The sequence below is a fragment of the Spea bombifrons genome, chromosome 3 (genome assembly GCF_027358695.1).
Source record: "Spea bombifrons isolate aSpeBom1 chromosome 3, aSpeBom1.2.pri, whole genome shotgun sequence".
NCBI classification, from domain to species: Eukaryota; Metazoa; Chordata; class Amphibia; order Anura; family Pelobatidae; genus Spea; species Spea bombifrons.
The window spans coordinates 43,020,597-43,133,095 of NC_071089.1; the positions used below are offsets into that span (position 1 = coordinate 43,020,597).

A 112,499-nucleotide genomic window follows, 5' to 3' on the forward strand; every position below is an offset into this window, starting at 1 on the left:
GGGGAACATTTCAAATCTCTCTTTGGAAACATGACTTGTCCACAATGCCATTTTCTTTTTGAAAGCCTCGATTTTTCCTGTGCAAAAATATTGTGCCTCTTCCCTTACATAGACAAATTTAATGTGTTCAGCTGCTCAAACACATCTGCAAGATAAGCAACTTGTGCAAGCCACATGTCACTGTTAAGCTGTTAATCGGCAAGAGTCGAGTTGGGCTCTGAGAGGAAGGCCGCAATTTCGGTTCTCAGTTTGTATAACCGTGAGAGAACTTTGCCCCTGCAAAGCCAGCGCACCTCCGCATGATACAGCACCTGTACATGTTCACTGCCCAGGTCTATGCACAGCTTCTGAAAACACCTGGCATGCTTGGCACTCCCTTTCATGTAGTTCACCACTTTGACAGCATCTTTCAAAGTTTTGTGAAGTACTGGCACCGTATCCTTGGCTGCTAATGCTCCCTGTGCAAAAAAACAATGGTTCCAAACCGCATTTGGTGCCTTTTCAAGAATTATCTTCACCACCTGTTTTCCAGTCATGCAGGCTGCACCATCGGTTGTGATTCTGACACACATATCCCATATCAGACACACCAAACCCAAGTATGAATCCAAAGTACTGAAAATGTCCTGAAAGTCTCCTTCCCACACATGCCTCACATGTCCCAAAACCCATTGAAAACAATGCATTTTGAGCCCGTACATGTACTTGCTTTGTCATTAAGGGGTTAATATAATTTGTATCATATTTACATTTTGAGGCCATGTTGACTGAGGGGCGCTGCTTTTGGTGTACTTCAGCAAACATAGATAACATCCTGGAAGGTTCCAGTGAAGGATATCCAATTTACTCCTCCAGATCTGATGGTGTATTCTCTGTAGCGTTCGAATTCCAGAATGTAATGGCAAGTCTCCAGTGACAGTGAGGGGATAGGGGAAGTAGTGAGGGCAGTGGTGGGGTATATGGGCTGTAATGGGGGATACGATTTATGGTAAGGGGATATGGGCAGTATTGGAGGATATGGGCAGTGGTGGGGAACAGTGGCTGTGGTGATGGAAACAAAGGCTCTAGGAAGGGAAACAGTGGCTGCGATGCTGGACAGGAGTGGGGGTGAAGAGCTGTTGGGGGGGCAGAGGTTGTGGTGGCTGGAAAGGCTGTCCGTGGGCTGCAGCAGGAAGAGGAGAGGAGCAATCAGAGAAAAACTTTATTCAGCTCCCACTAGGAGCAGACAGCGACCGTAAAACGTGCTTTGTGGTCGGGGAGCTATACTAAAGTACATGCTGGACCGGAGGCTGTCTGATGACCCTGATTGTTGTGGCCGCGGTCCTGATAACCTGCTGCTCGCGGATTGCCACTAGAATGTGTAAGGCAGCCCCAGGAAAGTGAAATTTTCCCGGTATGCCTCCAGTCTGGTCCTGACCCTCCGTGACCCACTGAAGACAGACCCATGAGTTGAGAACCACTGCTCTAGAGAACTCTGGCTCCACTTGCATGTTAAATACAGGTACTGCATTCAACCATGCAAGTCAATGGAGCCCAGCTATCTAATTACAATGATTAATAAAATATTTAAGAATAATAAAAAATACTTATGCATCTGAGGAACCATCCAGTTCCAGCAAAATGTAAAAAAAAGTCCAAAATTTATTTATATTTAAATTAATATTTATAAAATAAATAAAATTAAAAAAAGTTTATTATTATGAGCAAGTGCCAAAATTAGCGCTGTATCTTCCCAAAAATCATGACATGGAAAGAGTTAAAGTAAAAGCATTTCAAATACCCAAGGGGTGTCTAATTTAAACAAATGAATGGTTTAATGGGGTAAATTAGAGTGGCCGGCCTCAAAGATAGGGCACAGACTGACCAAAATGAGGGGAAAAAAGCGCCTTTTAAAAGATGGCCCTATTAGGACATGGGGGCAGTAGGACCAGATATAAAAGTTCCAAGTAAAAAATTTTTTGAGAGTAATGTATACCAGGAGCTGTAAATCCATACCTGAAGCGCAATTTTAGTGATGAAAAAATACAAAATAAATTACTACCACAAAGTTTGACAAAGGTTAGTAGTAGAATTAGTGCATGGAAAGGGTTAAAATACCAGCATTGGAAATACCTTGAGGTGTCTAGTTTTCAAAAATATATGGTTTGATGGGGTAAATTGCATTGGCCGACTTCAAAGATACCCAAAATAGCATATGGGGGAAGAATTACCAGATTTGCAAAAAAAATGGTTTTAAAATAGCAAAATGCTACTTATTGCAGGAAAAAAGCAAAAAAAAAAAAAACATAAAAACATTGGGTATTTCTACCCAATCCAGGAGGATATTGATACGCTGGAGAAAGTTCAGAGAAGGGCTAGTAAAATGGTTCATGGATTACAGGATAAAACTTACTAGGAAAGGTTTTATTATTATTTATTGTTTTATATAGCGCCATCAAATTCCGTAGCACTGTACAATGGGTTATTATGGGTTATATTATATGTTAATATATGTTAACATATAGCCTGGAAGAAAGACGCGACAGGGGGGCTTTGATAGAAAAATTTAAATCCTTAAAGGAAGTCAAAAAGATAAATGAAGATAATTTATTTAAAATAAGAGGACATAGTCTTAAGCTAGAGAGGCAAAGGTTTAAATATTACTTTACTGAAAGGGTAGTGGATGCATGGAATTGCTTTCCAGCAGAAGTGGTAGATGTTAATACAGTGAAGACATTTAAGCAAGCATGGGATGGACATAAGGCTAAGCTAGATATAAGATAAGGCCAGGGACTAACGAAAGTATTTAGGGCAGACTGGATGGGCTGAATGGTTCTTGTCTGCCATCACTTTCTATGTTTCTATAAATGATTCTGAACACCACCACCCTGATCAATGTTCATCGAGCCAGCACTATAGCTGCTTGATGATGTGTATGTCATGTTCAATGAGTGGCCTTAAAGGGGATGGGCGAAAGGGCAAATACACACAGGGAGTCATTTTTTGCAAAAAAAAACACCCACCCATGCATTTGCAGAGGGAAGGGGTGGAGAGTCCCTTTAAGTCCCCCCCACCCAGTGACGTATCAAATGGCAGGGTGTGACGTTAGCGCCACTAGAGTCTGTTTAAGGCTTGGAGAGGATAGTGAGCTGTCCTTCCTCCATGGTGCTGATCAGCTGGCACGGTTCACGCAGCTGGTGTTGGTTAAACCGCTCCCACTCAAGCACCTCTCTCTGCCATTACACTTCTGTGAATTTAAGCAACAGGCAACCAGAGTCACATCTGAGGAGGGAACTTCAGCAGGAGGAGGTGAGACTGATAATCACAGTGACACGCCATGCTCTGGCCTTTAGCCGTCTGTTTTTTGTTTTTCTCTCACGACGTACGACGTACGACGTACGCTACCATCTTGTTTGTGGGATTTTATTCATAAAACATTTTCGACTGGTACAATGACATATTTAGCTAGGATCTAATACTGAGGGCGAAATACTAATAGGAATCATCCCCGCAACACTTCTGTTGCAGGTATTTAATAGAAGTCGTTTGGAAGCTTATTTTACCCAGCATGCCCCTCCGCATACGTATATGCACTTTGCTTTGGTTTTGCGCTATTGGAAGTTGTAAGAAGGTGTCTCCTGCTCCTCAGCTTACTGATCTGAAATCCCAGATTTCTGGGGTGGAGGAGCTGTTGGAGGAATTTGGCAAACAGCTTCAACAGGAAAGGCACTCGCAGAACCTAGATGAGCAGAAACAGGAAGAACAGACGCTACGCCGTTACCCTGACCAGGCTAAAGAGCAGATTTATTGGGGAGATGAACATAGGCGCAAAGATACTATGCAAACTAAGAGTGAAGAACGTACAGAGGAGGATACGATGCAGCGGCAATTGCTGGAAGCGGGGGTCAGGTCGAATGGGAATGCTGGCGAAGATATGTGCAAATTTAACAAGCTGGACGATTATATCATCCGCACCAAGGACTCCCAGGAGGCTGGAGCAACCTTTCTAAAGGCCCCAAGTGAGGTATATAGTTGGAAGCAATGCCTAGAACTGTGCTGCGCTGAGGCAAGCTGCTCTTTGGCCGTGGTGGAAAGATCAGGTCGGTGGTTTAACTGCTTTCTCTTTGACTGCATTCATCGGGAACTTAATGTCTGCAAGTTCTCACCACACAAGGATTACATCAGTTATACTCTGTCGGAACGCAATGAATCCTCAGGTTGGGCACACGAGACACCCCTGCGTACATCTGCAGCATATAAAGGTACGAGGTGTTAATATGCTTACGTATAACTCTGGGAACCCCTCGAAATCAGGAAATGGGATATAGATGGTTAATGTCCAAATGTACTGTTCACCTGTTGCCTTTCTTCCCACCTTCCAAGTTTGTTATACACCCAGGTTGATTGTATCATTTATTTTGGATTTGTGAAAAGGCGTGATTGTATCATACATTAACCCCTTAAGGACCAGGCTGTTTTTTTTTTTTACTTTTTTTGTTTTAACACTTTTGCAATGCTCTTTAGGGCAAGAAGGGCTTTCGTCAGATACCATTTTGTTGATCATATTATCTTATATACTATAATAAAATATGATGAAAAATTGAAAAAAATACTTTTTCTCACTTATCTGAAAAATCTTTTAATCTAAGCTAATGAAAAAAACTGCTAAATTTGTCCTTAGTTTAGAAATTCTGGTATTTTAATGCACTAATTCTTCTACCACCCTTTTTCAAACTTTGTGGTAGTAATTTATTTTGTGTTTTTTTTCACAAAAATTGCGCTTCAGGTGTGGATTTACAGCTCCTGGTGTACATCACTTTCAAATGCTGGTATTTTAACCCTTTCCATGCACTAATTATACAACCACACTTTGTCAAACTTCGTAATAGTAATTTTTTTCTCACAAATTGTAATTTAGTTATAAATATACAGGTCATGGTATATGTCAAACAGATTGTTTTGTCAGCTTGTTTGGCTGGTAAAAGGTTACTTTTGGGACATGCGTAGTTCAGGTTTTCAACACAGACTTTTAGCATTTGGTCATTCTGCCTCCATATCCTCTTTGGAACATCTTTGAATCCAGTTAACTCAGTTTACCCCAGGTATTTAAAATGCTGGTATTTCAACTTTTTTCATGCATGAGATTCTACCACCAGCCTTTGCCAAAGTTTGTGGTAGTAACAATAACATGTGTTCAGCAACATCTCCCGAGTACAGTGATACCACCCATGCCTGGTGTTTGGGGGCTAAAACAACACATTTGGGAAGTGCGCTTTTTTTCCCCCACCGTAGATTACTGTCTACGCTTGTTTAATGCAATGACGTGCCTGGGCCGTCATTGGGCATTAAGGGGTTTAATGTCTAATTTGTGATTTAACATTTTATGAAAGTGCGACTAATGATTATTTTCATAATCGATTAGTTGACCGATTATTTTTTCGATTAATCGGATAAAAATAATCAATATGCACATTTTTCATTTATTTAAAATAAAAACTTATAATTTACATTAAGATGTGTCATTAACACATCTCTTTATCACAATAGCATTTCTCTATCCGCCTTCTTATTTTACTGGCATAATTAATGCTAAATTTTAAAGGTACAAGAACCCAAAACACATTATTTCTCAAACTAAGTTTTAATACCAAAAAAGCCTTACACTTTAACCCAGCCTTTAACCCAGCCCTCACTTTGCCCCAGCACTTTGCCCTGCACCTGGCACTCCATGAATCTGTGACTGAATGAGAATATGAATGAATGAGTGTGTGTGTGATAGCATGGATGTGTAAGTGCTGGAACCTAGGCATGATGGGACTGTGATTGCTGTTAGCAATCACACTCCTATCATGCCAATTCAGCCAGTAGATGCTGAAACCTAGCTAGCTGCCCCCCTTGTTTATTGATGCTGCCAGCAGTATGGGGTCTGCACATCACTTACAACCACCCTGTACCAGCATGTACTGGCTGACTTGGCATGATAGGAGTGTGATTGCTAACAGCAATCACAGTCCCATCATGCCTAAGTTCCAGCATTTACTGGTTGGATGTGTAAGTGCTGGAACCTAGGCATGATGGGACTGTGATTGCTGTTGGCAATCACACTCCTATCATGCCAAGTCAGCCAGTACATGCTGAAACCTAGCTAGCTGCCCCCCTTGTGTATTGATGCTGCAAGCAATATGGGGTCTGCACATCACTTAAGCCACCCTGTACCAGCATGTACTGGCTGCCTGGGTATGATAGGAGTATGATTGCTGTTAGCAATCACACTCCTATCATGCCAAGTCATATTGCTAATTTTTTTGTCCAATTGTGGTGTGTTACCTACTTTTATTAAAAATGTGAGTTTTTATTATTTTTAAAGGTGGGGTTTTGGCTAAGTGAACCGTGAATGTTTTGGTCCAGAATTTTCATTTTGGTGCAGAATTTTCATTTTGGTGCATCCCTAGAATAAATAGAACTATTTCATTTTTAATTATCCTCCAGAAATCAGTGAGAGGAAAAGTATTGTGTCATTTACTTTATTTTAATCTGCATATTTTATTAAAGGCCATATTTTCTCACAGTGAAAATGAGTGCGGCCCATGCACATATACAATTCTGATGAAGTGGTCCACTGCGGAAAAAACTTGGACACCCCTGGGGTAGTGAGAGGGTAGCTGGTGAGAAGGGGGGTAGGGAGAGTGTAGCTAGTGTGAAGGGGGCGGTAGGGAGAGGGTAGCTAGTGAGAAGGGGGGTAGGGAGAGGGTAGATAATGTGAGTAGGGAGGGGTAGATAGTAAGAAAGTGTGAGAGGGGGTAGATAGTGTGAGAAGGGGGAGAGGGGGTAGATAGTGTGAGAGATGGGGAGAAAGTGGGGATCTGATGGGGGGAAATGCTGTCCCCCCAGATTTTTAGGGGTTCCTACGCCCATGCCGGCACTCCACACTTTGCCCCAGCACCCACACTTTGCCCCAGCACTTTGCCCTACACCTACACTCTGCCCCCACACTCACTCTGCCCTGCACCCCCACTCCCACTCTGTCCTGCACCCCCACTCCCACTCTGCCCTGCACCCCTATTCTGCCCTGCACCCCCACTCTCACTTTGCCTCGCACGTAGACACTCGCACGTAGAGAATCACTTACCTCAGCTATGGACTCGTTCCAACCTTCAAGTAGTTTAAAACTTTATACTGCAGACCAACACCATTTCTTAATTCAAGCACATCCGGCGCTCAGCGAGGTCACGTAACTCATTGAAGGCGGAGACTGCAGAGCAAGTAGCAGAAGAGGTAAAGCGAGCCGAATGCTGCAACAACGAATCAATCATTTTTGTTATCGATTATTATCGATTTTATCGATTCGTTGTTTCAGCCCTACAATAAATTACTAAAAAAACAAAAGCTTATTGGGGTACATACAGTGTCTTGAAATAGTTGTCCACCTGTGTAGTAATCTAAGAATTCACTTTATTGTACTACTTGCCACAAAGTGATTATGTTTAGACTGTTTAGAAACATTTAAATTATATTCCATTATTAAAATCACAACATTGCTTACGTAATGATTATAGAGCTACTCATAAACTGTGTTTAGTGTGTATTTTTCCTTGTTACAATTGTTTCCTGTAATGGCATTAACGGTGTCATTTCTTTTACTCTAGGTATACTATATTTAGTTCTTAGGTTTATCTACGCACATCGCGTAGACATTCACCCACTAGAGCAGGGACGTCCAACATGTGGCCCGCAGGCCAAATGCGGCCAGACCCCCCCCCCAGTAACTCATGCGGGGGGACCGATAATGAAGAAATCCCCCCCCCATAGAAACGCCGCAAATGATCTTACGCGGGCCGCACCTCGAGCCCTGCTACTTACTTGTGGGAGGGTCCTCTGTACTGCATAGAGGAAGCGGAACCTAGCAGAGTTCACGTGACATCACATGACTCTGCTCCAGTCCTGCTTCCTCTGTGCAGTACCAGAGAACGCAGAGGGAGGCCGCGCCCTCTGCTGAAGTCTGTGAGCGGCATCGAGGAGCTGCAGTGCAGGTAAGGGGGTGGGGAGGGTGTTTGAATGAGTATGCATGATTGAGGGAATTAATTTGTGAATGAATGAGTATATGAATGAATGAGTGTGTGCCAAGTCATATTGCTAATTTTTTTTGTCCAATTGTGGTGTGTTTCCTACTTTTATTAAAAATGTGAGTTTTTATTATTATTATTTATAAAGGTGAGGGGTCATTTTTGGTTTTGGCTAAGTGAACTGTGGATGTTTTGGTCCAGAATTTTCATTTTGGTGCATCCCTAGAATAAATAGAAGTATTTCATTTTTAATTATCCTGAATTTGTAGTCACAAACCTTTCTAGGCCCAGAAATCAGTGAGAGGAAAAGTAAAGTTTTTGTGTCATTTATTTTATTTTAATCTGCATATTTTATTAAAGGCCATATGAGTGCGGCCCGCGCACATATACAATTCTGATGAAGTGGCCCACTGCAGAGAAAACTTGGACACCCCTGCACTAGAGTGACATATCAGGGGTTATAAGGCCATATAGGGGGATATAAGGAATATCAGAGGGGCAGAGTGGCATGTAGGGGGCATAAGGCATATCTGGTGGTTATAAGGCATATATGTGTGGGTGGAGTTGCATATCTGGGGGCAGAGTGGCAAAACAGGGGGTAAATATGCATAACCGGGGGCGAATATGCATAACTGGGAGACAGGTTGGAAAATAAAAGGAAATAATAACAAGAAATGCATTTTTCTCATAGTTTTTATTAAATATGAAAAAAGTTTACATGTGAATTAATATTTTTTAAGGTAATAAAACCTAGTTTGAGAAATATTATGTTTGGGTTCTTGTACCTTTTAAAATATAGCTTTTATTATTATGTCAGCAAATATCAGGACGGTGATTAGAGAAATGCCATTGTCATAATGAGATACGATGACAGATATTAATGTGAATTTTAAGGTTTTTTTATTCTGCTGTTTGTTTTTAACACCCAGTTTGTTCATTAAATTATTTTAACCCCTTAACGGCCGATGACGGTTCAGGGCCATCATGCAAAAACGGTCTGAGAATTACCTTTGACGGTCCTGAACCGTCATGGGTTAAATCAGTTCAGAAAGCAATCAAAGACGCCCCAAGCCTAAAGATCACTCAGGATCTTGATTTGCCCAGTCAAAGGCAATGTTTATAAACATTTGCCTTTGACAGGTAAAGATCTGCCTCTCTTCATCACTTGCTTTTAGTGAGGGAGAGCGACAGATTGTGATAAAGCAGGTATACTTTTATAAAATATTATTAAAAAAAAACCCACAAAGGCTGTTATAAGGCTAGGTTTCCACTTGGGTTTTTGTCCTGCGTTTTTTTCTTGATGAAAAACGCCAGGAAAAACGCCAAGAAAACTGCCACTGCATTTACCTGCGTTTTGGCGTTTTTTCTGGAGTTTTTTCTGGCGTTTTAGCCTTTCTGTGGAAATTGCTTTTTTTAACCTTAGGCAGTTTTTCCAGCCTTTACAAGTTAGAAGTTTCACCCAGCTAAAAGGGATTAGGATAAATGGCAAGTATCTGCCCTCTCCTGATGTCATTTACTTGGTAGACCCTTGTGTCTCTTTTCTGTGGTTTGTAAGGCATGCTTTATTCCGAATGTCTGCTCCTCTGGGAAGATTGGCCCCAAATGATGGTGAAAATTGTTTGCTGTTGCTTCTGGCACGCAGGATCCAGTTGATGCGTCGGGTATGTTTGTTTGTAATGGCATGTTTGTTCCAAATGGTGTAAAATTCAATATGAACCAGTCCAGGACTTTGTTTTGTGTGAAACTGTTTGTTTTCAGCCTATTTCTCGTAGGACACACAGATACTGGGTCCATCCTCTGCATTGTAACTGTGGAAAAAACGCCATAAAAAACGCCAAGGCAATAAACCCACATGGCTTTTTCATGGCGTTTTTTCTCTCCCATAGACTTCTATTGGAGAAAAACGCCAAGATTTCTTGCAAAAAACGCCAGAGTGTCAACATGCTGCGATTTTGAAAAACTGCCACAGAGCCCAAAAAAGCAGAAAAACGCCAAAGAGGACTGAAAAAACGCCAAACAGAAAAACGCCAAGTGGAAATGGCATTTTGCGATTTCCTATTGAAGAACAGCTAACATCTGGCTGCAGCCGTTTTTCACTAAAAAAACGCCAGGTGGCGCTATTGGCGTTTTTATGGGCGTTTTTAGCAAAAAAAAAACAAGTGGAAATCTAGCCTAAGAGCCACTCTTTTTACTTTAACCCCTTCCATATGATCATTGCATAGGCAGTGATATTGCACATCAGCACTTTTTTGCTGTTTGTGCACTTTTTATACTTTATATTAGGGCTGCAACTAACGATTATTTTCTTAATCGATTAGTTGGCCGATTATGTTTTCGATTAATCGGATAAAAAAAATTAATGTAAATTTTCCATTTATTTAAAATAATTTAACAAATGATGTTAAAAACAAACAGCAGAATAAAAAAAACTTTGATAAAATGCATTTCCCAATTTATGCACATTGGAGCTTGCCACGCTGCCTCCCAGACATACCACGCTGCCTCCCAGACATGCCACTCCACTCTACCCCCACATATGCCACTCTACCCCCACATATGCCACTGTGGCCCCTAATATGCATTATACCCCCTGATACACCACTCCATCCTCCCCAGACATGCCACACTGCCTCCCAGACATGCCACACTGCCTCCCAGACATGCCACTCCACTCTACCCCCACATATGCCACGCCACTCTACCCCCACATATGCCACTGTGGCCCCAGATATGCCTTATACACCCTGATACACCACTCCGTCCTCCCCAAACATGCCACACTGCCCTCCCCTCATAGAGTCACAGACCTGTTCGCATCACACTGACACCATACTTTTATAAATAAGTACTGGGTTAATCTTCACTGCCCTCAGGATTTAGATTCCCCTTAGTTTGCCCCCTCTTTACCTCTAACTGCACCTTAAGTTAACTTTGTTAAATTAACCCTCAGTCCTCATCATTAAATTAACCCTAAACACCCCATTAACCACAACTACCCCTAAATACCCCATCAACCACAACTACCCTAAAGACCCCATCAACCACAGCATCCCCTAAATTAACCCTAAAGACCCCATCAACCACAGCATCCCCTAAAGTAAGCCTAAAGACCCCATCAACCACAGCATCCCCTAAATTTACCCTAAAGACCCCCATCAACCACAGCATCCCCTAAATTAACCCTAAAGACCCCATCAACCACAGCATCCTCTAAATTAAGCCTAAATACCCCATCAACCACAACTGCCCCTAAATACACCATTAACTACAACTGTCCCTAAATTAAACCTCAACACCCCATTAACCATAGCTGCCCCTAAATTAACCCTAAACACCCCATTAACCATAACTGCCCCTAAACTAACCCCCACCTCCCCTAACTTTCAACAGCCCAAATATTAATTTTATACTTACAGTTAGATGAGTGTCACATCCATGTGGTTCTGGGAGAAGGAAGGGGCGGGGCCAGTTGTCACAGTTACTGCAGGGAGGGACTGGTAAGTAGGATCTGCTGCTGTGAGTCACTGAAACGGATTATATAATGAGGGGTATTTTTATAATCAATAAAATTAATTGGCAGCGATTTTCATTATCGATTTTATCGATTAGTTGTTGCAGCCCTACTTTATATGTTATATTATTGTTAGGTACCATTTACCCCTCCTTTGCTGTAGATCAGTGCTTAGAATTTTTTTTGAAAAAAACGCTACTTGTACTTATTGCCCTATAACTTACAAAAAACAGCAAAAAAATATTAAAACATTGGGTATTTCTAAACTCAGAACAAATAGTAGAATCTATTTAGCTAGTTTTTTTTACTTGCTTTTGTAGGTGAATAAAATATTTTTCAAATAAAAGTCATACATGGTGTTTTGTTCACTATGTTTTATTTTATTTTTTCATAGTAAATAAGATAATACGATCAATTCAGGTATCTGAAGAAAGCCAATCCTGTCCTGAAAAAAAACAATATATAACTTGTGTGGTACACTAAATTGATGCGGAGAAAATTACAGCTGAACATGAGCACAAAAAGAAAAAATAAGCCCGGTCCTTAAGGGGTTAAATAAACAAAAAATGTGCATATTGTTTTTTTTTATCCGATTAATCGAAAAAATAATCAATTAGGAAAATAATCGCTAGTTGCAGCCCTACTATAATTATCATAATTTGCTTTATAACTGTTGAAGGACTCTGTGCTTTTCATTATTGATGAAACTACCAAATTTCATATTGATTCTGTGTTTTTAATAATGTCTTTTTTTAAAATGTAGCCCCAATGCCATTTTTCATGTCAAATGCTTGCATGGACTGCGAGTGATCCGGATCACTGTAAGATCCGGATCATTGTAAGATCCGGATCTTTGAACGACTCTCTGCCTTCATTGGCATTCTAATCATTCAGAGAATATCACCATACTGTTATAAATAAATACATTAATAATCACTGCTCCCAGGATTTACATTCCCCTTTACCTGCAACTGCACCTTAAGCTAACTTTATTAAATTCATTAAATTAACCCTCACCATTAAATTAACCCTAAACACCCCATCAACCATGACTGCCCCTAAAATTAACCCTTAACATCCCATCAACCATGACTGCCCCTAAAATTAACCCTTAACAACCCATTAACCATAACTGCCCCCAAATTAACCCTAAACACCCCATTAAGCATAACTGCCCCTAAATTAACACTAAAGACCCCATTAAGCATAACTACCCCCATATTAACCCTAAACACCTCATTAAGCATAACTGCCCCTAAATTAACACTAAAGACCCCATTAAGCATAACTGCCCCCAAATTAACCCTAAACACCTCATTAAGCATAACTGCCCCTAAATTAACACTAAAGACCCCATTAAGCATAACTGCCCCTAAATTATCCCGAAACACCCCATTAAGCATAACTGCCCCTAAATTAACACTAAAGACCCCATCAACCATACCAATTTATTAGGTAATTTATCTGGAGTATATGCAATTAATTTAGGGGCAGTTATGGTTAATGGAGTATTTAGGGCTAATTTCAGGGGCCGTTATGGTTAATGGGGTCTTTAGGGTTAATTTCAGGGGCCGTTATGGTTAATGGGATCTTTACGGTTAATTTCAGGGGCAGTTATGGTTGATGGGGTATAAGGGTTAATTTGATGCTGATGACTGAGGGTTAATTTAATTAATTTAATAAAGTTAACTGTAGGTGCAGTTATAGGTAAATGGGGGCAAACTCAGGGGAATCTAAATCCTGGGGGCAGTGAACATTATTAATGTATTTATTTATAAAAGTATGGTATCAGTAATATTCTCTGAATGATTCGAATCTCTGTAAGATTCGGATCCTTGTAAGATCCGGATCCCTGTAAGATTCGAATCATTCGACTCTTCGGATCATTCGACTCTTTGAACGACTCTCTGACTCTGAGTCATCGTTCCTGTGTGAATTAATGAGCTGTAACCTGACCCCAGAGTCTGTGTCTGAGTGCTCTGCAGATGACTCACAGCTCTAGGATCAGGTTACAGCTGCATGATTCACAGACTGAACCGCTACAAATGAATCGTTCAGTCTAGTGAACCGATTCATCCGGATCACTAAAAAGAACCGGATCAAATGAACGATTCGTTCATGATCCGGACATCACTAATACTCACGTAGCACACAACCGGACATATCCAGTCTGAGGCTGAGTATCTGCTGCCGGAGTGGTGAGTATGGAGAGTGCTGTGAGTACAGGTCTGGTGAGTACTAAATGTTATTGTACAGCGGCCCTCATGCATTTGCCTGGTGTGCCAAATGGCCAGTCCAGACCTGCATATGTACATACTAATGCTTCCTGGTTTCAGTAGAGGACTAAATGAAAGGGAGGACTAAATGAAACAAAATCTAATTAGGGAACTAAACTATGTGTAATTTCTAAAATCTAGTTATTCATTTCATATAACGTTTTGTCTTCTAGAAAGTGATACACCTCCACACAGTAATGCAGGGCAGGATGTAGTACTTCAATTGCCAGTTGACTGGTTTATTCTGGATGGACGTGGAAGCACAGATGACCATGCCATCGTCGGATACGATTGGACGTTGCTTCGTGGGGATTCACTGGTTGAAATGAAGGTATTCCAGATCACTGTTAAAATGACCAGTAATGCCATTTTTGTCTTTGAATGGCACTGCATATTAAAACAGCACCTTAGCACGTGTAGCAGATTAGTAGGCCTATGTTACAGATAGTGTTCTGTTGGGTTCATTGTTGAAACACACTGGTAGTGACAAAAAAGTTTGCAGCTGAGTTATAATCAGGAGACTGGCATTCAGTAAGTAAAAAGCAGTTTCCCTAACAGGGAATATTGATTTGATTTTTGAAATAAACCGTTTGCTTCACTAATTTATTTAATAATAAATTGGATGTGATCAGCAGTTTTAATCTCCTTAGTCATTATCGCTTGATAGTTTGTTTTTATCACAAAAGCATGCAACTTTAGTCAATTTGATGTAATTTTGAAAGGCTTTGTATTAACCCCTTCAATCCCAGGGGTTTTTGGTACCTCAAGTCCCAGAGCAATTTTGCCATTTTTGCGGTATGTCGGTTTAGCGATTATTCTCCTTTCCTGTGAATAGTGTACCCATGTAAACTATATATTGTTTTTTCAAGGAGAGATATAGCTTTCGTTTGATACCATAGTTGGATGATTAGCTGAAAATTTAGAATGAGAAATTTAGTAAAAACTAGCAACAATTAGAGAAAAAAACTAATATTTTTTTTAATTTTCCCTCTGAATCCTCACAAAATTAGGTAAAGTGATGGAAAATCCCCTTCAACTTTATCAGTTCAGGTGTCCTGATTTCAGAAATACCTAATTTATATAGATTTTCCATACTTTCACAGCACCAGGGAGCATAAACACGGGTTTGGGGGTTGTGAACGGGGGCAGGAGGGTTATACTGGCTAGATGTTATGCTAGGGCAATGGGATGTAATGTTTTTTAAGTTTTTATGATTATCTTTTTTATATATTAAATGTTTTTGTGTTTTTTTTATATATTTTTTTTTTACACAAAAATGGTTAGAGGTACTGTTAGGGACCTCCTCGACATGCCAGTGATCTCACAATGACATCACTTAGCTCACATTATAATTTTTTTATTATTATTTATTATTATTTTAATTATTTTATTATTTTTTAAATTAATAAAAGTTTTTTTTTTCTGCTTCTCTGTTTCAAGACAGGGGGGGATGAGAGACATGGTTTCTCACTCAACTCCCCGCGATCTCCCTGCCCTGATCACACTGCCCTGCCCTGATCACACTGTCCTCACGGTCCTCACAGACGTGCATAGAGATCGCAGCGTCTGTGCATGAAAGCCGGAAAGCTGTTACATTTCAGACTTCCCTTCCGGGTTGCGTCACTGCTGATGTAGCCCGGAAGTTCATCGGAGGACAGGATATCCCCTAAACTTCCGGGGTACGTCAGCAGTGACGCAACCCGGAAGGGAAGTTTGAAATGTAACAGCGATGCCGGCTTCTGCTGTCAGTGCGGAGTCCAGGCTGTCAAAGGACAGCCTGATCTCCCGTGCAGCAGCAGGGATGTGTGCGTCCATAGGGGTTTCTCAAGAGGCGTTTTTTGGACGTCCCGGTACGTCCGTAAGGGATTGAAGGGGTTAAGGAGGTTACTATTTTGTTATAGCACTAACTGTATTTGAGTGCCAAAAAGGTCTGGAACAAAAGAGATTGTCTATGAAGCTGTTGGCAGCATGCAATGTCGTCATCTGGAACCCTTCCATCACTGTGTAAGTGAACGACCTATTAGAGAGGTTGACCTGCAATGTATTATGCAGTAACTATTATAACAGTAATTTTGCAATACATTTTAGGTGGGAAAAATGTATAAGTTTAATGGTATGCTAACAATAAACTTTAGTACAGCTTTAGACAGTATATTTTTTATAGGAGTATGAATATTTGGTTAATTGTTTACATATAAATTCAATTTGTCAGTGTAGGTATTGTGACAGGCCTCCCTTTTCCTTGGGATTTTTGTCAAGGATATTGGCTGTAACCACAGTATTCTAGGGTAAATGAAGTCCAGGACACATCCAGCTCAGCTTCAATGTTTATTTTAAAGGAATAAACAGCAGCAGTTGTAAGCAGAATAACAGTCTTTGCTTAGGACAAAACAGGTCACAAGTTACCATCAATATGGCTTTGCAGAGAGAAACCACCCCTCAGTTTATCAGCTCTCCTAGCTGGCATAACAGTGGCTTCCTCTCTGAATCAGGTTCAGTTCCTTTTTCCCTCTGCCTGCTAATTAATCAACCACAGGTGAGCTGCTACTTAGTCCACACCTGTGGAGCTCCTGTCCAGAATGCACACTCTGGACTGGATCAATACAGCAATTAGTGCTGTTGGAGCACTGGCCCACCCTGCTCTTCCAGATGCTCCGCCCCAGGGACCCTTACCATGTTTTGCAAACTGCCAGTAGTGCAGTTTGTAGTCAAACATCTTTCCCTGGGACCAGAGCCGGCCTTAGGTGTTCTGGCGCCCTGTGCGGACTACTCCTCTGGCGCCCCCCCATCCCAAAAAAAGAAAGGAATAAAAACTTGTAACAAAATCCCAATCACTATATACTACGACAAACATTGATGTGGTGTAGGCCTACCACTTCATTGTCTGGCTTAGTAGTAGGGATGCACCGAAACAAATTCTGGACTGAAACCGAAAGTGCAGCATTTACCTGGCCAAAACCGAATATGACCCCCTCACACCATAAAGAAATCTAACACTTTATATATATATATATATGATTAACAGCAATCACATTCCTATCATGCCCAGGCATACCCAGATTCCAGGATGTACTCGCAGACTTGGCATGATAGGAGTATGATTGCCCTATCTACCCCTTCTCACTCCCTTCTGCCCTATCTACCCCTTCTCACTCCCTTCTCCCTATCTACCCCCTTTCCCCTGCCTCACTCCCTTCTCCCTATCTACCCCCTCCTAACTATCTACCCTTTCCCTCTTTGAAGTTCACTTACCTTTCAGGAGTCCTGCGGTGGGGGTGCAAGGCCTCTGCCTCCCAGCTCTGCCACTGTATGGAACAGTATAGAGTGATGGGAGTTATGATGTACTTTTAGAGCATAATTAGATCATGAAAAAGACATTGGAAATGGTACAGCATAACACCCATCACTCTCACACACTTACCAATCCACACGTATACCAATCCACACACATATACCAATCCACACACACATACCAATCCACACACACATACCAATCCACACACACATACCAATCCACACACACATACCAATCCACACATACACCAATCCACACGTATACCAATCCACACACATACCAATCCACACGTATACCAATCCACACGTATACCAATCCACACGTACACTAATCCACACGTACACTAATCCACACGTACACTAATCCACACGTACACTAATCCACACATATATACCAATCCACACATATATACCAATCCACACATATACACTAATCCACACATATATACCAATCCACACACATACCAATCCACACGTATACCAATCCACACGTATACCAATCCACACATATATACCAATCCACACACATATATACCAATCCACACACATATTTACCAATCCACACACATATATACCAATCCACACGTATACCAATCCACACGTATACCAATCCACACGTATACCAATCCACACGTATACCAATCCACACGTATACCAATCCACACGTATACCAATCCACACGTATACCAATCCACACGTATACCAATCCACACATATACAAATCCACACATATATACCAATCCACACACATATTTACCAATCCACACACATATATACCAATCCACACACATATATACCAATCCACACACATATATACCAATCCACACATATACTCATGCACACATATACCAATCCACACATACCAATCCACTCTCACTCTCACTGAATGCTTTCCTACCTTTCCTCTTTTCTCCTTACAGCTTATTTTCCTCCTCTTCTTCTTCAGTTCTTCTGTCCTCTCTGTCTTCTTCCGGGTCAGAGGGCACGGACAGCGGTGGGCGCGGCTTCAGTGCTGTGCGCCGGGATCTGACAACAAACCCCGCCGCACAGCAGCTGTTGCCGCACGGATCACAAGGGAGCGATATCGGAGGTCTTTAACAGACCTCCGGGTCCCTTGAGCGATTTTAAGCCGGGTTCAAGGGAGATCCTTGAACCGGCTTAAAATCACTCAAGGGAGCCGGAGGTCTGTTAAAGACCTCCGATACCGCTCCCTTGCGAGCCTGCTCCTCCAGCGGCGGACATTACTGTCCGTCTCTGGAGGGGTGCCGGGTGCCCCCCTGATGAGCGGCACCCGGTGCGGACCGCCCCCCCGCTAGGTACGCTACTGGCGGTAGCGGACCCTGCGGCGGCGGCGGACCCCGCGGCGGCGCCCCCTGGAGTGTGGCGCCCTGTGCGGTCGCACAGGTCGCACACCCCAAAGGCCGGCCCTGCCTGGGACATATTTTAAGGCAGACTACTATTGACCAAGGCTGGTCTAATATGCCTGCCATCTACCACTTTACCAGACCTTGTGTCACATATCCTCCCCCCAGCTCAGACCTAAGGGGTTGAGCGACCATGGACATCAGAGCATGTACTCTGGAAAGCCCATCAGCATTTCCCTGTTTGAGGCCTGCCCTGTGTTCCACTGTGAAATTAAAGGATTGCAAACTTAAAAACCATCTTGTAATTCTGGAGTTTTTCTCTTTGTTTTGACACATCCAAGTCAAAGGTGCGTGATCTGTTATCAACCGGAATTTTCGTAAGTGGCTGTGGCCATTTTTGTATGGCTTCCACTTTTGCAGTTTGCGGTTTAACCAATCCTCTCCCAATTGAATATCCTAAGTACTTAGCCTCTTCTAAACCAATAGTACATTTGAAAGGATTGGCAGTTAAACCTGCCGAGCGGATAGAATCAAGCACTGCTTGAACTTTTGGAAGATGGGATTCCCAGTCTGTACTGTGGATGACAACATCATCCAAATAAGCAGCGGCATAGCGAGTATGGGGTTTAAGAATTCTGTCCATCATTCGTTGGAATGTGGCAGGCGCACCATGTAATCCAAATGGCAATATAGTGTACTGAAACAGGCCACTTGGTTTTGAAAAGGCTGTTATTTCTTTGTCCCGGTCCGTGAGAGGGACTTGCCAGTAACCTTTTGTCAGGTCTAGAGTTGTCAGATAGCGTGCTTTACCCAGTCTTTCTATTAACTCATCAACTCTTGGCATTGGGTAGGCGTCAAATTTTGAGATGCCATTCAACTTCCGATAGTCATTACAGAATCTCCATGTGCCATCAGGTTTTGGCACCAATACAATAGGACTGCTCCAGTCACTCTGGGATTCCTCAATGACTCCAAGTTTTAGCATTCTTTCGACCTCTAAGTTTATAGCCTCCCGCCGGGCCTCAGGTATTCTATAGGGTTTGAGATTAACCCTCTTCCCTGGTTCTGTCACTATGTTATGTTTGATAACATTAGTCTTTCCTGGGACTACAGAGAAAACATCCTTATTTCTTCTGATAAAATCCCTGACCTCTTGCTTCTGATGCATAGATAGCGTCTCGGCTATATTTACCTCTGGCTCGGCCTTAGGAGGCTCTGAAGGCTTTAAAGCCACCAAGACCTCTCTGTCTTTCCAAGGTTTCAGCAGATTTACATGATACAACTGCTCAGGCTTTCTTCTACCTGGTTGCCTAACTTTATAATTGACGTCACTCACTTTCTCAATTATCTCGTATGGTCCATGCCAAGTTGCCAGGAACTTATTCTCTACTGTAGGGACCAGTACCAATACCCTGTCTCCAGGCTGAAACACTCTGATTCGAGCATTACGATTATAACTGTTTTTCTGAGCCTGCTGGGCTTTCTGCATGTGTTCCCTGACAATAGGTAGAATAGTAGCCATTCTATCCTGCATTTGAGTTATGTGCTCAATTACACTCCGGTGGGGTGTGCTCTCCTGCTCCCAGGTCTCTTTAGCTATATCCAGCATTCCACGGGGATGCCTCCCATACAACAATTCAAAAGGAGAGAAGCCTGTGGAGGCCTGCGGAACTTCCCTAATGGAGAACATTAGATATGGCAATAAAAAGTCCCAGTTTTTCCCGTCAGTGTCAATTACTTTACGTAACATACTCTTAAGGGTTTTATTAAACCTTTCTACTAAACCATCAGTCTGTGGGTGATATACTGAGGTCTTAAGGTGTTTAACCTGCAGGAATCTGCATAGCTCTTTGGTGACCCTGGACATAAAAGGGGTCCCCTGGTCCGTCAGGATTTCTTTGGGGATACCCACTCTGCTAAACATCAGCATTAGCTCCTTTGCTATTGACTTTGCGGAAGAATTACGTAAGGGTATGGCTTCAGGGTATCGCGTTGCATAGTCCAGAACGACTAGTATATACTGATGCCCTCCAGCGGATTTTATCAGTGGCCCTACTAAGTCCATAGCGATCCTTTCAAAGGGCACATCTATGATAGGTAGGGGAACTAGTGGACTACGAAAAGCCTTGAACGGGGCCCTGTGCTGGCATTCAGGGCATGAAGAGCAATAGTTTGTTATAGCAGCAAGCACTCCAGGCCAGTAAAAACGTTTAAGGACTCTCTCTCTGGTTTTATCAACTCCAAGGTGTCCTCCTAGTATGTGGCTGTGAGCCAACTTCAATACTATATTACGGAAAGCCTGTGGAACCAACAGCTGCTTAACCCCTTAAGGACAATAGGGGTTTTTACTCGTAGTATATTGCGGGACAATGGCTCTTTTAACGTTTTTCAGTGTTACTGTTTAGCTGTGATTTTCTTCTTTCTCATTTCGTGCTTCCACACATATTATATATTGTTTTTTCCAGGACAAACAGGGCTTTCTTTAGATACCATTCATTTTATCATATCTAATTTACTATAAAAAAAATGATAAAATATGGGGATTTTTTGTTAAAAAATACTTTTTCTCACTTTTTAAACAGAAAACTTTTACTCATCTGCAAAAACAGATGAAAAAACCCTGCTAAATAGATTCTACTATTTGTCCTGAGTTTAGAAATACCCAATGGTTTTATGTTTTTTTGCTTTTTTCTGCACGTTATGGGGCAATAAATACAGGTAGCGTTTTGCCATTTCAAAACCTTTTTTTCCAAATCTGGTAATTCTTCCCCCCATGCGCCATTTCGGGTATCTTTGAAGCCGGCCAATGCAATTTACCCCATCAAGTCATATATTTTTGAAAACTAGACATCCCAAGGTATCTGAAATACTGGTATTTTAACCCTTTCCATGCACTAATTTTACCACCACCCTTTGTGAAACTTTATGGTAGTAAATTTTTTTTGTATTTTTTTCACACATGTTGTACTTCAGGTATAAATTTATTGCTCCTGGTGTATGTCCGTGTCAAACAACACCCCAATATGTGTTCAGTAACATCTCCTGAGCGCAGTGATACCCCCCATGCATGGGTTTGTAGGGTTATTTGGGAGGTAAAAGGCCGCCTTTGTGAGGTGTGTATTTTTTTGCCATTTAGACATCTGCCCCATGTCCCATATTTGGGACATCTTTGAACCCGGCCAATTCAATTTACCCCATCAACTCATATATTTTTTAATACTAGACACCCTATGGGCATTTGTAATGCCAATATTTTAACTCTTTCCATGCTGGAATTTTTGTAAAGATAAAGAATTTTAGGACTTGCTTATTAAAAACTTTTCTTTTTTTTTGGTGACAGTGGGGATTTTTACATGTTACCATATTTTTTTAATTTTTTTTAAACATTTTTGACCAAATGTTTTTTTTTAATGTTTTTTTAAATTTTTTTTTTTTTTTTTTTACTAGCCACTCTCATTAGTGAGCTGGGCTCCATTGACCTTGCATGGTTGGATGCAGTACCTGCATTCAACCTGCTGGAGGAGCTCGAGAGTTCTCAAGAGGGTCTGGATAGACCCTCTGTGAACTCAGATCTATTGTTAATGCCATCCTGTGAATGACGGCAACGTCATTCACAGGATGGCACTTGTGGTTGCTCCTCGGAGCAATCACAAGGCGATCGGGGTAGGGGGCTAGTGTTGCTACATGCCTCGATACTGAGGCATGTCAGCAACACAGTTTATGCTTAGGAAGCGATTCCAATCGCTTCCTAAGCAGTTTTAGCCGGGCGCCGCAATCTTTGATGATCGGTGCGGCGGCGGCCATTTTTCTTCCGGGGAATCCACGGTCAGCCTCACTTGTGAGGCTTCCATGGATGCTGCAAAGCCGCCGATCGCGGCGATGCAGCTATTTAACGGCAGCCGGTACATGTACGGGCATTGTCGTTAACACGTTGCACGGCAACCCTGTACATGTACGGGGATTGTCGTTAAGGGGTTAATAGTATCTGCAGCTTTCTTTTCTACACGGTAGATTAGGTCATTTAACGTTTCAAAATAAGGGAATGACAGTGCTTCTCCTGGCTGAGCAGCAACCCCATTTACAACCTTTATATTGTTTTGGGCTGCAACTAAAGTGGGATCTTCCCACTGGGCGCTTTTAAAGTTACCAGGACTGATCCCTATGTCTAATAAGTCATCATTCTTTGCAGTATTAGCCGGCTCCTCACTAGTTTGTACTGGGTTATCCCCCACTAGTACTGGTTTAGGGTAGTAAGATTTGCCCTGGTGTCTCTCCCGTTGGTCAAAATCCAATTCGGTATTGGCAAAAGGAAACACATAATCCTCATCAGCTTGGTTAAATTCTGATGAGCTTTGGCCTTTCTTTTCTGCAGAGGCCCATAATTCTAGAAAATGGGGAAAATCTCTACCTATTACCACCTGCTGGGATAGTCTAGGTACTACACCCACTCTGTATTTTAGAGAACCATACGGGGGTTCCAATATTTACTTCTGCAGTGGGATACTCTCTCTCTTATCCCCATGAACACAGATAATTCCCACTTTTTGTACATGATCAGACTTCACATAGGGTATTACAGATTCTGCTATTAATGTGACAATACTTCCTGAATCAAGTAATGCTTTAGACATTTTTCCATTCACATTAACATAGCACCAATAAGGGTTATTATCATAGTCATTGTTAATAGACGCAACACAATTAAACAAAAATGAATGCATTCCCTCATTTTCACCCATATTGCACTCCATAGGTTCATCCTTCAAGGGGCATTCCTTAGCCATATGACCAGCCTCATTGCATCTAAAGCACTTCACAACATAGTCTGACCCCCAATTAGTTCCTCTCCCAGGCCTATTACGTCTGGTTAACCCTCTGAGTCCTGGAGTATTGTCCCTGGTGTCCTGAGAATATAGTTGTGGTTCTTCAGCCCCCCTTAAACCCAGAACAGTCTTACCAAGTCTTGCAGAATCCTTGAGCTTAGAACTGCGGGGTTTATCTGGTGAAGCAGGGCTCAACAGTTCTCCTGGAGCCACATATCTTTCCACCAAGGCAATTAGCTGGTCTGCTGTATGTGGATCACTCTGGCTGACCCACCGACGCAGGGCTGCTGGTAAACCACGCAAAAATCGATCCATCACTAGGATTTCCACAATGTGGCTAGGTGAATTGACTTCAGGTTGTAACCATTTCCGGGCCAGATGCATGAGGTCAAACATTTGGGATCTTGCAGCTTTGTCCTGGGAAAATGCCCATGAGTGGAATCTTTGGGCACGTACTGCAAAGGTCACCCCTAGACGTGCCAGGATCTCAGCTTTCAATTTTCGGTAGTCGCTTGCTTCTGCAGGCTCTAGGTCATAGTACGCCTTCTGCGGCTCTCCGCTCAGGAACGGTGCCAGTACACTTGCCCACTCGGTAGCCGGCCACTTCTCTCTCTCTGCTGTGCGTTCAAATGCCAGAAGGTAGGCTTCAACATCATCTGATGCAGTCATCTTTTGGAGGTAGTGGCTTGCCCGAATCATCTTTGGTCCTGGGGATCTCGCCTCAGGGTCCAAGTCCAGCTTTTCAGAAATAGCTTGGATCTCCTGCTGTAGCACACGGGTAGCATTTTGCTGCTCTTCACGGGTTACTTTAAATGCCTCAAGTTGTGCCACTGCAATCTGTTGCACTAAGGATTCAGTGCTTTCTATTTGTGCTTTGGCCAGGAGTTTAGCATTCTCTGCCTGGGTCAGTACCAATTGCTGCAGAACTGCACTGTTTTCTGTAGCTCTTCTGTTAGCCTCCTGTTGCACAGTGGTGGATTGGATCAACGCCTTGATAATATCTTCCATGTTGAGCTGTAACTGACTTCTACCCACAGACTTACGTGGATACCTGCATTCTCCACCATATGTGACAGGCCTCCCTTTTCCTTGGGATTTTTGTCAAGGATCTTGGCTGTAACCACAGTCTTCTAGGGTAAATGAAGTCCAGGACACATCCAGCTCAGCTTCAATGTTTATTTTAAAGGAATAAACAGCAGCAGTTGTAAGCAGAATAACAGTCTTTGCTTAGGACAAAACAGGTCACAAGTTACCATCAATATGGCTTTGCAGAGAGAAACCACCCCTCAGTTTATCAGCTCTCCTAGCTGGCATAACAGTGGCTTCCTCTCTGAATCAGGTTCAGTTCCTTTTACCCTCTGCCTGCTAATAAATCAACCACAGGTGAGCTGCTACTTAGTCCACACCTGTGGAGCTCCTGTCCAGAATGCACACTCTGGACTGGATCAATACAGCAATTAGTGCTGTTGGAGCACTGGCCCACCCTGCTCTTCCAGATGCTCTGCCCCAGGGACCCTTACCATTAGAGCTGCAACTAACGATTATTTTAATAATCGATTAGTTGGCCGATTATTTTTTCGATTAATCGGATAAAAAAATACATTATTTTAAATTGAAGAAAAATTGCAATAAAAAATGTACAATTTACACTTTCATCTCTTTATTGCAATGGCCTCTCTCTATTCACCTTCTTATTTTACTGACATAATAATAAAAGCTACAAGAACCCAAACACAGTGTTTCTCAAACTAGGTTTTAATACAAAGTTATTAGTAAATATTAATTCATATGTTAACTATTTTTCATATTTAATAAAAACTGAGAAAAAAGCCTTGTTTAAATTTTTTTATTTACCAAACTGCCCCCAGTTATGCACATCTGACCCCCAGCTTGCCACTCTGCCCCCATATATGCCTTATACCTCTTATATGCCAGATTCCACTGTGCCCCCTGATATGCCTTATACTCCTTATATGCCAGTGATATGCAACTGAGCCCCCTGATATACCTTTTACCCCCAGATTTGTTTTATGCCCCCCTGATATGCCTAATATCGATATGTCTTATACCCCCTATATGCCCTAAAAATTCATAATACCCCCCATACACCACTATAACTCACCCATACACCACTCTGGCTCCTCCCCCTCCCATACACCACTCTGGCTCCTTCCCCCCTCTCATACTCCACTCTGCCTCCTCCCCCCTCCCATACACCACTCTGCCTCCTCCCCCACCCATACATCACTTTGGCTCCTCCCCTCCCATACATCACTTTGCCTCCTCCCCCTCCCATATACCACTCTGCCTCCTCCCCTCCCATACATCACTTTGGCTCCTCCCCTTCCTATACTCCACTCTGCCTCCTCCCATACACCACTCTGGCTCCTCCCCCTCCCATACACCACTCTGGCTCCAACCCTCCCATACACCACTCTGGCCCCTCCCATTCTCCACTCTGCCTCCTCCCCCTCCCATACATCACGTTGGCTCCGCCCCCTCCCATACATCACTTTGCCTCCTCCCCCCTCCCATACTCCACTCTGCCTCCTCCCCCCTCCCATACTCCACTCTGCCTCCTGTGAACCTCCGTTTCTGACAAGACACCAGGGAGCCGGGTAGAGAGGCAGAGTGGCGTATGAGAGGGGGAGGAGCCAGAGTGGTGTATTGGAGGGTGGCTCCCATACACCCCTCTGACTCCTCCCCCCTCCCATACACCGCTCTGCCTCTCTACCCGGCTCCGTTACTGAAGGCACTTTCACTGCAGCTTCATAGAAGCCACAGTGTAAGTGAAGGGCAGTGACGGAGGCTGTCTGTGCGATGCAGAGAGGATGATTCTCTGTCAGCCGGTGGGGGTCTGCATCACACAGACAGACTCCGTTACTGCCCTTCACTTACACTGAGGCTTCTATGAAGCTGCAGGGAAAGTGCCTTCAGTAACGGAGCTGGGTAGAGAGGCAGAGTGATGTATTGGAGGGGGGAGGAGGCAGATGGGAGGGGGAGAGAGACGGAAATGAGAGACCGGCCGACAGTGAGGGGAATCCAGGTCCCCTGCAGCGTAGCGGGGGATCTGGATTCTGGTGTTATAATCCGATCTCTGTTTGAGGTCGGATTATATAAGGAGAGGAGTTTTTCAGAGCATTTGCTCTGAAAAAAACCTCTTTTTATAATCGATAAAAATCGATCCGATTAATCGATGATGAAATTCGTTGACAACGATTTTCATTATCGATTATTATCGATTTTATCGATTAGTTGTTTCAGCCCTACTTACCATGTTTTGCAAACTGCCACTAGTGCAGTTTGTAGTCAAACATATTTTAAGGCAGACTACTATTGACCAAGGCTGGTCTAATATACCTGCCATCTACCACTTTACCAGACCTTGTGTCACAGTATGCTGTGATGAAAATAAGTGTATTTAAATTATGAGCAGCATAAAACAGTTATGTTTATACCCATCAGATCATTCATTAAAATATTATAATATATACACACTAGTAGAAAATTTTATGTTTTTGCATACATACGGTATCTTCTGTGCTCAATCAACTCAAGATGCAGCACAGTAGCCATTGTGGGATTACAGCTCCATTCATGCTCAACAGCATGGAGATTTTAGAAATAACAAATCAGAAGTCATTTGTCCTAGTGCACATTAAATCTTTATACAATAATCTATGATTTGGTAATTTAAAACATTTGCTCCTGCCACATTAAAAAGAAACCTTTTATCAAAAGATTTTTTTGTTTGTTATTTATAGTTTACACACACATAGCCATATATATATATATATATATATATATCAGGGCCCACTACAGGTTTAGTATTCACTTTAAGTAAACATTGTACTAGAATATACATAGCTTGCAAGAAATGCTTGTCGGAATTTTCTTTCCAGTCTACCAAATAAGCGTTCAAGTTTTCAATATTTATTCGGTGAAAATGAACAGCAGTGGAAAGAGGACATACTAAGACATTTTATACAATGCTATGCTTCCAACTTTGTGGGAACAGTTTGGGGAAGACCCTATTCTATTTCAGGTTAAATGTGCCCCACTCATTGGATGAGTTTAGTGGGGAAGAACTTGACTGGCCCACACAGAGCCCTGATCTCAAACCCTTCGAACACCTTTGGGATGAAATGGAACGGGGATTGCGAGCCAGGCCTTCTCGTCCAAAATCAGTGCCTGACCTCACAACTTAAAAAATTTGTTGAAAGCCTTCCCTGTTTTAAAAGAGTTTTGGAGGCGATCAACGATCACCTCCTAAACTTCAATGGTGTAGCTGAAATGCCTTGATAGCAAGGCATTCAGCGACACTAAACACCTACACCAGGACGCGTTGTGACCGCTCCGGACAGTGGTCACAACCGCCACTGCGACACACTTTGCCACTCGCAAGATGGCGGCGCGTCGTGTAAAAAAACAAAGAAGAAAAAGTTCGCTTGAGGGTCTCTCCAGACCCTCTTGGCTCCACTTGCAGGTTAAATACAGGTACTGCATTCAACTATGTAAGTCAATGGAGCCCAGCTTTCTGGGTAAATCAGTGTTCATTGAGTGTTTACAAAAGAAGGGTACAGAAAATAAAAAGGAGAGGGGGGGAATGGGAAGGGAGTATGACGAATGAGGGGGCCGTAGAGAAAGTGCACCCAATGGAACCAAATGCGGTGGTGTTTCTCAGGCCTATCAGTTGCAGAATGTATCAGCTCCTTGAGGACTCGCTTCCAAATTATAGGTGGGGTTGGGCCACCCCAAAGGAAGGGGATGTGTGCTTTCGCAGCTGATAATAAGTGACGAATCACTGAGGATTTATACCAGGAGATTTAAAAGGGCATGTGAAAAAGAAGGAAAAATTCAAGAGAGAAAGGTATAAGCTTTTCAGTAAGAGACTGAACATGGGAGTGGATGTCACTCCAGAAAGGGAGCAAGAGCGGGCAGGACCACCAAAGATGTAGTAAGGAACATGGAGACGCTCCACATCGCCAACATTCATCTTTCACATTAGGGTTATATTGAGCAGTTGTAGATGGGGGTCTATACCAGAGAGCTAATAATTTGTATGATAACACCTGGTCCCTATTACTGAGAGAGCAGCGATGTGTGAGGACACAGATCTTCTCCCACTGTTCCTCTGTGAAGTCAATACGTAAAGATGTTTCCCACTTGCCCACATGAGGGAGGGAGGGTCGGATATACAGTCGCTAGGAGCAGGCCTTATAGCAGGGAGATGAGCTGGAGGCTGTTCAGCAGTGCAGAGCGTCTCAAATTGGGTGAGATCGCTAAGAACCTGGTGTTTACGTGCTAGCGATCGAAAAAAGTTACACAATTGGGCATAACGGAACCTCACCAGGAGCGAAGGTTGGTCCGAGGACAGCAAATCCTCCAGAGGCTTCAGACCGCGTGGGGTCAGATACGCCCGGATCCCAACCAATCCCCTTGCGGCCACATCGAGAAATAGGTCCACTCCCATACCAGGAGGAAAGTCCGGGTTGTCCCTTATCGGAGTAAGCGGGAGCCCAGCTTTCTAATCACAATGTGATTAGTAAAATATTAAAAAAATAATAAAAAATAGCTAAAACATAAATACAAATATTTAAAGATAATTATGCAGTGATGTCACCAGAGGAACCATCCAGTACCAGCAAAATGTAAAAAAAAAAAAAAAAAAAAAAAAATTCCAAAAAAGAATAAAATAATTTTTTTTTTTAATAAATGTATTATTATGAGCAAGTGCTAAAATTAGCTCTGCAGCTTCTCAAAAATCTCAACTTGGAAAGAGTTAAAATAAACGCATTTCAAATACCCAAGGGGTCCAATTTCCTATCATTAAATGTATACTTTTTCCAGTTCATCATGAGTTTCCACACTGGCCCAGAGGTGGTATAAGCGGAGGGAAGGTGTACCTATAGGATCCATAAGTGACCCCCCCCCCTTGTGTTGTGGAAACATATCAGTCAAAATAACTCCTTTTCTTTTTATTGTCCCTTCTGTGCTCACCACAGCAATAATTCTTGCATTTCTGAATTTCTTGTAAATTATGAAGTCCATAGATATGTCACACATGCTACTTATGACATAATACCACAGACTCCCCAATTTCTTCCGAACAGCTTACGTTGTACTAGCCATATTTGTATTCCTTTTGTAGGGTATGCTTCTTGTAGGGTTCTAGATATGCACAGAAGTGTGATTATGAATCTATGGGTTATTATTGATGTATGTGTTGGATAGGACCCTGGAAGAAATGGTTTTCCTGACTGCTAGTGGTCACTTAGATAGTGATATGCTTTTGATATGCTATGAGGGGATACAGGCATATTATTATTATTATCTTTTATTTATATAGCGCCAACAGTTTACGCAGCGATTACTACAATACATAAATTCAAGGGGTATGACAAGACAAGAACTGACAGACTAAGACAAACCGATACATTAGGTAGAGAGAGCCGTGCTCGCAAGCTTACAATCTTGAGGGAATGGGGTGACAAACATAAGGCACAGAGAAAGGGTGAGAGGTAGTGTGGTGGTTGTATCAATAACAAGGAAGTTCTAGCAGCTAAGATGTATGCTTCTCTGAAGAAGTGGGTTTTGAGATGTTTCTTGAATGTTGGGAGGGAAGGTGAATGCTGAAGGTTCATTGGGAGTAGATTCCAGAGATATGAGGCAGCTTGAGTTAAATCTTTTAGCAAAGTATGCAGGTTTGCTTGGGCTTCAGTTGATTGTGGGGAATATGAAGGTGGGTATTGCAGGCTTTGAGGGATTTTAGCGAAGTATGCAGGTTCGCTTGGGCTTCAGTTGATTGTGGGTACAGGCATATGGTGTCTGTTTACATTGGACCTAGACATAGCAGCACCTTCTTTGTAGCATTTGACACCTTGCGGGGGGGGGGGCCCTATACAATCAAATTAACCCCTCTCATACTGAAATTGGCCATACCATCTTTACCGGGTAGCAAGTCCATGTATGTACTACACAAGTTGGCGTGACATCCTCATTGTACATCAACTTTGTTGACTAAGAAGGCGTTTGACAGTGTGGATCAAGAGACTCTCTAGAAGCTGCTTGGACAGTGAGCATCCCTGCCAAGTTGGTCACCGTAATTAAGAACTCATACAATAGAATGTCCTGCAGAGTGAGAGCACACAGACAGCCTCCAGATTCAAGCCAAAGTCAGACAAAGATGCTTGTTGTTACCCCTTCTCTTCCTTCCCGCAATCAAATTAATTTTGAAGTTATCCACCAGCAAACGTGGAAATGGAATCCAATGAATGTTGTGTAATCAGTTCAATCACCTGGACTTTGCAGATGCAAGAGAAGACCAACATAGTGGCAGTCATGTCATCACAGGTTGGTCTCAATATCCACAAGGGCAAGATCCTCAATATAAACTCTATCAGCAACAACCCAGTCAGAGTGAATGGAAGAAATGCACTCCTAAACCTACCTGGGCAGCATTGTTGACCAGCAGGTTGGTACTGTTGTAGACTTTAAGCTTTAAGGAAAGGAATTGGTAAAGCAAGAACATCTGAAGAAGATCTGGCAACAAAGATTTGACTGTTCAACAATGTGAATTCTACTACTACTAATACTAATAATAAGTGTAATACTACTGTATGGAGCTGAAACCTGGAAGACAACCAAAACAACCATTGGGAGGTTTCAGACATTCATCAACGCTAAGATTCGGTAAGTACCTTAGTACCCCTACATATTGTTATGTTTCTGCTGCTTTTCTGCTCACTTCCAGAGTTACACAACTGAAAGCTAATTAAAAGCCTGTCAAGGTTACGCATCTGTGTGGTAACTTCTCCTCCTTAGTTACCACGGCTATTCTCCTTTAGACCAGCCCGTTATCCAGCCCACAGCCAGCCCCTTCTGTCTATTTAAAAAAAGGTAATGTTTATATCCTCCTTGCCCTTGTGTCATTTCTGGCTGCAAGTGCATTCTCCTGTGTTCCCGATTACCTGTGCATGACCTGGCTTTCCCTGACGTCCCTCCTGGCTCCTAACCCCTGGCTTGTTCTTGACACTGATGATCTCCAAATTCCTGACCCTGGCTTGACTGAGTAACCATGTTGGTTCCTGACCCCGGCTTATCTTTTGGTAGAAGCTCCTGGATCATGATTTGGCATTGTTTGCTTACAATAAAGTTGTTTTGCACTTTACATTTTTTGTCCATCTGGTTCCAGGTCCTCAACACATACAGTATCTCACAAAAGTGAATACACCCCATTTTTGAAAATATTTTATATCTTTTCATGTGACAACACTGAAGAAATGACACTCTGCTGCAATGTAAAGGAAAACCAAATTTACACTGTTATACAGGCTGTACACTCACTACATTACATTGTAGGAGAGTGTAATTTCTTCAGTGTGGTCAAATGAAAAGATATAAGGAAATATTTACAAAAATGTGAGTGTAGTCACTTTTGTGAGATACTGTACATATGTAACTATATTCCCATGTATTGCCACATAATCTCTTTTAGCAGTCTGTAAATGCACCTTGAGCACAACAAGCAAAATCTGACAATTCTATTTTTTGCACAATTTTCAGACAACAAATTTTGTTTCCTGGCATTTCAGTTCACGTGATAAAGAGGCAGGGGGGAGTGAAAACAGTGGAGAAAAAAGAAAAAGGTAGATAAATAGGGAGAGGTAGAGTATTGGTGAAAGAAAGGAAGAAAGAATTATAGAGAAGAGTGCGAGGGAATAAATAAAAAAGCCATATTGTCAGGAACTGGATCTATACAGACAACTGTAATGACCCAGAGCGCCCAAAGATGGTGTTCAGGTGTTATTGTGGGACAGGGCCTGGTGTCGGGTGATTGCACACTCCAGGGTGTTGAGCACCTAGGGTTGTGCAGCCATATACCAGGGCCCTGACATAGCAGCTGATGTAATCCAGAACAAAGCAGAGCTTGGAGATATCCTGCAGGCACCCTGGAGCAAGCATGAGACATAGCACTAGAATCATGTGCAGGATGCTGCAGGCTGGGAGTATGAAGAAACAGCAGAAACATAGCAAGGGGAGCAAGCAAGGGACAGGGAGACCAAGCAAGATACATAACCAGACAAGACATACATAATACAAGGCACAACAAAGGACAGGGAACAAGGCAAGGAACACAGGGGATGGAGTAAGGAGCTGAGATCCTCAGATGCTTCTCCTTTAAGCAAGATTAGGAAATCTTAACTGGGACATGGGGAGAGGAGAGAGGAACCGAGATCCTCAGATGATTCAGGGAATAGAGGGCAAAGGCACATAAGAGACAGACAAACATGAATACAGGAACTAGCCTAGGACTATGTGATAACAATTGGAGATTCTGTCATATCATATGGCCATAGTATGCTTAGCCCACCACTACACCAAAGTACTCCTTTTTTTTTTATCAGGTTTATTGATTTTTCGTATAACAAAAACATGTAAACAGAGTCTTAGGCATGTAGTCATACTTTTAGTTTAGTCAGTATTATCGGAAGAACCTTCCATTTCGCTTTCAAGTATATATTATAAGAAAAAATATATTAATTAGCTTAATCGTCATTTACGGAGAGAAAGAAAAAACCCACAACACCTATGAAGCCGGGTATAGCCCCAATTCAAATATTTCACAACTCTCATAGTTTTTTAATCCAGTCCTCATAAATATCTGACTTCCTTTTATAAAATATACTAATCCAACTCATACCTTTCTCCATTTGCAACTGCAACATTAGTTGCTTTTCCAACTTATAGGTTTGATTTTTTTCCATGATCGAGCAATTAATAGCTTTGTAGCCGCAAATGCATGTACAATTATTATTTTTCTTTCTAAAGATAGATTTTCAGGGAGGATATGTAACATAGCTATCTTCATATTTTTTCATATTTTTTTTTTATCGAATATTATTAATTTTTTATTATATCGTATAATATATTATATTGTATCGTCCCAAAGGGATCTTATTTCTTTGCAAAACCACCAAATATGTTTATAATCACCTTTTTCCATATTATACCTCCAACATTTATCTGATGAGTTTGGGTACATGGATTTCAACTTTGTGGGTGTCAGATACCATCGATGTATATGTTTATTGCTGTGTACCAATCTTGTTGTGAAATCTCTGACCTTAAATCTCTTGACCATCTAGCCAAAAATATTTCTGGTGTAATCTCATCTATATTTCTAATCACTTCAAGGGATTTAGACATTGCTTTTTTTTTATACTTCTCCTATTAAATATACATTCAAGTTTCCCCTGTATGTCTCTGTTAACCTTATATCGTGCATGATTTAGAAATGATTTTATTCGTAAATACGTAAATATTTCTGAATTAGATAGATTATATTCCAAAACTAATTGGTTAAAAGATTTTATTTTATCTTCATATATAATATCTTTCTGCTGTAATTCCTGCACTTTTCCTGTTTTTAAGGTTCATATTTGGTACATTATTTTCTATAAGATTGAGATCCGCATTATCTAAAATCTTATTCCGAAGATTAAGGGTTTTTTTTTTATCCTTTTCCATTCCCCAAAGGTATCTCTAATTATATAATTTTTAGTTTCCCTTAGCTCATGTTCCACCATACTATCAAATTGCCACATATATGAAGGTAAATTTTCATTCTTTACCATGAATTTTTCTAATTTAAACCAGGGTTGATCATAATTTATTTGAAGTTGCACATTATATATGTGGATTAAAAGACATGCTTCATATGCACTTTCAACTCTAGGGTACATTAAACCTCCTCTATTTGTTTTTTTGTCAGATATTTTATTCCTAACCTCAGACCATTACCATTATTAATACATTTATTAAAAAAAACATGTCTAAAAAAAATAAATCCATTTGGGAAAAATATAAGCATTAATTACATTTATTCTTTCTATCCAGGATAGTTGCATATTCTTCCATTCCTTCAATGAGTGATTGGTTTCGGATAAAAGAGTATAGAAATTTCTCTCTACCAAATCTTCAATTTTCGCTGTAATTTTTAATCCTAAATAGTTTAGGTCTGATATTCCTGTTGAATAATTTTTTTAACTTGTGTTGTAACATTTAATGGTAAAATTTACTGATTTTTCTATATTTAATTTATAGTTTGAAACATCTGAGTAGTTTTTTATCGTTCTTCCTGTAAGAATCTGAGCCCTTTATTCTTCTCATTGTTTCTTATGGCTATAGCTAGAATGTCTATAGATATTATATATAGCATAGGGCAGTCTTGTCGTGTCCACTTTTTCAGATTAAACCTGCTTTAATGTTTTGGCCAATTGTTCTAGCTGTAGGTTTAGAGTACAGAGTCTGGATTGCTAACAAGATTTGGCCTTTAATTCCATAGGCACGTAATGATTGGAACATAAAGTCCCAATTTACCCGGTCGAAGGTCTTTTCTGCATCAAGTGCGAGTAAGCGCAATGATTTATTTTCTAGATTTACAAAATCCAAAATATCAATAGTACGCCTAATATTATCATATGCCTGTCTTTCGGAAATAAATCCTATCTGGTCCAAGTGGATAATGGTTGTTATCACCAATTTCGGTCTCTCTGCCCAAATTGCTGCATAAATCTTCATATCTACATTAATGAGAAAAATGGGTCTATAACTTCTAACATCCTCTGCCCTTTTATTATTCTTATATATTGGGAGTATATTAGCTTTTAAAAGTTCTTCCGGAGCTGTCCCTTGTGTACTGATTTCATTAAACATGTCTGTTAATATTTTACTAATATTCCCTATCAAATTTTTATAGAAATCCCCACTAAACCCATCCTTTTGCTTGTTTTTTTTAATCTATTTGTTAAACTCTTATCAACTCTGTTATTCTTATAGTACCAGTATTGTTTCAATCTTTCTAAATTGTTATTAGTATTCTCTATTTCCAGTTCATTTATTCTTTTTTTTAGTTGACTTATTTTATTAGATCTAAACTTAGTTGGTGATCTTTTATTTATTGCATCAAGTTCCTCTAAATTTATATATAGAGAGGATTAGTCGATACCCCTTTTTTTATTTTCCGTAGCACCTATTTTAATCAAATGCCCCCGAATGACACACTTATATGCACACCATAGAGTTGAGCGCGAAATTTGTTTATCATCATTTTCTTGGAAATACAGATTGGTGATATCTTTCAGATACTCTAAATGTTTCTGCTGTCTCATAAGAGTAGGATTTAATCTCCATTCTCTTGTTGTAAAATATTGCTTATTTAAGTGCGTTTCCCAGATATTAGCATTATGATCTGACCACACAATATCTTTAATTAACACTTTCTTAATACGTTCAACCAAATGCTTATTTCCCAATATCAAATCTATTTGTGCATATGAAGCATGTGGGGCAGAGAAGTGCGTAAACTCCTTAGCAGAAGGATTAAATATTCTCCAGATATCAAATAATTGTTTTTTTTTTTCTCAAAAAAATTTGTCATTGATTTAGCTGTTTTATCCACTCTTTTATCTACTAATTTGCCTCTCATTGTCATCTTGTCTATCGTTACATCGGGAATACAATTAAAATCTCCCGCCATTACAATTGTACCCTTAGCATATTTTTCTATCTTGACAATTAGTTTATCCAAAAATGTTACTGGCTTATTATTCGGTGCGTACAGATTAATTAAAGTAAATAATTCATTTTGTATCTTGCAAATAATAATTATATACCTGGCTTTTCCTCTAAACCCTTGTTAATCCATTCCACATTTTTTAACATCCATTAGTAATTATTCAATCACGTGCATTTAGATCCACATATAAGGCCCACATTTTCTATCACTAACAGAGCTATTGAAAAAGAAGCCAAGTGCGCTTCAAAACACGTTTAGCCTGCTATTCCCCCTGTGCATAATCTGCATCAATTGAGCATATTGTGTCTTTCCAATAACCAGCATTTCCCCATTTTATACTTTTTTACCTACTTTTTACTTATTTTTCAATTTTTATCATAACGAGATACCCTACTTTATAGGAAAGTTATTTTTTGTAATGTATCTTAGAGTCTGGCTGCAAGGGCCCAGCAGCTGACCCTATATTTGTTTTAATAAATGTATCTATGTTTCTAAATCACTGTATGCGGTTCTACTGATTAGATACTTTCAAACATTCTATAATACCATACACACAGCAACACCAGCTGTATTCTAACATATCATCCAGGGACCTCATTAGAGAACAGTAATAGTACCCATTTGATCCAGGTTGTACAGGGTACACAACCTTATCTCAATACCAGTTCTCATTTGGTCCTATCCTCTATATTGTCGAGCTACCTATTCTGTTTACACATTTGTATATAACAACTGTGAATGTTGGCAAGAACTCTGACGACACCAGTTCAATGAGTTGAGTAAGCAAGAGCTTCTTTATTCAAGTGCGCACAGGGGAGAGTCCAGTTCGCAGACTTCTCTCCTTAATTTTCTAACAATATATAGGCAAAGAAGGGCAAACCGTTATTAGCATATTGTCTAGCCATCTGTTGGTATATTTACTTTAATTTGCTGACACACACGGTTTAAAAAGGTCAAGAAAAAATACCCCCCCCAGACATGTGAAATCTTTACTTACAGAAGGTCAAGAAAGGGACAACTTGTCCTTTGTCGTGGTGGACTCTGATTCTTTTGCAACAAGGCACTTAGAGCAAAGAAAACACATGAAAACATACCATACGTACACATTTTTCCAAGACACAAACAAGACATAAGTAAACTAAGAAATGAGGTAGACAGGTGATTGTAGTGTTATGTTATCTGCTATCAGCAGAATAAGCAATGAGGTAAAGATCATTGTGCTGACATCCAGAATCAGCAAAATTCTTCAACTTCCACACAACATATAAAACACCGTACACAAATAAAAAATACCAAAAAGGAAAAAAAACAGAAACATATATAAAACAAACATATATACAGAATATAGACACTCTATATTCTTCTTCTTGTTCGACCCAGACAGCCAGTCTGGGTAGAACCCCAAGGTCCTTCCCCACTTCCTAGACCTTCTGACACTGAGCCACATAAAGGTTAAGTTTATGTGGAGTACCATAACGGGACTAGTCTATTGAGATTCGCAGGTAAACAGTATACAAAGAAAAAAACAAAACAAAAAAAAAACATATATATATATATATATATATATATAATTTCAACGTGCATATACAAATTCGTGAGCTGTGTTATTGAGAATATTGTGTAATTGTGTACTGTGTGTAGAGTATATTGTTAAGACACAAATAAAAAGAAGGAAAAAAAGAAAAGTGAATAAAAGTGCATATATATATATAGAATCTAAACACAAAACAAAGAATATACCTTTAGACTGCAGACTGAGACAAACATAACAAACGGGTGGGGCACACCTTATAAAAGGAAACAAAGCTGAAGCAAAGAGCAAAACTGAAATCAAGGATCGGAAGCACAGAACATATGGAAATCCAGGAATGGATTACAGCAAGGGGGGAACTCTAGCGAGACGGGGGGAACAAGAGAGAAGCAGCTCCGCAGCCTGAATGGAACCTGACAGATATACAAATGACATAGGTAGAGAAAGAGAGTGTGAAAAGAGGAAATGGGGAAGATTAGAGTAGTGAATGAATAGAGAGTAGAAAGCAAGAGAGGGGACAGAAAGAAAGGGAGAGATTAAAGAAAAAAAAAAGAGTAAAGGATGAAAAAAAGACAGTAAAGGGTTAAGATAGAAAAAAGGAAAAAAGATAAAGGGGTACAAAACAGGAAAGAGGGAAGGGAAAGAAAAAGAGGCTTGAATGTAAAATGAGATGGAAAAACTTAGAGAGAAAGGAAGAGAATAAAGAGGGTATAGAAAATGTAAAAGAAATAGAGAAAGAGAAAAGAGTGGAAGAAGGGGTACATTATCTTCACCTATTCTAAAGGCATTGAGTGAGAAGTGTAAACTGAATTATATGTAACAAGTTGAGTGAATTAAGAGTGAATTAACATTACAATCTACGTCATAACGTAGCTACGTGTGTTTGGGGAGGGGTCGGAGGTTTGGAGGCTTGCGATGCGGCGAGACACAAGCACGCAGCTCGGAGTTTGGAGCGGACCGAGACTCAACTGAGCGCCGGATTGAAGTTATCCTCCTGTAGCTCGAGTCTCCCTCCTATGTGGCCTGAGGTGGTTTTATGGGGTGGCCCGGGTAATCCGGCTTAAGGTCCTCCTGTTGCCGACTTGACTGCCGGCCCTGTTGTCGCGCATACGACTCCATCTGCCCTCGCACGGCTTGCTTCCCATGGCGGCTTCTATGGCTTGAGAGCCCTGATTATAAATTTGGAATTTGGCGTCTTCACTATCTGACCTGCTCTGCTCTGCTGCTATACTGCCCTCCAAGATTATTACCGAATTATACCGGCAATACCTGGGGTGAGAACTCTCCTTTTGTTTTTACTTTCTTGTATAATTTGAATTGAATTTTTCTACATTTGAACAGTGAACATGCCTCATATACTCATACAAGAATCTGTTTTTATAAGAAGCTAAGAGACTAAAGGACATATTGGAAATGTAATATTCTTAAGTTTAACACAATATTTTCTGGCTTTTTTTTTTCTTTACTTTTCAATATGGCGCCTAAAACTGATAAAGACAAAGAAGAAAAATAAAAAAATTCTACTAAAGCAAAAAAACCTCCTCCAATAAGCGACTACTATTCGCCAAAAAGTCAAGCAAATATTTCATCCCTTTCAGAGAAATCATCCCCTGAACACTATTTGGACAGGACTTTACCAGAATTGGCTGATTATGTCACAAAATCTAACCTAATGTCTGCGTTGGACTCCCTATACTTAAAAATCAAAGCTGACCATGATCACAATTTTACACAATAGAAGGAAGAATTGACCCAGTTGCACTCTGCATTCTCACCAAGAAATTTTGCTATTGCATCAAAAATGCCAAGAATTGCAAACTCAAAATGAGACGCTTAAATCTGACTTACTTCAGCAATCTTTGAGACTGGCTGATCTGGAAGATAATATACGAAGGCGTAATATCAAAATTCGAGGCATCCCTAAGGAAATTAAAGATCTTAATCCATTTGATGGAGTTATTCTCAAACTTCGTTGATCCAAACTAGCTTAACCCATTGGTTATTGAGAGAGTTTATAGACTTTCTAAGCCATCTCGTCTACTTCAATCTCATATACCTAGAGATGTTCTTATTACCCTAAATAACTCTCGCTTAAAGGATTCTTTTATGTATGAAATGAGGAAAAATCCACCGCAATCTGGAAAATTTGCTTCGTTGAAATTCTTTTCCGATTTATCTTGGACAACCAGACAAAACAGGATGAAATTTTCACTTTGTACTACAAGTCTGAGGGAGAATAAGATCCCCTATACTTGGGGTTTCCCCACTAAACTCAGAACAAACTACAAGAACTCCAATTATGTTTTTTCAAACCCAGATCAAGCTAAAGAAAAATTGTTGGAATGGGGCATATTGAAGCAGTGATCTTTTTTTTTTTTTATGATCCCACTTTATTAATAACATTTTTATTATTTAAGATACCTAAGAAATAGACTCACGGTCTTCTTTCTATACTACTAGACTTTGATAAATCTTATATAAGATATATAGTAGAAACTTCTTCAAGGGCTGATTTATATTAATAGCGTTAAGCATGATGATATATAAACACTTAATGACACTGTGGTTTAATTTTTTTATTATTTATTTTTTTATATACATGGGTATTTGATTTGGTGAAACTAACCTAAAAACACATTAATGATCAATATTATACTATAGCTAGATAATGGTGTATATGAAGATTAATGGAAATGAAAATAACTTATAGACTAATTTACTTTTTGATATAACCTAAAAATGGTGTTGGATTTAGGGAACGATAGGGAAAGAAGACAGAAAATGTAAAGAAAGGGAAACAAACACACTGATAGTTTATTAATTTTATTAAAAGTCTAGATTTTGAACCTTATATAAGATACATAGTAGATATCTATTTACGGGCTGACTTACATTAATAGCGTTAAGCACGATGATATATAAACACTTAATGACACTGTGGTTTAAACTTTTTTTTTTCCTTTTTTTTTTTTATACCACTAGATTCTGATAAATCTCACAGAAGATACAAAACAGTCAATTATCCAGATGTTGATTTATACTAAAAGTCTCAAACATGATATATATACAATACACTGTGACTGCAAAGTTTTTTTTTTCCCTCTCTTTTTTCCTTCGCTTTTTCGATGCTAAACACGGTAGTAATTTATTTTTTGCCCACACCTCCTCTTCTGACCCACATTATCCCTGTTTTTTTCTATACTTGTGATGGGTATAATTATTTTCCCATCGAGTGTAGATAGGATGTTTGATTTTTTTGTCACTAGGTGTATGCTTTGTTTTTTTCTTATTCTTTTTGTATTGTTTAATTTGAACGTGCTATTACAGAGGAGACTTAATATCTTATACATGTTAGATGGACTGAGTTTAGCGGAAAACCAAAATTTTCATGTCTCTCAAAATGGCCACTATCAACTCTCAGGGCTTAAACTCCCCATTTAAAAGATCCTATCTTTTTGAGATGTTAACTAAAGAAAATATTGCTATAGCCTTTATTCAAGAAACTCACTGGGTGCTTGGACATGATAAAGGTCTATGGAAATATAAAAAATTCCCTTATATATTTACATCCTCCTTGATCGATAAAAAAAAAAAACGAGGAGTTGCAATAATTATTTCAAATAAGATTAAGTTTGAGTACATACACCATGAGTCCGATCAAGAAGGTAGAAGACTGATCTTGATATGTCGATTGAATGATATTGAATATACACTGGGGAACCTTTATGCTCCTTCAGAGGGGTCTGTTAGATTCCTTAACTCTTCGGTAGATGCTATATACAAAATGCATAAAGGCAGGGCTCGACAAATCCCAGGCGCCAGGTGGCCATGGCGACAGAATTTTGTCCTGGCGCCTAGGTTTTGTCAGCCTCTTACATCCAGAAAAAATTGTGGATGTAAGAGGCTGAGTCACCACACGGGGGCGCTGCTGCTGCTGTCTGCCCAGGAGTCTGGGCAGACAGCACAGCCACTCCGAGCCCGCCCCCAAGCCTGAGATCACTCCCACGGAGTGAGCCTGTAGGCTGAAAACGCGGTTGCTGCAAAACCAGCAATCGCGTTTTCAGCTGCCACAGGCAGCTTCAGGGAAGGGGGTTGTGTGTTGATTGGGTCCCCACACAAGTGTGGTTACCTGACCCAACACCCCCCAGCTGCCTGATCGCTCCATGAGAGCAGCGTTAACCCCTTCAATGCCGCGATCGCGGCATTTAGGGGTTAATTCCCGTTTTGTACGGGGCTCTGCTGCTGGTGGTCTGCCTGGAAGCCCAGGCAGACCAGCAACAGCAAAAACGAGCCCCCACAAGCCCTGTGATGACTCCTGTAGGCATGGAAGCCTACAGCAGTCATCAGAGACTCCCCCTGCAATGGCTGGTCTATAGACCAGCAATTTGAGTCCCAGCTGCCAGAGGCAGCTTCAGGGATAGGGGAGAGGGTTCTTTGGTCTCCCCGTGAGTGTGGAGAGCAGCCCCAACACCCCCCTGCTGCCTGATCGCTCCCTGAGAGCGACAGTGCAGCGTTAACCCCTTCAGTGCCACAATTGTGTATGACACATTCGTGGCATTGCAGGGGTTAACATTTGTCCCCACAAGCTTGTGGGGACTAAATATCAGTCAATGCTGTGCTCCAATGGAACATCAGCATTGAAAGGGTTAAAAAAAAAATAATTAAAAAAAAAAAACAGCACTGACCTGAAAGTCCAGGGTGCTTCCAGGTCAAATGCTGTGAGTTTAGTAAGTGGGCTGATGATGATCAGATCACTCCTGACCAACTGTTAGTTTAAAAAAATCCTGGCTCCTAACTTTTTTACCTGGCGCCTAGATTCACAACAAATTTGTCAAGCCCTGCATAAAGGTCTTTTGTTAATTGCTGGAGATTTAAATTGTATTGCAGACTTTTTAAAAGACAGAAAGTCAAGCTTTAAATGTAATTATGACTCTCGTTTAAAGACCAAAGCAGATTATTTTTCCAACTTGGGTCTTTATGATGTTTGGGGAGTGCAACATCCGGAGGAAAAGGATTATACCTTCTTTTCAGCTATGCATCAGTCATATTCTCGTATCATAGAGATGTGCTTCACTTCTAGATTGGGGAACATCTCGTGGTCAGACCACGCTCCAGTACATATTACTTTAAAAGACAACCCTCACTATAAAAAAGGGTTGGCTTTAACTGATCTCTATATAAAACTAGCTAAATTAGAAAGAGAGAATAAGCGATCTCCGTCCTCTGAGCTTTCGAGACAAATAAACGAGGTTCAGTCTTTAATTTTGAATAATCTTAATAGCAAAACTAAAGCTATATAGTCTAAACTGAAGAGTCAGTGCTACTACAGCAATAATAGAGTGGGGAAATTCTTGACTAATAAGTTAAAATTTCAGAATCAACAAATTAGAAAAAAATATATTATAATGGAGAAACTTGTGTCTCCCCTCTTCAAATAGCGAATGCTTTTAAGTCTTACTATAAACAACTATATAATCTTCCTAAATCTACAAACTCTCTAATCGATATGACAACGTTTCTGGATAGTCTTAATCTCCCGAAACTTTCTAATGATAAACTTCTTAGACTGAACCAACCTTTCTCTATTACAGAAATATCGGCCGTTATTAAAGATCTAAAAAAAGGGAAAGCTTCAGGTCCAGACGGTTTTTCTGCTTTATTCGATCAGGTCTTAGACCCAACGATTTCCCCTTTGCTCATGAAAATATATAATTCTATAAGAGATGGGGTTAAATTTCCATTGGAGATGATGGAAGCTTCCATCACACCTATCCCGAAACCAGGAAAAGATCCATCCCTGGTAGGTAATTACAGACCAATTTCTCTTATAAATCTAGATGTTAAAATCTATTCTAAAATTTTAGCTCTTAGATTAAATTTAGTTATTCATAATCTTATACATATAGATCAAGCAGGCTTTATGCCTGATAGAATGGGCGAAGAAAACACCTGCAGAATCTTTAACATCATTGAATTTATTCACACAAACAAATTACCCTCAGTCATATTGGCTCTCGATGCAAAAAAAGCATTCGATAGAGTTAATTGGGACTTCCTAGTTCAAACTTTAAGTGCATTTGGGATAAATTGATTTTTTAAAGACTTGACTCAAGCATTATATATTAATCCTAGAGCAAAAATAAAAGGACCTTTTCTAGATTCTGATTTCTTCAACATATCCAATGGAACCCGTCAAGGATGTCCATTGGCTCCGTTGCTATTTGCCCTATCGAACTTTTTGGTATCAAAATTAATTACTTAAACCACCGGATCACTTTATATGTTGATGATATATTGTTAACTTTTTCTTCTCCGCTGAAATCTGTGAACTCCTTCTCGGATGGGGTACACAGATTTGGGTTATTTTCTAACTACAGCTTAAATCTATCTAAAACCCAGAAGTTACCTATGTACCTCTCTGACTCTCAGATACTTTCTTTGTTTATAACACTTCAAATTAATAAAGCTTCGGAAAATATAGACTATTTAGGAATTAAGATAAATCCAAAACTTAGATTAGTTTCGATGATAAATCATGAAAAACTTCTACACAATCTTAAGACACTGTTAATACAATTGGGTAGGATTGAGGTCTCTTGGTTAGGCCGGATTAACATCTTGAAAGCCTATATTGTTCCTAAAATATTATATCTGTTTAGATTGATTCCATTTACAGTTTCCAACCTTCTTTTACTTCAAGACGCTAGACTTTTTTCTTGCTTCGTCTGGGCTGCTAAAAAGGTTAAACTCCCTGCTGAACTTTTGAAAAAGACCTCAGATCAGGGAGGCTTGGGCTATCCCAATTTACGTAATCTTTACAACGCTTCAAGAATTGCCCACATGCTGGCCTGGCGTTTTGCGAACAATATTCATCCTCCTTGGTATAAAATTTAGAGATTTAATTGTAACAACTATGATCCCTCTCTATTATTCTGGATACCACAACTTCAGTTTAAAAAACGTAATATCTCTAGCCTAATTATAGGAGACATAGATATATGTCTCCTGTAATTCTACGGCTAACACGGTACCAACTCTCATCTTTTAGCCTAATTATAAAAGACATTATGTATACATATTATAAAATCAAAAAAATATTTGGCAGGAATCACTGTATTTCAAAAAATTCTCCTTTAGAGATTTTGAGTCTGTTGCTTCCTGACCTTTCACTTATTAATTGGAGACTAGCTGGTATTAATAAGATTGGTGATCTCTACCAACAGAACTCCTTGATCTCATTTGCCTCTCTTTCTGATAAATTCAGATTAGCTTCAAAAGAAATATTTAAATATATTAGGGTCAAGTATTTTTTGTCTTCAAATACAATATTAGATCAAGAGCCATGGGATAATATAATATCAAATTAGTCAGATTTTTTAAGCTTGGCAGATCTCCAGATAAACCGAAAGCTCTTAGCCAGGTCTTCAGAGTAGGAGAAATGGCTGTAGTTGCCATCTGGCATAGCTCCGAGTGGTGGGGCTCATCCACCCTGTACTCGCGGACAAAGCGAGATGCAGATTCCCTGGGTGTAACCAGGTGATGCAAGGTCATTGACTCATCCGAGGAGTTGGCCTGCCATTCATCCAGGATTGCTAAGGGGTCCTTGTGACCTTTATCCACTCCGCAGAGGGATTGTCCCGACGACTCTGTCAGGGGTCGAGTGCTCACTGACCTAGGTTTTTTTGCAGGCGCTTTGCCTTTCCCCGCTGATATACTGTTGCCCGTCCAGGGGTGTTTGGAGGTATTCCTGTCTTTCCCCCGAGCCCTCTGAGTCTGATTTGGAAGGTGGACCTCGGGGTTCCTGAGGGGACGGTGTAAGTTGGGTAGTTGGCAGGTTAGACATGCTGGCCACAACTTTGAAAATGATAGACTGGCTTCCAGCCAGGACATGACGGCGTCTTGGGACATCTTTGTAGCGTCCAATCGTGGTTTACTCTGGAAGCATAAAGAAAAAAACATTAACATACACTATTAAATATACATGACTCAACCTGAAATGACGAGGTGGAAAAAACATAGAAAGGAACTAGGGCTCACCTAGTTCCATCTGTTCACCAAGAACAGATGACAGGGGCTCACCCTGTAGAATGAGCACTGCAGCGTGCTATGCCAGACTTTGGAAATAACGCAGGGGCTTTCTAAAGAGGAAGAAAAATAGTAGCAATTGTAGACAGGGGCTCACCCTGCTTATAACCTAAATAAAGCATACAAAACAAACTAGGATTGTAGGCTTACAAACACATGCCCCACGCAAGATGGCGTTGCGCATTTACCAAAGCGTGCTCGCGTGCGGCCCTCCAAGATGGCCGCTGTAATTTCACCAAGATGCCCTACCAAGATGGCGATGAAATCTTGCGAAACTGAACTTTGTAGCCGAGGAGACGAGGAAAACGTATAACCAAGATGGCGGCCGAGAGCTTGTCACCAGAAATGGCCGCCGTAATGTATACAGATGACAGAAGGGACAGAGGAGCAGGCAGAAGAAGTTATAGAACAAAAGTCTTGCTGACAGAAAAGGACATTAAACTGCGAAGGGTCCAAGCGAACGTAACTACTAGGAAGGTAAGGGACAGACAATGGAATTATATAGAGAAAGATCATATTTTTGTCAGTGGGCAAATGTAATAAAGGGGGGGATCAAATATTTTTTCCTTCACTGTTTATATATGTGACGGCCCCCGTTTAATCCGTGCCGTCTGTAATAGTTATTGTTTGTGATACCTGCATTTCCCAGTATATGTTGTAATTATTGTGTGTGCTTTTGTTCCCCTCGTGTGCTACCCTGTCCATGAGCCACATGTCCTGCTCCCAGACTTTTAACCCTGTACAGCCCGGACACCATCGGCCCGACCACACCATATGGAGGTACCCCACGGGTGGTGGGGGTGCCGACCAGGGGTGGTCCGGGGAGAAGCCACCTGTAGATTCCCGGCCGATGGGGCTTCCAGGAGAACCTAGCGGTTCGTCCCGGCGGAACTGTTGCCGCTCGGGGTCCCTTCAACCGATCACAACGCTTTTTGGACAGAATATCCTCAGGACCCCGCGCTATCCATCGGTACCCCGGGATCGCCGCCGCTCCTTTGGGATCACCCCGAAAACAACAGTTTAAGGGTGTACGGACATTGAGGGGCTTGGTGGCCAGGGTATGGTGCCGGACTGTCTGGGAATGGCGGGGATATGTGGACATGATTTATGGCCCTTTTCCTGTGTTGGACTGTATATAAGGCTGTGTGTTTCCAAATAAAGAGAGTCCCTTCTTTACCTCACTACGAGTCCTGTCTTGTTATTGAGGTAAGTCTCGGCGCTGCCCTGATCAGGGCGATAGAGCACTGTATTGCTATACTTCTGTATACTACAGTGCCGCCGAGGTTCCTGAAAAGCTGTGTCCTCTGCTATGATCACTTATTGTCCTTTTCAGGACAATAGCCCCACTGTGTAGCTCAGCTGCGGGTAGCCACAGTGGTAAGGCAGCCCCTTCTCTCTGGCGCTGAAGGGGTTAATCGCTGGTGTCCCGGTGGCCATGGGGCGGAGGAAGTAACGTTCGGCAGGCGTACCCAGCCGGGGTACAGATCGGTCCCGTCACAATATATATATATATAAAATTCTATTTTTCTCTTAGAATAATATTATTCTAAGAGAAAAATAAGACTGTATATATATATCCAAATAGGAGAAACAAAATGAATTAGGAAGTGGTCTAGGGCTGCTAGGATTTTGTACTATGTTAAACGTATTCTTATTGGTTGTTTTTCAAATTCGTTGTTAACTCTTTCTTTGCTGCTATGGTGAGAGTAAAGAGAAATTTAATATAGGAGCCTCCTGTCTTGTCTTAAAATAAAAATTAAACACAAACTTTTGTTTACATAATATAAAATGTTCACTACTGTCACGCACTGCAAGATTGGAGACACTGGACTCGGATAGAACCCAAGTGTGATAGAATGACCTGTCATACAGGAGCCCAAGGTACTCAGAGATGGCTCCAGCCTGGCTGCCAAACAGGCAGTAACTCCATTGTGTAAACTAATCCCATTAACAGGATGGCTACCAGGGGGATATTCAGTAGCTAAAGGGGATTAAAGGTTGGGTTGTCTACATGTACCTGTTTATCAATGTTAATTTATGTTAATGAAGTTCTGTGGCTATATCAGTCTATGTTTTACAACAATAAACTGTTCATTCCTTCTATACTCAATTCAAGGTAGTTGTGTGTCTACTTATTGGGTACACTTAGCAGGGTTCCAAGGTGCGCATGCTGGCTGGTGCTAGAAGTGATTCCGGGGACAAGAGGAGGATACATGTGGATGATCTCTGGGAGTTACTACAGCTCTCTTGGTGAACCCGTTACACCAAGGTTAGCAGTAAAGTGGTCAAAACAAGCTGAGGTCACGATACTGGGAGTCAGGATCAATGGATAACAAAGAAACGTGAATAGACCTAAAATCACGTGCTGTGTAGTGAAGTAAACAAACAATAGAAATAATACTTCCCAAATAGGACTGCAGCAGCCCAAAAACGAACACTCCTCCTCAGGGTGTAGAAATTCAAACCAACCAAAAAATTATGGGGCGCAGATACATATGAGGGAAAAAAACAAAACCAATATAGTGTAGAATGTAAAACCAATTGTTATGTGTGAATTTAATGTTGCACTCACAAATAGAATAGATGATTCGGACCCATCTAAGTTGAATGCAAAAGTGTCTTTAACCCCTTCGCGACCTTTGCCGGTTCACATCGAGGCATTGCAGCAAGGCCGTTTAAGCTTATTTAATTTTTTGACGGTTCAGGACCGTCAAAGGTCATTTAGTGACCTTCTTGTTATGACGGTCCTGAACCGTCAAAAAATTAAATAAGCTTAAACGGCCTTGCTGCAATGCCTCGATGTCAAGGCATTCAACAAGGCCGAGATCGGCATCGGGGGCCATGTCTGGCCCCTCCCCGGGGCGTCAACAGCCGCCATACATTGTATGGCGGCGGACGCCCGTTTTAAAAGCGTTTAGGAGGCGATTAACGATCGCCTCCTAAACTTAAATGGTGTCGCTGGAATGCCTCCATCAGGAGGCATCCAGCGACACCAAACACTTACCTCTGGGTGGGCTGTGACCGCTCCGGAGAGCGGTCACAGCCGCAGCTGCCGGTGATCTTCGCCATCCGCAAGATGGCGGCGGCCCGGGAAATAAAACAATAAAGGTGAAAAAGTTCGCTAGAGGGTCTCCAGACCCTCTAGAGAACTGGCTCCACTTGCTGGTTGAATACAGGTACTGCATTCAACCATGCAAGTCAATGGAACCCAGCTTTCTAATCACTATGTGATTAGTAAAATATTCAAAAAAAAAATAAAAAATGGAAAAAAAAAATTAAAAAAAATGTGCTAACATTTAAAAATAATGATGCAGTGATATCACTAGATGAACCCTCCAGTACCAGCAAAATGTGTAAAAAAAATATAAAAAAAGTATTAAAAAAATAAAATAAAATGAAAAAATAAAGTTTATTTTGAGCAAGTGCTAAAATTTCTCAAAAATCTCAACAGAGTTAAAATAAAACCACTTCAAATACCCAAGGGGTGTCTAATATAAAAAAAAATGGCTGATGGGGTAAATTGGAGTGGCCTAGCTCAAAGATAGGGCATAGGTACAGACTGACCAAAATGGAGAAAAAAAGCGCACTTCCCAAATATGGCATTTTAAATCTGAAACAACCCGACAAACCCATGCATGTCGGGTATCACTGCACTCAGGAGATGTTCCTGAACACACATTGGGGTGTTGTTTGACAGTGGCATATACCAGGACCTGTATATCTATAACTAAAATACAATTTGTGTGAAAAAAAAAATAAAACAAATTACTATTACAAAGTTTGACAAAGTGTAGTTCTATAATTGGTGCAGGGAAAGGGTTAAAATAACAGCATTTGGAATACCCTGGGGTGTCTAGTTTTCAAAAATATATGGTTTGAATGGGTTAAATTGAGTTAACCGGCTTCAAAGATATTCCAAAGAGGAGATGGAGGCACAATGACCAAATGACCACCTGAATTACGCATGCCCCAAAAGTAGCCTTTTACCAGCCAAACAATCTGACAAACCCATGCGTGTGGGGTATCGCTGTACTCAGGAGATGTTGCTGAACACATATTGGGGTGTTGTTTGACAGTGGCATATACCAGGACCTGTATATTTATAACTAAATTACAATTTGTGTGGAAAAAAAAATAAAAAAAATTACTATTACAAAGTTTGACAAAGTGTAGTTGTATAATTGGTGCATGGAAAGGGTTAAAATAACAGCATTTGGAATACCCTGGGGTGTCTAGTTTTCAAAAATATATGGTTTGAATGGGTTAAATTGAGTTAACCGGCTTCAAAGATGTTCCAAAGAGGAGATGGAGGCAGACTGACCAGATTTGTTAAAAAAGATTTGGAAATTATAAAACGCTGCTTGTACTTATTGCCCTATAACTTACAAAAAACAGCAAAAAAAACATAAAAACATTGGGTATTTCTAAACTCAGGACAAGTAGTAGAACCTATTTAGCTAGTTTTTTTACTTGCTTTTTTAGGTGAGTAAAAGATTTTTCAAATAAAAGTCATAAAATGTGTTTTTTTTCAATTTTTCACCATGTTTTTTTTATTTTTTTATAGTAAATAAGATGATACGATCAAAATAATGGTATCTGAAGAAAGCCCATCTTGTCCTGAAAAAACAATATATAACTTATGTGGGTACACTAAATGGGTGAGGAGAAAATTACAGCTGAACACAAGCACCACAAAAGTGTCAAAACAGCCTCGGTCCCACAGGGTACAAAACGAAAAATGAGCCCGGTCCTTAAGGGGTTAATAATCTTCGTTGACTATTTAGTCCTTGCACCCAAAAAGTGCTTGAAGAATGTCAATAAAAAGTCCACCGGTTTTTGAAGTGTAGAATAATCCAAGAAAAATCCTCCTAAACGCGTTTCGCCGACTTGGCTTCTTCAGTAGAAGTGTAATCGATCAAATGAGTAATCTTGTCTCGTTATTGTGCTTTTTAAATAGTTACTTCCGTATGTGCGTCATCTCGTGCCGTCCGTTTCTATTGTCCCGTCTTATGTGCATCATCGCGCACTGTTGCGTGTCGCGTACGTCATCCGTTTCTCCTCTATTGCCGTATGTCTTTCAATCTTCCATGCATTTGTCAATAAGGATTGTTTGAAGATATGGGCGGTTCGATACGTGCTTTGTTAATATTGCCGCATTCTGTATATCGGTAGAAATCATAAGTAGGCGGCTAAGTTTTTGCTTGAAGTGATGCGATCCTCAGGTAAGTGAAGACTCTTTCGGCTTCCATATCAAAAGGATTGGACAGAAAGAAGACGGAGAAAAGATAAAAACAAATAGAGAGACACATCCACCAAAAGAACACCGAACATTATATGTATATATGTGTATTTGTATATAGACTAATTTCTTAGAGTAAATAAATCAAATGAAATCAATAAATAACGTGTTTAACGCTAAATTTATATTTAGCTTATAGTGCATGTGATAAAATGTGATTAAATTTTGCAGAGACGGATATCTCTATTTATTCTGTTGAATTAATATATGTATATGTATATACAGTACATAGATATATTTGTTTATTTCAGTGAAAAATAAAAATGAAATCAATAAATGACGTGTTTAAAAGCTAAATTATGATGCATTTGATAAAGTGTGATGAATGTCACAGAAATTAATGTATCTAATTATTCTAATGTGAATAAAATAAAATAAAAATAAATTTGGTGTCTAGAGTGTGTTTTTGTATGTGAAGTAAATTTGGTGATAAGTTAAGTGGTATACATAAGATAAAATAATGATGTAAATATTATAGAAATATGAATGTCTGTTGCCACTTGGATGAAATCAGTATAAATATCGAGGGATATGGATATTAAGATCCATAAGGGAAATATCTCCACCAGTGAAAACATAAAGATGTATAGTTGATACCATAATATATTGTGTGTATTAAAGATAAATTCTTATAAGGTTTATATATTAAATCTTATATATTTAAAATGATATTTATTAAAAATGAAATTTATGTTTAAAAATTAAATGTTAAAAAATTGAATATTTATGGGAATTATGTCAATTAAATTAATATGAATATTTAATATGAATATTTATGGGAATTATGTCAATTAATATGTATAAAATATGTATGTGAAAAATGTTATTAAAATATCATGATATTACTAAACTAAATAAAAAAAATTTATTAGGAAGTTTTAGAAATATTTATATTAAATATAACCATAAACTTAGATGGAAATACTAAAAAAAGTCAGTAGTCAAATATAAATATAAATATAGAAAAATAAAATGATCCATAAAAAAAAGTGAATATAAATTAATATAAATATAGAGAGATGAGCTAATCCATAAAGGCTAAAATGTCAGGTTCCATATTTAATCCAACCTTTTTTGTGTGTCTGGAATTTATAGATCCACTCTGTTTCTCGTTTGGCGAGCGTTTCTTTGATATTTCCTCCGCGCAATGTGGGGTAACAATATCTATCCCTATGATTTTAAAGCTCTCGAGGGAAAAAGCTTTGCAGTTGTTTGCGTGTCTGGGCATGCTATGTTTAGGGTTATTATTTCTAATACCCCCTATATGCTCAAGGGCCCTAATTTTTAATTTTCTCGAAGTTCGCCCTATATACTGGTCGCCGCAGTTACATTCCAGCATATATATGACATTGGTGGTATTACAGTTAATAAAATGTTTAATTTTATATTCCTTCCCCGTGTTAGTGCATCTAAAATCTATACTTTTTTCTCTTGTAAGCTACATGTCCTGCATAATTTGCATCTCCCGCATTTGTGGTATCCGGGAGTTTTTACCGAGAGAAAGTTTAAGTTTTTCTTCTCAATCTCGGGTAATGCACTAGGTGCCAAGAGTGCCTTTAGATTATCTGTTTTTTTTTATAGATAATATTAGGATTTTCTGGTAAAATTTTTTTTAAATATTATCTTGTTTTAAAATAGGCCAACATTTTTTAATGGCTCTTTTAATTTCGAATGCCTTATCATTATATCTTGTACAGAAAGAAAACTCAAAATTCTTCTTAGGATGTTGTGGGTTCTTAAAAAATTCTTCTCTCTTTTTTTCTTTAATAGACCTAAAACTTTCTTGTAATTGGTCCTGTGGGTAATTTTTGTCTTCAAATTTTGATATTAATTTTTGGCTTTGGACTATGAATTCATTTTCTTCTGTGCAATTCCGACGAATACGACCGATCTGTCCTCTTGGGATATTTCGTAACCAACTTGGGTAATGACAGCTTCAGAAGTTAATATAGCTTTTTCTGTCCGTTGGTTTGAAATATGTTTTCGTGTGGATTTCTTCTCTTCTTGTATAGAGAGTGAGATCTAAAAAGTTAATTTCTTCTTTATGTATGCAGGAAGTAAATTGTAAATTGTAGTTGTTGTGGTTTACATATGTTATAAAAGAATTCAACTGTTCCAAAGGGCCATTCCAAATTATCAAGATGTCATCGATGTATCTACGCCAGAGGACCAGATTCGCATAAAAAGGGTTATGAGACCAAATGTGTTCTTGTTCCCAGTCTGCCACATATAGGCTGGCGTAACTGGGTGCGAATCTGGTCCCCATGGCTGTACCGCACAGTTGTAAGAAAAATTTAGCTTCGAACCAAAAATAATTGTGCGTAAGAATGAATTTGATACATTTTAAAATAAATTCTCGTTGTAAGGGATCCATCTTCTCATCTTTTTTTAATACTTTTTCAATTGTTTGTATTCCTTTTTCATGTGGTATTGCTGTGTACAAAGATGCCACATCTATTGTGGCCCATATGTAATTTGGTGACCACTTTATCTCTTTCAAAATTTCCAATATATGTTTAGTGTCTCGTATATATGATGGAGAAAGAGTGACATATTTCTGAAGGTAAAAAATCAACGTATTGAGATGTATTGCTGATTCAACTTAGATGGGTCCGAATCATCTATTCTATTTGTGAGTGCAACATTAAATTCACACATAACAATTGGTTTTACATTCTACACTATATTGGTTTTGTTTTTTTCCCTCATATGTATCTGCGGCCCATAATTTTTTGGTTGGTTTCAATGGATAACAAGCCGAGGTCAGGAAACTGGAGAATTAACGTAAACAAGGAAACAAGCCGAGGTCAAACACCAAAGGACTGTCAAGGATAAGACGCACATAGGACAGCACCATAAGCATAGGTGACCACTAGACGACAAGTTTCATAGGAAATTGGGAGGTTTAAATTGGTCCTGGTCCTGGCTATTTTTAAGGAACCATTACAGCAAACATGGGATTGGCTGACGCAATAAAAAGTGCTCAAGCAAATAAATGCTGTTAAGGTAGACAAGGCCCCTGGACTGTATGGTATATACCCAAGGGTACTTAAGGAGCTAAGCCTAATTCTGTCCCAACCATTATTACTGATTTTTCGGGATTCTTTCAGTTAAATACATGTTAAATTGATGTTAAATACAAACAGCAGAATAAAAAAAACTTTGATAAAATGCATTTCTTGTCTTTATTTCCCAACCAGCCCCCCCAATTTATGCACATTTGAGCCCAGACATGCCACACTGCCTCCCAGACATGCCACGCTGCCTCCCACATATGCCACTCCACTGTACCCCCACATATGCCACTCCACTCTACCCCCACATATGCCACTCTACTCTACCCCCACATATGCCACTCTACCCCCACATATCCCACTGTGGCCCCTGATATGCAACTCCATCCTCCCCAGACATGCCACACTGCCTCCCAGACATGCCACGCTGCCCTCCCCACATATGCCACTCCACTCTACCCCCAGATATGCCGCTGTGGCCCCAGATATGCCTTATACACCCTGATACACCACTCCCTCCTCCGCAGACATGCCACACTGCCCTCCCCACATATGCCTTATATACCCTATATGCCTTATACCCCCCAGATATCTCATAGTCCCCTCACAGAGTAACAGACCCATTCACAGCACACTGACACCATACTTTTACAAATACGTACTGGGTTAATCTTCACTGCCCCCAGGATTTAGATTCCCCTTAGTTTGCCCCCCTTTACATCTAACTGTACCTTAAGTTAACTTTATTAAATTAATTAAATTAACTCTCAGTCCTCATCATTAAATTAACCCTCAGTCCTCATCATTAAGTTAACCTTAAACACCCCATTAACCATAACTGCCCCTAAATTAACCCTAAACACCCCATTAACCACAGCATCCCCTAAATTAACCCTAAAGACCCTATCAACAACTGCCCCTAAATTAACCCTAAACACCCCATTAACCACAGCTGCCCCTAAATTAACCCTAAACACCCCATTAACCATAGCTGCCCCTAAACACCTCATTAACCATAACTGCCCCTAAATTAACCCCCACCTCCCCTAACTTTCAGTAGCCCAAATATTAATTTTATACTTACAGTTAGATGAGTGTCACAGCCATGTGGTTCTGGAATAAGGAAGGGGCGGGGCCAGTTGTCACAGTAATTACAGGGAGGGACTGGTAAGTAGGAACTGCTGCTGTGAGTCACTAAAACGGATTATATAATGAGGGGTATTTTTCAGAGCGTTTGCTCTGAAAAAACCCTCATTTTATAATCGATAAAAATGTATTCAACTAATCGATAATGATTTTCATTATCGATTATTATCGATTTTATCGATTAGTTGTTGCAGCCCTATAGATTAATAAATCAGGTCTGGTCAAACCAAGCTATTAGCATTCTATGAAGAAATTAGTAAAAATATAGATCTGGGTGTGGCTGTAGATGTGATGTATCTGGACTTTGCTAAGACATTTGATAGCATTGAGAGCCATGTCACAGTTTTTGCTGATGACACAAAAAAGTTGGGGACTGGGCAAGCAAGTGGCAGATGAGGTTCAACATAGACAAATGCATTATGGTAAAAATAATAAAAAATGCAACTTATACTATAAATGAAATATCCTTGGGGAAAACGACCAATGAGAACAGTGCGCAATGCCAGCAAGCAGCTGCAAGGGCCAATAAGGATTTGGCATGCATAAAAAAGAGGTATTGATTCGCGGGAGGAGGATATTATCTTGCCTCTTTACAGGTCAATGGTAAGACCTCAGCTTGAATATGCGGTACATTTCTGGGCACCGGTCCTTAAAAAGGACATTATGGAACTAGAAAAGGTGGTGCAAAGAAGGGCTACAAAATTAATAAGGGTATTGGGAGATAGTAATTTTGAAGAGAGACTAAAAAAGTTAAAATTATATACACTGGAAAAACAGCATCCTAGAGGGGATATAATAACATTATATAAATATATGCAGGGCCAATATAAAGAGCTCTTCAGTGACCTGTTCATTAAAAGGAAATGTACAAAGAACAAGAGGTCTCCGTCTAAGACTGGAAGAGCGGAGATTTCATAGACAACAAAGGAAGGAAAAAATGAAACTTCATAAAAGGACAGGAGGACAATGGGTTGGTTTATATGAAACTACTTTGGGCAGAAAGTCCGGGACTGGTTGGAGAATAGCCCTATCTCCCTAAAATCTGAGGTAAGGTTCTTCACAGGACAAAGCCTGTAGTTCACACATTCTACATGTTGATACGATGACCATCAGGAACAGAGCTTTGTAGGCTAACAGGGTGTCTGAGATGAAGGTCAGGTCAGAGGTTTGAACGGAGCCAATGTGAGACTCTTCAGAACCATTGGCAAGTCCGTGGAGGCGCAAATGACTTGAGTAGGGGGCGTATACGCAGGACTGCTTGAAATAATTGCTTAATCATGGGATCCAGAGCCCATCTTACACTGGTAAGTGTGGACAGAGCAGGGACGTGTACTTTCAGAATGTTCAACCCCAGACCACAATCTTGTCCACTCTGCAGAAAATCCAGAATGGTAAAGGAGAAACCCTTATCTGAAGCAAACTCTGCAAATGCCTTCCAGATCATTTAATAGATCGAGGATGAGGACTACTTTCTGGCTTTCAAAAAAGTGGAAATGACTGAGAAAGACAAACCCTGATTCTTCAATACTTGCTTCTCAAAAACCAAGCAGTTAGCCCGAGGCTCCGTGGTCATGTATGTAGTATCGGACTCTGAGATAGAAGGCCCCGGGAGATTGTAATTTCCCATGGTTCCTCCAGAGCAAGTTGTTGGAGATCGGGAACCTTGGTGTTTGGGGCCAGAAGGAAATGATAGCAATGACAGTTATCCTTTCCCGATCTTCTGTAACATTCAGAGTATCAGAGGAATAGGAGGGAAAACATAGGCCTATTGGAAGTTCCAAGGGGATGTTAAAGCCTCCCTCCCTACTGCTCCCAAATGAAAGCCCATTCAAAATAGAGTCGGGAGTAGACAGTTGAATGGAGAGGCCATCAGGTCCACCTGAGGCCAGCCCCACTTCTCTGCTATCTGAAGGAAGAGCCTCCTGGAGAGACCATTCTTCTAAAAGCGACTCAGGAAATCTGTTATGGTACTCTCCAGTCCTGAAAGATAGACTGCACCTAGACCAACTCCTGGAGATTCTTCAGTACCCATTGCATCACTTGTCCGATTTCCATGATCAGTAAGGCACTTTGAGTTCTGTTCTGCCTGTTTATATATGCAGCAGTGGCACGGCTGTCTGTTCAAACCTTGACCCATTTCCCTCTTGTTTGCTAGTAGGTGTCTGCAGCTGGAAGGCCAAATGCCTTGAGCTACTAGGTGACCACAATGAGCTCCCCAACCTTGAGAGCTGGAGTCTGTGGTGATTACAACCCAGTCTACCACATCCAGAGAAAAACCCCTTTGTACGTTTTCCATTTTCGCCCACCATGACAACGAAGCACCAGTCTGGCTGCATCTTGTTAAACTCTCTCAGAAAAAACGCTTGATGTACTCACAGGTGCTGCTGAGCCTGACTAGAACCTATGATAGAGGAGAGAGTCTCCAGGAAACTGCAAAATACTCTGGCTTGAACAAACCTGTCAGGTGCCTATCTGTCATGCTGGTCAGGTGGGCACCAACTCGCGTGGCCTGTTGGGCACCAAAGCACAGCACCTCGCCTGAATACCTCCCGCCCCCTGGTGACATCACTGCCTACCAAAAACCCTGGGAACATTTAAAAGGGGGATGGTTCCCGCTGATCTATTTTTGACCTGGATTGTTTAACTGTTTTGCTGCCTCTCCAGAGTCCCTGACTGTGGAATGTTTAACTTTTTATGCTGCTTCTCTGTTGTCCCTGACCATGGATTGTTTAACCGTTTGCTGCTTCTCTGCTGTCCCTGACTGTTTAACCATTTACTTTCTCATTGTTACCCTTCCGGCTATGCTTTGGGATTCCTTCCCTGCATATTGGGTTCCTGTTAGTTCATCCGTTAGTTCAACAGAACAGAACCTTGTCTCATTGTCATGTCCTGGAGATCACCTTTTGCATCCTCTCTTCCAATATGCAGGCTGAGGCAGTCATTGTATTTATTTGGGCTTCCAGAAAGATGATTCGTTGAGTGACCAGTAGCTTGGTGAATGTTCTCAGAGCTTTGCTCGACCCGAATGGTAGGCACTGGAATTGAAAATGAGATCCTGAAATCACAAAACTCTTAAAAAATCTTAGAAACTTGTGATGTTCGGAGGCTAAAGGGATATGATAATAAGCGTCCCTGATGTCTATTGAGACCATTCAGTCTCCTTTTTGAGTAGCTGGAAGGATCTTGTCCAATGATTCAATTTTAAACTTCTGGATGTTGGGAAACCTGTTTAGGAAACTGAGGTCTAGGATTGATCTCCATTTGCCCTGGGGCTTTCTTGGCAAAAAGGCGAATAAATCCCTAGAAACTTTTGCTTCGGAAAATCCACCTGTTAATGTGCCTCCTCCTGTTCCGTTACCTCAGGAGGGGGCCGCGGCTCTAGAACCTCAAGTGGTTCTCCCTGACAAATTTTCTGCCTACACAGCCTGCCAACTATTGTTCAACCTAAAGCTACGAACGTATGCCACTGACTACGTCAAGATCCATACAGTGATATCTCTACTCCAAGAGGAACCCAAGCTATGGGCTCATCATTTGCTGCATACCCAGAGTCCAGTCCTGGAGTCTTGGGCATCAATTTGGCAAGCACTGGACTCCATGTACGAGGGACCTACAGGCCCTTAAACAGGGACACCGTCCTGTAGAGGAATATATCACGGAATTCCGCCGCATATCTCCAGAGACCACGTGGAACAAATCTGCATTACTGGATCAATTCCGCCTAGGATTATCTGATGCCCTTAAAGATCAGTTGGCACGCGTCAGTATTCCCATCTTCTTGGATGACCTTACCCACTTGGCAACCCAGATTGACCACCGCAGGAGAGAAAGAAAGGCTGAGCGGGGTTCCACGGAGAAAGAGAAGGCATGACGCAAATCACATAACTTGTGCCTCTATTGTGGTAAACCGGGATGTGCATTTAAGGACTGCTGCAACCGTCACCGTCATTATGGTGGTAAGATCTCTTACATCTGTACCCAGAAAAGACATATAACCCCAAGTTTGTACACCCCACTTATCCATCTCTCTTTCCTTGCAGTGGAATAACGGGCCTATCCGTCTTTCTGCTATGATTCTGGAGCCAGCGGGTGTTTCTTGGAAGTTGATCTAGCCAAAACCTTGCCGATTCCTACGCAATTGAACCCAAACCCTATCCATACTCAATTGGTCAACGACAGCCCCCTCAAATTGGGACCTATCACCCACAAGACCATTCCATTAATAGTCTTCATCGATGACAAACAAGAATTTCTTCAATTTGATATCGTCCCGGCACCCACGTTTCCTGTCATCCTGGGTTTTCTATGGCTTTGTAAACATAACCCTGTCATCAACTGGGAGACAGGGACATTAGCCTTTCCTTCAACGTTTTGCACCAATAAATGTCTATCCTCTTCAGCGTTGTGCCTAACTGCTGATTATACCTTATCCACCGCCATTCCTCGAGTGTATCATCAATTCCTGGATGTGTTCAAAAAGAAAAAAGCCGATATGTTGCCTCCTTATCGCCTGTATGACATGCTCGATTGATCTTCTTCCTGGAGCGTCCATTCCTTTTGGGAGGATCAAAGACTATATTGATGAGAATCTGGCCAAATATTTTATACAGCCTTCTACTTCCCCTGCGGGGGCTGGCATCTTCCTCTTCAAAAAGAAGAGTGGGGAGTTATGCCCATGCATAGACTACAGAGAATTAAATAACATAACTAGTAAAAATCGTTATCCTCTTCCGTTGATCTCTGAACTGATGAATCATGCCCGCACAGCTCAAGTATTCACAATAATTGATTCATGAGGCGCCTATAATCTCGTGAGAATACGTAGCGGGGACAAATGGAAGATGGCCTTCAGATCTCGATACGGTTATTTTGAATATTTGGTCGTGCCATCCAGACTTTGCAATGCACCTGCCACATTTCAACATTTCATATTTTGCCCCCCCCCTGACCACTCACCGAGAGCATGTACAAATAGCACTTACACGTCTGAGACAAGACCAGTTATATGCCAATGCTGAAAAAATTGTATTTGAGGCTTCTACTGTGGAGTTTTGGGGATTTATCCTATCCCCCAAGTGCGTCAAGATGGAGCCTAAAAAGGTTATTTTACAATGGCCTCCGCCCTCTGACCGTAAGGGGGTCCAACGCTTTGTGGGATTTCCTAATTTTTACCGGAGAGTCATTAGAGACTTTTCTAAAGTTATCCAACCTATCACTGCAATAACGTCCAAACAATCTGCCTTTCATTGGACTCCAGCCGCTCAAAAAGCATTTGAAACGTTAAAGATATGCTATCTCTTCCGGAACCTTCTAAACCATACACTTTGGAAGTTGATGCCTCTGGCTCGGCTGTAGGAGCTATTTTATCTCAACGCCAAGACGATGATGGTCAGCTACATCCAGTGGCTTTGTTCTCCTGGAGTCTAACGCTACCTGAACATAACAATCATGTAGGAGAACGGGAATTATTGGCAATTAAGTTGGCCTTGGAGGAGCGGAGACATCTTTTGGAAGGAGCAATTCACTCCATCACCGTTTATACAGACCATAAAAATTTGGAATATCTGCGTTCAGCCAAACGTCTGCAGCACAGGCAGGCCAGGTGGGCACTCTTCTTCTCACAATTTTAGTTGCACATCACATATCGCCCAGGATCCCGCAATGGCAAAGCCGACGCATTGTCCTGTATGTCAGACAAGATCATTCCCACAACCAGTGAAGTTGGCACCATTCTCCAACCCAATCACTTGGATGTTGCACAATCCATTTGGGACATGTTGCGCAACTACTCCTCCCCCTCCAACGTTCCTACTTATCTCTGCACCAAGGACTATATTGCCACAATCAAAAGGTATATGTTCAGCCTGAGCCCCGTCTACATCATGATACTCCGGCCGCCAGACATGGAGGTATTCAGGTTACCAAATAATTACTCAAATGCTCCTTCTGGTGGCCTGATATAGAAAAAGACATTCACTCTTATGTATCATCCTGTGCTACATGTGCCCGAGCCAAAGATATGCATTCTAGACTATCTGGTCTCTTACAACCACTCCCAGTTCCAGAGAGACCTTGGGGGGACATTTCCATGGACTTTGTTACGGACTTACCTCCCTCTCAGAATTTTACCACCCTGATGGTTGTAGTAGACCATTTTTCCAAAGTGGCACATTTCCTGCCTCATGCAGGGCTTCCTTCCGCTATGGAGACAGCCACCCTGTTCACTCGCGAAATATTCAGACTTCATGGACTACTTAATTCACCACCAATTTCTGGAAGGCCTTTTGTCAGGAACTCCATGTTCAACGTTCCCTCTCTACCGCCATTCATCCGCAGAGCAATGGTCAAACTGAGCATACCAACCAAACCTTGGACAAAACTTATTCCGCTGATCTCCAGCACCTATGTATCAAGCTGGGGACAAGGTATGGCTATCCACTAGACATCTTAAAGTATCCGGTCCCATAAGGAAGTTGGGACCGATATTTGTTGGTCCTTATTCTATCTGCAAGATCATTTCCCCATTAGCCATCAAGCTACGTCTCCCATGCACCACGTGTTCCACGTCTCTTTATTAAAAGCCATGGGTTGAAAATCAGTTTCCTGGAAGACAGATCTCCCAACCGGAACCAATTATTTGGAACGTCGCAGAAGAATATGAGGTGGAGGAAGTATTGGATTCTAGAATACACAAAAGTCAGTTACAGTATCTAATTCACTGGAACGACTATGAGGCAGTGGATAGACCACTGGAACTGGCGAGAGATGTGCATGCTCCTGCATTGGTTCGTGCTTTTCATTCGAGACATCCTGATCGTCCTGGTCCTTTACGTGTCCGGAGGTCCCGTCTTAGGAGGGGGATCTGTCAGAAACTGATGCGCTGCCACTCACCGGAATACCCGCGGCTCGGTCCTCTGACGCGTCCCCGCTGAAACTGGTCGGCGCACGCGATCCCCCGCCCCCTTTTTATGCTATCGGGAGGCTGTCTGCAGCGTGTGCTCCCCGTGACGTCATCCAGCCTGGGAACATTTAAGACTCAGCAGCCATTTCCCTTTCTTCTCTATTTGGGATGACTGTCCTTACAGCTTTACAATATCAGTGAGAGAGTCATATATCAAACATGTTATCTCAGGAGCGGAGTATCGCTACTATATCAGTCAAGGGTACAACTTTTTTTATTTTAAAAAGTAAATTTTTGGGATTTTGAAAAGTAAATTTTTACTTTTCAAGATCATTATAATCCTTAAAATCTACATCTATTTATTGAAAGCCGTCTACAATAGACTTTGTCTTCTTTTCTGTTTTTATTTGTTACATATGCTCCTGAGGCTGACACCAACAGAATCACGTGGAATATTTATCCACTTCCTTCAAAGTAAGGAAAGTAATTCATTACATATTCACTTAATTTTATTGTGCCCAACAATTGTATTTTGTGCTTACTTTGTTTATTTTGAATGCACTTTGCTGAATGTGCTCTAGTGTTTTGTAGCACAAACCTAATTTTATACGTTAAGTGTAAGATTCTTGAAAAAATTTAAAAAATATTGATTGCGCCAGAATATCACCTTATTACCCAACCTGCAACTATTTCTCAACTCTGCAATGGTTGCTCTCCCACAGTATGAGCAGCAAAGATCAAAAATTCGAGAAAAAAAAAGTGAAAATTAAATATAAATAAAATTTATTGGGAGCCAGTGATTCACAAATGTTTGAGAAGTCCCCATAATGATCTGGAGCCATACTGCACTGGGACCAGTGCAAAAAATAGATAATAAAAAAAAATAAACAAATCTGATTTAGTGTAGGTTTTTTACCTATTAATACTGATAATTGAATGTGAATGTTTTATGTATTTCTATAATTTTAAAATTAGATTCTACTTCTCTGCAGCACAAAGATGTATAATTTGTCTGCAGAGGCGTATCTAAGGTATGGCACCTATGGCTCGTGCCATAGGCGCCATTTGAAAGGGGGGAGCCAGTGAGCGGCTTTTAAGCGCTGTCTTTTTTTTTTTGATGCGGAGGAAAGAGGCAACCGCTCGGCACCCCTCATTCTCCTCCACGAGGCCTCTACCTCCATCCCGGTGCCGGCATTTCATGCTGAGTGCCGGAATATGACGTCATATTTCGGCGCTCAGCAGTGAAGCAGCGGGCACCGCAGCAGAGAAGGAAGTCAGAAGCATTGTACTCCCGTTGCTGGACCTAAAGGTGAGAGAACCACAAAGGGGGAGATAAATAGTGAGTAGGGGAAGGGAGAGGGGTTAGAAAGTGATAAGGGAGGGAGAGGGGGTAGATAGTGAAGAAGAGGGTAGTAAGAATATGGAAATAAGTAAAGAGTGTGAATGCGTGGATGTATTGTCTGAATGAGGGAGAGCATGAGTTAATATGTGGATGAGTTGTCTGAATGAGGGAGAGCATGGGTTGTCTGAATGAGGGTGAGCACGAGTTAATGTGTAGATGAATTGTCTGAATGAGGGAGAGCATGAGTTGTCTGAATGAGGGAGAGCATGAGTTAATGTGTGGATGAATTGTCTGAATAAGGGAGAGCATGAGTTAATATGTCAGGAGGTCCAACATGCGGCCCGTGGGCAGTACATGTTGTTAGCAATCACACTCCTATCATGCAAAGGTCAGCCAGTACATGGCCAGCTGCCCCCCTTGTGTACATCTGCACATCACTTAGATTGTTAGCAATCACACTCCTATCATGCCAAGTCAGCCCGTACATGCTGGTCACATCACAGTCCCATCATACCTAGGTTCCATTTACTGGTTGCCTGGGTATAAAAGGAATGTGATTGCTGTTAGCAATCACACTCCTATCATGCCAAGTCATATTGTTTAATTTATCGTCCAATTTTGGTGTGTTACTTACGTTTAATAAAAGTGTGGTTAACACACCAAAATTGGACAAAAAAATACAATAACAATATTAATTCATATATGATTGTTGACAGCAATCACACTCCTATCACAGCCAACCAGTACATGCTGGAATCTGGGTATGCCTGAGATTGCTGTTAACAATCATAATATATATATATATATATATATATATATATATATATATATATATATATATATATATATATATATATAAATAAACATTGTTATTACATTTTTTGTACAATCTTGGTGTGTAACTTACTTACTTGGTGTGTACACTCACTAAGTGTGGGATTTTTTATTATTTTTAAAGGTGGGGGGGTCGTTATCGGTTTCAGTGAACCCTGAATTTTCATTTTGGTCCAGAATTTTTATTTCGGTTTATCCCTAGGATAAATAGAACTATTTCATTTTTACTTATCCAGAATCCTGAATTTATAGTTACAAAACTTTCTAGGCCCAGAAATCAGTGAGAAGAAAAGTAAAGGTTTTGTGTTATTTACTTTATTTTAATCTGCATATCTTATTAACCCCTTCGTGACAAAGGCTGATTTAACTTTTTGTACCCTTCGTGACAATGGCCGTTTTAACATTTCTGCGCTGCTTGTGTTTAGCTGTAATTTTCTTCTTTCCCGTTTACTGAACCCACACACATTAGATATTGTTTTTTTCAGGACAAGAAGGGCTTTCTTTAGATGACATTGTTTTGATTGTATCATATTATTTACTATAAAAAAAAGTATAAAATATGGTGAAAAATTTAGAAAAAAATTACTGTTTCTAACTTTTAGATGAAAAATCTTTTACTCATCTATAAAAGGTAATGAAAAAACCTGCTAAATAGATTCTACTATTTGTCCTGAGTTTGGAAATACCCAATGTTTTTATGTTTTTTTGCTTTTTTCTACCCATTATGGGGCAATAAGTACAGGTAGCGTTTTGCTATTTCAAAGCCATTTTTTCCAAATCTGGTAATTCTTCCCCCCTTGTGCCATTTCGAGTATCTTTGAATCCGGCCAATGCAATTTACCCCATCAAGTCATATATTTTTGAATACTAGACACCCCAGGGTATTTCAAATGCTGGTATTTTAACTCTTTCCATGCACTTATTCTACCAGCAGCCTATGTCAAACTTTATGGTAGTCATTTTTTTGCATTTGTTTTGCCACACACATTTTACTTCAGGTATGAATTAAAATGTTCTCGTTTATGTCACTATCACAAAACACCCCAATATGTGTTCAGCAACATCTCCTGAGCGCAGTGATACCCCACATGAATGATTTTGCCTGGCTGTTTGGGGGCAAAAGGGCCACATTTGGGGCATGCACATTTTTCAATGTTGAACTTTGGCATTTGGGGATCCACTGCCCATGCCCTATTTTGGTACATCTTTGAGCCGGGCCATTTCAGTGTGCCCAACAAAACCATATATTTTTGAAAACTAGACACCCCAGGGTATTTTAAATGCTGGTATTTTAACTCTTTGCATGCACACATTTTACCACCAGCATTTTTTCAAAGTTTGCAGTAGTATTTTTGTGTGTGTATTTTTCCCACACACACCTACTTTATGTATGAATTTACAGCTCCTGGTATATGCCGCTGTCACACGACACCCCAATATGTGTTCAGCAACATCTCCTGAGCGCAGTGATACCCCACATGCATGGGTTTGTCATTTTTTTGGGGAACTAAAAGGCCACATTTGGTACGTGTGCATTTTTCTAATTGGAAATTAGATGTGTGGCCATCCTTCCCCCCGTGTTAATTGGGACATTGTTGAACCCGGCCAATTCAATTTACCCCATCAAATCATACCTTTTTTAAAAGTAGACACCCCACGGGCATTTAATATGCCAGTATTTTAACTCTTTCCATGCGAGAATTGTTTTAAGCTAATATGCAAATTTTAGGACTTGCTCACAAAAATATATTTTTTATATATATATTTTATTTTTTTTTTGCCTTTTTTTAAAAAAAATTTTACATTTTTTTTCAACTTGGAGGTTCCCCTGATAGTGACATCAGTGGGAAATGATTTTTACATTTTACTGTTTTTTTTACTATTTTTTTCTAATTATTATTAATTTTATTTTATTTTTTAATTTATTTTTACTAATCACACTGTGATAAGAAACCTGGGCTCCATTGACTTGCATGGTGAATGCAGTACCTGTATTCAACCTGCAAGTGGAGCCAGAGTTCTCTAGATGTCTGGAGACCATCTAGCGAACTTTAAAACTTGCTTGTTTCTCTTGCAGGGCGGCGGCCATCTTGCTTGATGGCGAAGATCACCGGCAGCTGCGGCTGTGACCGCTCTCCGGAGCGGTCACAGCCCATCGAAAGGTAAGTGTTTGGTGTCGCTGGATGCCTCCTGATCGAGGCATTCCAGCGACACCATTTAAGTTTAGGAGGCGATCGTTGATCGCCTCCTAAACGCTTTTAAAGCGGGCGTCCGCCGCCATACAAAGTATGGCGGATGTTGACGCCCCGTGGAGGGGCCAGAGATGGCCCCTTCGTGCCGATCGCGGCGTTGCTGAATGCCTCGAGGTCGAGGCATTCAGCAACGCTTTTTGGGTGCAGAAAGCGAAAGTAGATCGCTTTCTGCACCCGTTTAAAGACGTGCCGGTCCTGGCACGTCAATTGTCGTAAAGCACATGCTTTTCCGTGTCGTGCCAGGACCGGCAATTGTCGTTAAGGGGTTAAAGGCCATATTTTCTCACAGTGAAAAATCAGTGCGGCCCTCGCACGTATACAATTCTGACGATGTGGCCCACTGCAGAAACAACTTGGACACCCCTGTAATATGTGGATGAATTGTCTGAATGAGGGAGAGCATGAGTTAATATGTGGATGAATTGTCTGAATGAGGGAGAGCATGAGTTAATATATGGATTTATTGTCTGAATGAGGAATGAGGGAGAGCATGCGTTAATATGTGGATATATTGTCTGAATGAAGGAGAGCATGAGTTGTCTGAATGAGGGAGAGCATGAGTTAATGTGTGGATGAATTGTCTGAATGAGGGACAGCATGAGTTAATATGTGGATGAATTGTCTGAATGAGGGAGAGCATGAGTTAATGTGTGGATGAATTGTCTGAATGAAAATGTGAATTAGTGAGTGACTGTAAAAGTGTTTGTGTGTATCATAGATGTATAATTGTGGAAGGGCAAAGATGGCACAAGCAGGATGTTTGAGCCTTGGAGACCAAGATGGCACAGGCAAAGTTGACTTGAGCTGGGTTATTTGGGGACAAAGATGGCAAATCTTATGTGTGTAATCTGGGTGCTGGTCAGGTTTTATGTGGGCAGTGTGGACGCCAGGGCTGGCTTTGGGGTGTGCAACCTGTGATCTATGCCTGTAATTTAGGGGGTTTTAAATATACCTTTAATGCCTTGTTTTTATGTGAATTCCAATTGATCTATACCTGCAAAGCTGAGTTTTTGTGTTATTCTGTAGATCCATATCTGCTATGCTATGTTTCCATACATTATTTATGTATACCTGCAAGTACAGGGTTTTTATGTCCTATTCAGTTGATTAATACCTGTAATGCTGTTTCCATGTATTTATTTGATCTATACCCGCAATGCTACGTTTCATATATTATTATTGTATACCTGCACATACAGGATTTGTATGTCTGATTCTGTTTATTTGATATATACCTTCAGTGCTGAGATCACAAGTGAATTTCAATTGATCTATACACGCAAAGCTGGGTTTGTGTGTTGATCTATCCCTGCAGCAGGGTCTAATATTTATATATATATATATGGGCAGCAGGGGCTAATAAATGGGTTTTAGATATTTGGACAGGGGCGCAATTTCAGTGCTTGCCATAGGCGCTATTTTCAGCAGATACGCCTCTGTTTGTGTGGGTCCATAAAATATGGAAAACAGGAATCATGATTTCACAAACGTAGTAAAAATGAAAAATTAATGTTTGTGGTATAGTACAGTAATCTATCCCACTTTTTCTTCCGTTGGTTTATGTATCTTTCATACTGCATCTACATTTATATATGCTGGCTGAAAGCTAAGGCAGCTTCCTGATATTTTTTGCTGTTTTTTTTAGGTTCCTCAGCCAGGAACTCTCATGTTGTCTCACTTACAAGAGGGAGTCTATACCTTACAGTTGACAGTAACGGATACATCAGGTCAGCAGAGCTCAGACAATGTTTCTGTCAATGTGCTCCCTGAAGAAAGTCATGGATTAGGTAAATGCTGTACTTTTTTCTGCATTATAAATTGCTTTTCTTTATTGTGAATTTTTCTTTTTCTTTATTGAGCATTGGTTAATTTGAATAGAAGTACTTGTCTGAAATGAGTCTCAAAATGTGATTATTATTTTGTTTTTGGTAAATTAATGTTGATTGTTTTCAAGATATCAGTGCATTAGACATAATCAGTGTTATTAAGAATAGTGAACATGAAAACCATGTTAAGTCAGATCAAGTGGCGGAACCCACCTCAGAATAAAAAAAAACATCCTGGGGGACGGATATGATGTTGAACCCAGTCCCAGGGTAGAAGTGTAAATACAAGCAATACAACACCAAAATACATATTTAGCATATTGCCTTGGGTACAAAAGGTTAATAGAGCCACCACAGTCACCGGGGAGATGTCAGGGTTGGAATTTTCTTCAAAGTAATTGATGATAGTATTTGGACTTGATTATGTTCTATTGGTCAGACTAGGTGGGAAACAATGCATAGGGTCTGGTGTTTGATCAGGTGGTAATTCCAATTTGGGAGTTCTGTAATATTAAAAAGGTGTTGGTAGGGTATAAAAAAATGTATTTGCTAGCACCACCTCTTCAGGCAGTGAATTCCATACATTTATTAACCTTACTGTAAAAAAAATTCTATCTAAATCTCCTTTCTTCTGCCATAACACATAACCTATGCAAAAATCCCTAAGCAACGCAAAAGTGCGCAGAAAATTAATGCTATGAGGCTGCATGAAAAGTGCCCAAATGCTCCTGATGAGATACCATGTGTTTTTTGCTTTACAAAAAATATATCTACTTTTGTCAGATTGTTTTCTGGTTTTTATTTGTTTAGAATTAGAGTTGCATACTAACTGTACAATCCAACAGTTTTTAAAGCGTGACCTGCCCCGGGCTAGCTCCCCATATTAAGAATTTTAACAAAAGATCATTCAGTTTAGGTTAGATCAACTGTTTTTTTGTTAGATCTACTCTAAAATATGCAATATTAACAATCTTTTTCAGGGGGGGCTAACCAGTAGCCAGCCCTCCCCTCAACAAAAAAAATCAACAAACTGTTATTGATTATGATAACTCCATGTGTTATCTCAGGTTTCATCAGACAACATTTTTGTTAGATCTAGTCTAATTACTGAGATATTGCATATTTAATGAGGGGGGCTGCCCCTCCCCAACTGAAATTTGGATTTTTTAAATTGATTTTGGTAGATATTCTTTGATCCCGTAAGATCAACTGTTTTTTTTGTTAGATCTATCACGCAGGAGGCGGTATTCACAATCCTATTTTGTATGCAGGGAATGGGAATACATACGGGTTGCCCCCCCCTCAACAGAAATTTGGAATTTTTTTAATTGATTTTGGTAGATAATCATTAGATCCGGTAAGATCAACTTTTTTTCATTAGATCTATCACGCAGGAGGCGGTATTCACAATTCTATTTTGTGGGCAGGGGATAGGAATACATACTGGTTGGCCCACCCTCAACTGAAATTTGATTTTGGTAGATATTCATTAGATCCGGTAAGATCAGCAGTTTTTTTTTCATTTTTCTTTTAAGTTGGCCAATGCAATTTACCCCATTAAACCATATATTTTTGAAGACTAGACACCCCAGGGTACTTGAAATGCTAGTATTTTAACTATTTCCATGCACTAATTCTACCAAGTTTGTGGTAGTCATTTTTTTGTGTTTTTTTCCCCACACACATTTTACTTCATGTATGAATTTATAGGTCCTGGTATACAACAACCCTATATGTGTTCAGCAACATCTCCTGAGTACCGTGATATCACCCATGCATGGGTTTACCTGGCTGTTTTGGGGCAAAAGGGACACATTTGGGGCATGCACATTTTTCAGTGTTGAACTTTATTTGGTGATCCACTGCCCATGCCCTATTTGGTACAGCTTTGATCCTGGCCAATTCAGTGTGCCCTATAAAACCATATATTTTCGAAAAATAGACACGCCAGGGTATTTCAAATGCTGGTATTTTAACTCTTTGCATGAACTAATTCTACCACCAGCCTTTGTCAAAGTTTGCAGTAGTATTTTTTGTGTGTATTTTTCCCGCACACACGTACTTTAGGTATGATTTTACAGGTCCTGGTACGTATATGTCACTGTCACGGAACACCCCAATATGTGTTCAGCAACATCTCTTCTGAAAACAGTGATACCCCACATGCATGGGTTTGTCGGTTGTTTGGGGGCATTTTTCCTATTGGAAATTAGACAGGTGGTCATCCTTCGCCATGTGTTAATTGGGACATTGTTGAATATGGCCAATTCAATTTACCCAATCATTCATTTTTTTAAAGTAGACACCCCATGGACATTTAACATGCCAGTATTTTATCTCTTTCTATAAAGAGAAAATAAAGTGCTAAGTTCAGGACTTGCTCATAAAAATACTTCATATATATATACCGTATTTGCTCGATAATAAGACGAGGTTTCTTTCAGAAAAATGCCCCTCGTCTTATAATCAAATAGGTCTGACTATGAGACGACTAAGATCCAGATCCCCCGCAGCTGCTGGGGACCTGGATCCTCCTGTCCCCCCCACCCGCCCCACTTACCGGTACTTCTGAGTCCCCGATGTGTAGCTGGGGCAGCGTGTAGATGCGGGGAACTCTGATGTCTGACAGTCGGGGAAGGTCTGCGCGATGGACGCAGACAACCCCCGCTGCTAGCCACGCCTCCTTCTGGCTGCAGCGTAAGTGCGTGGGATCTACACGCTGCCCCGGCTACATGACAGGGAAGTCAGAAGCACCGGTAAGTTTGGGGGGGGGAGTGTTAAATGGGGGGCATAATGCATTTCTGGAGGCAGAGTGCTCTGTGAAATGCCTTTTAACCCCCTTAATGCCACTCTGCCTCCAGAAATGCCTTTTTAACCCTCTATACGCCACTCTGCCTCCTGAATGCCTTAAACCTCCCTATATGCCACTCTTCCCCATAATATGCCTTTTAACCCTCTAAATGCCAGAGTGGCATATAGGGGTATAAGGCGTTTCTGGAGGCAGAGTGGCACATAGGGGGTCAAAAGGCATATCATGGGGCACAGTGGCATATAGGGTTAAAAGGCATATCATGGGGCCCAGTGGCATATAGGGGGTATAAGGCATTTCTGGGGCAGATGTGCATAACTGAGGGGAAGGTTGGAAAACAGAAGGAAATAAAACCAAATTTTTTTTTCTCAATCATAGCTTTTATTAAAAATAAAATAGTTTAGATGAATTAACATTTACTGGTAAAACTTTTTTCCTAGAGGGTCGTCTTATATTCAGGCTTTTTCTTTTTTTCCTAAAATGGAAATTTTTTACTCACCATAAATTCCTTTTTCCTTAATACAGTGGCAGTACGATTGGGTAAATCCTTCTTCCCGGACAAGAAGATGCTACAGCAAAGAAAGGGTTAAAAGAGAGGAACCCTCCCCCTTTACCCATAAAGCCAGGCTTACCCTGAACGAGTCAGTAAATAACAAGAACACAAAACTGAATGCAAAAACAATTTATTTAGGGAGGGAAATCCGTACTGCCACTGTATTAAGGAAAAAGGAATTTACGGTGAGTAAAAAATTTCCATTTTTCCTGCCATACAGTGGCAGTACGATCGGGATGTACCAAGATCCCTAAAGAATGGGAGGGCAACCAACTCCTAGGTAACAACCGCCTGGAGCACCTTACGCCCGAAATCCACTGCAGAAGATGAGAAGACGTCTAGCCGGTAGTGATGAACAAACTTATTGAATGATGACCACGTAGCCGCTTTGCAAATATCTTCCGGTGAAGCAGAAGCCTTTTCAGCCCATGAAGCAGACACAGCCCTGGTGGAGTGGGCCGTGATAGGAGGCAACAGAGGAACGTCAGAGACTTGATAGCCCATACGAATAGTTCCTGTGATCCATCTTGCTAGGGAAGCTTTTGAGGCAGCTTTCCCTATCGAACGACCAGACCAAGAAATGAACAATTGGTCAGTGGAACGGATAGAGGCAGTCCTAGAAATATACAACTCAAGGGCTCTCTTGACATCTAACATGTGCCATTTGGCTTCTTCAGAGAGGAGGGAGATGGAAAAAATGATGGAAGAACCAGAGGTTGACTCATAGCAGATTTGGATAAGACCTTCGGCAGAAAGGAAGGTTGAAGGTGGAGAACAACTTATCCTGATGGAAGACGGTAAACTTCTAAGATGAAGAAAGGGCTTGGATTTCTCCCACACGTTTGGCAGACGAAATGGCCACCAAAAACACAGTCTTAAACGATAAGATCTTAAATGGAACCTCCTCCAAGGGTTCAAACGGAGGCGAGCAGAGAGCGTGAAGAACCACCGTCAGATCCCAAGCTGGAAAGTGAGCCCTCCTTGGCGGACGTTGAATGGTGATGGCCTTAAAAAAACGTCTGACCAGCAACTGGGAAGCTAGGTCTTCCAGAAAAAAATGACTAAGGGCCAAAACCTGACCTTTAAGGGAAGAGACACTGAGGCCCGCGGTAAATCCATCCTTCAAAAACAGAAAAATGGAGTTGATTGTAGGAGGAAAAACCGAAAAGTCCCTTGAGGCATACCAGAGAAGGAACTTCTTCCAGACCCGAAAATAAATCTTTGAAGTAGAGCCTCTAACTGATTTTAACAGCAAGTCAGATAAATCATCCTCAACACCTTGAACCCACAGAATATCCTTGCAGTAGCCAGGCCGTCAACTGGAACATCTGTAGCTGATCCAGATGCAGAGCCCATCGTCCAGCAAGTGATCTGAGAGAGGCAGTTCCCAACACGTTAGGCTTAGATGTTTTAGGAGGGAGAACCAGCTGCGGTTTGGCCAATATGGGATGTAGGGCTGCAACTAACGATTATTTTAATAATCGATTAGTTGGCCGATTATTTTTTCAATTAATCGGATAAAAAAAAACAATATGCAAATTTTTCGTTTATTTAAAATAATTTTATGAACTGGATGTTAGAAAACAACTTAAAATTTACATTAACATTCTTATTTTGTTATGATGTAATAAAAAACAATATTTTCAAAGTACAAGAACCCAAACACAATATTTATGAAACAAAATAACCCCAAACATTCTGAAAAGAGGTGGACTATTACTGTTCAAGAAACTTTGCATTAGAATGCAAAAATGTCAACATGTCCACATGCTCAGGGCTGAGGCTGGCTCTCTTTTTACAAGCAATGTTGCCTGCAGCAGAGAAGAGGCGCTCTGATGGAGTGGAGGTGCCTGGGATGCACAAGTAGGATTTTGCCAGTTTTGCCAAGGTAGGATATTTCTCTTGGTTGGTCTTCCACCAATTCAAAGGGTTTCTCTCCTTGGCAAGGGGCCTCTCTGCAAAATAAGCCTGGACCTCATTTCGTACTTGAGTATGAATATCCTCCTCCTCAAGTTTCCCCTCTCTAGTCTCCTCTTCACTGCTGCCCCCAGACTCAAGGAGTGAGTCAAGTAAAGAAGCAGCAGATGTTGAGGGCACGTCAACTGTCGTTACAGGCAAAGAAGTTGTTTCCCGCTGCACCATCTCCCTTCTTACAGCAAGCGCCTCTGTCTGCACTTTTGCCTGTACACTTATAATTTGCTCTGGTGTTAAAAACTTCAGCCTCCTAAATCGTGGATCCAGGGCAGAGGAAACAACAACAGTGTTTGGGATGTCTTCAAAAAGGATCCCCTTCCATCTGCTTTGAAGCTGGTCTTTTACCGTGGCTTGGAAGCTCTTCAGCGGAGATGATTCAAAACAGGCAACCTCATTGGACCTGAACAGCCCCTTCACAAGTGCAGGCATGGAAGATACAGTTACATATTCTTGGCCACTCATGAATACAGTGGCGCATTCAAAAGGCTTAAGAGCGGTGGTAAGTTCTTCAAGAAGATTCCACTGTTCTGGCTTTAACTCCAAATAATGCTTGCCCCTTTGAGTAACAGATGGGTCAGACAGAGTGGCAGTTATGGGCCACCTTTGTTCAATTAGTCTGTCGACCATATAGTAAGTGCTGTTCCATCTAGTGGTGACATCCTGAAGAAGTTTGTGCTCTGGTGTACCCATCTGCTTCTGCTTCTCCTTCAACCTACTGCTGGCTAGCTCACTTTTTTTTAAAATGCTCAACTAGTGCTCTTGCAGCACTAACAGCTCTCTGAATTCCAGAGTGCTTTAATGAAGCATTGATCACCAGCTGTAATGTGTGGCCAGTGCAGCGAATACTGGCCCACCCATGCTTGTCCTCTAGGATTTTTACAGCAGCCACAATATTTGCACCACTGTCATGTACAATGGCAATTATTTTTTTATCTGCAATCTCAAACTTTGCGGCAACCTCCTCTATCCATTCTGCGATGTTTGCGGCTGTATGTCTGTCTTCAAGAGGCATTGTAGTGAGACAGAGAGAAGACAGCTTCCAGTCATCCCCTATGTAGTGGCATGTAATGCCAAGGTAAGCCTCAGTAGCTACACTTGTCCAAATGTCTGCTGTAAAAGCAATTCTGCAGTCATTAGCGCTGATGGCATGCTTCACATCCTGAAATGCCTCTTGGTGCTTCCTCTCCACTAGTTTGGTGAAATGAGTTCTTGAGGGAAGAGTATAGCCGGGGTTTAGTACACTGACCATGCTTTTGAATCCTTGGTCTTCAACCATGGATAGCGGCCGCATGTCAGTGACCAGCATTTTCAGAATGGAATCTGTTATAAGCGTTGCTTGCTGTGGAGTGCACTGGGGATTTCGCTGCACAAATTCTGTCATGGTACGCTGTTTCTTCCTGAAAGTAAAAAATATATATATATCAATAGATTTATAGATTATGATTGGTAGTAGAATGCAGAAAAAGCTACTTCTCAATTTATCATTTGGGTTTAACGTACCGTCCTGATGTTTCACCTTCCTCCGTGACATGTTTCCTTTTCATGTGCTCGTTCATCACGGTCGTGCTTCCGTGCCACACAAGCTCCATTTTGCAAATTTTACAGGTTACAACCTTCTTTGCAGCATTTAAAGTAAAATGCTCCCATGCCTTAGAGGACTTGGGTCGCACACTTTTTTCAGCGGTTGCCTTGCCAGAACCCTCAGCCATTTTTATTATTATGTGCAGTGTTCTTTGCAGCTAGAATACAAAAATAAGTTTGTTGTATTATTGCAGTGTAGTTTTCCCAGCACCCATATTTGCACTTGCCACAGTGCTTTGTCCAAGCACTCTGGTCCCAGCACTCTGCCCTGCACCCACACTTTGCCCCAGCATCAGCACTTTGCACCCAGCACTTTGCACCCAGCACTTTGCCCCAGCCCTGGCACTTTGCACCCAGCACTCAACACTTTGCACCCAGCACTTTGCACTGTGCCCCTGCACCCAGTCTCCAACTCTGCCCTGCACCCAGCCCTGCCCCCACACTCTGCCCTGCACTCACACCCTGCCCTGCATCCCCACCCCCACTCTGCCCTGCACCCTGTCTCCCACTCTGCCCTGCACCCACACTCACACCCTGCATCCCCACCCCCACTCTGCCCTGCACCCAGTCTCCTGCCCTGCACCCACCCCCACTCTGCCCTGCACCCACACCCACACCCTGCATCCCCACCCCCACTCTGCCCTGCACCCAGTCTCCTACCCTGGACCGCCCCCCCACCCCCACTCTGCCCTGCACCCAGTCTCCTGCCCTGCACCCACCCCCACTCTGCCCTGCACCCACACCCTGCATCCCCACCCCCACTCTGCCCTGCACCCAGTCTCCTACCCTGGCCTGCCCCCCCACCCCCACTCTGCCCTGCACCCAGTCTCCCACTCTGCCCTGCACCCACACTCACACCCTGCATCCCCACCCCCACTCTGCCCTGCACCCACCCCCACTCTGCCCTGCACCCACACTCACACCCTGCATCCCCACCCCCACTCTGCCCTGCACCCACCCCCACTCTGCCCTGCACCCACACTCACACCCTGCATCCCCACCCCCACTCTGCCCTGCACCCAGTCTCCTACCCTGGCCTGCCCCCCACCCCCATTTTGCCCAGCACCCACACTCACACCCTGCCCTGCATCCCCTGAAACCCCACCCCCACCCCGCCGTGGACCCCCACTCCGCCGTGGACCCCCACTCTCGCGAACCGCTCTGTGCGAATGGAGCCACTCGCACAGAGCGAGCCACTCGCAGAGAGCGAGCCACTCGCACAGAGCGAACCGCTTTGTGCGAATGGAGCCACTCGCACAGAGCGAATGGAGCCACTCGCACAGAGCGAACCGCTCTGTGCGAATGGAGCCACTCGCACAGAGCGAATGGAGCCACTCGCACAGAGCGAACCGCTCTGTGCGAATGGAGCCACTCGCACAGAGCGAGCCACTCGCAGAGAGCGAGCCACTCGCACAGAGCGAACCGCTCTGTGCGAATGGAGCCACTCGCACAGAGCGAATGGAGCCACTCGCACAGATCGAATGGAGCCACTCGCACAGAGCGAATGGAGCCACTCGCACAGAGCGAATGGAGCCACTCGCACAGAGCGAACATGTCTCTGTGCGAATAGAGCGATTCGCACATAGACATGAAGAAAACTTACCTCCGCTACGGACTCGTTCCACTTCCAAAACTTTATTGAATTCTTGATTGAAGCGCGTCACATCTGGCACGTACCTAAAAGAAGGCGGAGACTGCAGAAGCGGGGAACGCTCGCGGAGGTAAGTAAATGGAGCCGAGTGCTCCAACAACGAATCGATCACTCGATTAATCGATAACGGAAATCGTCGACAACGATTTCCGTTATCGATTATTATCGATTCGTTGTTTCAGCCCTAATGGGATGACTGCTAGGACCCGCGCTCTGTCTGAACGGATCTTCTGGAGGACGCGGGGAATCAATGCGACTGGAGGAAAAACATAAGCCAGACGGAAATCCCACTTCATGGACAGACCGACCAGGAAATCTGGAGAATCTCGTCTGTTGAGAGAGGCGAAAACTGGAACTTTCCTGTTGCTTCTGGACACCATCAGATCTATCTCCGGGAGGCCAAATCTTGACACCAGGGAGGCGAAGGCCCCCTTGGTTAAAGACCACTCTGCTTGTGACCATCTTAGCCGGCTGAGATCGTCCGCAATGGTATTGTCGCATCCTCTTATGTATGTAGCTGATATGTCTGCCAGATGCTGCCGGGCCCAACTCATCAGAACAGAGCACAGAACCTGAAGGCTCCTTACTAGAGTACCCCCTTGCCTGTTTATGTATGCAACCGTCGTAACATTGTCCGACTGTATCCTCACTGCACGACCTTCCAACACGGTCCTGAAGGCTACGAGGGCAAGAAGAACCACTTTTAATTCCTGAAAATTGGACGAACGACGCGAATCTGCTGGAGACCATACGCCTTGCCGGAAGAGACAATTTAAATGGGGGCCCCATCCGAAGGCGTCCTCCACCAGGTAAGGTGGGATAAGACTTTACTTGCGATCGTAACATCTAGGTCCAGGTCTTCCTCTCGTCTCGACCAATTTCGTAAAATATCCCATTGAAGGGGCCGCAGTTGGGCTCTTGCCCACTTGACCGCCGGGATGGATGCCGTAAGGAGACCAAGGATGCTCATGGCTTTCCTGACAGTACAAGTTGGGTGTAACTGAAGGGACCTGATCTCCTTTTTGATCTTCTTGATTTTTGATAATGGAAGAAAAAATCGTTGAGATATTGAATCCACTCCTAAGCCAAGTAACTGGATCCTGGTGTAAATGAGGTTGGACTTCTTGAGGTTGATAATCCAGCCGTGATTTTCCAGAAACTGCATTGTGGTGGCAAGGTCTGCCCGGAGTTTCCTTGGAGACTCCGCCTTGAGGAGCCAGTCGTCGAGGTAGGGAACTATATAAATCCCTTTTTCCCGCAGCGATGCAGTCAATGGACACAAAATCTTTGTGAAGATTCTTGGGGCTGAGGATAGACCGAACGGGAGTGCCTTGAATTGGAAATGATGAACGACTCCACGAATTCGGATTGCAAACCTCAGAAATCTTCTGGAGGACTGAGCAATTGGGACGTGAAGGTACGCGTCTTTCAGGTCCCAGGTTGCCATGACGTCTCCTTGCTGAAGCAACTGGGCGACCGAAGATAAATTTCCCATCCGAAAGTGGCGATATGGTATGCAGCTGTTCACTTTATTTAGATCCAAAACGGGGGCGAAAGGATCCGTCTGGTTTTAGGACTAGGAAAAGTCTGGAATATACTCCTTGGAAGAGAAGTGAAGCCTGAACCCTCTCTATGACTCCTTTTGAAAGGAGAGACAGGCAAGCCGAATGAAGTGCCAATTTTTTAATTGGGATGGGTATGAGGAAATCAGAAACTGACTTCTGCGAAGTGACGAAAATCTGATCTTGTATCCCTCTGAAATGAGATCCCGAATCCACTTGCTGCGCGTAGTCTGTTCCCAAACATGAGCGAACCGCTGCAGCCTTCCCCCTATTCTGTCAGAATTTTCTCTTTTCTTGTTTCTTAGGACGATCCTGGAACTTTCTGTCTCCAAATGAACTCCGAAGAGAATTATGCGCTCTGGAAGACGCCTGAAAGGGTCTGGAGGTTTTAAATGGATACCTTCTATTCCATCTGGAACGCTTATCCTGAGGAAGAGCCCTCTTAGTGTCAGACATTTGTTTAATTAAGTCATCCAATGGAGCACCAAACAATTTATTCTTTTCAAAGGGTAAATCAGAGAGTGATGCCTTAGAGGCCGTATCCGCCGACCAGGATCGTAACCATAAAGCTCTGCGGGCCACAGGGGATAAGCCCATATTGCGAGCTGAAGTCTTGATCATTTCCTGAGAAGAATCCGAAAGGAGGCTATTGGACAATCTCAAATTCTTAAGTAGTTAAGAAATTTCGGAGTCTTGATCATCCGGTAAGCACTCTTCCAATGCCTGTAACCAATAGCTTTGAGCCCTGGAGACTACAGCAGCTTTGGATTGGGTACCTGATGCTTGGAATATACGCCTGCAGGAAGTTTCAATCCTCCTATCCATAGAGTCTTTAAGGCCGGAGACTCCTCCAATGGGGATGGTTGTCTTTTTCGACAATTGAGCTATTTGGACGACCACCTTAGGGGGCTCACCCCAACGCTCATCACTCTGGAGCTTGAAAAGGTGTTTAAAATGCTTGGAGAGAAAAAACCCTCTTCCCTGGGTATTTCCATTCTCTTTCCATAAGTAGCTTCAGCTTGGGAAGAAGAGGGAAAGCCCTTAATTTGTTAACCTCTTCATCTGATACAATACGAGTCACCTCTTGGTGAATTTCCGAAGTTCTTGGGGAGGAAAAACGGCCTCCTCCTCTGAACTGAACGAAGTTGTAGAGCCTGAGGACTGAGAGATTTCACCAGATGATAGCTCTGATCTGGAAGATGACCGAGATCTTTTGCGTTTGTGGGAGGACCTAGTCGAAATCTTTGACTGGGCTTGAGCTGCAGAAACCTGAAAAGCCTCAAAGGTCTGCGCTAAGTTTTCCTGGAACCATCCCAGGAAGGATTGCAAGTCTTACTGCTTTTCTTTAGAAAGTTGCTCTGCTGCGCAGGCATTACACATCTTTTTCCTGCATCCGTCAGGAAGAGGGATAGCACACTCAGAGCAAGCTGCATGCTTTGACTTAAAAGTGGCCTTCCTCGGAGTGGGAGCAGGTTTCTTGTCTTTATCCCCCGGAGAAACCGGACTAGACATCTGGCAAAAGAGTGAGCGAAGAAACAACTCTAAAAAAAAATATATATATATATTTTTTTTGTTTTTTGTTTTTATAAACAAAAAAATCTTCTGGAGGCAGAGAAAAAATGAAGGAAAAGATAAAAAATCTTACCTCCAAATCCTCTGAACCGTGTGGGGGGGCTGGTGACACGATATCCTGTGCTGAGCAATGCCCCTGCAGACAGACAGGGTGATTTCAAACCTTTTAAAGGTTTGAATTTGGCGCCCTCCAGAAGATCCGATACGCGCATGCGCAGTAGCGCGATCGGATCTTCAGTGGAACGCAAGGCCACCCGGGCGTACAGCCGGTAAATAAATCTGCTCCGTCCAAAGCCCTCCGTAACTCCAACGCTACGGAGGGGACCTCGCTCTGCTCACCACCCGGGGAGCAATCGGAGGATAAAGACCCCCAGGCAGCAACCCGTGCGCCTCACCAGTTTGAAGAATCTTCGGGGAAACATCCCCTGTCGTAGACCTGTCCGTCCCTGAACGGGACAAGAAGAAAAACTGACTCGTTCAGGGTAAGCCTGGCTTTATGGGTAAAGGGGGAGGGTTCCTCTCTTTTAACCCTTTCTTTGCTGTAGCATCTTCTTGTCCGGGAAGAAGGCTTTACCCGATCGTACTGCCACTGTATGGCAGGAAAATTAATATTCAGATTTGGGGGGTCGTCTTATACGACTTAATACGGTATATATATTTATATATATATATATATATATATACACACACCGTATTTTCTGGCGTATAAGACGACCCCCTACTTTTCCAGTTAAAATATAGAGTTTGGGCTATACTTGCCGTATAAGACTACCCCTCTACCCAGTATACAACAACCAGCCAATCACGGCAAGCGATGTACCTTACCGGTGATTAGCTGGTTGTTGTATACAAAGCCTGCTTGGATTGGGTGGCTCAGCTCTCCCTAACATATGCCTGTCCACACATGTATAGACATACACTGCCCTCACACACCCCTTCCTTTACACACACATACACGTACACACCAGCTTACAAACACACATATACACATACACTGCCCATGCACAGACATATACATACATACACTGTCCTTACACACACACACACACACACACACACATATATATATATATATATATATATATATATATATATATATATATATATATATATATATATATATATATATATATCTACACATACTAACATACGCCTGTCCATACATACACATTTATACACTGCCCTCACCACACTATATATATATATATATATATATATATATACACACACACACACACACCAGTTTACAAACACACAAATACCTACACTGCTCTTACACACACACCTGACCATACACATACACTGACCATCTCACACCAACATATAGACACATACACTGGACTTACACCCGTTTCTCCCCATTTCTCACACTTCTCATCTTCTATCTTCCATCCAGTTGTGGGAGCGTGAGGTCTGTCATTTCAGACCTCTGCTTTACTGCTCCCTCATCACTACGCGCCGGCAGTTGATGCCGAGTGCCGGGACATGACGTCATCCCCGCGCTCGGCAGCAATAGCCGGCACGTACTGATTAGGGAGCACGGAAGCCGAGGTCTGAAGTGCCAGACCTCGAGCTCCCTGATGTTGGGCTAGTTAGAGGGAGGTCGTGATCTCCCCAACCAGCCCTGCTCACCGGGTGCTTGCTGATCAGGGCTAGTTGGGGAGATGACGATCTTGCACCTACCTCAGCGCAGCCCTGAAGACCTGCCCAGGGGAGGCAGCTTCTCCGCTCGCCCCTCCCCTAGAGATTCGTGATTCTCCAGTCCGGCTGGGTAAGTTTCAGTACCCAGCGTATAAGACGACCCTCGACTTTTGATTAGATTTTCACGGGTTAAACAGTCGTCTTATACGCAGGAAAATACGGTAATTTTATTTTTTTAGCCTTTTTTGAAATCGCCTCATAAACTCTTTTAAAACTGGCGTCTGCTCAGTGTATGGCAGATGTTGGTGCCCCGTGGGGGTGCCAGACATGGCCCCTGATGCCGATCCCACTGTTTCTTTCTGCACCCGTTTGAGTCATGGCGGTCCTGGCATGTCAATTGTCGTTAACCGTTGGTTTTCAAGAGACGTGCCCGGACCTTCAGTTGTCATCACAGGGTTAAATTTTTAGGGTATTTTCTGTCAATTTAACTCATGTAGTGAGGATTCAGAATAGAAAATAAATGTATTAAATCTATAGGTACACTATTCACAGGGAAGGAGAATGGTGGTTGAACCATTTGCAAAAATGGCAAAAAGTACTGGAGGGTTTAATATGAATGAACCCAACATCATTATGGACACCATAATAAATAAAATTAAGCAATATTAACTAATAAACAATTCACAATACATGTTTATTTATTTTCACAATAATTATTTATTGATTAACCCCTTAAGGACCAGGCTGTTTCTCCTATTTAGTATACCCACACAAGTTATTTTTTTTTAGGCCAAGAAGAGCTTTCTTCAGATACCATTTTGATCATATCAAATTAATTGAAAATTAAGCACTTTTTCTCATATTTATTTGAAAAATATTTTACTCGTTTACAAAAATTGTTTGGGTAAAATGCCACATTTACGAACTGCGCATTTTTCAACTTTATCATATGGTCCTTCTGCCCCCATGTCCTAAGTGGGCCATATTTGAAGCCAGCTATTTCAATTTATCAAACCATATATTTAAAAAAAAAACCAGAAACACCAGGGTTTTTTAAATGCCGGTATCTTAACCTCTTCCATGAAAGAGATTCTACCACCAGCCTTTGCCATAGTTTGTGGCAATACTTTTTTTTTACTTCTTTCACATGGATTCTACCTCAGGTATGAATTCATAACGCCTGGTATACGTCACTGCCAAATAACACCGCAATATGTGTTCAGCAACATCTCCTGAGTACAGTGATACCCCCATTTATGGGTATTTTGGTTTGCAGACTAAATAGCCACATTTGGAAGTGTGCATTTTTCAAATTGGATTTTTTACATATTGAAAACTCTACCAATATATCCTATTTGGGATATCTCTCAAGCCGGTAAGTTCAATTTACCCCATCAAATTAAATATTTTTGAAAAGTAGATACCCCAGGCTATTTCAAATGCTGGTATTTTAACTCTTTTAATGCACACATTTTACCACCAATCAAACAACACCCCAATATGTGATTAGCAACTTGAATACAGTAATACCACCAATGCATTGGGTTGTCAGGTTACTTGGAAGGTAAAAGGCCACTTACTTGGGAGGTTGTCGACTTACCTGGGAGGTAAAAGATATGCATTTTTTGGCATTTGAACATCTGGTCAGTCTGTGCCAGGGTCCTATTGTTGGGATCAAATCATACATTTTTAAAAACTAGACACCCCGTGGGTATTTAAAATACCAGTATTTTAACTCTTTCCATGCAAGGATATTTGTGAAGCCATAGTGCTAATTTTAGGACTTGCTCACAAATATAAACTTTTTTTTCCCATATATATGTTTTTGGACTTTTTTTTTTTTTTTTTACATTATGTTGGAACTGTATGGTTCCCCTGATGATGACATCAATGGGGAATTATTTTTACATGTTACCACATTTTTATTTTTTAAACTATTTTTTTCTTATTTTCTAAATTTATTATTAATGATATATAATTATATATTTATTCATTTTACTAATCACATTGTGATTAGTAGGCAGGGCTTCATTGACTTACATGGTTGAATGCAGTATTTAACCTGCAAGGGGAACTCTGGAGAGACTCTCCTGAGAACTTGTTTTTTACGACAGGGTTAATTAGTTAAGGATATCCATAGGGCAGGGGCGTCCAAGTTTTTTCTGCAGTGGGCCACTTCATCAGAATTGTATACGTGCGCGGGCCGCACTGTGAGAAAATATGGCCTTTAATAAGTGTGTAACCATGCTTTTATTAAAAGTAACACACCACAATTGGACAAAAAAAATCAGCAACATGACTTGGCATGATAGGAGTGTGATTGCTAACAGCAAACACACTCTTTTTATACCCAGCCAACCAGTAAATGCTGGAACCTAGGCATGATGGGACTGTGATTGCTGTTAGCAGATTGCTGTTAGCTGTTAGCAATCACACTCCTATCATCCCAAGTCAGCCAGTACATGCTGGTACAGGGTGGCTGTAAGTGCAGACCCCATACTGCTGGCAGCATCAATACACAAGGGGGCAGCTAGCCAGGTTTCAGCATATACTGGCTGACTTGGCATGATAGGAGTGGGATTGTTAACAGCAATCACAGTCCCATCATGCCTAGGTTCCAGCACTTACACATCCATGCTATCACACACACATAAATTCATTCATTCACAGATTCATTCCCTCAATCAGGCATACTCATTCACACACCTCCCCCACCCCCTTACCTGCACTACAGCTCTCTCAATGCCGATCACAGACTTCAGCAGGGGGCGTGGCCTCCCTCGTTCTTCCCACAGAGGAGGCAGGACTGGAGCAGAGAATAGACCCTCCCACAAGTAAGCAGCAGGGCCCTTGTGATCCTGGCTGCCAATCTCACGCGGGCCGCACCTCGAGGTCCCGCGGGCCGCATTTGGACACCCCTGCCATAGGGTCTTGAGGGGTTTCGTCGGAACTCTTCCGGTCCTTGATCCACACTAGCTTCCTGAGTTTCTAGATCTCTGCTTGCTTATGCTCTGCGGTCAATCTGTTTCATGGTATATCCTTTCATATCCACTTGTGCGCTTTCAATAGCCCTCGCCTGCCACTGACAGAACTCTGTCCGTCCACTCCTTGTTTTTAGTTTTCATTAGTGCTCTGTTTTCTAGTTTAAAAAAAAAAAATTAGTTAAGTATAGTTATAAAACTTGAAACTTAGGTCTCAACATGTACAGATCACTGTGCCAAATAGATTAAAAACTGCCCAAGCACATAAGAACAAAATGGCGAAGGACCTCTGTTTAAAGTGCCTGGCCAGCACCATAAGATGGAGGGCCAGCCTGCATCGCAGAACAGAAGCCACCTAGAGATAACACCATGACATAAAGATACTCGCCCCTAGAAGATTCTGGAAAGTCCCCACAATGGCTATAAAAAACCCACGGCCGTGACCACGACCTCACCTGTGGTGTCAGAGATTATGTGCACTTGCAGCCCAGGATGGATCCAGGGATCCTTGTGTCAGAGACATCAGTCCCTGCTGAGTTGCGAGTTGATCGGGTAGGAGAGTACTTGGCTTGTTGATGTACTACTGTATTGACATTGACATTATAGCATTGATTGCTGTGATATTGATTTGATTGATTGCTTAATTCGCTTTACATACACACATTACATCTACATACATACACACACACAAGTTTACAGACATAGCTGTTTTCCATCTGCTGTAGTAAGGCTAGGTTTCCACTTGGTTTTTTTTTTGCTAAAAACGCCCATAAAAACGCCAATTCAGCCACATGGCGTTTTTTTAATGAAAAAACGCTGCAGCCAGATGTTAGCTGTTCTTCAATAGGAAATCGCACAATGCCATATCCACTTGGCGTTTTTCTGTTTGGCGTTTTTTCAGTCCTCTTTGGCGTTTTTCTGCTTTTTTGGGCTCTGTGGCAGTTTTTCAAAATCGCAGCATGTTGACACTCTGGCGTTTTTTGCAAGGAAATCTTGGCGTTTTTCTCCAATAGAAGTCTATGGGAGAGAAAAAACGCCATGAAAAAGCCATGTGGGTTTTTTGCCTTGGCGTTTTTTATGGCGTTTTTTCCACAGTTACAATGCAGAGGATGGACCCAGTATCTGTGTGTCCTACGAGAAATAGGCTGGAAACAAACAGTTTCACACAAAACAAAGTTCATATTGAATTTTACACCATTGGGAACAAACATGCCATTACAAACAAACATACCCAACCGGATCCTGCGTGCCAAAAGCAACAGTAAACAATTTGCACCATCATTTGGGGCCAATCTTCTTAGAGGAGCAGACATTCGGAATAAAGCATGCCTTACAAACCACAGAAAAGAGACAAAAGGGTCTGCCGGGGCGTGTTTAAGTAGAACTCTACCAAGTAAATGACATCAGGAGAGGGCAGATACTTGCCATTTATCCTAATCCCTTTTAGCTGGGTGAAACATCTAACTTGTAAAGTCTGGAAAAACTGCCTAAGGTCAAAAAAAGCAATTTCCACAGAAAGGCTAAAACGCCAGAAAAAACGCCAGAAAAAACGCCAAAATGCAGTGGCAGTTTTCTTGGCGTTTTTCCTGGCGTTTTTCATCAAGAAAAAAAACGCAGGACAAAAACCCAAGTGGAAACCTAGCCTAAGAGTTCCATATTAAAGTTTTGCTTGATCAAAGTGCTGTGTGTCGTGCTGTCATTTAGTATCCTCATTGACTGAGCTAAACAACTCCACAGGAAAATGCTTAATTCTGAGTGCTAGGCTCTTTGCCAAAGCAAATTGGACAAAAATCACATGAGTTTGAATTATTTGCTTCCTTAAGAACCACTTGTCTTCTAGAGTAAAATAAAAGCCATTTCCAGATCCAGCAAAAAGTATTTATTTTCTTCAAATGAGCAGCAAAACCAAAATACTATATAAACAAAATAAATCCTTACTCCTCTGAGCATTAACTAAACACAGAGTTTTCTCTCTCTAAGTTGGGGTGGCTTCCCCTCCTTCCAACAAAACACCGCAACAAAAAAAAAAATTCACCAAGGTTTTTGTCCAGTAGCTTTCTTGGCTGGAATAAGAAGGAGAGTGAATTGCACCAAGCTGGTCTTTTAAACCCTCCCAATTTGACCAAGTGAACTGTAGATATTCACTTGTAAATCCTGGTCTGGATTTTAACCCGCCCCACATTGCCACAATCGTGGTGATCGCAGGGGTGCTGCTGCTGCTGTCTGCCCAGGAGTCTGGGCAGACAGCACAGCCACTCAGAGCCCGTTCCCAAGCCTGTGATCACTCCCATGGAGTGATTCTGTAGGCTGAAACCGCGATTGCATAAAAATCTGCAATCGCGTTTTCAGCTGCCACAGGCAGCTTCAGGGAAGGGGGTGGTGTGTTGAACACCCCCTACTGCCTGATCGCTCCATGAGAGCGTCAGTGCAGCGTTAACCCCTTCAATGTTAATTCCTGTTTTGTACAGGGCTCTGCTGCTGGTGGTCTGCCTGGAGGCCCTGGCAGACCAGCAACAGCAAAAACTAGCCCCCACAAGCCCTTTGATCAGTCCTGTAGGACTGATCAAAGAGACCCCTCCCCTGCAATCTCCGGTCTACGGGAGATTGTGTCCCAGCTGCCAGAGGCAGCTTCAGGGACAGGGAGACAGGATTCTTTGGTCTCCACATGAGTGTTGAGACCAGCCCCCACCCCCTCCCTTGCTCAATTAGTCAATTCTCCTTTATTGAAAATATGCACTGCAATAAAAACATGAGCGTACAGAGAAGTTACACAGGCAATGTGCACAATAAAAACCAAACATACATAACACGCTCCAGAGACGACCTAGAGCCGAATATCGCGGTCGGTACAAAGGTAGAGAGCACCGGGTCGCGTGAAAATGTAACCGGCACACCAGGGTCGAGAAGCACACAAATATGAAAGTGCCGCTGTATAATAGCATGGAGAAACGCGGAGAATGCTGGAGACATTGAATAAACAAAAAGAAACCCTAACAAAGAGAAGGTAACAAAGTAAATACAAAACAAAGAGTAAAAAGTAAAAAGTACACTGCACGATAGCCTCGTCAAAGACACGGCGACCCACACCGGTGTGCGGGCAGCACATAAAATATGACCAGTATCTCCATCCGAGAAGAAAAGCCCAGCAAATATTAAAGACAACACACGGCTGAGAGGACCGATTCAGGGTGGAGGGGGCTGAACCAGACCCAGGACCCGCACGCGAGGCGAAGCGAGAAACATCGACCACGGTAGCCACCGGAGGGAATTCCGATACTCCTCCCCTCCGGCAGAGGCAACCAAATCTTCCATCTGGGAAATCATGTTCACCCTGGAAACCCAGGCCTGGACAGGGGGAGGACCCGGGGTTTTCCAAAAACGTGGAATAATTGATTTAGCCGCTTGTATAAGGTGGAAGGTTAGGGACCGCTTATAGGAGCCGCAAGAAGAGCGATTGTGATGGAACAAGAAAGCCGCCGGAGAGGAAACGAAGTCGGGATCCGCAACTTCCCTGATCACCGTGCCCACAGTATCCCAGAATGGCCTGACGTCCCTACATTCCCACCAAAGATGGATATAAGAGCCAACATCCACGCCACACCTCCAACATAGAGGAGAAACCTGAGGTATGTAGCGGTGGAGGTCCTGGGGGACCTTATACCAACGGGAGAGTAACTTATAGGAGCACTCCCGAATCTTGCTTGAAATCGAGCCTTTATGTGTCAGCGCTATGATCTTATCCCATTCCGCCTCAGAAAAGGGGACAGGCAAGGAAAGATCTCTCTCCCACAGGCTAAGGAAGAACGGCTTGGTCTTACAATGTTCATCCACCAGAATATTATAGAGTTGCGAAAGGAGGTGTGAGGGCTCGCTAGTAGCCACACATAGGTTTTCAAAAGGGGAAAGAGGTCTAGTGAGATGTGCGTTCGGCAGCAGTGTGGCAATGAAATGCTTAAGTTGGTGATGTAGGAAAACGCAGGAAAAGGAGGACGGGGCTTGTCGCAAGAGGTCCCTGAGGGGCCGAAATTGAGAACCCTGAAGTAATTGATAAAGACGTACAAGCTTGGTACGAAGTTGCGTACAGAAACTCTGGAGACCAGCCTGGATATTGCGATCGATAGCGGGATTATGCGAGAGGGGAAAGAGGGGGCTGGGGCACGACGAAACGAGGTGACGGGAGGACAGCCGTTTAAAAACACGTAAGGTAGCCGTGATAGTGGGATGAGTAGACACCGTCAGAGCGTGATAACGGTCCGGCAGCCACGGCACCGCCGCAATGTGATGCGCCAGGAAAGAGTTCTCCAGGGGCACCCAAAGCTTCGGGACCTCCAAGGACCACTCCACTATGCGGCGTAGGTGAGCCGCCATCCAGTACCACTCCACACATGGGACCCCTAGACCCCCCCTGTGTTTGGGTCTGATCAAATGAGCGAGGGCCAACCGGGGGCTCCAATTCCCCCAAATGTACCTACGAAACACCCTCTGGCAGGTCTTGAAATACGCCCTGGGGAGAGAGATCGGCAGGCATTGTAGCAAATACAAAAATCTGGGCAAGATGTTCATTTTCAGGACGCCAGTGCGACCAAACCAGGATATGTGCGGAACCGACCATTTACGGAGATCCGCGATAACCGCGGAAAGCAATGCATCAAAGTTCAACTGGCGTAGTTGGGACAGATCCGAAGGAAGCATCAACCCCAGATATTTAATCGCCACCGGCCGCCACTTAAAGGGGAAGGCACGTGCAAGGCGCTCCCTAAGCGGGTCCGGAACATTAATGCCCAGGATTTCGGACTTCTGAAGGTTAATTTTGTAATTCGAAAGCTCCTGGAAGGAATCGAGCTCCGCTACAATCTGTGGAAGGGAGGAGTGTGGCTGCGTGATCATGCAGAGCATGTCGTCCGCGTATATAGCAAGCTTGTGGACATGGTTGGCAACGGAGATGCCAGTAATGTCAGCGTTCTCCCGCAGGGCACATGCAAGGGGCTCCATGGTCAGGATAAACAATAACGGGGACAAGGGGCATCCCTGCCTCGTACCGTTGCTAATATGGAGGGCTTCGGAGAGGATACCATTAACCTTGATTTGAGATGTGGGATTGGAATAGATTAATCAGATTAAATCAGATTTGATCAGATTAAGAAAATTCCCCGACAAGCCAATAGCATCCAGCGTCTGAAAGAGGAAGGGCCAAGCAACCCTATCAAACGCCTTCTCGGCGTCCATGGATACTAACGCATAGGGAAGCTTATGGGCATGGGCGTACGTCATCAAATTCAACACCCTAATGGTGTTATCCCTGGCCTCCCTCCCGGGGACAAAGCCGACCTGATCCCTGTGAATCAAGCCCGGTATATACTGTTGGAAGCGAAGCGCCATCACCTTGGCGAGCAATTTCAGATCTGTGTTGATCAAGGAGATGGGGCGGTAGTTGGAACAACAATCCGCATCTCTACCCGGCTTGGGGATAACGACAATGTGGGCAAGGTTAGTGTGAGGATCGGGGATGCGACAGCTAGCGAGCTGGTTGAAAAATTTCGTTAGGGGGGACCCTAGAACCGGGAAAAAACGGTTGTAGTAACCACTGGTCAGACCATCGGGACCCGGACTTTTGCCCGAAGGGGTGAGTTTCAGCGCTGCCTTGACTTCATCACACGTAATCGGGGAGTTTAGGACAGCTAAGGCATCGACATCTAAACGCCGAGGCAAATATTTATGAAGATACTCCCTCATTCTAGCCAAGTGACGGGACACGTCCAAGTCCGGCGGCGGCAAATTGTATAAGGAACTATAGAAGTCATGAAAACAGCGGGCAATCTCATGAGATTCAAACCGAAGCGAACCCGTAGAATCACGCACTTTAGGAATAAACGCGGCTGACCTCTTAGCTCTGAGTGCGCGAGCCAACAGTTTGCCCGGTTTGTCGCCGAGCTCATAAAATTGCTTCCTAGTCAGCAAATAAGACCGCTTCACCCTGGCGTCCAGGAGGGAGGCCAGTTGATCCCGAGCAGCCTGTAATTGCAACAACACAGAAGCGTCCAACGTAGCTTTATGGGAAAGCTCCAGGCGGTGGATGCGAGTAGTCAGGGCCATAATGTCAGCTAAGCGAAGCTTCCGCAGCGTGGCACCAAGATTTATGAGGTGCCCCCTAATAAATGCTTTGTGCGCCTCCCAAACCGTGGGAAAAGAAACCTCGTCCGAGTCATTATCTTTAAAATAGTTAGTGAGGTGGTCCGAAAGGTCAGCTAAGGACGAGGGATTATCCAGCAAATTTTCATTAAGCCTCCAACTCCAGGGCCTGCGAAAGGACGGAGACAACTTAAGAGAGAGAAGGGCTGGGGCATGGTCACTGAGCGAGCGGATGCCAGTCGAATGTAAGTGCAGTAAATGGTGATGGGAGAGAAAAAGCATGTCTATGCGGGTATAACGGTTATGAACTGCAGAGTAGAACGTATAGTCCTTCCCTTGGGGGTGCTGCGAACGCCAGACATCCACCAGCTGACAAGAATGCAGGGCCCTCCTCACTTTCTTAATGTGTGTAAAGGGAATATGCGAGGATTGCGCCGAGGAGTCCCTTAAAGGGTCGAGGGTCATATTAAAATCCCCCCCATAAATAGCTAAACCCTCCTGGAATTCCGCAAATTTAGACAACATACGACAGAGGAATAGGTGTTGCCCGCGGTTGGGCGCATAAACATTGCCAAGAGTAATTTTACAATTACCAACTAAACCCTTCAGGAATATAGCTCTGCCATCTGCATCCCTCCAGAGATCCAACAGCCGAAAAGAAAGCGACTTATGAAGCACAATAGCCACCCCCTTAGTCTTGGAGTCGGGTGAGCTAGAGAAGAACACCTGAGTATAGCGGTGGTCTGTAAGTTTAAATTCCCGTGAAGACCTGAAATGGGTCTCTTGTAAAAACGCGATATGCGTCTTGAATAGGTGGAGACTGTGAAGCAATTTGGATCGTTGCTGGGGCTTGTTGAGGCCTCTGACATTAAGAGAGGCAACATTAACTAAGTCAGGGACCATCTATGGAGATCTGGAGAGAGCAGAGGAGGCCAGTGAGACTCCAGCAGTGTACAAACTGAGAAAATAAAACCAAGAAAACCAAAATTTCCAAACATAAACATTTAGAGTCAAATGTAGACACAACACAGGCCACAAGAGACCCTGGGTGCCGAAGCACCAAGTAATGAGCCCAACGACCAAACAGAAGGTCAGCAACCTGCACTCCGCTCCGACAGGAGAGGGAGACAGGACGGCTCCAGGGGGTGGAGAAGGAAACCATAACGGATTCACATCGGATGGAGAGGCACACCCGGCCCTGAGACCACACGAAGGGCCTGACTACAGGAACCAAGTGCAACAGGACAGTGTAGGGGCGAACCCATGAAGAGATGTGTGCGAGAAAGGGCTACGAGGGCCATGCGCAATAGGCCACACGACCATGTATATATGAAAGAGGCAATGCCTGCTTACGAGCGTATGTGAATGAGTGCAAGTGTGAATGAGAGCGTATGGAAAAACGAACGGGTGCGAGCGTAGAAAATATATGTAAAAAGGCAAAATAAAATCAGAAACGAGTCGATCCGCGGCGGTAAACAAAACAGAAGAACATAAAATCGTAAGAGAAAACCTGCCCCGCCATAGCGTAGAAGCGGAGAGGGCAAAGTGGACAAACGGTCAGTGCCCCGAACGTAGCCATATAAAGGACATCACAGTGCCCACAGACAGGTGCCCCTGGCCGCAGCGGTCAAACGGGTAACAACCGGCACAGAGGATGCTCCAGTCGGCGGGAGCCACAATCCAACCAGTCCCCACACCCGCTGTCCCACTCACGGTTCCAAGAAAAAGTCCCGGGAAAGGCCCAGTGAGGCCGGGTGGAAGGCGACGGGAAGGACGGTCGAAATGCGGAGACATCCAGCAGGTGAGGCGAACAGCGAAAATCCTCCGAAGAGCAGAACGGGGAGGCGACGGCGTCCACAAGAAGCTCCGCCAGAAGAAGGAAGACTGCACATCTGAGGAGCGGAAAAGGTGTCATCAGGGCATGGCGTCGTCCGGGCGTCGTCGGCGCTTGGGACGCTGAGGCCTCGGGGACCACTAACTGGCGGGGTCGGAGAGGCTGGCAGCCGGAGTGAAGGAGTACTCCCAGGCTGGAACCTCACAGTGCGGAAGACCCAAAGCTTCTGTGAGATGCGGAACATCTTCGGGTCGACGGACCACGTGCGTGGTAGAGCCCCTCCGCACGAGCAGGGCGAAGGGGAAGCCCCACTGATAGGGGATGTTCGCTGCGCGAAGAGCCTTGGTAAGTGGCTGGAGCGCACGTCGGTTCTGCAGCGTGGCGGGGGACAAGTCTTGAAAAACAGAAATGGCGTGAGCGTCCCACGTAAAGGTAGGGCGAGATCTGAACGCCCGCACAATGTCCTCCTTCAAAGGGAAATCCTGCAAACAGCAAACCACATCGCGAGGAGGCAGCGAGTCAGAAGGCCTCTGTCTGAGGGCCCTATGCACTCTGTCAAATCCAATCGGTGCTGCATCCTCCCGGTTGAGGATCTTGTTAAAGATGGCCCGCAGAGTGGCAGGTAGCTCTTCCTGCGCCACCGACTCCGGCAATCCCCGAACCCGGAGATTGTTTCTGCGTCCCCTATTGTCGAGATCCTCCAACTTTCGAGACAGATGTTGTATGAGACTGGACTGCTCTCGGAGATGGAAGGTCAGGGAGTCCACTGTCGCATACACTCGGGGTTGGTCTTCCTCAAGTGTCGCCACGCGCTCGCCAATATGGCGGATATCTGATTGAATCGCGGTAAGGCTTGAGCGTATCCCTTTGGTCGCTTGGTCAACAATATCGGCGATGTCCGCTTTCGTCGCGAGTAAATCGAGCCTCTCTTTCCAGGAGAGATCCGCCGGACCCGGGGAAGGCAGCCGCGGTCTCCGGGCACTCACACCAGTCGCCACGCTATCCAGGCTTGCGGCGGGAGAAGGCGGCCTGTGGTCAGAATCCCTCGAATCTCGGTCCGGGGAGGCGGCAAAATAAGAGCGTACCGAGGCAAGCGAACCCCTGTCCCTCGGTCCCGAAGTCTTCGGGGTAGAATGTGGCTTATTTGTTTTGCCCATTGTGCGTGTAGAAGCAGAATAAATGCTATAATACGGGCCGGGTGTACCAGAGCTCCGGACTCACACGTCCATCTTGTCCGCGAGCCGACCACGCCCCCTCCCTTGCTCAATTAACCCCTACCCCCCCTCTTGCTCAATTATCCCCTTCAATGCTGCGATTGTGTATGACCCCCCCTCGCAGCATTGCAGGGGTTAATATTAGTCCCCACAAGTTGTGGGGACTAAATATCAGTCAATGCTGTGCTTCAATGGAGCATCAGCATTGAAAGAGTTAAAAAAAAAATGTAAAAATAAAATAATTTAAAAATAAATAAATTAAAAATATAACAGCACTGACCTGAAAGTCCAGGGTGCTTCCAGGTCAAATGCTGGGCTGGGCTGACAATGATCAGATCACTCCTGGCCAATAGGAGTGATCGGATCATTATGGCAGCCCATGGGTGACCCTGCCCTACAAAGAGAGAGGAGTCATCTAGGGTAATTATGAAAAAACACAAATTATTAATAAAAAAAAAATACATAATTATTACCTGATCACTTGTCGGTGAAATTTTAAGTTACTGATTATTGATCGGTCTCCCTGATTGATCTCAGCAGCCTAAACCTGTCACTTACAAGTAATCTGATAAAAAAAAAGTTTAAAAATTGAAATGCGCATGTTCCAGTTTTGACTCCACAGTGTCTGAGAAACATGACATATCTATGCATGTGGGGTATCGCTGTACTCAGGGGGTGTTACTGAACACAAATCAAGACCTATTTTGTTTTTTTCACACATCTACTCAGAAAAAAAATCATGGTGAAACCGCAAAGTGGATGTGAAAATGTTTTTCTTTTTTTGTTAGACTAAATTTGGAAGGCGCTGGTGTGGAATCACCTGCATGGGACAGGCCAATATGCCCCTAACTAGATTCCCTGAGCTGTCTAGTTTAAGGAAATATACAGTTTTAGGGGGTTAAAATGAAATATGGGATGTCTACGTGTCTCAGATGAGACCTGGACCCAGCAAACTAATCTGTCAAAATTCCGTGTTTGAAAACTGAAATGCACATGTTTCAATTTTGAACCCGCAGTGCCAAAGAGACATGCCCTACCCATGTATATGGGGTATTCCTGTACTCGGGGGGTGGGGGGGGCTTCTAAATACAAATCTCAAGTTGTTTCAGTCATTTTATGTACCCAGGAAAAAAAAAATGAAATACTGTGTTCGGATTAAATGAGTTTGTTAAAGAAGTTGAAGAAAGATATAGCAAAAACACAAAAACGGCTCCGGTCCTTTAGCGCCACCTTAGTATCAAAATCTCGGTCCTGAAGGGGTTAAAAGGCCCACCCTGGAATTCTGCATACTCCACCCCATGGACCCATTACACAATTTAATCCCACTTCACACTTCATCACACTTATATTTTAATTATTTATTGTGCTTATCTTTCCTTGGGGCTTCAATTTTATGTGTAAGGGCAAACAAAATTAGCCAAAGCAGACCGTGTATACTGTACCAGCCTGTCACAGTTTTATATTAAGAGAAAGCAATCTCAGCTTCACAAGAAATATAATAATAATACAGTATCTTTGAAGTGTACTAAAGATTTCCCTGTATAGCATCCGTATCCCCCCTTCCCCACATTACCCACTATAAGGCTAGGTTTCCACTTGGGTTTTTGTCCGGCGTTTTTTTCTTGATGAAAAACGCCAGGAAAACTGCCAAGAAAACTGCCACTGCATTTACCTGCGTTTTGGCGTTTTTTCTGGAGTTTTTTCTGGCGTTTTAGCCTTTCTGTGGAAATTGCTTTTTTTGACCTTAGGCAGTTTTTCCAGCCTTTACAAGTTAGAAGTTTCACCCAGCTAAAAGGGATTAGGATAAATGGCAAGTATCTGCCCCCTCCTGATGTCATTTACTTGGTAGAGTTCTACTTAACCCCCCGGCGGACCCTTTTGTCTCTTTTCTGTGGTTTGTAAGGCATGCTTTATTCCAAATGTCTGCTCCTCTGGGAAGATTGGCCCCAAATGATGGTGCAAATTGTTTGCTGTTGCTTTTGGCACGCAGGATCCAGTTGATGCGTCGGGTATGTTTGTTTGTAATGGCATGTTTGTTCCAAATGGTGTAAAATTCAATATGAACCAGTCCAGGACTTTGTTTTGTGTGAAACTGTTTGTTTCCAGCCTATTTCTCGTAGGACACACAGATACTGGGTCCATCCTCTGCATTGTAACTGTGGAAAAAACGCCATAAAAAACGCCAAGGCAATAAACCCACATGGCTTTTTCATGGCGTTTTTTCTCTCCCATAGACTTCTATTGGAGAAAAACGCCAGAGTGTGAACATGCTGCGATTTTGAAAAACTGCCACAGAGCCCAAAAAAGCAGAAAAACGCCAAAGAGGACTGAAAAAACGCCAGACAGAAAAACGCCAAGTGGAAATGGCATTTTGCGATTTCCTATTGAAGAACAGCTAACATCTGGCTGCAACGTTTTTTCACTAAAAAAACGCCAGGTGGCGCTATTGGCGTTTTTATGGGCGTTTTTAGCAAAAAAAAACCAAGTGGAAACCTAGCCTAAGGGTTTTTCAATTAAATGAGATCTCAAAGATAAAACAAGAAACACATGCAACTCATCCATCCCACACCAGTTTCTTTGAGATGATATGCCTAAACAGTAAAGAACGCCTCAGACTTCGAATACATTGTTACATACCTCCCAACATTTCAAAATGTGAAAGAGGGACACTTTTTTTTTTTTAATCGCTCTCGCGGAACTCACCAATACAAGCAATTGCGCTTTACAATGTTGCGCTCGCATTGCCACGCTTAATTTTTGTTAGCACAGTCATGCATACTAAAAATAACCAACACATTGAATTCAACCAAACCAATTTACTAAAAAAAATTAAAAAATATTTAAATTACTCTAATACAACAGCAAAGGCAGATCAGCCTTAACACTACTACTAATCCATGCTACTTACGCTGAAAATATTTCTCAGGAACATGCATTTATATATCAGAGCCCCAGCCAGGTAATATCACACAGTAACATGCATTATCATATATCAGAGCCCCAGCCAGGTAATATCACACAGTAACATGCATTATCTATATCAGAGCCCTTCACTTGAATTCTCCTGCCCTCCTTACATTATTACCCCCACACCCCTTACACCCACAATACCTGATTGCAACAACAAAACTTTCCAAAGCACCACTTTGCACCAAGGTTGCACACACAACCCTTCTAAAGATCCAGATTGCCCATCCAGGCAATGTCCCAGGAAGCACCAAGATAGCACACCCATGCTGGCTGAGCATCATGGGAAATGCAGTTAACAGTTGATAAAGCTGCAGACATTAGCTGTGAATAACAACAATTCCCATGATGCTCAGCCAGCTAGGTGTCCACCATGATGCTGGCTAAGCATCACTGGAAGAGTAGTCCACAGCAGAAGAGATTTTTTTTTTTTAGAATTACAAAAAATTCTAATGTTAGCCTCCCTCTCTTTTTAAAATTATATTAATCCCTTTAATATTGATTTATCATATAATGGACCCAGCTGCCCTCTTGTGTATCAGTGACCCCACAACCTTGTGTATTGCCCCCAGTCAGGCCTCTATTATGTTTTCATGCCCCCTGCCCCCCTTTATGTGATACCCCTGCCCCCCTTGTGTGTTGCCCACAGCCAGCACCCCATTGTGTATTTATACCACCAGCCAGCCCCCTTTTAGTATAGTATAAGTGATGCCCTTAGCCAGCCCCCTTGTGTATTAATGCCCCCACAACCTTGTGTCCCTTGCCTTCCCCCCTGTGTACGTATGCCCCAGTCAGCAGCCCCTTTAGAATTTATGTAATGCCCCAGCCTTCTCCTCATTATGTATCGTTGCCCTCTCTTTGATGCCTCATGTTTTAATGCCCCCATTGTGTCTTTACACCACGACCCTTTTAAGATATAAGTGATGCTCCTTGCCAGCCCCCCTTGTGTATTAATGCCCCCACAACCTTGTGTTCCTTGCCTACACAAGGTTGTGGCTGGATAGGGGCATCACTTACATCTTAAAAGGGGGCTGGGTGGTGGTATAAATACACAATGGGTGTTTAAAACATAATATAATGTTATATATAGGTATAACATTAATATTTGGGCTGCTGAAAGTTAGGGGAGGTGGGGGTTAATTTAGGGGCAGTTATGGTTAATGGGGTGTTTAGGGTTAATTTAGGGGCAGTTAATGTATGGGAGTGATGAGGATGATGAGTATGAATTTTTTGATGAATAAAACTTGAGTTCAATAATGTAATACATTTTTTTTCAAATTGTGGGCTCCAAAATTAAGGTGCGTCTTATACATTGGAGGGTCTTATACATGGGGAAATACGGTACATAAACATTTGCAGCTATAACAGATCCACTCTTCTTCGAAGCCTGTAAACAAGTTTTTCTGTGGGAGTCTTTGACTGTTCATCTAATTTGTGAGGTCGGGTACTGGTTTTGGACGAGAAGGTCCAAAAAAAGTGGCTTCCCCAAACTATTTCAACAAAGTTGGAAGCATTGCATTGTCCAAAATGTTTAGGTATGCTGAAGCATTAAGATTTCCCTTCAATGGAAAATAGCCCCTCCTCCACCAAACTTTACAATTGGCACAATGCGGTCAGGCAGGTAATGTTCCCCTGGCATCCGCCAAACCCAGGCTTGCCCATTAGACACCCAAACAGAGAAGCATGATTTGTCACTCCACAGAACACATTTCCACTGGTCCAGTGGTGGTGTGTGTCACGGTCAGGACTACTTGCCAAGCCGTGACTGTGTGGAGGGCGTGGGCATGAAGGGGTTAATAGCACCAGGCCTCTGGATTTACTAACTTGACCCCTTACCAAGGCATAAGTTACACCAAATTAACCCCCAAATCCTGCCTGTATCCCCCCACGTAGTCTGCCACCACTCACGATTTTGATACCGGATTCGTGAGAAATCCGAATAAGAACCTTTATCTCTATATATATATCCACCCACCCCGGGCAACCAACATATATATATATCCTGTAGAACTCAATAACAATACGGTAACGTGTTATCCTCTCTTCGGGTTTGTGGATATCAATAGAGCCCAAAGACAGACTTAGATTTTGAATATTTTAATAACAAAAAGACAAAGATTACACAGTGCCAGAATTACAAAAAACAAGACATACAAAATAAAAATAAAACAGCAAACAGTTCTTAAAAGCAATAGGACTTAAACACAGGACCCTCACTCACGAGTTTCTCCAATAAGCAGGCCTGTGGGAACTCCTTAAGTCCAGATGGTTTCTTACGATGTTGTTCCGATCAGAGTATATCATGGAGTTCTGCTTTGAGGTCGCTGCATTGTCCCTAAATCAGACTTTTGCAAGCAAACGCCCCTCTGACCACATGACTGATTATATGACACCATCCCCAAGAATCGGGTCCCATCTTTGATGTGCCAATAAGTTATGGTGGGGTAAAGGTGATGGAAACCCCTCCACTTAAGATAGGAATGGAATTCCTATAACTCAGGATCCTTATCAGTTAGGCCATGAATCACCACAGGGGTCCTTTGGGAAGATGACACCTCTAGCCAGAACAGATACAGAGGGCATGCACAAAGAAACACATTAAATCAACCTCACATTAACTCATTGAATGCTTAAACAAAGAAACTAACCACCTCTGCTGGGTTACCCTTCCATGCATCCACTACATTATATGAGTTAATCATGACAGTGTGCTTTACACCACTCGATCCAACATTGTACTTGGTGATGTGAGGCTTGCATACAGCTGTTCAACCATAGAAATCCATTCTACAAAGCTCCCACTGCACAGGTTTTGTGTTGATATTAATGCCAGAGGAAGTTTGGAACTCTTTAGCTATGGAATCAGCAGAGTGTTGGAAACTTTTAAGCACCAATGCGTCTTAGCACTTGCTGACCCCATGAAATGTCATGATCTGACTTTTTGCACTGTGATGTGGTAGGCCTACTACGGAGCATGGGATTCCGCCTGTATTCACTTAGGAAGTGCAAATGCTGATCGGTTAACCTCCCTGCTGCGACATGGACCAGAGCTGCTTTTACTCTAGTTCTCACACCGGATTGGAGCCTGCTCACTCTTGACCCCACCACTTAGTACTCCAATTTAAATTTGTGTGTGATCCCGCGTTCTTCCCACCCTAGGCCCCAGTTCTGAATCAGACCCCTGGTCGGCTGCTACACCCCCCAACAACAGTATCAAGAGAAGGCCCCCGAATAAGTTATCTGGGGATTTCGTCAGTTTTTTTGTAAAATCTGATGGAGCTGATTGAGACAGCGTCTGTCCAGTATGGCCACCAACCAGAAATCTATTTTTAACAAAGTGGTTTCACATTTTTTACATTTAAACCAAGAAGGCGCATTTCATACTTTAGTAGATAACATCAACAACAAAATTACTACATCCTATATATTGTCTTAAAGCACATCATCTGAGGATTTCAAAGACTCCCCACTTACCTTCCTATGTTGCCTTCTGCAAATCAATATCTAATAGCACAGAATTTCTATACATTTTTAAACGTGAGGCACATTTGAGATGAATGCTGCACCCTGGGCTACCTTAACCCCTTAACGACAATCCCCGTACATGTACGGGGTTGCCGTGCAACGGGTTAACGACAATGCCCGTACATGTACGGGCTGCCGTTAAATAGCTGCATCGCCGCGATCAGCGGCTTTGCAGCATCCACGGAAGCCTCACAAGTGAGGCTGACCGTGGATCCGGGGAGGGCAGCCCTCTAAAACTGCTTAGGAAGCGATCGGAATCGCTTCCTAAGCATAAACTGTGTTGCTGACATGCCTCAGTATCGAGGCATGTAGCAACACTACCCCCCGACCCCCGATCGCCTTGTGATTGCTCCGAGGAGCAACCACAAGTGCCATCCTGTGAATGACGTTGCCGTCATTCACAGGATGGCATTAACAATAGATCTGAGTTCACAGAGGGTCTATCCAGACCCTCTTGAGAACTCTCGAGCTCCTCCTGCAGGTGGAATGCAGGTACTGCATCCAACCATGCAAGGTCAATGGAGCCCAGCTCACTAATGAGAGTGACTAGTAAAAAAAAAAAAAAAAAAAAAAAAAAAAAAAAAAAAAAAATGTTTCTAAAAAATTTCAAAAATATGGTAACATGTAAAAGTTTTTAATAAGCAAGTCCTAAAATTTTTTATCTTTACAAAAATTCCATTATGGAAAGAGTTAAAATATTGGCATTACAAATGCCCATAGGGTGTCTAGTATTAAAAAATATATGATTTGATAGGGTAAATTGAATTGGCCGGGTTCAAAGATGTCCCAAATATGGGACATGGGGCAGATGTCTAAATGGCAAAAAAATACACACCTCACAAAGGCGGCCTTTTACCTCCCAAATAACCCTACAAACCCATGCATGGGGGGTATCACTGCGCTCAGGAAATGTTACTGAACACATATTGGGGTGTTGTGTGACTCGGACATATACCAGGAGCGATAAATTTATACCTAAAGTACAACATGTGTGAAAAAAATACAAAAAGAATTACTACCATAAAGTTTCACAAAGGGTAGTGGTAAAATTAGTGCATTGAAAGGGTTAAAATACCAGCATTTCAAATACCTTGGGGTGTCTAGTTTTTAAAAATATATGATTTGATGGGGAAAATTGCATTGGCCGGCTTCAAAGATACCCGAAATGGCACATGGGGGGAAGAATTACCAGATTTGGAAAAAAAGGTTTTGAAATAGCAAAACTCTACCTGTACTTATTGCCCCATAATGTGCAGAAAAAAACAAAAAAACATAAAAACATTGGGTATTTCTAAACTCAGGACAAATAGTAGAATCTATTTAGTAGGTTTTTTCATTAGTTTTTGCAGATGAGTAAAAGTTTTCTGTTTAAAAAGTGAGAAAAAGTAATTTTTTAACAAAAAATCCCCATATTTTATCATTTTTTTTATAGAAAATTAGATGATATGATAAAATGAATGGTATGAAAGCCCTGTTTGTCCTGAAAAAAACAATATATAATATGTGTGGGAGCATGAAATGAGAGAGAAGAAAATCACAGCTAAACAGTAACACTGAAAAACGTTAAAAGAGCCATTGTCCCACAATATACTACGAGTAAAAACCCCTATTGTCCTTAAGGGGTTAAACAAGAAAGAAAACAGAAAAAAATATCTCCGCCTTCTGCCGAACACATATATACCAAAAAATAACCCCCATAAACCATGAAAACTTTGAAAGCGTGTTGCCCGAGGACATGAAAGACACTTACCTTTTTAGGTAGACCTCCACAACCACTAATGCAATGGGTTAAGGTTTTTTCTTCTCCACCCTTTCACATTTTTGCATGTATCAGGATGAGTGCTACACATTGAAGTCTTTCTTTTTTTCTTGCACGCATGGCATGGATTTTGCCAAAGTTCCTTCTCTGAGTTTGGTGGCATTTTTAACAAAAATATTTCTGTGTGGGTCTGGGAATATTTTTAAAAATAGCTTTTGGTGTTTCTCCTTCCACTGGTTTGGGCAATTTATCTACCAATTAGGTTAAGAGTGAGGGGTTAGCATAAGGGGTAGTGTTGGGGTAATGTTAGTGTACAGTGTTAGGGTTAGGTTACAGTCAGTGTATAGTGTTAGCGATTGGAACAATCATATTAGGTCACTGGCTATTAATCGATGAGACTGATCAAATATGAATAACCTAAAGGGTCAATAATCAGTCATCACATAGTAATTTATTGGCTAATTAAATGATATTGATAAATATTGATCATTCCCTTTTTGACTTCCACGTCATTGCTGCTTAAAAAAAAAAAAAATTAATGCTGGTTCCCCATAGGAGTACAGCATTGATTGTGATTTGCTATTTCTTCAGCCATTATTCCCCTTTTTCTCATTTAGTGTACTGGCACGAATTATTATTTTTTCCAGGACGTAATATTTTTTAAACCATATTGACTTTTTTTCATAAATAAAATTGAAAAAAAAAATTACTCTTTCCTGATTGGTAATCCACTTTATATTCCTATATAATGTTCATTTATTTAAAGTTTTCTATTTTATTAACCCCTACATCACCCTAAACCTAACCCCTGCCCTATCTACCATAACTAAATTGCCTACTAAGGTGCCTTTATTGTTCAACTGTATTCATGCATGTGGTTGTTCAGTAAATCAATAACCCATGGCAACACAGTCTTGTTGAACAATAGGTATATTAACTAAGGTTCCTTTGTTGACTAACTGTATTTATGCGTGTGGTTGTTCATTGTGCCTTTTCATTGTGACCTTACTTCATATAGTCGCTGATCCACTTACACATACAAGTGATGTATCACTGTATTGTGACATCATGCCTCAGTCAAGGCCAGCTTTTTGTCACTCTAATGATGTAGTGGTTGCTGTGGCAACATATTTGCTACTGGATTTTCTTCTGTTCCTGTACACATCACTATTCCTGTCCCTGCAGCTTGTACTGGAGCTTGTACTCGCTATCAGTTTATCTGTGATGATGGCTGCTGTATTGATATCACTCTGGCTTGTGACAAAGTAGTGCAATGTCCTGATGGTTCTGATGAAGCCTTCTGCAAAAACTGTGAGTCATTTTATATTCTAAACATTCACACCTTTTTTGATGCTCTGATGGTATTAACAGCTATGCCATGGTAGTCAATATTTGAAGATTATAAGATGACCCCCCAAATCCGAATATTAATTTAGGAAAAAAGAAAAAGCCTGAATATAAGACGACCCTATAGGAAAAAAGTTTTACCAGTAAATGTTAATTCATATAAACTATTTTTTTTTAATAAAAGCTATGATTGAGAAAAATATTTTGGTTTTATTTCCTTGTATTTTCCAACCTGCCCCCCCCCAGTTATGCACATCTGCCCCAGAAATGCCTTATACCCCCTATATGCCACTGTGCCCCATCATATGCCTTTTAACCCTATATGCCACTGTGCCCCATGATATGCCTTTTAACCCTCTAAATGCCACTGTGCCCCATCATATGCCTTTTAACCCTATATGCCACTGTGCCCCATGATATGCCTTTTGACCCCCTATGTGCCACTCTGCCTCCAGAAATGCCTTATACCCCTATATGCCACTCTGGCATTTAGAGGGTTAAAAGGCATATTATGGGGTAGAGTGGCATATAGGGAGGTTTAAGGCATTTCAGGAGGCAGAGTGGCGTATAGAGGGTTAAAAAGGCATTTCTGGAGGCAGAGCGTTATTAAGGGGGTTAAAAGACATTTCACAGAGCACTCTGCCTACAGAAATGCCTTATGCCCCCCAAAAAACTTACCGGAGCTTCTGAGTCCCCTGTCATGTAGCCGGGGCAGCGTGTAGAGCTCTACGCGATTCGCGTAGACAACTTACGCTGCAGCCGGAAGGAGGTGTGGCTAGCAGCGGGGGTTGTCTGCGTCCATCGCGCAGACCTTCCCCGAGTGTCAGAGAGAATTCACCACACCGGTTCCGGGGAACTCTGATCTCTGACAGCCGGGGAAGGTCTGCGCGATGGACGCAGACAACCCCTGCTGCTAGCCGTACCTCCTCCCGGCTGCAGCGGAGGTTGTGTACGCGAATCGTGTAGAGCTCTACACGCTGCCCAGACTAAGCACCGGGCAGCGTGTAGAGCTCTACGCGAATCGCGTAGACATCTACACTCTACCCCGGCTACACACCGGGGACTCAGAAGCACCGGTAAGTGGGGCGGGGGAGACAGGAGGATCCAGGTCCCCTGCAGCTCTGCGGGGGATCTGGATCTTAGTCGTCTCATAGTCAGACCTATTTGAGGTCTGATTATAAGACGACACCGATTATAAGACGAGGGGTATTTTTTAAGAGCATTTGCTCTGGAAAAAACCTCGTCTTTGAATCAAGCAAATACGGTAATATATTTCTGGTTCTTATTAGTCCCATATTAGTTCACTTATTAGTTAGCCAGGTTATATTATAAACTGTATTAATATTCCCACACAGGGTTATTCATAATCTTTATGAGCGATGAGAATGATGAGTTTATTTTATTTGATATATTTATATCAAAGTATAATCAGGTAGATTGTAGCTGTTCACATATAGACTACATCCAACCATACACAGGGCAAATTGCCATTATTCCCAAGGAAAGGATTTGAAGATGGGGTTACTTAGAGTTTCTTTCAAAGAGGTGAAGGCAAACTGATTTTTGCAACATTTTCACTGTCCCTGGATTCTTATGAACTATTTGCACATGTTGTTGAACATATGTTAGACCAAAGTGCATAATAATAACTGAACCTGTTGGATTTTCTGGGCCATTTTATTGACTGGGCATTTGGCTGGTCTTAAATCCAGGTCCTGAAGTTGACATCATGGAGAGTAGGCTGGTGTACCCAAATGTATGGGGGGGGGGAAACTAAAAAAGGAAACTACATGTATATGCCTTTCTCATACTACTTACTGGTAATAAGCAAGAGAAGCAGAAAAAATGTTTTTTTTTTAGTAATGTCAGAGGCCCTTTTTGGAACAATGTGTGGATTAACAAATGTCTAATTTTTTGCTACATGTTGTACTTATGAAAACAGAAGAATTGTCACATAGGAATCATACCAGTTTGGGGGGAAAATTTAACATAGAAACATAGAATTTGACAGCAGATAAGACCCATTCCACCTGATGCAAAATCAGTCCTTTATCTTGTCTTAGATTCAGGATAGCTTTGTGCCTATCCTGCGCATGTTTAAATGTGTATGCCTGATTTTTATACTATTCTGGTAATCTTAAATTCATCCTAGTGTATACTAACTATCAGGAGGGAATTGACCTGGACTTTGTATTTAATTTAGTTAGTTCTGGTCGGAAGAGTGTGATCCATGTTTCGGACAGAGAAAACTATCATGAAGCAGGGACCGGTCTGCCTGAAGAGTTTATCAAGAGCGCTGAAGAAAAGCATTTACCATCCTCAGATACAGAAAAGAGTCAGACATTTTCTCAGGAATTAACTAACAATAATAAAGTAATTTCAGGTAAATGCTTAGTATGCAGAAAGTGTAATTATTGTGTCCATTGGCAGTATAAAGTGTTTGGTGGAGCATGATGGCAATTGTAGTTCACTGGCAGCTAAAAAGCATGTGTGTTTTCCAATTACTATATAATATGGAACAGTTCCAAACACAAACGTTTAAATTCCAGACATAGTGATTCATATGTAAGACAGATTGAATCACAGGAGAAGCAAAATCTGAAAGAGGAAAAGCAATGAAGGGACTAGGATATAATCTTCAAAACAGTCTGAGCAGTGCACCTTGCAACAAATTAACAGAGTAAATCAATAACACACGGCAACGCAGTCTTGTTGAACAATAGGTATATTAAAAAAAGTTATGCAGATAAGTAAAGGACCAAGCCACCAGGGAATGTATAAATTATATAACGAAAATAAGCACCACATAAATTAATGAAATCAATTAAAGACAAAATGCAACAAATATATGGAATTGTAAAAATAAAGGACACTTAAGCTAAATATCAAAATAAAAAAAAATATTGAATATGAGTACACTCAATATACATTAACCACTTAAGGACCAGGCTGTTTTTTTTTTTTTTTCATTTTTGTACCCTTTCGGACCAAGGCTGTTTTAACACTTTTGCGGTGCTCGTGTTTAGATTTTCTCCTCACTCATCTAGTGTACATACACAAGTTATATATTGTTTTGTTCAGGACAAGAGCTTTCTTCAGATACCTTTTATTGATCATATTATCTAATTTCCTATAAAAAACCCCCATCTTTTAAGCTTTTTTAAAATTATTTTTTAAATATTTTACTAATCACATAATGATTAGAAAGCTGGGCTCCATTGACTTGCATGGTTGAATGCAGTACCTGTATTTAACCTGCAAGTGGAGCCAGGGTTCTCAAGAGGGTCTAGAGACCCTCTATCGAACTTTTCCGACTTTTTTTTTTTTTTTTACGGACGCGTCGTCATCTTGCAAGTGGCAAAATCACTTGCAGTGGTGGTTGCGACCTCTGTCCGGAGAGGTCACAGAGCATCATGGGGTGAGTGTTCAGTGTTGCTGAATGCCTCATTATAGAGGGCATCTGCCGCCATACAGACATGGCCCCTGATGCCGATCACGGTGTTGCTAAATGCCTCAACGTTGAGGCATTACAGCAACACCGTTTAAGCGAAGAAACTGATTGTAGATCCAGGCACATCATTGTTCGTCACGTTACCATTTTTGCGTGGCCCGTCAGTGAATGTTAAGGGGTTAAAGACCAGGTTGCTTTTTATTTTTTTGTACTCTTCGTGGTGCTTGTGTAATTTTGTTCTCTCCCATTTATTGTACCCACACACAATATATATATATATATATATATATATATATATATATATATATATATATATATATATGGTTTTTTTCAGAACAAAAAAGGGCTTTGTTCAGATACCATTTGTTAATGGTGATATATTAGATGATAATCTAATTTCCTATAATAAAAGTAAAGTATGGTGAAAAATTGAAAAAAGGCACTTTTTCTCACTTTTATTGGACACATCTTTTACTCATCTACAAAAGCTAATCAAAAAAACTACTAAATAACTAATACTATTTGTCCTGAATTTAGAACTACCCAATGTTTTTTGGGGTTTTTTTTGGCAATAAGTACAAGTAGCGTTTTGGTATTTCAAAAACATTTTTCCCCAATTTACCCCATCAAGCCATATATTTTTGAAAAACAGACATCCCAACATATTTCCAGTGGTAGTATTTTAACTCTTTCCATGTGAGCATTTTTGGGAAAAATTGTTTCTTTCTTTGATGCAGATAGACATGATGGTCATACTATAGTATACTATGGTTAAACTGTATGACTATATTTAATTGTACATGGTGTATTTATAAATAATAAAATGTTGAGTATTGCAATATAACTTTTTATTGGACTAACATTCTATTTTAAGGACAAGCTTTTAAGAGAGGTGGCCTTTTACCTCCCAAATAACCCAACAAACCCATGCATGTGGGGTATCACTGCGCTCAGGAGATGTTACTGAACACATATTGGGGTGTTGTTTGACACGGACATATACCAGGAGCGGTAAATTCATACCTGAAGTACAACGTGTGTGAAAAAAATACAAAAAAATATGTACTACCGTAAAGTGAGAGTCATTTTTTAACAAAAAAAATCACCATATTTTATCTTTTTTTTTTATAGTAAATTAGATGATATGATAATGGTAAATAATGGTATCTAAAGAAAGCCCTGTTTGTCCTGAAAAAAAAACAATATATAATATGTGTGGGAGCACAAAATGAGAAAGAAGAAAATCACAGCTAAACAGCAACACTGAAAAATGTCCCAAAGAGCCATTGTCCCAAAATGTACTACGAATGTATGTCTTGTCATTAAGGGGTTAAGGCAAATATTCTGCCCTCTGACACAAAGCATACTGCCTTCACACACATGCAATTGAACACACAAAAGGGCATCCCACAAATTAAGCAGTGTTTTTATCTTCCTCTGACCCACACAGTGCTGTAGAAAGTACCTTCAACTTACACTCCAGACAGGAAGTGTCTATGTAATAAACCACTTGAGGCAACAGGAATTTCTTCTCTTCAGTTTTATCTAACTTTCCCTGCAGCCTTTGATCAAACCCCACATGAGGTTTAGCCAGGGCATTGAAATACACTCAGGTAGAATTGAGCAGCTTCCCCTTTTGCTATGTGGGAAAGACATTTTAAATGAGGCATTTACATTTTATTAATCATTCATTTTTAAAATCAGTGCTATATTGTATAAGGTATTGGCATACCTGGGAAAGACCCGGAGATTGCCAGGTGAGCACTGCTTCTCCGGTTCCCCAGGTCAAGACCCAAATCCTCCGGGTCGCGGGAGCGGGGCGTGTACGGGAAGCGGAAACTCCCATTAACGTCAGCAGGACCGCCCACCAATGTCAGCAGGACTGCCCCCGACATCAGCAGGACAGCCCGCTGACGTCAGTGTGCAGTCCTGCCCGCGTCCTGCAAGGGAAGGCTCCGGGTACCCAGGTATGGGTATTGGTATATGGAATATTGGGAATGACTAATGGTATTCTATGGGGAGTGTATTTAAATAATAAACATTTTCAACCAAATAAAATGGCAAACATTAGAAGTACATGTAAAAAAAACAATAAAACAGTTTTATTTTTTAAAGATCGTGTTTGGTTTTCATTGTTTGTGAGAAGTCTGTATTTGAAGCTTCCACAGTGGGTCTATGAAGGACATTATTACATGTCCATATGGATTGACAGTTTTACATTATTTACAATAGTTTTGTTATTCCAAAATATTTTTATGTATACAACAATGCATCTTTATTTCCTGTGTACAATCCTGTATAATGGTACTGTTCTGCAGTGCATTTTACAACATTCCAGCGTTTTTTATTGTGCATTGCTTTATTGTAGGTAAAGAAAGTAATTTTATCAACTCAAAAGATATTGGAGGTGCCCACCCTGCTCCACAGTCAGGTAATTACAGACACAGCTGTATTGAGTCTTTGCAGTTAAATATAGCAGACTGGGGGTCGTATAGGTTGTTCAAGAGAACTTAAGTTAAATAATTGTTCTAGAAAAATGTATTAATTTGAGTATTCAGTGAAGAGCACGTTAGTGAAAATGCTTATGTTGGCCTAGAATTTAGTTTAAACAACAGGGGGATTTACGATTGCTGCATGAGTATATTGCCCTCGTTAATTCTACTAATTTCATGCAGAGGAACATTACTATTTATTTACTTGTATTCACAGTGGTGGTGGCACAACATGCCATGCTGTCTGTCCTGGACCGTACACAGAAATGGGCATTTAAGAGTTGCGTTCAGCAACATCGAGAGTGGCAGCAGGGGCCCCGTGTGGTATCAATGTCCGCCATGCACTGTCTGGCTGCAGACGCCTAATTTAAAAGAACTCAGCATCGACTCCAAAGCTTCAATGGTGTGGCTGAAATGTCTCGACATCGAGGCATTCACTTACACCGAAAACCCACCCCAGGGCCCACTGTGATCGCTATGGAGAGTGGTCACAAGCGCCAGTGTGAGAGATTTTGCCTCTTGCAAGATGGCGGCGCGCTTTAAAAAATAAGCATGTTCTCAAGAGGGTCTATGTGGATTCAACCATGCCAGTCTATGGAGCCCAGCTTTCTAATCACAATGTGATTAGTAAAATATAAAAAAGTTATTAATTGGCAAAATGTGTGGTTTATATTGAATGTACACAAACCCAATCTCTTGCTATTCTCTGTTGTAGGAGCAGTATTGCCACTTGCCCTTGGCTTAGCAGTAACAGCCTTATTGATGTTGATGGTGGTGTGCCGTCTTCAGTTGGTGAGACAGAAGCTCAAGAAATCCCATCCTTTAACTCTGGAGGAGTCTGACTATCTCATTAATGGCATGTATCTTTAGTTATAGCAAGGTAGCCATGTTCTCCAATTAATTTTGCCTTGCAAATGTGTCTCTTTAAAAGTTAAAATATTCTTCATAACTTCAGTTAATGGAAATTGTAATAATTAAAAGAAAACATATCTATACCTTCACATGAAAAATGTGTCTTCTGCTTTGATTTGTTTTGTAAGGAAATTCACAGGCTGAGCCTACATCTTCAACATCTCCTGCCTTTTGCGTAACTAATTCTGTCTGTAAGCTTGAAATGGCAATTTTCTACGGCCACACATTTGTCAGAAGCAAAACTTTACTATCTAAAATGAGCAGTAGATGTCAAATGATTTCCTTACTTAAAAAGGGCCACTCCTGTCATCATCATATGCACATAAATTCATATAATTTACTTACATTTCTGTGATGTACCTACATGAAAGGATTCTGCAGAATTTATCCCTTTCAGGGGCAGGGTGGGCCAGGGGGCAATTGCCCCCCAAGCAGCCCGAAATCCAAACTAAATGGCTGCTGCGGGCTGATGCTGCCAGCCGGCGCTTTTTTTTACAAAAAAATTTACTACGGCAAGCTGGGCCACAGGGCTGGTGACGGTTGCCTAGTAATGAGAGCAGCGTGAGGTGTTAAAGCTCCACCCCTCGCACTCAAACTGCTGGAGAACCAGATGTCATGTCACTGACATCCTGTTTACATAGAAAACTGCAGTCTGCAGCTACCAGAGGACAAGATGAAAAAGCCCCAAAGCGGAAGTAGTAGAAGGTCAGTAAAAAAAAAAAAAATCTGCGTATATGTAAATGTGTCCGTGAAGGGGGTCAAACTACTTTTTTTAATTCTTTAAACAAAAAAAGAAATCTCTGTGTCTGTAAGATTGTGTGTAAGTCCATCTGTGTAGGGGGACAAAACAATGTTTTTGTTATTCTTGAGTTAAAAAAATCTGTAAGGTTGTGTGCATGCTGTGTGTATGCACATGTGTTTAAGTCTGTGTGTAAGTGTGTCTGTGTGTGTAAGTGGAGAGGGACAAACAGCAAAATGTATTTTTGTATAAAAAAAAAATCTGTGTGCAAGATTGCCTCTGCGTGTCTGCAAGTGTGTGTGTGGATTTGTCTCTCTGTGTGTAAGTGCATCAGTGTAAGTGTGTCTGTGGAGGAGGACAAATAACGTTTTTTTTATTCTAGAAATAAAAATAAATCTGTATGTGTGAGGCTCTCTCTCTTTTTGTAAGGTTGTAAGGCATCAGACATCCCAACATATTTCCAGTGGTAGTATTTTAACTCTTTCCATGTGAGCATTTTTGGGAAAAATGGTTTCTTTCTTTGATGCAGATAGACATGATGGTCATACTATAGTATACTATGGTTAAACTGTATGACTATATTTAATTGTACATGGTGTATTTATAAATAATAAAATGTTGAGTATTGCAATATAACTTTTTATTGGACTAACATTCTATTTTAAGGACAAGCTTTTGAGAGAGGTGGCCTTTTACCTCCCAAATAACCCAACAAACCCATGCACGTGGGGTATCACTGCGCTCAGGAGATGTTACTGAACACATATTGGGGTGTTTGACACGGACATATACCCGGAGCGGTAAATTCATACCTGAAGTACAACGTGTGTGAAAAAAATACAAAAAAAATGTACTACCGTAAAGTGAGAAAAAGTCATTTTTTAACAAAAAAAAAAATCACCATATTTTATCTTTTTTTTTTTTATAGTAAATTAGATGATATGATAATGGTAAATAATGGTATCTAAAGAAAGCCCTGTTTGTCCTGAAAAAAAACAATATATAATATGTGTGGGAGCACGAAATGAGAAGAAGAAAATCACAGCTAAACAGCAACACTGAAAAATGTTAAAAGAGCCATTGTCCCAAAATGTACTACGAGTAAGAAACAGTCTTGTCATTAAGTGGTTAAGGCAAATATTCTGCCCTCTGACACAAAGCATACTGCCTTCACACACATGCAATTGAACACACAAAAGGGCATCCCACAAATTAAGCAGTGTTTTTATCTTCCTCTGACCCACACAGTGCTGTAGAAAGTACCTTCAACTTACACTCCAGACAGGAAGTGCCTATGTAATAAACCACTTGAGGCAACAGGAATTTCTTCTCTTCAGTTTTATCTAACTTTCCCTGCAGCCTTTGATCAAACCCCACATGAGGTTCAGCCAGGGCATTGAAATACACTCAGGTAGAATTGAGCAGCTTCCCCTTTTGCTATGTGGGAAAGACATTTTAAATGAGGCATTTACATTTTATTAATCATTCATTTTTAAAATCAGTGCTATATTCTATAAGGTATTGGCATACCTGGGAAAGACCCGGAGATTTCCAGGTGAGCACTGCTTCTCCGGTTCCCCAGGTCAAGACCCAAATCCTCCGGGTCGCGGGAGCGGGGCATGTACGGGAAGCGGAAACTCCCATTAACGTCAGCAGGTTGTGTGCATGCTGTGTGTATGCACGTGT

General features: G+C 41.9%; 1 protein-coding gene across 3 annotated transcripts; it reads left to right on the forward strand.

Annotated features, from left to right (window-relative positions):
• The first annotated feature begins 3,286 nt into the window (after positions 1–3,286).
• On the forward strand, positions 3,287–110,172 carry LRP11 (LDL receptor related protein 11). 3 transcript variants are annotated; one of them, XM_053460875.1, is made up of 7 exons: positions 3,287–4,241; positions 14,003–14,160; positions 67,940–68,081; positions 103,058–103,183; positions 105,423–105,602; positions 109,039–109,101; positions 109,878–110,172. In XM_053460875.1, exons 1-7 carry the CDS (start codon positions 3,548–3,550, stop codon positions 110,030–110,032), a joined length of 1,518 nt encoding a protein of 505 aa, XP_053316850.1. In that variant the 5' UTR covers positions 3,287–3,547; the 3' UTR covers positions 110,033–110,172. The 3 variants fall into 3 exon arrangements, with proteins under 3 accessions (XP_053316850.1, XP_053316851.1, XP_053316852.1); XM_053460876.1 differs by lacking the exon at positions 105,423–105,602; XM_053460877.1 differs by lacking the exons at positions 103,058–103,183; positions 105,423–105,602.
• The last annotated feature ends 2,327 nt before the right edge of the window (positions 110,173–112,499 follow it).

Bases quoted from the DNA above. Each gene is read 5' to 3' on its own strand.
- LRP11 (XM_053460875.1), top strand. From the start codon at position 3,548: ATGCCCCTCCGCATACGTATATGCACTTTGCTTTGGTTTTGCGCTATT. The intron at 4,242-14,002 runs GTACGAGGTGTT...TTTGTCTTCTAG, and splicing joins TACATCTGCAGCATATAAAG to AAAGTGATACACCTCCACAC. The intron at 14,161-67,939 runs GTATTCCAGATC...TGTTTTTTTTAG, and splicing joins ATTCACTGGTTGAAATGAAG to GTTCCTCAGCCAGGAACTCT.